Below are 131,671 nucleotides of genomic sequence, written 5' to 3'. Positions count from 1 at the left end.
TTTTTGTGGTCCTCCCTTGCTTTGAGCTTGAGAGTTTAGACAACAAGAAGACTATCATGAAGTCTTTATGAGTTTAAACAGATATCTTTCTTAACTATCAATCCATCTATCTAATCTTATTGGTGATTTGACATTCAAGGTTACTTATGGAAAATCCTTCATTGAACCTTCTGTCTTTATGTGTTAGTCTTGGTCATGTTCATGAGCCACATGACTTGATGGATTTGATGACCTTTGATGGCTTCATGTGTATCAATCTATAATTGATGATAGGACCATTATAGGGTATAGTGACCCACATTTATATGGTTTGTTTAACTCCACACCATCGTCATTCTGTTGTTTGTGTCAAATATCTCTTCAGAGTTTCTATAGACATAAATGGGCAAAAACAGTTTGCTGGAACATGTGCCAAAGGAAACAAGAGGAATGCCATATATAAGAATTGAATACCCTTTATCTCCAGCATCAACATCAACTCATGTCGTCCACACATCAGAACTCATATTGCACCACTGTGGATAGGAATCGGAACAGCGAATTAGGCCCATGACATGAGTTTGAAAGGCAGCGTCGCATTCACGCCACCTAATGGGAAAAAGAAGGATGGGGAACGATGAGATCGACATTCACACTTCCCTTCCCTTCCCTTCCCTTCGCTTCGACCGGAGGAAAGTGTCCGGCCAACGCGGCAGCTGGAGAATGACTGATACCTTATTGCTTAGTCAAGCCAGGCCAAACACCAATCCTAGAGAATTAGGGTTTCTAAAGATGGTGACCCTTTTATTAGTCAGTGAAAACAAGGCATTCAGGAATAATATCCCAAAGTAGTTCGTTTCTCAATTGAATTCAATGTGACAATATGACAATGTGACACCCATAGATGGTCCCCTCCCCTCCTTTCTCTTTCCCTCTCTATCTCTCTATCTCTCTATCTCTCTATCTCTCCTTGTGTGACTTTAATGGTTAAGAGTGTTGCATGAATGAAGGGTTGTTGTTGTTGTTGTTGGTTGTGGTGGTGTTGTGGGTGTTAGGGCTTGCAGGATCGATGTCATTATGTGGGTGAAGAAGAGCATGTTGTGAGGGGTCCATTTAGGTGTAACCCCATTAGATAGATAGTTCCATTTAATTAATTAAAGGAAAGCCGGTCCAATGTGGGCAAATGGGCTCATGAGAGCCTAACTGTGTAAGTGTGTAACTGTGTTAAGAGGAGAGTGGACAGCGACTTGACTTGGAATGGCAAAGAAGGGTAGAATTATGAGGTTGTGCACAGTTAAGGCTGGGAATAATTACAAAACAGGTCAAGCATGCACGAACAAAGCAGTCTGCATTGCCAGAGACTATCTATCCCTTATAAATCATTAAATTACTATTTCAGAAAAAGCCCATTAAAGTAACAGAAAGCTTATCATCAATCTCTCTCTCTCTCTCTCTCTCTCTCTCTGTCACTGCTTCAAATGGAAAGAACTAAAAACTTTAAAAGCTTAAGAAGTGTAAAAATGAAAAGTGAGCTACGGTTAGAACTGAGTGAGTCCTTGGAGAGAAGAGAGTGAAAGAAGGGAACTTTCATTTGGGCAGAGACTATACCATATATCATTAAATTACTGTTTCAGTTAAAAGTTAAAAGTTAAAACCACTGTCAATCTACAGATAAGCAGAAAAAACCCATTGAAGTAACAGAAAAAGCTCATCAACAAATTACAAAGACCTCTCTGTCTCTCTCTGTTTATCTGACTCATTCGACAACACTGAACCACTGCTGCAAAAAGGAAAGATCTAAGAGCTTTAAGCTTACGGACTGTAATAATGAAAAGTAGAGTCAGAACTGACTATTTCATAAATTAAAAGAGGGTTAGAACTGAGTGAGAGTCCTTGGAGAGAGTGAAAGAAGGAAACTTCCCATTTGGAGAGCTAGAAATGGAATCCCTCTACAAATTAAAAGAGGTATTTTGAAAAATACTAAAACTTGAAGGTATATTTGTGAGAAAAAATATTTGGAAATGGAATAATTTACTTTCCCTTTGGCCCCTTTGAGTTCATAAATACCCTCCTAGGTTTTAGCATTTTCTAAAATACCCCTTAATATCCCATTTCCTTGGCTGTAAGTCTTGTAACAGAAACATTCCTGTTACAAGTGTAGTAGCAAAATTTCATCTGTATTTGTGAACCCATAGGAGAAGGGGATTATTCCATTTCGACACTTGCAATTACAGATAGCAGGAAAATTCCTATTACACGGTTTGCAGGAAAATTCTGTCCATGTCTTACATACTCTCTATAGTTACAATATTGTTTTATTATTTGTTATAACCACAATATTTAAATTCATTCACCGATAGCCTTTATTGCGATAGGATGGGTGTCAGAGAATAGTTAAGGATATTTCGGACCTCCAAAAAATAGGGGAGTAATAATAACCCTAGATTCTTAGATGTTTTTTTCACTATATGTGAAGAAAAACTTTCTCCGTTTTTACTCTCTTACTTTTCTTCCCTTTCAAAAGATGAGATGAAGCAGTTGATCACTTTCAGACCAATAACTGCCAATTAGGTATTGTAAAATGAAAGCACACATAGTTACAAACAAAGCAATAAATGGTTCTTATGTGAGAGTGGTCCATTGTCCTTGCTATTGTACATATGGCCTAATGAATTAGCTTCTCACTAATTGTTTTCCATCGTATATACCATGGATTCATGGCTAGCTAAATTCAGATATTGACATACCTGATTTGGTTATTTATAATTTAAATTTAGTGAATTGTCCTTATTGTCACGAACATCACATCTGAAAAACATGGGTGTGTATATATGATTGAGGATCCTCTAATACCCATCTCACTAGTCCTCTGAGCCCAGACACAAGACCATGCGAAATGACCATCATACCCTCAAGAATTTCTGTCCTTCCATGGGTGTGCGGCGTTCTTTCTCCCTTACATATTAAAGGTTGTGGCATCTTCAAAATTTTCAACCTTATTTTTCACCTTGTTATATTCATGCTTGTGTTGGGCTGGAGTTTCATTATTGAGATGGCTGTGAGGTCATCTATTAGGCCTGCATGTGTCTATCGAAATCAATTATATATGTGGCAATAAATCATCACCTTGTAAAATTGACAAAAGGGTCGTACCTAGCTAGTACACAAGGCTCCTACATTTTACAGGGTCTGTGAGAGGTAGATGATAGGCAGCCTTACCACCTTAACGGAGAGGCTGATTCCCAGCACTCAAACTCGTACCACTATGCTGGCGGTAACAAGACCTTGCCATCGCACCAAGCAATGACCTTGTGAAATTGATAACTTATTAATATTTTTTACATACTTCAAACAAATAAACATAACATAAATTGGTATATTTTAGTATAATTAAATTAGGTATAAATAAACAATTGAAAGGGATTTACATATTATTTGTATGTGAATTTTTATGTATCTTCAAAAAAAACACAGGTTAATAATATGAAGATTTATTAGTAACCAAATTAAGGCACTACAAGAGACATAGAAATGGTTGTTCATATGGTAGTTGTTTGGTGTTTGGGTGTATATATATAGGGAAAAAGATCTCTGTCCGGGAGTGTGGCCTACGCCAGTACTCCCATGAGTCTTTCTCTCTCCTACCCATGTGAAAAGACACCTCTGCCCCCTTGTTTTAAGGAGAAGAGATAGACACATGAAAATGGTGGCGTAGGTCACACTCCTGGACCAAAAACTGCTTCCCATATATATAATTGCTTGTTTGATAAGAAACAGACTAATTAAAGCAAACTGTCAATATACAGAAGGGGTAATACAAAGGTTGTAAAACAAGAAGGATAAGAGGCAAAAAAGGGGCTTGTACGTCATTATGGCAAAACAAACAAAAAGGTAAAGGCTAAAAGAAGAAAGCATCTACGTTACCTTGTAACCTCAGAGTGGGTTGAGATGGGTTATTTCTGTCTTCTCCATTCGTGTAATCTGGTTAACTTCTTCAGGACCACTTTGCAGAAGCCCTGCAACAGTTATAAACAGCCAACAGCTATAAAGATTAAAGAACCAGCACCAACTACTTCTAGTACTACCAGACGACAGAGAAACAGAGAGAGAAAGAGAGAAAGAGACCCACCAAGGAAGTTCGTCATTTCTCTCTCACTCTTACAAACTTACAACTGTGGTGTTGACTGATGGATACACGTACATGAAGAGAGAGAGCTCTGTGTTTTGAGTCTTCCTCATCATGCCCACACCATCACATTGAAATTTCAGATAATTCACCATTGACAATGAGAAAATGTAGCTCAAAGTCATTTTAATTTTTTGTGGATGTCCTCCTTCCACCAAGGGGCACTTCAAGAAGAATGAACAAATAAAGTTTTGCCTAGTGAAGAAAATAAACCCCAACTATCTAGTTTACTTAAAAAAAAATTTAGCATTGGGTAGTGTTGGGCTTTGTAGAAAAACGATAACATAAATCAATGCAGGAAACGAATGGAAATCACAAACAACAATTAGATAGTCGCACACAAAGATTTATGTGGTTTGGTAAGATTGCCGATATCCACGGTGAGATGAGATCTACTACACCATCAATGAAGAATATAATTACTCACACTTCTCTTCTCTCAGATTGATTACAGAGAAAAGACCGTCGCTACAAATTTATAGCAAAATATCATACAAGAAATTTATCGAAATACCTAAATGACCCTAAAAAGAATTTTCCTGGACACCCCCCCGCCCAATCAACTTGTAGTGATCATTAGTTTGTCAAGGCTCCAATAACAAAAGTTAATGCACAAGGTGAGTGGAATCACCTCACTTATGCAACAACAACTCAGCCTTATCCCAACTAAATAGGGTCGGTTGCATGGATCCTTTCAAAACAAAGTAGGGAAAACTGAGGTCCTCACAAAGGGAAAGAAAAGTAAGAAGAATGCAGAAATGAGATAAGAAAAGTGAAAAATGAAAAATAAAAGTAAGAGGAAAGAGGAGCTCAAGAAATCAAGAAAATCTCAACTACATGGTGTCGACAACAACGTGGATCATTGCCCTCCAATAGGTTCTATATGAGGTCATACTTGGTACAAGACCCAGACTATACATATCATTCTTCACAACCTCACCTATGGTCATTTTAGGCATGCGTCTCTAACTCTTTTGGCTCCTTCAATCGAAATTAGATTACTCTTCCTTGACCTCCATTACACATGGCCAAACCACCTCAGACAACATTATTAGAGGTGGTGAAGACATTGTACGCACCCTTATAATTTGGTCCTCACCGTCACTGTTTATCATTTCCTCTCTTTTTTAGAGGATATAATTAGCAAAGAAATATTGCAAGTCGGAGTTCTTTCATAAAAACGAGTCAATCTTTATATACGAGAGAGAGAGAGAGGGGTGGATGTACTTCGAGAAAAGCTCCTCATCTCATCACCAGCAGCATTGGCGTCCTGCCTGGGAAGACATTACTCTCACTGAGATGGGGTCTGCAGGAATTTTTCCATGGATCAGAGACCATTCCAACCCTCCCTTTGTAGGTCCCATCACATCTCCCCATCCCTCACCACCTCAAAAAGAACCCACCGTCCTTCTCCCTTGTGCTTAATTTCCTTCTCTCCCTCTTCTTTTCCCACTTCCTCTCTCCCAAGGTACCTCAACCCTTCATACCTAGATAGATCGCTAACCTACAACAACTTAAAAAAAGAAAATTAAATTCCTCTCCATGGAGAAGACAGAAAGAGAGACTCATGACTTCATGAACGTCGATTCCTTCTCTCAGCTTCCCTTCATACGCCCTTCTCCTCCTAAAGAAAAAGGTATTCGCCTCTTCGGCATCGAATTCGGCGGCGACATAACCATCACCGATGAGTCCGAATCCGTCGAGACTAACACAACCGAAGACGCCAAAGACAACGACAACAACAACAACAGCAACAGTGAGAGTGGTCGAAAATTCGAATGCCACTACTGCTTTCGCAACTTTCCAACTTCACAAGCTCTCGGTGGTCACCAAAACGCCCACAAACGTGAGCGTCAACACGCCAAACGTGCCCACCTTCAATCGACCATGGCTCTTCATTCCATCCCTAACGGTCACATGTACGGTCTAGTCAATTACCGGTCACCGACACTAACTTACCCTTCTTGGAACAATAGCAACATCATCAGCTCAAACATGATTGGTACTAGTAACCATACTAGTAGATTCTACAGAAGCCATGGCTCACTTCAACATCCTCTTCCAATTAATGGAAACCCTTTACCCATGTGGAGAATTCCTGCCGTTCAAAGCACGCCGAGTTATAACAGAGACCGGCTTTTGTTGCCGTTGTTCGCCGGAGAAGAGGAGTCGAATTCTGTGACCATGATGAACAGGGCTAGCTCACAGGACCTGCAACGACAAGTTTATGAAACTAAGAAGCCGAACGTTCATGACCATGTGAGTTTGGATCTACATCTGTAATTCCTTTTTTTTTACTTCAATTTTAATCCCAAAAAACAGAAAAAAAAAAAAGAGAGATCTGCAGTTTTTGCACTATATGGGGGGAAATCCTATGCATTCCCCCCATCAATTTGTGGTCAATCAAAGTACCCTTATTACTACAGTATAAAGGGTACTTGTTCTTCTAGGACTTATGATCTACTGTTCTATTCACTTAATATAATTTTTCTCTATTTGCAATGCAAGTTCTCTAAATTCTATGTAAATCAGTCAACAGAAATTTGAGAATTCTCCAGAAACCCATGTAAGTGCAACACTGCAACTCTCTCTCTCTCTCTCTCTCTCAAATATGGAAATTCTAAATTTATCTTTAAGGGTAAAATAAATTTTATTAATGTGCATTGCTCTGCATTGTTAATGAACTGAATTCAAGATTCTGGAAGAGGGGATGATGGCGATGGGAATTAAAATCTTCTATAGTACCGGCGGGGGTGTCGGTGCACATCCGACGGCACAGTAGAGGCCATGTGTGCCATGTGTGACACCTGACCTCTGCTGTGTCGTCGGATGTGCACCGCCGCCCGCTAGTTCTGCAGAAGATCCTGGTCCATAGAGATGGTGGGTTTGATTCAACACAACACGAAGACAAAAAAAAAAAAAAGAGAAAGATTAGATGATGTGGGTGTAGTAGCATCTATTGCCATGAATGTAAAAACCTTGCAGTGTCTGATATGTTCTGTTGAATGCAGGAAAAAAAAAAAAAAAAACCGAATTTTGCAGAGAAAGCTTAGAATTACCATGAATCACAACTTTAAATTCATATTCTTTTTTTCCTTTCAATGAAAACAAACAGATTCCTTCACAAAACTCATGGGACCCATTAAATTTTTAAATCAAACCCAACATTTACTGTAAACAAAAAATAATTTTGAGGTTATTAGACTATTCAACAATAGAAAAGTGATCATATATGGGTCATAATAGACTTGTCATCCGAAATTAGTAAATAGTAGTGGATTCAGGGTGGGAGAATTCTGGTCTCATTACTCATGGGCTTTTCCTGGTAAGGACTAGGAAGGGTATTGGACACCTTTTTCTGTCTTTTCTCCAAACTCACATCTTTCACTGCACCACCGAGACTGTACCAAAGTTATCTAAGCTTGAAAACAAGCTAGCAAAAATTAACTTTGATAGAGATGTGTCGTTGGCAATAAAGACTAGAAGGAACATACGAACATGGGAGTTGAAGACTTTCATCTTTTTGCCTGCTTTAAAGTCAGTAACCTCGACTCACTCCTATTAATTCTGCGGTCCAATGAGGTGATAGAGGTGTAAAACAGTATCCTAAATGTTAAGGAAAATTTTTTTTCACTTTTTCATAGGATAGTACTTCTCGGAAAAAAAAAATTCCCTGTAATGCCGTAATCATCAAGTTCGGCACCGTTGGATGTCGCATCTTTCATTACGTGTCAAATTCTCAAGGTCGCACTGTAATGCACCGCTAAATGCCCACCGTGCAAAGGATTTTAATCCTTATTTCCCTTACACGGGTTATTTTTATCGTTTTCATGTGTTCTAGATATTGTTCTTCGAATTGGCATTGATGTGGTGTGTAGATTCTTCCCACCCTAACATTGTGGGAAACCCTCTTCTTAAGGAAAAATGTTTTATGTCCAAGAACGTGACCAATGCCATTAATGCTCCATGTCTCCATCCTTATTCTCCACACTATGAAATGATATCTCTATCCCCTTATTAGAATAGGAGAGCCTCTATTAGGGGAGGAGAGAGATAGATCGAGGGAGCATTGGCTTAGGCCACATTTCCCGATAGAAAACATCATCTCCTTTTTAAATTATGGGATAATGTTCTCAATGGGGACGGGAAGCACACCCCTTGCCAGCAACCCTCCCCCCCAATGTGTCTTTCTCCTCCTCAAGTGAAAGGACTTATATGGGCATGAGAGAGAGAGAGCCTACGGGACTATTGACAGAGACTGCGGTCCCCCATAGAAAACACTCCTCTTAAATTATAAAATAAAAAATAGAAAACTAGAAATATAAATACACAAATTATTATAAATTATAAACCAAGAAAAAATTTTACACAGTCATTAACTCATTATCATTATTTTAAGGATTAAGTTTTCCTCCACCACCAGGTGAATAGATTCCCACCATCCTAAGATTGGCAAACACTCCTCCTAGGTTTTAGTATTTTTCCAAAAATACCTTCTAATATCTCGTTCGTGCATCTGAACCCGCCTTGATGAATAGATTCTCATTCACTTTGGTTAAAGGAACCAAAAAAAAAAAAACTCAATCCAAATGTTAAAACATATGTAATAAACAAACAAACAAATCATAAAATTTAAAATATCTGACCACAAACGCAAATAACATTCATAGTTCGATACATAATTAATTTAATAAAAATAAAGTCAACAAATTTAATACGGGTAATTATTAATGTAACAAGGGTCTGTTATTTATCCAAACATAACAAGACAACAACTACCCTCTTAAAAGTATTATTGGGGACACAATTGAAAATAAATCCATGAGGACAAATGAGCGAAATCACATTCACTACTAAAAGTAAATAAAAAAAATTCAAAAAAATAAAACTTTAAATAAATTTCTTAACTAAGGGTTAATTAGTAATTCAACACACAATTCCTTTGCCCCTTCTTCCTCTTCCCAGGTCTTACACACAGTTGAATATCGATCCCAGCAACCCCTTCATCTTCTCTCTCTCCGATAGCTTGCAGCGACCCCAATCAAGGAGGAAACAGCTCCCAAGTTAAATCATATTTTAGCACACGTTTCCTTCGCCCCCTTCTTCCTCTTATTCCAGCCTCACCTGCATTGAGGAAAAGCCACCATCCATATCTTCCTCTTAGATTTTCTATCCAGGAGTTAAGACTTCAAGGGGGGAGAGAGAGAGAGTGTGTGTGTGTGTGTGTGTGTGTGTGTGTTGTACCTTTTGCATCCGCCGTCTTAATGGTCGCCGACAGCCAAGAGATCCACCCCAAGTGTGTTAGGTGCCTTACATATCTGTGCTTTGGCTTCTTCTCCAGCTATGGTCTTCATCTCATCCGATATCTGTTAAAACATATATAGCATCTTAATTGTATGTCAAAATTCCCGATAGAATATGAAGTAATAACCATCCTTTCTGTTTCTGTTTCTGTTTCTTCCAATGAATTAACCAATTTAACATACTCTGATCTTACCCTTTTTTTTTGTTTCAGTACTGAATTCATCAGTAGTTCAACTTACGTTATGTTTCTCACAGATATTTCTGACTCGTTCAACAACATCACGAGCCATCTGAATCTGTTTATTCTCATGACCATCATCACTCAACGATTGGCTTGTAACTAAAGACTCTGCAACTCAAATAACAAAACTGAGAATTGGGTAAAAGAAAAAGAAAACCTCTCGATCGAGAAACAAATAACGAATTAAGGATATATAACAAGTGTAGGAATTGAAGTAGTACCTTTTCCTATAATTGTTGCAGTCCAGGGAGCTTTGGGGACTATAAATAAAATAAACAGATGATCAGACAATTCTGAATCAAGCGATACTGCAGGAAAGGAATACATTTAGAGCTCTGCGATTAGGGCATCACAGAGGAGGATTAAGTTTCAGATTAGAGAAGAAATAGAGAAACGACATCGGAAGGGGCTTACCTGCTGCTCTGGGTTTGGGCACCAAGCAAGAGAGAGACGACGATGGTTGCAGCGGCGATTTGGATGGTAGACGATTATCTGTCCGTTGAGAGAGATGGAGTATGCTGTGGAAAGACATAAATGTCATTTTAAATGTCAATTTAAAATATAATTATGAGATTCTAATAATAGAAAATATAATGTCTAAATTGCCCCACCAAATTGATCCTTTAATGTCTCATTACTTATTACATACTGGTCTTTTCACAACTTTGTTATTTTTCCAAATGCAACCTGCCGTTGTTACATGAATAACAACCCATTTAATACACACAAAAATAGAAAAATAAAGTCAACAAATAACATCCACAATTCCATAAGGAATCTGATACAATTAAAATAGCCCAACAGAGTCAACAATTATCCCCAACATTCCAGTTACTAAACTCCAAGGTCTACGAGCCTCTTGACTTGGAAGCAAAAACATCCAGAGTTCTAGATCGATGCTCCCCAGCCCAAACGGCCTATTGGCTATAATCGATGAATCAGTATAGATTTTAAATTATATGATGGCCGAGTAAATCTACCCATCTTTCCGATTTGGATTGTTTGATCTTTATGGTATCATCTTTTCATTTTGTTTTTCTGCCAAAACAAACACGTTTTTACAAGAATGTGGTATCATTTATAGATCTTATTTCTACTTTAAAAAAGGAGAAAATTTTCATACACGGTCGTATAAACTGTGTATGTGAGAGGGTGGGAGTTTCAAGACATTAATTAATGGATGAGAATTTATGACTTTTCATACTCTTTGTGAAAGACCCTCTCACATACATGGCTTACACAACTGTGTATGAAAGCTTTTCCCTTTAAAAAAATCAAAATAATAAAAAATTCATAATAAAGTTGAGATCTTATTATGGATTTTGGTCAAAAATCGTATTTAGTCATTTTTGTGGAACTTTAATGAGCATGTGCTTAGGACATGCACGATTTTTCTGGAAGGCAGAATGTTCCTCACAATGCTAAAGTGTAGAAGTATATGCATGCCACACCAATGATGGTGCAGAGAATATAGTATTATCCATATAAAAGCCATCAGAGAAAGAGAGAGAGAGAGAGAGAGAGAGAGAGAGAGAGTTTGAATGAACTTATGAACCCCATGTCTCATTTGTGAGAGGACGTCAAGGGATGTTTTTCTTTTTTCTTTTTTTAAATTAAAAGTAGGACCGAATTTATCTCCACCCATGGTGAATGAGAAAATACTAAAACCCTATTGGGGTTTATGAACCCTAGGATGGTGAGTGAACCGTCCTCTATGAGTGGAGGAAAACTTTGTCCTTAAGAGAATTTAAAAAAAAATATGGTGCTTTCGTGTGAAACCTCCCCTTAACATCAGTTGGGATTCTCTCATTCAGTTTGGAAACATTAAATATAAAGTCCACATCTAGGTTTGTATGGCATGGTTTATAATGATTTAACATGCGACTTTCATGTTATGGATCATCCTTCTCTCTTTTAGGGTTTTTATTTTCTAGTTGAATTTTCAGGACATTAAAATTTTTCAAAAAAAATAGTGATAAAGAGAGAAAAGTGGAAAGCAGGAAGTATAATAATGGAGCCTATTGTTTTTCCAATTTGTATACACATAAATAGGCGACTTTCAAAATTCAATTATCACTAAATAAAGTGGGAAAACCTAAAAAAATACTCTTTGGGGATCCAACTCATAAGCTTAATTTACTAGACAAGATGGCCCAATGGTATATGAAGATACATCCAATGTCTTAGATACTTTTATTAAAACAAAAAATGTCTTAGATATTGATGCAGGATTATACTCCGTACTTCTCAACATCTAAACATATTTACTTTGTTTTTGGCGAAGAGAAATAGAAGAAGAATTCATTAAATTTAATGGTAATGGTTTCCCACAACACCAGAATAGCAAATTGCACCAATGAGAAGATAGGAGACAGATTTGTTCATCCAAGGGCCCACATTTTATCTAAAGAGAGAGAATGTTGATGTGGACTTTACGATTCATTCTGTGAGAGGGCATAAGAAGGAATACCTACGCCGACGTCATGAGGTTTTTCCTAAATTTAAAATAAAGAAATTCAATGGTCCAAAACATAGGGAATTAAAGAATTTCTCTCCTCTTGAGGCATCAACATTGTGCTGAGGCCTAAGCTGACGAAGTTTTGTTCAATGTCCTTGGAGGTCTCCAGAGTCCAGACCATTCTTTTAGTCCACGATATTGGATCGGCTATCAATCATCTTCAAAACCGATATGGATCAACACAGATCGACCTATATCAACCGTTATCAGACAAGTTTACCCCTAAATTTCCTAAAAAGTTAGGTTTTTTTGATTGCTTTACAGATACAATATCGACAATAAGATCAACGACTAGTGATGCCAATATGGATGATCCGATATCGATACCTCAAACCATGGTTCGGATCCAAGATGGTATGCTATTAACAGCGATGGGGCCCTGAGAGATAATTTTTTTTCCTATCTAGTTCCCTGCTCGGTATGATTGTCCAATTCCTCTCATAGGGGGGTCAAAAATGACGAGTTAACCTCACTCGGGCAGTGTGTTTGGGCAGAGAGGGTTAGGTCGTCATTTTCAGCCCCTTATGAGAGAAACCGGACAATTGTACCAGACAGAAACCAGAAAGGATAATGATCCCCCTAGAGATGGTATAGATGATGGATCTTTATCACCTCCAGTTTACTGACCGGCCCAGTTCCCCAGTTCCTCTAACAAAGGGGGGCTGAAATGACCTTTGTACCCATGCCCAAACACCCTGCCCGGGTGGGATCCACCATCCCCCTATTAGAGGAACTGGGGAACTGGGCCGGTCAGCAAACTGGAGGTGATAATTTTCCATAGATGATTACGGTTGCATAGCTAGAAACTATTAAGGCTGTCCAATCTTGGGCGTAGAGCTTCAATCCTGGCCTCAAGTGCTGCTACATGAATTAATGGCAAAAAGGAGAGGCCCAATAGAGGGAACCAAAAGAGGATCATGGCAAACAGTATGAGAGATTTGAAATTTTAATGGGCAATTAAGGAGAATCTTCAAGGTTGCATTTTTTGCTGACTTCTAATACACTCTTTTAGCTACTGTGCATAAGTTTTTTTTTTTTTTTTTTTTTTTTGTGGCAGAGTGTTTGCCTATTTATAAGGGTGTCAATATCTAATCGAAACCGGAAATCGAAAACCGAATTTGAAACCGAGCCAAGCCGAACCGAATTAATTCGGTTTGGTTTCGGTTCAAATATTGGATATATTAATTTGGTTTGGTTCGGTTCGGTTTCATGTCCAAAATCGTCAGTTTGAACCGAAACCGAATCGAATATCCATTTAATCCCCAAACCCTATTTCTTTTAACTGGGTAAAAGATAGTTAATAAGATAATTAAGTAATTACAGATTTAAAGTAAGTAATCAAAACCGTATTTGTTTTTTGGTAATTATTTATCACTATAACTCTAATTCTCTAACCGATTGGTTTTTCATATTCTCTTTCCTATTTTGTTGCTTTTATTTTAGTCTTACTCTTTTACTTCAAGTTAATCTAACAATTCTTTCAAATTCAAACGTTCCATTTTCTCCTAAGTCCGAATGATCCAAATATCTAATCGGCAAAGCATTTTGAAATTTACTAAAAACAAAGTAGTATTGTCAATTTGAAGGTTTGATGGTGTTGTCATTCCATAAAAAAAAAGAAACCATATACATGAACCGAATTATATTGCAGTAAAAACCAAATGAGACCCGAATGAAAACCGCTTTATGAAATCGAAATAGAACCGAGATCGAACCGAGGGGGGTTCGGATTCAGTTGCAAGTACAAAACCGAGTCAGGTATCGGTTCGGTTTCGGGTCACACCTACAATGCATGGAACCGAACCAAAACCGGACCGAATACCCGAAACTGAACTGATTGACACCCTTACATATTTATACCTCTTTGTTTTTGGATGAGTGATCTATGTAATAACTATTAAAAAAAAAATTGCCCCTTCTTAAGTACTATGTTAAGTTTTAGGGTTGATATTCTCTCTGTCGCAGTGCAGCCTGCGCTCATACACATGGGCCTATCATTCAGGGGGGTTGGGTGGTCATTTCACCCACCCCCATGTGTTTGGGCGCAGCCTGCGCCCCTGCCACAGAGAACCTTTGGCCTAAATTTTATATGGGAATGTTCTTTCATGGGATCATCTGAATGACACATTTATTAGTGTATTTAGAATATATATCATTCTTTTGATTACTCCTTATCTTATTCTCAAAAGTAATTTAAGATACTTATAAAAAAGAGTTTTCAAAAGAATTTGAGAGTATAGTCTCATACGTATTTCAAATACACATGCAAAATTATACTCACTTAAAGAAGAAGATATGTATTATATCGTATAGGACAAAAAAAAAAAGATTTCAAATTATTTGACAACTTGTTTGACTATTTTTCCGATTGCTCAAACAATCGGTCTACCGTAACAAACAATATGCGTAAGCGTAATTGTCACTGGGCTACTACGTTCTTCTCTTTATCGCATAGTTCAAAACTAGGTTTTCTTACTTGACTCATCTTTTAGAAAAAAACTTGGTGACTCGGTCTTATAAAACCTCGTCAAGGCGAGTAGTCACATTTTTTTTCTTATTTTTAATGCAATAAACATGCATAAATTAGTAAAAAAATTCAAATAAATACAAAAATATATATATATGTATATATATGTGGGAAAAGTTAAAAAACTACAAAAAAAAAAAAAAAAAAAAAACCAAACAGTCACATATTAATGCATTTTGAGTTTATACTATTGAACAAGAGATGGGCGTCGAGAAATTGTGGGTCTCTTACTATTTTAAAATACGGATTTAATATGTTATTCCATTCAATTTCTAAGTGAACCGGCTTTATAGATCTTTAAAAAATGACTAAACTTCCCGATTTTATCATGACTCGAGTAAAAATACTTGTTTTATTTGACTCAGACGTTATTGATCTCTACATGACTCTGATCAGATTTTCTAAAATTTTGATTCCACTTGGGTGACTCTGCTCCAATCAAAACTGATTTTCCAATTATGATTAATCGGGAAAATCAAAGGAAATCACCTTCAAAATAATCAAATCTAGTCAACGATCTATGTAGATATCCATCATGCGCCTATTATTAAATTCCATGGACTGTGTACTGTAGTACAATGATCCTAGCTGTTGCCTGGTCTACTAGAAGCACATAGGTTTTTTTATGAAAAAATTACAATGTCATGTCCTGTCCTGAGGTTTGTATTAAATATAGAATAATTCTTTATATTTTTAAACTATACAATCACACCCCTGAGGTTTGATTAGCTGTTACAGACAACCCCGGTCTATTATATCATTCCCGTACTGTGTTAGTAATTCATGATTTAAAATGATTAATATACCCCTAATTCTCAATTTTAACTTTCTACTAATTTTACTCTTAAAACAAACTGAATGGGACCCATCATCCCTCCTCCTCCTCCTCCTCCTCCTCTTTTCTGCAACCCGGCCCCACCATCTGCTGCAACTCAATCCCACCCGCCCTACCCCCCTGCAACCTAACAACACCACACCACACCCTCCCTGATGATCAATTCAACTAACTACTACTATTGCTTCTTAATTTCCTTTGTCGCCTCAAACTTCTACATTTCTCTCCTGCTTAAAACCAACGGTGACACTCTAGATCTCACATATCCACAATCCGATCAAAGAGCTCACCACCCTCACAAAGCTCCATGACAAGGTGCACGGCGTCGTTATCTTCGTAAGTAGCTCTAAGCCTAACGATGTTTGGGTGGTCGGGAAGGCTACACATGATCGCAACCTCTCTTCGAACATCCTCGATATCGATGGCCGTTCTGAGCTTCCTCTGGGAAATAGACTTGCAGGCTAGGGCTTCTTTAGTTTCTCTATCGGTACATAAATAAGTGATACCAAACTCGCCTCGACCCAGTTCGCGACCCAGTATGTACTTGTCGCTGATTCGTGTTTTGTGACAGCGTGTTTTGGGTCTTTGTTCTCTGCATCCCTTCTTCCTTCGCTTATTCTTCTTTGATGTGTTCTGGTTTTCTGCGTTCACTACTCCCAAGCAAGCATAACAGTTCCCCATATTAAGAGCTCAAATGAATGAAAAAGATCCCTTTGTCCGGTTTTTAAGGACTGGGTTTTATTCTGTTCATCCTCTTCTTCTTGGAAGTGAGGTTTTTGTCGGCCGTGACGTGACACGGCAACTCTCCAGCGGCGAGCAGTGAACAACGAGGGGTTGAGTAAGTGAAACAGACGACATTTTTAAAAAGTCTCTAATTAAAGATGGGGCAGGTTTTAGTATTCTACTATCTACTCTCATTAGAGGATGGAATCAATGATTTCTTTAGCTTTGCTTTGCTTATTAGGTTTGATTTGATAACCTAATAAGTGGAAGGGATCTGATACATCCAATATTCATCGGGCCAATCAGTGGTCGCCACGTGTCACAGGGCGACCCGCTCCAGAACCAAGGGAAACGAACCAGGGTCCCAATACCCGGGCGCGGCCAGCACCAAGGCGTGGCCTCCACTCGGGCGCAGCCTCACCTAGGCGTGGCCACACCCAGGCGCGGCCACACCCAGGCACGGCCTCACCCAGGCGCGGCCACCACTCAGGCGCGGCCTCACCTAGGCGCGGCCACATCCAGGCGCTGCCTCTCACCCAGGCGCGGCCACACCCAGGCGCGGCCTCACCCAGGGGTGGCCTCACCCAGGCGCGGCCTGCACCCAGGCGCGGCCACCACTCAGGGGCGACCTCACCTAGGCGTGGCTACACCGAGGCGCGGCCTCTCACCCAGGCGCGGCCACACCCAGGCGCGGCCTCACCCAGGAGCGGCCTCTCACCCAGGCGCGGCCACACCCAGGCGCGGCCTCACCCAGGCGCGGCCACCACTCAGGCGTGACCTCACCTAGGCGCGGCTACACATCCGGGCGCGGCCTCACCCAGGCACAGCATCGTGGGCACAAACGTGAGGTGGGGGCCACTCACCTATGACCCGATCGTATCGCTACAAGACTCATGTCACCACCAGGACTCTAGGCCACCGCTTAGAAGTCACGTCATCCAGACGGATTCAAGCACCAAGGACTTTATCACCATACGCGGGTATCTATCCACCAAGGATCTTGATACCACTAGGACACTCCCCCCCGCAGGGAGATGATCAATCAAGATAGAGCCCCATCACCCAGGGCCTCTATCCACTCAACGGCACAATCGCCATCAAACTGGGACTCTCCACACCGCCATTCGCTACTACAAAAGGCAAGGTACACAACCCCATAGGGGACATCTAAACTCATACTTAATAATCACTATTCATCTATTTGCGCCAGGAGATCTAACTTTGGCATCGGAGAGCCCTAGGCCGGGACCACACCGGTTCTCTCTGTTGACCCCTTTGGTCCACTTGCAGGTGACGGCACTCGCAGGACCGCTCGACGATTTCTTGACGCAACAGATTGGCGCCGTCTGTGGGAACGACGCTAGCCATTACAGCTACTAGCTCGCTTCCATACTCATTCAATGGCACGAAGGAAGACTACCACCACCAACAACGGAGTAAGGAATGGATCCCCACCCCCAGAGTGCTCTCGCCGCAGAGCCAACGACCAGGACCATGTCCCTCTGAAGGAAGAGATCCCCCTTAATGACCAGTTCGTGATCGCCGAGCCCAACAATGACGAGGCCGACGATGTGGTGGTGGAGGTGACACCTGACCCCAATGCTCCAGCCACTGTGGGTCAGATCAACGACCTGCAACGACAGATCCTCGATGAACAACGACTCTTTCGAGAATACTTGACGCAGAGTGCGACGTCTCACCGTCGAAGGACTTCACCATCAGCAAGGGTGGAGTTCGTACCTCGACAAGAGCCAAACCCTAGGAGATCATCTCCCAGGGGCGTGAGATCAGAGAGACTAGCGCGACGAGCGACCCCCACTCCGCAGCGGGGGGAGCCTTCCCAGCATCCCAGGAGAACAAGGGACCTCTCGCCACGGTCAGAACGTGGGAGGACGCCAACACCCAGGGCGAGGGTGTCTAGCCCGCAGAGATCGGTCCGGAGGTCTGTGTTCGACAGACGACTGGAAGTAAGTCACATACCACGACGAAGTCGGACCTACAGAGAAGAAAGCCCCTCACCTTCACGACAGGATTCATCACGGCGTGACCATTCCCCATCCCACCAACACTCAAGGCGGGAGGGGACATCCAGGAGAGAGCGTGAACGGGGTCGCAGCGAACATCTGGCCAGGCGTGGGGGGCAGACACGGGACGAGGAGCTCGATCAAAGACTCCGCGACCTGGATGAGAAGCTGGAAGGGTTGAAGAAGCAGACCAAAGGCGAGACGCATTCCATACCTGGGCAACACCCCTTCTCGGCAGAGATCATGTCAGCCACACTACCTTCCAGGTTTCGACTACCCACCTTTGAACTCTACAGTGGTACCACTGACCCCAATGACCACATCAACTACTTTAATGGCATGATGACGCTGTATGGGGGGTCGGACGTGGTCTCCTGTCGGGCATTCCCGGCATCCCTCAAGGGAGTAGCCACATCATGGTTCTCCAGGCTACGACCGAGATCTATAGGCTCGTTCACAGAGCTATGCAAACAGTTCGTCACCCGCTTCCAAAGCAGCGTCAAGCAGAAGAAGACCACCGTCAATCTACTGAACGTGGGAATCTCTCAGGGAATACGTTACCAGGTTCACCAAAGAGTCCCTGGAGGTTCGAGACTTAGATGACTAGACACAACATGCAGCCCTAGCAGGAGGTATTAGGGACCTGGACCTGATCAAGGACCTGGCACGTCATGAGACCAGGACTATGAAAGAGCTCTTGGAGCGGTGCAACGAATTTGTAAATATGGCTGAGGTACTACAAGCTAGAACGAAAATAATCGAGGCCAAGCCACAAGACAACAATAGGTCAGCACCTGATGACCGCAAAGAGGGTAAGAGGTCGAGGACAGAGTGCCGACAAGAGAAGGGCAACCGCCCATCTAGGAGGACAGACCGTCGCCCAGAGAGAAGTGAGAGGGCAAGCACCCCCGAGTTCACACCACTGAACACCACCAGGTCCCAGATACTCATGCAGATCCAGGACCGTGACTTACTCCATTGGCCACGACCCATGCTAGCAGGACCAGAGAAGCGGAACCCTAACAAATACTGCCTCTTCCACAAAGAGAATGGGCACGACACAGAGGAGTGCTATCAATTGAAGAGAGAGATAGAGCAACTGGTAAGAGAAGGAAGCCTGAACAAGTATGTGAAGGGGAGACGTGACAACCGCTCAGGCCAAGGAGATAGAGGTCGCGACGGAGACAGAGTGGAATCGAGACGAGAAGAGAGAAGAACAGATCGAGAGAGAGACTGCCCAGAAGAGCGGAGAAATGCAACAGAACCTAGTGGCACCAAGGGACCTCCTATCCTCACCATACTTGGAGGACCGGGACAAGAGTCCACCAGAAAAGCTAAAGCTCATGCCAGGTTCGTGGGAGTGGCAGAGAAGCCCAGCAAGATAGCCAAGACCGAGGCGGTGATCTCCTTCTCGGATGAAGACCTGGAAGGACTAAACTTCCCGCATGAAGATGTCCTGGTAGTACAGGTGGAGGTAGCCAATCGACCTGTACATAGGGTACTGATAGACACGGGGGCGTCTGTTGACGTACTCTCCTTGGACGCCTATCGACAGTTCGGGTTTGGGGATGACCAGCTCAAACCAGAGCCCACTTATCTCCATGGATTCTCAGGTGCCACCGCCTCCATCAGAGGTACCATAGAGCTACCCGTCACCTTCGGGGTACACCCTCAACAAGTAACCATCATGGTGAATTTCATGGTAGTCAAGTTCGTGGTGTCCTTCAACGGCCTCTTAGGGCGACCATCACTGACAGCCCTTAAAGGAGTCATATCACCACTTCACCTGAAGATGAAGTTCCCCACCGAGAATGTGGTAGGCGAAGTCCGAGGAGATCAGAAGAAAGCAAGGGAGTGCTATGCTACCTTCATGAAAAAGAATACTGGCAACACCCGTGGAATGGCACTCTGCCTAGAGAGCATGGTCAGTGACCAGAGAGATGAACTGACAGAGAGAAGGGGAAGGCCAGTGGAAGACCTCATCACCTGGCCCCTCAGCCAAGAAGACCCCTCCAAGGTCGTTCAAGTTGGCTCGCTGCTAAACAAGGAACAGAAAGAAGGGCTTGGACACCTCCTCCAAGCGAACATGGATGTCTTCGCATGGTCGACCTCCGACATGCCGGGAATACCACGTTCCATAGCCGAACACCGACTACATGTCGACCCAACCAGGAAGCCTGTTCAACAAAAGCGGCGTAACTTCGCCCTCGACCGACAAGCAGCAATCAAGGAGGAGGTCGAGAAGTTAAGCCGATCAGGGTTCATCAGAAAGGAGAAGTTCCCAACCTAGCTTGCCAACGTGGTCATGGTACCAAAGCCAAATGGGAAGTGGAGGATGTGTGTCGACTATACCGACCTGAACAAGGCATGCCCAAAAGATGAGTACCCACTGCCCAGGATCGACGCCACCGCCGGCCATGAGATGCTGAGTTTCATGGACGCCTACTCCGGATACAACCAGATCCTCATGTGTGAGGATGATGAGTCTTACACCGCATTCCGGACGGACAAAGAAAACTACTGCTACCACGTCATGCCGTTCGGGTTAAAGAATGCAGGGGCCACCTATCAGAGGATGGTCAACAAGATGTTCGAGGAGCAGATCGGACGCAACATGGAGGTATATGTGGATGACATGCTCGTAAAAAGCATCCACGCCAGCCAACACCTGACCGACCTAGAGGAGGCATTTGCAGTACTGAGGAGGAACCAGATGAAGCTAAATCCTGCAAAGTGCGCCTTCGGCGTAACGTCAGGAAAATTCCTGGGGTTCATGGTCTCAGTCCGTGGAATAGAAGCCAACCCATCCAAGATCAAGGCCATCCAAGAAATGGCACCTCCTCAAACGGTCAGGGAAGTGCAGAGGTTGAATGGAAGGGTCGCCGCCCTTTCCAGGTTCGTGTCACGATCAGGTGATAAGTGCTTACCATTCTTCAAAACATTGAAGAACCTCCGAAGCCCTAAAGATTTCACATGGACGGAAGAGTGCCAGAAGGCGTTCGAAGAATTGAAGGAGTACCTAGAGAGCCCACCACTGCTTGGGCGACCAGAACCTAACGAAGAGTTGCAGCTCTACCTGGCCGCCACCCCTGTCGCGGTCAGCGCAGTACTGCTGAAGGAAGAAGACAAAGTCCAGAGGCCCATCTATTACGTCAGCCATGTCCTGATCGATGCAGAGACTAGGTACACTAGGATCGAGAAGGTAGCCTATGCATTGGTAATGGCAGCCAGGAAGCTACGACCATACTTCCAAGCCCATACCATCATAGTCCTCACAGACTTACCCCTGAAGAAGATACTGCACAAGCCGGACGTCTCCGGGAGATTGATAGCATGGGCGGTGGAGCTAAGTGAGCATGACATCAGGTTCCAACCAAGGACAGCCATCAAAGGCCAGGCTCTTGCAGATTTCATTGCAGAGTGTACCCTATCTGAGATCGAGTCAGAAATAGGGGAGCCGGAAGAGAAGAATCACGGATCGTGGGACATGTTCGTGGATGGGTCGAGCAATGCGGTAGGAAGCGGCACGGGTCTCATATTGACCAGCCCCGAGGGATTTCGTATCCAATATGCTCTCCGATTCACCTTCCAAGCATCCAATAATGAGGCAGAGTACGAGGCACTGCTAGCTAGACTTTGGGTGGCCAAAGCCATCCAAGTCACACACCTATCCACCCGGAGCGACTCCCAGCTCGTGGTGAATCAGGTGAATGGAGAGTACGAGGCCAAAGATGAAAGGATGGCATCATACCTAGCACGTGCTCAAGCATTGATCGAGGGTTTAATGAAGTTTGAGATGGTTCGAGTTCCCAGGGAGGAGAACGTCGCCGCTGACGCCCTATCCAGGCTAGCTAATGAGGAACTCCGAAATTTGGCCAGCGCAGTCTATGTTGAGATCCTGCATGAGCCAACGTATAAGGAAAAGCAGGTTAACGAGATCATGGAGGGACCTAGCTGGATGGACCCTCTACTCAACTACTTCCAGAACGATGTCTTACCAGAAGACAAGGCCGAAGCAAGGAAGATCAGGATGAGAGCTGCAAAGTACACCGTCCTAGACGGGGTACTGTACAAGCGGGGGGCAACAAAGACCACTACTCCGGTGCCTAGGACCCAAGGGGACAGAGTACGCCCTAGCCGAAGTCCATGAGGGGATATGTGGAAGCCACATGGGGGGACGAGCCCTAACCTACAAAATCCTCCGCCAGGGACTATACTGGCCACGAATGCAAGAGGAGGCCATCCAATATGCCAAGAAGTGCGAGCAATGTCAGTTGTTCGCCCCAATACCCCATCTACCCCCCACCAAGCTGACATCAATCCTCAACCCCATACCTTTTGCCATGTGGGGACTAGACATCTTAGGCAACTTCACCGCAAAGACCGGAAACAAAAGTACCGGTCGTCGCAATCGACTACTTCACCAAGTGGGTTGAAGCTAAACCCTTGGCCAAGATAACAGAGACAGAGATGGAGAAGTTCGTCCGCGACGACGTCATCTACAGGTTCGGGGTACCACGGATCCTCGTCTCAGACAATGGAAAATAATTCAACAACCCTAAATTCCAAGCATTCTGTCACAGCTACAACATCGACTATCGGCCTGTGTCGGTAGCATACCCACAGGCCAATGGTCAGGTGGAGGTCACCAACAGAACACTACTGGAAGGAGTCAAGAAAAGGCTAGAAGGAGCCAAAGGCAAGTGGGTAGAAGAGCTACCAAGCGTCCTGTGGGCATACCAAATTACAGTACGGACGCCCACACGAGAGAGCCCATTCCGCCTAGCATATGGCACTGAAGCATTGGCGCTGGTAGAGGTCTGCGCCATGTCCCATAGGGTTCTACACTTCAATGAACCTATGTCGACGGACTACGGGCGAACCTAGACTTTATAGATGAGGTCCGTGAGAGAGTACTATTAAGGAACGTCGCCTACCAGCAACGTACTGCCAGGTACTATAATGCCAGGGTCAAGGAAAGGCTATTCCACCAAGGAGATCTAGTCCTACGGAGGGCAAGTGCATCACAGCCACTGAAGGCAGAGAAGTTGTCAGCCAACTGGGAAGGACACTACATAGTCTCCAAGCAGATACGTCCAGGGACTTCCCGCTTGAAGAATCCAGGGGGCAAGAAGGTAGACCGTACCTGGAACTCACTATACTTGAAGAAGTACTATCAGCAGAAGTAACAACAGCGGAGTTTGGCACCACCAACAGTAGCAGTAGATGGCATTATAGTTTCAAGGATGAATTGAAAAAAAAAATTTGGGAATACTCGGCTTCTTCTACTACTCAACTGAGGCTTCATGCCTAAGGCGACATGCCAACACTGAGGCTTCATGCCTAAGGCGACATGCCAACACTGAGGCTTCATGCCTAAGGCGACATGCCAACACTGAGGCTTTATGCCTAAGGCAACATGCCAACATCGAGGCTTCATGCCTAAGGCGAGATGCCAACACTGAGGCTTCATGCCTAAGGCGACATGCCAACACTGAGGTTTCATGCCTAAGGCGACATGCCAACACTGAGGCTTCATGCCTAAGGCGATATGCCAACACTGAGGCTTCATGCCTAAGGCTACATGCCAACATTGAGGTTTCATGCCTAAGGCGACATACCAACACTGAGGCTTCATGCCTAAGGCGATATGCCAACATTGAGGCTTCAGGCCTAAGGCAACATGCCAACACTGAGGCTTCATGCCTAAGGCGATATGCCAACATTGAGGCTTCATGCCTAAGGCGATATGCCAACACTGAGGCTTCAGGCCTAAGGCGACATGCCAACACTGAGGCTGTATGCCTAAGGCGACCTGCCAACACTGAGGCTGTGTGCCTAAGGCGTCATGCCAACACTGAGGCTCTACGCCTAAGGCGTTAACCAACCAAGGTCCGAGGATCACCAAGGCACGACACCACTACCAAAATCCCATGACTATCAAGGGTCAGAGAGTATCAATGCGCAAACAATCACCAGGAGACAATGCAGTCAAAGAGAAGCAAAAGCGATCACAAAGAAAGAGTCAAGTACATACAAAAGCAAGCATCACAATCCAAAAGTTATCATCCAAAAAGTCAACATCCAGAAAGAACATCTATAAAATCAGGGGGCATCTAGTGGAGGAGTAGCCTCTGATCCAGAATGAGACATCATATCAGCCTCAGCCGGACGAGCAACACTCTCCTCTGGTAAGACCGCACCCTCCTCTGTCACCACAACATCATCCTCAGGAGAGACACGAGCCACTATAGCAGTCTCAGGTAGCAGCGTAGTGACCTCAGGGAACCTTAAGAAGTCATAATCACGAGTCTTCTCCAGAATGCGAACCGCCAAGTCCGAAGAAGTCAAGACACTAGGAATGAAAGTCAACTTACTCCTAAGGTCACCAACAGAAATAGAAGCTCTGGAGGCCCTACGACCCCTACTAGGGGTGGAATCTCCAGAAACCTCCTCCTCCCCTTCACTAGCAACAGGGGAAGGTAAAGAAGAAAAAGTATCTGCGGGGGAAGAAGACTCCTCAAGGGATCCAACCACGACCGCAGTTGGATCAGAGTCATTAGGTGATGACATGGATAAATAATGAAGCAGACTAGCTACTTGCTCAGAGCAACGATCTCCCAGACAAGAAGCTAGTAAGAAAAATGAAATGAAGACCACCTGCAAAGTATAAACAGTTGATCCATCACAGACAAGAAGAAGGAGAGTGGACAAGCATGAGGGTCCATCACACCCACGCCGTGGCCACCATAGGCGCGGCCTCACACCCACAGGCACAGCCATCCCAGGCGCAGCCTCACACCCGCAGACGGCGGCCAACTAGGTGCGGCCTCACGCAGGCCCGGCGACCCAGCGGCCTCACTCCCGCAGGGGCGGCCACCCCAGGTGCGGCCTCAAGCCCCACAAGGGAGGCGACCTAGGCGCGGCCTCACGCCCCATAGGCGCGGCCTCGCTCCCGCAGGCGCAGCCACCCTAGGCGCGGCCTCACCTAGGCGCAACCCTGCATTAAAAAAAAAAAAAAAAAGAAAAAGAAAAAGAAAGAGAAGCGGTCGAACTTATCTCAAGGGGAAGGCAATCGCACGGGGAGGCAGGCACACGACGACGCGGCCACACCACTGGCACGATCAAGTGACAGAGACCACCAGAGGCAAGGCACTCAAGCCAAGCACCACTGAAGCCCTCCCAGCAAACAAGACACCAAGTGAGCACAAAGCAAACACAAGGACCCAAAATCAAGCAAAAATGGATGCTAGGCTAGGTGACCCAAAGACAAACACATGGTGGGCACCAAAAAGAGGACAAAAAACAAGAAAGAGGAATGAGAAGTGAAAGAAGAGAAAGTGAAGGAGAATGACATATGTCTACAAAAAACAAAAGATGAAAAAGTGCAGGAGGAAAGGTTTGAACCCCCAACCTCTCCTACCTCATTACTAGAGTTACAGGCAAGCCCTGCAAGGAAAGTCTGTTTGCAGCGGACCCCTCACTATGTAAAGGCATCTACTCTCTTGGACATCCTATCCCAAGAGAGTGGGGGGCAAATGATACATCCAATATTCATCGGGCCAATCAGTGGCCGCCATGTGTCACAGGGCGACCCGCTCCAGAACCAAGGGAAACGAACCAGGGTCCCAATACCCGGGCGCGGCCAGCACTAAGGCGTGGCCTCCACTCGGGCGCAGCCTCACCTAGGCGTGGCCACACCCAGGAGGCCTCTCACCCAGGCGCGGCCACACCCAGGCGCGGCCTGCACCCAGGTGCGGCCACACCCAGGCGCGGCCTGCACCCAGGCGCGGCCACACCCAGGCGCGGCCTGCACCCAGGCGCGGCCACCACTCAGGCGCGGCCTCACCTAGGCGCGGCCACATCCAGGCGCGGCCTCTCACCCAGGCGCGGCCACACCCAGGCGCGGCCTCACCCAGGGGTGGCCTCACCCAGGCGCGGCCTGCACCCAGGCCCGGCCACCACTCAGGTGCGACCTCACCTGGCATGGCTACACCGAGGCGCGGCCTCTCACCTAGGCGCGGCCTCACCCAGGCACGGCCACCACCCAGGCACGGCCACATCCAGGAGCGGCCTCTCACCCAGGCGCGGCCTCACCCAGGCGCGACCACATCCAGGAGCGGCCTCTCACCCAGGCACGGCCACACCCAGGCGCGGCCTCACCCAGGCGCGGCCACCACTCAGGCGCGACCTCACCTAGGCGCGGCTACACATCCGGGCGCGGCCTCACCCAGGCACAGCATCGTGGGCACAAACGTGAGGTGGGGGCCACTCACCTATGACCCGATCGTATCGCTACAAGACTCATGTCACCACCAGGACTCTAGGCCACCGCTTAGAAGTCACGTCATCCAGACGGATTCAAGCACCAAGGACGTTATCACCATACGCGGGTATCTATCCACCAAGGATCTTGATACCACTAGGACACTCCCCCCCGCAGGGAGATGATCAATCAAGATAGAGCCCCGTCACCTAGGGCCTCTATCCACTCAACGGCACAATCGCCATCAAACTGGGACTCTCCACACCGCCATACGCTACTACAAAAGACAAGGTACACAACCCCATAGGGGACATCTAAACTCATACTGAATAATCACTATTCATCTATTTGCGCCAGGAGATCTAACTTTGGTATCGGAGAGCCCTAGGCCGGGACCACACCGGTTCTCTCTGTTGACCCCTTTGGTCCACTTGCAGGTGACGGCACTCGCAGGACCGCTCGACGATTTCTTGACGCAACAGGATCGAAGGAGAAAGAGAATCTGGTGGAGTGGAACGAAGGTTGCAGCGGTGGTGGCGTGGTGGTTGAAGAAGAACAAGAAAGAAGAAGAAGAAGAAGAAGAAGAAGAAGAAATAGTGATGGGTCTCATTTTTTTTATGTTAGAAAAGTTAAAAATTAGAATAGGGTTATTTTAATTGAAGGGTAAAATTGGTATTTAAAATATATTATTTAACACTGTTCACCCACCGTCCACTTAAGGGGTCTGATTGTATATTTTAGAAATATAGGAGTTCGTTCTGTATTTTATATAAACATTAGGGGGTGGCACTGTAATTTTCCCTTTTTTTTTCTTTCCCTTTCTTTTAATTGGTGAGAGCCCGAAGCCTGAACCGGTGAGTGCATAGAGCTCTGAAATTAGACGGCTCCGCTCATACGATCGACTAAAGATTCATTTCGAAGGTATTCTCCCTCCAAATTTATCTAACTCAACTCTAAAACCAATCCTTTTCGATTAATACTTGTTTTAATTCATCTTATAACCGAAAGTCACAAATTTATTGCTTCTGTTTTTTATTATCTCCGTCAATTTTTTTTGGTAAGTATTAACTCCGTCAATGAGAACAGGATTGATTAAATTTTGTTAACTCGTAAAGATAGAGACGTAGATCATCTGTGTGTACACTCCATGAATCAATATAATCATGCAGGATTCTAAGAAGCTGAGTAATTCCTTAGTTTTCTTTCGGACATTTTATCAGCAAATTCACAAGAGAACCCTATCTTTTGTTTTTTCTTGGTTTCTATCTTTATTCTGTTACGTATTCCGACAAACCATTAGTTAGATTAGATAGTGAACTTTCTGATTGAGATAATGTCTAGGATCTTCTGATGCTTCGGAACATTGCACTTAGTTTCCTTTCAAGTTCGGATTTCAGACTCTTGTCAATTTTCGTGGTTTCTTTACCTTGATTGTTTTGATGATGAATAAAGAAAAAGATACAAATTTGGTTATGGAATTCTTGCCTTGTTGCTATCATGAAAAGTTAGGAACATACGATCTTTTTGTGATTACAGAATTTAAAAAAAAAAGAAAGAGTAAGTAATGGAAGGACTTGAGATTATGTCATCTTTTATTCTACCTAATGTACCTATGTCTTATACAACTCAACTCAATTCAGCTTTATCCCAACTAAATGGGATCCGCTACATGGATCCTTTTACTCCAATCAGCTCTATTGAAAGCCATATTTGTTACTAGTCCTAAACTTTGCATGTCTTTCCTCAGCACTTCTCCTGGAGCCATTTTAGGCTTACCCCTGGCTCTTTTAGCGCCTTCAATCTAAATTAAATCATACTTCCAATTAATGAGTGGGTATAAATAAACCGTGGACTCAAATTAGTTGAACTAAAACATTTAATACTTGAGGTAGGTACGCTTGGGAACTTGGTTGCTGTGACACTTCGGTTAGTGCTATTTTATAGCGACCAAATACCTTGACTCCTCATTCCGTCTTCGATGTGGGATTAAAGTTGAATTATGCACTGCAGCAAGAACTTTCGTTGAGGAGTCTTTCATGATATCCACTATTGAGTGGGTCCCAACTCCTAACTATATTGGATCATGGGTTAAAGTATCCATATTAGTAGTTTAATTCCCATATACTGAACTAATTCATATTGTCTTCATTTTTAATTTATAAGTTATTGGGTGTATAATTTAGGTGTTGTCTAAGAAGTCATGTGGAGAGTGGGAAAAATTAAGGGAAAATATATAATTAAATGTGTGAACATTGCCATTTTTTTAGTCCCGTATTTGAAAAATCTAAACGTTTAAAACGTGTATCGTTCATTTTCGTTTTTTTGCCGTTCTTGACGTATTTGACTGTATTTTTGACCGTTCCGTTCACATTTTGATCCATTTAAAACACGTCCGTTCTGAACACTTTCTTTGCCATTCCCGTTTTAACTAATAGAGCTTCAGACACCATATTTTCCGTATAAATGCGCCATGGCTTATGATGATGTCAATTCCAGCAATATTGTGACGAATATTTATGTTAATGCTTGCATTAGTCTTAAGTAGTTTATTTATTTATTGTGGTTTGGGGAGAGGTGAGTGGGTCTTGGGATTACGTAGTTCTCAGCTAGTCCTATTTGTATAACTTGTTGTATGACTCAAAACATTCATATAGATCTTCAGTCTTTTTTGTTTTGGATTCTACAAAGGAATTTTGTGTCTTGATTCAAGCTTTTCCTTTTACTTACTATTAGTCTGTTGCTTGATTTCAAATTGAATGCCACATTATTTTTCTTGTATCCTTCTTCTCTCTCTTTTGTGGATACATTAGAAAGATCAATCTTCTCCAAGCATGGACATGAAATTGTTAAAATAGGCATTTGATGCAGGGGAGTTCATAACAAACAGGACTTATAGGCCTCTCTTATGTTTCTGGCATCATGGACTCTTCTCATCCTGTTCATGGGCCTGGGCTAGTTAATTTAGTTGTTTTAGTTTCTTTTCTTTTCTATTTGTACTAGTAGTTAAGAGACACTAGAACTCTCCCACAGTGGTGAGTCCTTTTTGTCTTTGTATTTTCATTTTTCATTTTTTAGTAGTGATCATTCAACTCTAGTTATAAGTTGTAAGAGCCTAAGAGCTCCCCCATGTTTTATGATGAAAGAAAGAATTGAGTTGCTTCAATGGAGCTGCTGCGAGACTCAGTTAAGGGTGGGAAACTCTTGGGATTAGTGGGATTCTGATCTAGGCGTGCTGGTGGGAAGCCAAAAGTCATATCCTTCCTCTCTATTTTCTGTTTTCCTTCTCTTAAGTAAGTGTTCTATCTCTTATCATTACTGGTGTTTCTTGAGGATGAACTAATTAGGTATTGGAGGGGTTCAACATCAGTTTATATGCTGTTACATTCTGTTCTTACTGGAGATTAAACACAGCCAAGGATCATCACCAAATAGTGCTGGCGGCAGCTCTGTTTTGACCCCCCTTTTGGCTGATATTGATTTATGTTATTGTGGGAATCTGACCAGCAGATTCTCTCCACACTTTGGGGTATTAAAGAGGCTATCCCTAGTGACACTCGACCAGGGTTTGGCCAGATATGGCCTGCTGATCTGTGGGTGCAATATTTCTCCCAAAATCTGGGTTTGGTCTTAGAAAATATACTGTTATGATTATTACTTTCAATCTGGCCGTTAGAACATCACAGTACTTAAGGGTTTACTTGTTCTAACAACTTATGAACATTGGTCAAAATCTGACCTTCATGGATAAGGTTGAATTTGGCCCTACTGTTGACCTAAATTCTGTTTAGGGTTTGCTTGAGTTCTTGTTAAAATGGGAATATAATCTGAACTTAGAGTTCATCCTATCTACCCCCCACCACCATTTGTTCATTTGTAATATCATGAATAAGATCTTGATAACATTGTATCTAAGCTATTGGAAATTTACATTTTCAGTAACCCAACATTGTATCTAAACTATTAGCAACTTACATTTTTCAGTGACCTGGAAATGAAAGAGAGAAACAGTACTTCCACGCTCAAGCGCATTTTGGTAAATTGTGCATCTCAGGTAATATTCTATTGTTTCGGGCCAAAATCCATGTTTCAATGCTCCATTACATTGAATGTATTTAAAACATGTTGTTCTTCATACCATCTCTTGGGCTCGAGTACTTGAAATGATTTTATGACGTGCGCTTTGTGCCCCCTCAATATATGCAGAATCTTGAGTTTTGTTTGAGAATAATGCATAATATTTCTAGAGTGTAGGGTGGAATACCTAGGCCTCCTCCCCCTTATCCCTGCTAGGCTCTCCAGTCATCATTGCACCCCCATGCTTGATAATATCCGCAAGCGCTTTCAACTTTGGAAAGGCAGACTTCTTTCCTATGCGGGTAGGCTCGAATGCATTAGATCGGTTCTCCAATCTTACATTTATTGGTGTGGCATCTTTGGCCTTCCTAAAGCCACCATCAAAGCTATGGAAACCCTTTTTTGTGCTTTCCTCTGGAAAGGGAAGGAAACCTCCAAATTCCTCCACCCTGTCAGCTGGAAATCCATCTGCCTTCCCAAATCTGAAGGAGGCCTTGGGATTCGCCGTATCTGTGACTCTAATATTGCTGGAATTCTGAAGCTTATTTGGAAAATCTCCTCTAAGCATGACTCCATTTGGGTTCATTGGGTTTATTCCCATCTCCTAAAAAATGACTCCATTTGGACCGTCTCCATCCCTTTGGATTCCTCCTGGGTCTAGCGCAAGATCCTCCTCCACTGCCCCTTGGCGCTTAGAGCCACTTCCTCTACTATTGTTGATGGCTCCTCCATCTCCCTCTGGCTCGACCCCTAGCACCCCAATGGAATTCTTTATAACTTCTTTGGGGCTAGAGCAATCTACTCCTCCTGCATTCCCAAGTCAGCCCCCCTTTCCTCCATCATCTCTCATAGATCTTGGTCCCCCCCCTCTTCCCCTCCCCCTCTCCCTGATCTAGAACTCACTTCCCCCCTTACTCTTCCCCCCCCCCCCCCCCCAAGCTCATGCGAACAAGGTTATTTGGCTCCCCTCCACAAACGGCCTTTTTAGCTTTAAATCTGCCTGGAACCTAGTTAGTACCCAAGCCCCTACTGTCCTATGGCACAAGGTAGTCTGGTTCAAAGGTCATATCCCTCGCCATAGCTTCCTAGCCTGGAGAACCCTTAACCTTTGCCTTCCAACCCAAGCCTTCCTCCTTCACCGAAGAATCCCTGTCCCCCTTTCTTGTATCTTCTGTTGGAACGGTTCCGAAGACATTGACCATCTTTTCTTTGCTTGCCCCTTTACCTCTATCATTTGGAAAAAAACCCTTCGTTTATCTGGCCTCGTAGCAAGAGACCCCTCCCTTTCGCTCGAGAGTGGCTTTGGCTGGCCATGACTTTCTCTGGTTGCTCTATCTACGACACTATTGACAAGCTTGTGTTTGGCGCCGCTCTTTACCACATTTGAATGGAGAGGAACCTTAGGAGATGGGCATCCAACTCTCGTTCCTTTGACCTCATTTGGAAAGCCATCTTTTTGGATGTCTCCTCTAAGCTTAGTTTTTTGCCTCATAAGACTTTTTTGGATTCCCCAAGGAACAAGCATATTGTTGTTTCCTGGGGTTTAGATAGTGCTCTTTTACAGCCCCTTACCCCCCGTAGTTGGGTCTGGGGTCTGTTTCTCCCCCCTCTCTCTCTCCTTTGTATATTCCGCCCCCCTCTTTCTTTCCCTTTCGCCCCCCTCAGGCTTTGGTAATAGATGTTTTATTCACCAAAAAAAATAAATATTTCTAGGGCTTGAACCACCTTTGTAGCCATGTTTATTTCTCTTTCAGAGAGTGGATTCACTTATGGGGGAAAGACAATGAACTTGACAGTTGTACTAGTAATGGTGTATCTTTAAATCTTAATACTATACTGATGGATAGACCTGATGGGAGAATTTTGCATACCAGGTCTCCTGAAGTTATGGGTGCAGCTCAATATAAGATACGTTTGAGTTCCAATGAAGTGATGTACAGAAATGAAGATACTCTCGAAAATGCCTTATTGCAAAGTTAACTTGAAAAAGATAAACGTTGATTACATGTAATCACCTGTCCCGTGATACGTATTATGATCTTTATTATGTTGTCTTCAGAGAGTCATAAAGACCCAAAAGTGGTCAGACGTTCAAGGAGAAGGCATCAAGATGTCTTTCCCAAGTTGTTCAGTACCTTTTTTTGGTATTAGTTGTGCAGTACACATGAGTTGAATGGTCATGCATGCATTACATCAGAGGGCTTCGATTCATGCAATGTTCTTTTGAGCAGACAGAGTCTTAGAATTCTGTTTCCCTGCTTCCACCCCTCCCCTTTTTCTTTAATTTTTATTATAATTGGCTTAAAACTCTCTCTCTCACAACAAAACAGGAGAAAATCTGTGTGTGCATTACTGTGTATTTTCACACTTGCTGGCGCATGTTCCTATGCATTTCTGTTCTGTTTTTTTCCCAGTTTTTCTAAATTTTCTACGTCATTTTTTCTCTTTTTATTAGTCTCCTATTCGATTAAGTGAGGCACTATTTCCTTCCCTTCCTTTGCCCCTTTCCCCCCTTAAAGGTGGCCTATCCTCTGTTTAAAACCTACTCCCGCAAGAGATGCAAACCATAGTTATCAAGGCGGGAAGGCGATCATGGCGTTTTAGAGGGACAAAAATCAAGGCGACACCGCCATGGCGCCCAAGGCGTCCAAGGCGACGCCTTGATAACTATGATGCAAACAGGCCTTAAACGACCTTTTTAATAGGCTTTTCCAATCAGTCCTTAGTAGCCTGTGTAGGTGAATGGCAGCTGGGACCACCAGCCAAAATACATCCAACAATTTTATGAATATAAAGTTTATTGTCTTCTTCAATGGAGCTGCTGTGAGATTCAGCGAAGGGCGGGAAACCCTTGGGAACAGTGAGATTCTGATCCGGGTGTATGGTGGTAAGCCAATGGTTACTTTATTCTCTCTCTGTTTGCTCTTTTCATTCTCTAAGTAAGCGTTCTATCTGTTGGGATTTGGGGAATGATGGCTTGTCAATTGACAGAGGCCTAGGCTCTTTATTTATTATAGAATGGAATAGGCTACTAATGGCGTCCAACCCAAAAGCCCGAGCTTATGGGTGGAGAGGCCCTTCCAAGGTCATAAGCCAAACTGCCGCACACTATCCGACCGATGTGGGACTAAACTCCCCTCCCATTCCTAGCCATGGAGTGCATTTATTGCATCAACTCCCCCTGCTGTGGGCCACATGGCTAGTGCATGGACAACCCGCTCTAATACAACTTAACGGCGTCCAACCCAAAAGCCCGAACTTATGGGTAGAGAGGCCTTTCCAAGTTCATAAGCCAAATTGCCAAACACTACCCGACTGATGTGGGACTAAACTCCCCTCCCATTTCTTGCCATGGAGCGCATTCACTGCATCAGGTATACGTACAATATTGCCCCTAGGTACAAATCTACCCTTTTCCCCATATTACAATACTCCCCTCTCAAGTTGGTGCATAGATATCAAACATGCCCAACTTGCATACAATTGGATGAAAAACCTTACTACTAAGACCCTTAGTAAAAACATCTCCTAATTGATCACCGGACTTAACAAACGGAACACAAATAACACCCTTTTCTAATTTTTCTTTGATGAAATGACGATCAATCTCTACATGCTTCGTCTGATCATGCTGAACAGGATTATGAGCTATACTAATGGATGATTTACTAGAACAATATACCATCATAGTGAGTTGAACTGCACCACTAAGATCCTGGAGAAGACTTTGAAGCCATAGCAACTCACAAATACCATGGGTCATTGTGCGAAACTTTGCTTTAGCACTAGATCGAGTAACCACGGCTTGCTTCTTGCTACGCCAGGTAACAAGGTTACTACCGACAAATATACAATAACTAGATGTGGACCGCTGGTCATAAGGAGAACCAGCCCAAACAGCATCAGTAAAAGCTTCTACATACATGTGACCATGAGAAGAAAATAACACACCTTTCCCTAGAGCTGACTTCAAATAACGAAGGATCCGAAACACAACTTCTAAATGTGTAGAGTAGGGATCATGCATATATTGGCTGACCAAGCTTACATCATAAGCAATGTCTAGGCGAGTATGGGAAAGATAGATCAAACATCCAACCAATCCCTGATATCGGTCTTTATCAACCGGCTCACCATCCTTACTCTTGAGATGAGCATTATCCTCAAGGGGTGTATCTGTAGGTTGCAGTCTAACATCCCGGTCTTCTCTAAAAGATCAAGGGTATACTTCTTTTGAGACAAGATACCGCGAGAGGAGCGAGCAACCTCGATACCAAGGAAATACCGAAGTTTTCGCAGATCTTTAATCTCAAATTCTTTTCCTAAATAGGCCTTTAAATGAGATGTTTCAGTAGGGTTACTCTCAATGATGACAATATCATCAACATAGACTATAAGAATAGTAATGTGATCACCTGATTTTTGGATGAATAGAGTATGATCAGCATTGCTCTGCCTGTATCCAGCTGAAATCATAGCCTTGTGGAATTGACCAAACCAAGCCCTGGGAGACTGCTTCAGTTCATACAGTGCCCGCTTCAATTTGCAAACCTTTCCTTATGTTTCCTTGAAAGAAAAACCAGGAGGAATCTCCATATAGACGTCATCCTCAAGCTCACCATGGAGGAACGCATTCTTCACATCTAATTGTTGCATTTCCCATCCACAGTTGACTGCACGTGAGAGGATAACTCTGATAGCATTCATCTTCGCAACCAGAGCAAAAGTCTCCTGATAATCTATCCCATAAGTCTGGGTACAGCCTATGGCAATTAGCCTGGCTTTGTATCTGTCCACTGTTCCATCCACTTTCTGTTTAACTGAAAATACCCACTTGTATCCCACGGGTTTCTTTGTTGGAGGTTGAGAAACCAGCTCCCAAGTGCCCTCATCTCTTCAGATATGGTTGAAAAACAATGACGAGAAGGAGGTTGGTAACACTTATAACCTTTTTGTGTAGCAGAATAGCCAATGAAATTACACCTGGGACCCCGGGGGTTAAGTTTCCCTTGGAGATGATGATTACGGGCAAAACAACAACAGCCAAAGGTTTTTGGAGGAATAATAAAGGAGGAGGAGCCTAAAAGTACATCAAGGGGATAGAGAAAGTCTAAAGCGCAAGTAGGCATCCTATTAATAAGATAGGCAGCAGTGAGAACAGCCTCACTCCAAAAATGGGCAGGTACATTCATGGCAAACATAAGGGACCTAGCCACTTCTAACATGTGCCGATTTTTGTGTTCGACAATACAATTCTGAAAAGGGTATCAACACAGCTGGTTTGATGAAGGATATCCTGATCAGCATGGTACGATTGTCCATAAATTCCTTGCCATTATTAGTGCGAAGGATTTTAATTCTTGTAGCAAATTGGGTCTGAACCATGCAGTGAAAGTGTGAAACAACTGAAAACTGCAAAAAACTTCATTTTTATGATGTAATAAATAGACCCAAGTAGTGCGAGTGCCCAGTCAATAAAAGTGACAAACCAAGGATAACCAAAGATAGAAACACAATAGGCAGAGCCCTACACATCTGAATGTAATAAATGAAAAGAAGTAGAACTTCTATTATCAGAAATAGGATAAACATGGCGAGTTTGCTTGGCAAGAACACAAGCATCACAAAAGAAACTATTTTGATTACAATGTTGAACTAAACTAGGAAAAACTTTAACTAAAGTACTAAAGTGGAGGATAGCCAAGATGCCTATGCCAAAGATGCAACTCAGGCAGAGTAGTGGAGGAATCAGATTGATGAGCCTGTGTGCTGATGGTGGAAGTAGATTGAGTTCCATTGTCAAACAAGTATAAGCCACCATGCACTCTACCACTGTCAATTGTTGTCCCCATCTCCAAGTCCTGGAAGATGCAGTGAGAAGAAAAAAAGGTTACCTTACAATTCAAATCACGAGTAAGACTACTAATAGAAAGAAGATTAGTAGAGAAATTGGGAACATGTAATATAGAGGATAAGGATAACAGAGAAGAGCACTGGATGGATCTCTTTCCAGAGACAGTGGAGAGGGTACCATCAACAACCCTAACTCTATCTTTACTTGAACCCAGAGAGTAGGAAGAAAATTGATTGGAAGATCCAGTCATATGGTTAGTGGCCCCTAAGTCAATTATCCAAGAGAAGGATACAACTGAGGCACAGTGACCACTGAAGGAAATACCTAAGTGAGCAACATTGGAGTCGGATGTGACTGGCACAGTAGAGGCAAAGGCAACCGATGGTGAAGGTGAAGGTGAGGAAGAGGGCTCTAACTTGGTCATCAGATGCCAGGGAAGCTGCGACTCATCCTGTGATAAAGAGTCACCCATGGGGGCAGCATTAGATGTCTCTGTATGGTTTGCATGGGACTGGTTGGATCGACCCCTACCACGACCACGAGAAGAATTAGTGTGACGACCATGAAGTTTCCAACAATGTTCCCTGGTATGGCTCTCTTTACCACAATAATCATACTTCACAACTTCCTTGTCAGTGGAAGAACGATCATTAGAATGTGTCAAACCACCTCGAGATTGTGATCCAGAGCCAGAAAGTAGAGCTTATCGCTTCCTGGGTTATGGGTTGAAGCATGGCAGTATGGAGGCTGTCTTCTAACTGAACCATAGCATAAGATTGATCCAGAGAAAGGAAAAGGATCATGATTGAGGATATGAGCACGTATCTGATGGTATTCCACATTAAGACTTTCCAAGAATCATAAACACCAAGTTTGTCTCCGTGAAACTAGTAGCATTTGCAGAACAAGTAGCTTGAAATTCTTCATAGAAATCCAACTCCAGCCATATACCACGTAACTCAAGAGTAGTATTGGAATAAAGACATCTCCTTCTATTTTGTTGACTTGAACCGAGAATGGGAGAATGGCTTGAATTATCTATAAGATCAGTCAAGCTCTCTATTTATAGTAGTAAAAGAGATAACAAGGGAAAACACTATTCACGACACTGTTCATGTGTACAGTGTCACATCCCTAATTACATTTCTACCCTTGCTCATAAATACATAAATAAAGAATAAATAAAACACCCAAAAGACCAGAATATCCCCACGGTATTCTGGATTACATATTCCAACACTCCCCCTCAAGCTGAATTATACAAATAAGAGAAGAAAGAAAAATCAGCTTGAACTAAAAAGAAAAAAATAATTCCATAATAATGCTAACACTCCCCCTCAAGTTGGGTGCATACAAGGTACTAATGCTCAACTTGAACAAAATGGGAAGAAACTAAGTTGCAGCAGAATCTAGCTTGATAGAGATGAATGCAACTCCCAAATAAACCTTCAAGAACATTAAATATAGATCTTCAAAAAACTGGGCAGACTTGATCAGCAAAAAAAGGCAGCTTTCACCAATCTTCTATAGCTATCCAGTGATGAATCTCTGACTGATAATCTTGAAGACAAGCAACTAGGGCAGCAAGCAACGGAAACAAATGAATCAGGTAGCGGAAAAGATCAACCCAACTGTAGAACCTCATATAGGCAGGCAATAACCAAACATCTTCAATACTCTTCATCTCCCCCTTACGGCAAATTCAACCCAATCAAGAAGGATTCCCAATAGCAATGGTGGAAACACTGATCTTCTATGTTTTGCATCAAGTATTCCTGTAAGTTCTGCTTCTACAATGTCTGTAGGTGTACTGTACATAATCTCTCCCTCACGTGTAGTAGTACACGTGGACATAATAGAGATGTAAGAGATAAGGCAAAAATATAATATTCCAGAATTTTCCAAAAGGTGCTAAGGGAATGTAAAAGGAAGAAATGGCAATTTAAAGAATACCATTATCGTCCAAAGTCGTTATGGGTATATGCCAAAGGTATGTTAGGGGAGATGGTGAAGTGAAAAGAAAAGTTGTGGGATAATGAATTATGGAGAAAAATAATGCAACATAGAAATTGTCCACCATCTTCAAACGACCAAACAGACTCCTTGGATGGAAACTCTTGCAAGGGACAAACACCAAACTCCAATATTCACATCTGATAAGTATACAGATCTGATTTGAAGTAAGGAAAAACTCCAATCTTCAAGGCTTGATCAATTTTCAAACAAGGAAGAACAAGTGTGCAAAACTCCAATTTATAAACTCCCTCATGCTAAATAGAACTGACGAAGATATCTGGACAGAATTGATGTAATAAACTTCAACAAAAAACTTGGATCAGATCTGAATTAGTAAACACTGCTAGGAACAAGCTCCAAAGTAAGCTGGATATAAAGCAGTAGAAGAGCTTCACACAACTGAATAGGTTCGTAGTTGCAACCAATAACCATGAAACAATGCTGTTGTAATCCCAAATAAGCTGATCTCTAAGGTAGTAAATTCGAGTCTTCAACAATGAAAGAAATTCGAACTCCAATAGTAGGATATTCAGACTCAATAATAGGGCAACAGTAGTCCTCATAAAGGCAGCAATAACATGTCAACCAGTCATGCTTACAAAAGCCAATCAATAGAGCAAGGTATGTAGTAAAGCTTGATAGAACCAGCAAGTATAAATTAATTAACCCAACAGATCCATAGGTAGTTGAAGCAGCAAGCCACATAGGAACAAGTAAAAGAATAGGTTGATAAATGATGAAATCGAGCCATAAGTGTGAACCTGAATTTTTTTTCAAAATAAATCCATGAATGATGTTGAAACTTGGGTCGAGTACTCCTCTGATGGTTGCAAATCTCTCCTAAAAAAATCAGCAAGAGAGGACTGCCTTAACCCTTAGATCGATTATAGTCTGGGTTTTGTAAAAAACCTGAAAGTTGAGATTGATTGTAGGGAAAGGGGGCTTCATAAAAGAGATGATGACTTGTCAAAGATTGTTGATGGTGTGTAATAGATGCTGTCCAGAGCTGCTTGAATGGATCTCCAATACGAATAACCAACATCTTTTTGTGATTGAGACTTGATCTTCAAGAGGGAGAAACACCAAAAAAATGCAAAAAAATAGGGCAGCAGCTATCACACGAAATAGAACTTCTTCAAGCCATGAGTAGTTGATGTATGTTGCGTCTCTTGATGGTAGAAACACCTCCAAAAAATTCCAGTAGCAGCAAATAACCCTAACTCAAAAAATTGATTTGTGTCATGATTTTGTAAAACCCTGAAAATAAGGACCGATTGGGGTTAGGGGTCTTCAAACACTTGGAAAGAGGCCAATATTGAGGTCGAGTGGTCCTTGTAGATGAAGTAATCAGCCCTCCAAAAATCAGCAAAAGCTGAAACCTGTAACCCTAATTTCAATTTTCAATTGGAGTTAGGGTTATAGTAGGTAACCAAATTAGCAGGTTAAGAAAGTTTTGCTGTAGAAACAAATCCAGCCATCAGAAAGGGTCCAAACTTAGGTCGAATATGGCTTGTAATAGTAGGGAATCACCCCCAAAAAATTAACTGCATCTGAAAAGGGAAACCCTAAAATCGATTGGAGTCAGGGTTTTGAAAAGCCCTGACAAGTTGAGATCGATTAGGGTAGAGGCTGGAAAGGTTAATGAAAGATGGAGAAATAGAAAAAAAGGAAAGGAGGTCAATGGAATAGGGTAGGAAGGTGCTGGAAAAGAGAGCAAAGGGAGCTCCAATGGTGGAAGGTCAGCCCTCAATAGTGATAGGAAGTTGATCTCCAAAAAATTCTGGAAAGCTCCAATTCGCAAAGATGGTTCCAGCAGAATTTTAATGGAAAAAAGAGATTGAATGGAGGAGGGCATCAACTAAATCATTGGTTAAGGTTTTTTACCTCATTAGTGCTGCCCCCTTACAAGGATGAGAAGAAGAAAACCAGAAGGAGGAGAAGCTGAGAAAGAGAGAAGAAGGAAGAAGTCGATTGGAGGGAAGGAGTAGGGTTTTTTCCTCTTTTTCTAACCTAGATCAGACTAGCTCTGATACCATGTTGACTTGAACCGAGAATGGGAGAATGGCTTGAATTATCTATAAGATCAGTCAAGCTCTCTATTTATAGTAGTAAAAGAGATAACAAGGGAAAAACACTATTCCCGACACTGTTCACATGAACAGTGTCACATCCCTAATTACATTTCTACCCTTTCTCATAAATACATAAATAAAGAATAAATAAAACACCCGAAAGACCAGAATACCCCCACGGTATTCTGGATTACATATTCCAACAGGTTTCATGTATTTTCTTCCTCAGTTCATAAACTTAGGTGTCATTCCCAACTTGAGAGTATGTGTCCTTGGTAGCCTTCCAAATCTTTGAAGCGGTATCCAATAACAGGTAATCCCATGCAATATTAGGTTGCATGGAATTGATAAAGAAGGACATTACTAGAGAATTATCCAAACTCCACTTCTTCAAAGAGGGACCAGCAGTAGTAGGCTTCTCAGATTCACCTATTAAATACCTGGAAAACCACGGGAATCGATAGACATGAAGCAGGATTGAGACCATAACAATTAATTGCTCCCATCCAACTTGATAGAGCTAACAGGGAAAGAAGGAAAGTCACTATGATCCATTCCATCAGTTCCAGTAGATGTGGTTGTGATGTCAAACATGACTGCCAAAAGAGTCCTCCTCACAAAAGAGACTAAGAGAGGGGTTCCTGTGTGAACAAAAGAATTGAACATTCCAAATTAAATGCAAATATCTCCAATGCTCCTGGCTTTGCTTGGAGTTTTTTCTGTACTTTTTTTTATAAATAAGAATTTTTATTATAAGGAGAGAATAAATACAGAAATAAAATACAACAAACAACAGCACCAACCGACACCAGTTGGAGAGCCTAAATGAACAACATAATAGGAAAAGGACCTAAATACCAAGAGTCCCTTGAAACCCCCCTCCCTCCCCAAAAAAAAAGAAAAAGAAGCCAAATTATCTACAAATGAATTGGATGAATGCATCTTTTAAGCAAAATAGAAGTCATTGTTAGCACATAATGCTCTAGTTTTTTCCCCCTATATAAATAGGTGAATTATTATTGTCACAAAGGTCTGTTATTTTTTCAAATGTTACAAAACATTTATTATGTCACGTGGATAGAGGATATGTCCATTCCAATGGTTGGATAGAGAGGACATGGTCTCTATTAGCCACGTGTCAAATTTCAGAGACTAATTCAATCAAATACCCCTTTTGTATTGGCACACATCCCGTGTATGTCCATGCATTCTATCAGTACACTAGACATTATGATTGTTCACTCTCCCAACTCTGAGTGGGATTAGACAGTTTAGATCAATAAAAACATAAAAATGGATGGCTCAGATTTGTTTTGTGATTTTTGGAACCATCACCTTCCATTGTTACACGGATAAGTACCCATTAAAATATTGTAAAATGTTTTTATTATTACTTGGGTTTTTTTGTTTGGCTTCAGAAAGTGGAGTTTCTATAGGAGATCTATAGGAAGAAATTTTTTCTTGGAGATTCAAAAAGGATAACTGTTGCAAGAAATTTGTCTTTAAACATCATGTTTCTTGATGCTGATAAAGGAGAATAAAAAACAATGATAACAACTACTATACAAAGAAACATTTCCATATTTTGGATATTTACTTCTCATTAACTGCAGTTACTAAGCTCTGTTGGGAAAGTAAGATCTGATCGATACCTGTATATCATATTGCTTTAATTATGACACTGATTCTGCAGGCAAAAGAATATGGGAGTTGCGTTGCTGGAAAAGTTCCAGAGGTTGAACGTGATACGTGTTTAAAGGAATTTCTTGCTCTAAAAGCATGCATGCAGAATACGGTACCACTTTTGCTATTGATATGGAACATATTATACTACCTCTCTGTAAAAGTATATTATTAACTAATTTATTTATTCTACGTTTTATTGATGTTAAAATATTTTGTTGCTTTGCAGCTGAGAGGGAAGTTTTAGGCTCTGAATCCAACTGAACTCCTCTTTCCATAGTCTGTAGAAGCAGTGATATGGGATCCACAACCTCTATTTGTAAAGCCAGGAGAGAAGAAAATCAGGAGAATGCAGAGTCTTATATTCTCATTTTATGCATTCTTCATTGCCATCAGAGTACTGTGGATGAAATTTCCTTCTGCTGTTTAACTGTTTTTAATGTCTGAAGTACAGGTTTACGTTTAAGGAGCTCGTACCTTTTACACTTAAGGCATTCATTGAACTTCACAAGATTTACTTGTAAAAGTTAACGAGAAGACAAACTGAAGCATGGAGAAAGCAATGAAATGTTATTAAATTGATAAACGTTGTTTTAGTGTTTATATGGTATATTAAAGCTCCCATAACCTTTCATATAATTCACTGTTGTTGCACTGGTATGATATTGTTGTACTTCCCTTAAATCCTGTATCCACCATTGGAGGCCAACTACAATAATATTTACCAGACTTCCAGGTTTTATAGTTAAGGCTGAAATACAAGAAAATTATAACATGTTGGGAAAAGCATCAAGTGCTCAGCCAACTGTTGGTTTGAGTGGATGTGGTGCGCTGTCACATGTTTACATTCAGCATCCACCTCTAAGATGCAGCATTCCTGGATCAAGAGGTCTATTCTATGATGATGGGAATAAGTTACTACTCTCCGTCACATCTGATCAGGTAAAGTAACCTAAATTCAGAATGAAAAGTTTAATAGATGAGTACATAAATATGCTTGTATATTTGGTGCATCATGATGATTGAACTGAACTTTGTAATAGATGAAAGAAAAGTGTCACTGCCTCTCCCCTTCTGGCTGCTTCAAGGAGTGAAATCATGCTCTAAATTGCCCTAGAATATGAATTTGCTATCATGAAATCAAGAGAAGAATGCTTTCTGTTTAGGTGCAGAAAAGTTAGGGTTTAAGGTGAAACTAGGGTTTTTAGAGGGAATGGTGCAATTGGAATTGGCTAAGGTTAAGAAGTAGGGTCTTGATGTCTTGCAATATTCGATGAAGGTTTTATGGCAAAGGATTTTATTATAAAGGAAATAAAAACATAATAGGATGCCAAATGGCCTTAGTGCTTGACCACAATCCTCCCTGCCCACTCTGAAACATGGATGGAGCTCCTCAATTTTCCAAGGTAACTTAGACAGGTTCCCATAGGCCAAGCCAAGACACTGGGGAAGAGGTGGGTGTTCACTCCCTGTGTTTTTCAAATACTGTACATGGCCTTATCTGAACCCTAATCATCAGGAACGGGTGTGACACCAGTTATACCTGCCCCCTTGCTACCCTAGTCCTTCGACATGGCAAAAGGTTAAGAGATGTGTAGGATAATTATGCCCAAGTTTGCTTATATATTTTGATGGACCTTTTTCCCAAAAGAATACTCACATAAAATAAATAGATGATATATTTGCCAATCTGAAGGTAATGCGTGGATATATGGTATAAGGGTGAGGGGGAGACATTTTGTACAGACAGTTTTTCAATTACAGAAGTAAATTTTTTTTCTCAAAAACAAGAACGTATATCATGGATCTATGGATTTGGTAGGTGATATATATTTAGCACATACACGATTTCAATTGGTTTAACGAGGGGGGAAAATGCAATGTTCATCTTACCAGTCCTACATTTTGTCTCTGTGGACCAAGGAGAAAGGGGGCTCAGCGGGAAGAGGATTGTACCGTGAGAGAAGCAAGGAGGTCAACCTGTTTCAAATATACAACATGGATTCTGGCAATGCAATGTAGTTGGACCTTTAAGAGGTCTAGGTAACTAGGAAGGGACAGGACCTACGTTGGATATATATCAAAAAAGCATGATATGGCGATGGATTTTTTATGATTCCACTGGATTTCATGTTGGGTCAGTAACCTACATGCATCAGCTCACCAAATGCCAATATTTGAACCTTGGGTCCAACTAAAATTTTAAACTTACAGAGAATGGAAGCAGCAAAAGAGGGATGAATATCAAGTATTATGGTATTTCAAGTCTATATTTTTACTTATACACTGTCTTACGGAGTCCCTTTTTATGTTCTTTTTGTGCAGGTTTTTGCATGGAAAACTGTTCCTAATCCTCTTTTTGATGCTCCTACATCTGATCCAATAGGTGAAGGGCCGGTACTTTCTATTCGATATTCGCTAGATGCGAAGGTCATTGGAATTCAACGATCTACTCTTGTGATTGAGTTCAGGAATAGAGGTACCGAGGAAGCTTTTGTCCATAGGTGTAAATCAGAATCTGAGAGCATACTGGGATTTTTTTGGACAGATTGCCCAACCTGTGATGTTATATTTGTGAAGACTAGGTATGTACTACAAAAGATACCAATCAGGTGCTAATTATTTGCAGGCAATGCAACTTGAATTTATTATACAGGAAAGCACAATTTGAATTTGGTTGAAGCTGTTTGGTCCAAAATTATATGATGGTCAGGAGTTTCTGTTTATTTTTTTGCACATCTGCTGGGGAATGGAGGTGTTAGGAATCTGTTGCTTTTGATGCATCACTTTGCACTGCATCTTGTTTTTAGTATCTTTTGTGTGTGTGCACGCATGTGTGCGTATGTGTATTTGGTAAGCATCACCTCATATATTTTACAAAGGCTTCATCATGTGGCTACGTGCATTATATAATTGTTAACTTGGTCAATTTCCCAGCGGTGCTGCAAGGTGGATACTGTGCTTGTTTGTGTCCATGAATTATGATTGATGTTAATTATACATTGATTTGTTATATCATAGACAAACTATGTTGTGCCTCGTCTTATTTTGTAAGGCGGGGTTTTCCTTAAGCACATGTCTTGCATTGAGTTTACTTCGGAATAGATACAAACTTTGCGGAAAACTTTCAGATGGAGTTCCTTCCCTTTTAACTTGACTATTGTATTTCCTTTTTCAGCTGATCTAGTCTGGATGTTCTTTAGCCTCATTAAATTATGCTTTTTTTTAAAAAAAAAAATTCATTTTATTGATATGAAGTCCAATTACAGTGGGGTGGATATGTATGCATATGAACCTGAATTGAAGGCACTTCGCTTGGTTGAGACAAAAAGATTGAATGTAAGCTGGTATGTTTACACACATGAAAGTCGGTTGGTTCTTCTTGCCTCTGGAATGCAGTGCAAGTCTTTCACAGGATTTCAGGTATATCTGCTGATGTCAGCTATATAAAGGGTTTTAAAGTTTGGGATGTACCATTGTTTAAGTTTTGTTGTCATTTATGTTTCTTAGCATTCAGCAGAAACTGAATTAATTTATGGTAGTTAATGTAAAACCTGTTAATTGAATTGCACCTAAAATATCAGTCCAGATGATAGGTCTGCTAATATGCTTTTAAAGTTTCAGGCCGTGCAATCTTTAGCATCTGAGGAAAATTCTGTAGAGTTATCTTTCCTTTTCTTTAAAGAGTTGGCTTTAACTTGTGAGCTATCTTAGCTCCATAAAGCTTACAGAGCCAAGATTAAATTGGGACCAGATTGGCCGGATCGGACAGCATAATTTTTATCAGGATTGGCTCACCGATCCAGCAGATCTTCCTCAAAGGTAGGCCAATATCAGCCAGATGGGCTGAGCTGTATCCCGAATGGATGCCGCCAATCTATTCTCTGATACCATAGTTTAAATCCTTGGTGTTGTACTATGGGTTCAAGGGTATTTATGTCCTAGGGTATCTCTGTCCTTGTACCTATTTTGTAATGTTCTCTAATTCATTATAAATAAAGTGGGGCTGTGACCATAATGTCATAAGCCATATTTCTCAAATCTCCACATGCTATCAGAGCAGGGATCCAGATCGGGATCCGAACCCTAATGGTTTCCTTCATAAAGCCTAGGTCCTCTCTACCCTCCTTCTCTCTTTCTGTTTCTCGTTTCTTGGGCCGCAAGTACCACCAGGCACCGCCACCTTCTACTTCCACCACCACTTCTGCTACCCACCTCCACCACCTCCGCCTTCGTCACCTTCTTGATTCACCCTTGGTGGTGAGTTTTTTTCCCACCAAGGGATTTTTTGACCAATCCATCGTCTGAATCTTCTTTTCGTTTATGGGTGTTTGATGTTTCTTTCGGGATTCCTTTGGTATCGATGTGTTCTTGAATCTGCCTTGACCAGCACCTATGGCAGACTGAGATCTCCATCGCATCTACTGGACAAGGAGTTAATCAACTTGACTTCCTTCCGTTCCCTGCCAACTCCATTAAATTGAATGGGAGCAATTATTTGATGTGGTCGCGGTCTTGCTATCTTGCCATTGGTTCTCGTGGTCATTATTCCAAACTACGTAGCATGTGGCTACAATTGTATTTTAATGGGCCTTTTACCGCTACATGTGATGTTGATGCTACTGCTTTTAAAAAATGGGAAGAGTCTCCGTGTCTTCGATTTTCTTGCCGGCCTTAGCATTGAGTTTGATCAGATTCAGGCTCATGTCCTAAATCGTGATCCCTTTCCTACACATAAGTAGGCTTATGCAATGGTGCAATCAGAGACAGCCGTCACAATGCTATGGTTCACCCAGTTACCCAGAAACGATCAGCCCTTTACTCTAGCCCACAAAGTTCATTTCGTGGGGGGCTTTCTCTTGGTACTGGTGATCATTCTACTCCTGATCGAGTTCCACTGAAGTGTGATTATTGTGGGAAGTAAAGACATACAAAAGACAGATGTTGGAAATTACATGGGAGTCCCAATAATCCTCAGGGACGTGGGTAGAGTCGTTCTTCTTCAGCTAAAGTAAATCAGACTTCATCTGAGGATACAACTTCTGACCAATCTCCTTCTTAGGAGGAACTTCAGCACCTATGTCGTTTGATGACCCGGCTGGACTCATCTTCTTCACCAACTCCATCTGTAGCTTTGGCCATTTCCCTGCTAGGGTTCTCTGACTTGCCTTTTTTGTCTTCATCTTCCCATCCAACTATTCCTTTTTGTGGCCATAGTACATCAGTCGTATCCACTTCCTGGATAATTGACTTGGGTGCCACTGACCATATGATTGGTTCTCCTTTTCAATTCTGTCAATATTCTCAGTTGTCAGGTAATAGTAAAGTTCATGTGGCTGATGGTTCCCTTTCTCTTGTTTCTGGGAAGGGCATCATTAAGTGTACTCCTTCCATATCTCTTTCATCTGTATTGGATGTTCCCAACTTCTCTACTAATTTACTCTCTATTAGTAGTCTTACTAACGTAGTACTAGATAGACAAAGGTCTACTTGGAGCCAGGCAAATTAGGATCTTCTAAAACAGCTGGCTGTATGGGCAGACTTGGGGAATTAGGTCAGATTTAGGGTTAGGATTATGGTAATGGGTAGGTGTGATAGATGATAAAGCTAGGCAGGTCCAGGGGAAGCTAATGATATAGGTTTTATTAGGTTTAAGTGAAAATTGAAATTACAGAAAAAATTAGGGTTAGGGTTTCGGGTTTTGGGAATTAGAAAAGAGATGAATTTAGGGTTTGGAGGGGGAATTCTGGACAGGTCTTCTGGCCGAGTGGTAAGGGCAGTATGGGAAAGTTCGAGTGTAATATGGTTGAATTCTGTAGGCTGGTTAGGTCTGGGCAGGTTTTAGGGTTTTGGGTTTCAATGATGGTGAGGGGAAATTAGGGTTTTTATGGATAGATGGGGCTGGGAGCTAAGTCGAGTGTAGGGTGTGGTGTAAGGGAGCTGTGATCCAGTTTTGGGTGGATTCTAATGAAGGAATTGTGCTGGACAGACTTTAGATGATCTAGGGTTTAATGGGGATCGATGGGTTTTAATGGAAGCTTAGGTTGGAAGGTTAGAAGAAGAAGGGGAATGCTAAAACAGTAAAATAACTTACTGGATTGTAGGTTCTTCAATGGCAGCTTGAAGATGAGCTTGAGCAGGACCTCCCGATCTTAACAGATGCAAGGAGTCGATCAGAGTCCACCAATCCCTTCCACCTTGATATGACTCACAAGGCCTCAGTCAACAGAGCAGAGCAGCAGCTATGGCAGCAAGCAAAAGCTTTTTCATTAATCAAATTCGTGTTCAATGTTTGCCCACCTTACAACCTTATATAAAAGACTCAAAAATAGACTCCTACACTAAAAAGGAAAGGTCTAACCCAATCCTTAACCTATTAGGTAACTTAAACTGACTAGGAAACTGAAATACTAAAAGAAATAGACTCAAAACATGGCTGGACTTATAGAGTCCTAACCCAGCCCAACTTAAATAACAATTAAATAGTCACATGACCACCACATGATCACCAAGTGATCACATGACCACTAACCAAGGAAATCTACTAACTAATCCTATATGTAACCCTACTACCCATAGTTTAGGCCCATAAAAGTGGCCTATTACTTTTGAAACCCATGGGATCAAAAGCCCAACATGTATATAACCCAACCCTAGACTTATTCCTAATAAAAGAAGCCCAATTTGGTGATAAATCTGCATCACTTACACTGGATTTAAACTGAAAAGTAATATTCTTTCCTACTCATTGTCTTTTCCAGGATTTGGTGACAAGTCGTACGATTGGCAGTGGTAAAGTGGTTGGTGGTCTCTACTTGCTTCACAGTTCTCCATCACCTTTCTCTCAGGCCCCTTCTTCTGACTCTTCAGCGTCTGCTTTGGCCTATCTACATAGGTAGCATCGTTGTTTGGGCTACCCTCCTCTAGACGTTTCATCTACTTTATTTCCTAGTTTGGTAAAGAATAATAATCCGAACAATTGTACTTGTGATGCTTATATTTTCATAAAGCAGACTAGAGTTGTTTACCTGGTTTTAGATAATAGAAATTTAATTCCCTTTGGTCTAATTCATTCTGATATTAGGGGCCCTGCCTGTTGTGTTTCTACATCTGGTTATTGTTGGTTTGTCACATTCATTACTTGTTTTAGCCGTACTATTTGGGTTTATCTTATGCGGCAGAAGAGCGCACAAAATGATCCAGATGCAATTTGATGCCAAGGTGAAAAATCTTCGGACTGACAATGGGAAGGAATACATCGACGGTTCTCTTCAAGCCTATTTGTCTATTCATGGGATTATACATCAAACCTCCTGTGTGGACACTCCTGCCCAGAATGGTGTGGCCGAAAAGAAGAATCGTCACCTCTTCAAAGTTGCTTGATCTTTGATGTTTGAAATGAATGTTCCACCTCGTTTCTGGGGTGATGCAGTTCTCTTGGCAGCATATCTTATCGATAGGCTACCCTCCCGGGTGTTGGCCTTTTTCTGCCCTATTGAAGTGTTATTAGGTTCCTCTTCCTTTGTGGTGCCTCCCAAAGTTTTTGGTTGTGTGGCCTTTGCCCACAATCATCATGTCAGTGGCAAGTTCTATCCAAAGGGTTTGCGTTGCATTTTTTTGGGATATTCTACTACCCAAAAGGGGTATAAGTGTTACCATCCTCCTTCCCAGTAATTGTTTGTCACTATGGATGTAATCTTTTGGGAGATAGAGGCTTATTTCCCCTCTCATACACCTCTTCAGGGGAAGCCTACAAGTGAAGAGATGCCTTTGATTGCTCCATTGGATGTTGATGTGCCTACAATAGAAGATCAGTCTATTGAGCTTGAGGATGGTATAATAGGACAAGAATAGGAGCAGCCTCTAATTCAGGGGGAGCATGGTGAGCCTACTTTGAAGATATTTACTAGAGGAACGTGGCATAAAAGAAAGCAAGTTGACAATACCACCACCACTGCTCCTAACCAATCGGCATTACCAATCTCAAGTCCTAGTATCCCTGTTCCTTCTGGTGAGTCTCCTTTTGATCCTAGTCTTGACTTACCAATTGCTATTCGTAAGCCACGTAGAAATTGTACCCAACATCCCATTTCTAATGTTGTTTCATATAACTCCCTTTCTCCATCTTTCTATGCATTTGTTTCTTCCTTTTCCTCTGTTTCCATCCTTAACACCTAGTAGGAAGCACTAGCTAATTCAAGGTGGAAAGAAGCAATGAATGAAGAAATGAATGCCTTGGGAAAAAATGACACTTGGGACTTGGTGACTCTTCCTCCAGGAAAGAAACCCGTAGGCTGCCAGTGGTTTTCGTAGTTAAGCAGAACGCTAATGGAACGGTGGAAAGATACAAGGCAAGGCTGGTTGCTAGAGGTTTTACTCAGACTCATGGATCGGCTATCAAGAAACATTTGCCCCAGTAGCTAAAACATTGTCATGGTAATTATCTCCTGGGTTGTTAACGAAGAATGGGATCTCCAACAATTTGATGTGAAGAAGGCCTTTCTCCACGGGGTGCTCGAAGAAGAGGTGTATATGGATATCCCTCTTGGCTTTGCTGTCCTAGAAACTCAAGGCAAAGTGTGTCATTTGAAGAGGGTTTTATATGGTTTAAAACAATCCCCAAGAGCTTGGTTTGGTCGTTTCCATAGAGCCATGGTGTCGATTGACTATACACAAAATAATTCTGATCACACGTTGTTTATCAAGAAGACGGGCCATCATATCACAGTTTTGATTATCTATGTAGATGACATAGTAATTACTGGGAGTGATGCTGGTGAAATAATCAAACTGAAGACCTACTTGGGGACAGAGTTTGACATTAAGGACCTGGGAAAACTGCGATATTTTCTTGGAATCGAAGTTTCCCATTCAGCTCAAGGTATCTTCCTATCTCAATGAAAGTATACACCTGACCTTTTGCCGGACATAGAGATGCTGGGATGTAAGCCTGTCGACACTCCATTAGAACCTAACACTCATCTAAAGAGTAATGATGGAAAGCCGGTAGATAAGGGTAGCTACCAAAGGTTGGTGAGATGCCTGATAAATCTTTCCCACACACTACAGATTTAGCCTTCGCTGTGAGTATTGTTAACCAATATCATCTAGAGGCAGCATATAGAATCTTGAGGTATTTGAAGTCTTTTCTAGGAAAAGGTGTTCTTTTCTCTCCTCAAAATCACTTGTGAGTTGAGGCTTTCACTGATGCAGATTGGGCGGGATGTCCGGATGATAGGAGATCCACCTCAAGTTATTGCACCTTTGTTGGAAGCAACTTGGTTACTTGGCGGAGCAAGAAGCAGGCTATAGTTGCTCGATCTAGTGCAGAAGTAGAGTTTCAGGCTATGGCCCATGGTGTATGTGAACTCCTTTGGCTTCGGGGACTCCTACGAGATTTATGGGTTCACGTTGAGCTGCCGATGCACCTTTATTGTGACAGAAAATCAGCAATAAGCATCGCACATAATCCAGTTCAACACGATCGCACCAAGCATGTTGAGATTGATCGTCACATCATCAAGGAGAAGCTGATAATCTAGTGAGCAATTAGCTGATAATCTCACTAAGGGAATTCGTAGTTAAAGTTTTAGTTCTATAGTTAGCAAGTTGGGCATGTTTGATATTTATGCACCAACTTGAGGGGGAGTGTTGTAATAGGGGTTCAAGGGTATTTATGTCCTAGGGGTCTTTCTGTCCTTGTACCTATTCTGGAATGTTCTCTAATTCATTATAAATAAAGTGGAGCTGTGACCATAATGTCATAAGCCATATTTCTCAAATCTCCACATTTGGATAGAACCATTACAGACCTTTAATTTGACAAGCATCACATCCTGTGCAAGAAAGTAACTTGTGATGATACACATACTCTAGTTTATTTACCAACTCTGTTTTCTTGCAAGAGTTGCAAAATCACAGGTTGGCACTGTTACAATACTTTCCTCAGTGAGAAAAATAACTCTTTGCTTCTTTGAATCTGGGCATATCTGTATGCTGCCTCTGTGTTGGTTAATGACTTAAATAAATAGTTACTTCATATTTCTATGATTCTATCAACTGGATCTCTTTGAGTAACTTCGAGTCTTTTCCAATGCTGATATTCAATTATTCTTCAACATCTGTTGATATTTATGACTTTTCTATTTCTCCAACAAAGTTTTGGGGCATTTCTTCTCATCTAAGCCTTAGATAATGCACAATAACATGCCCAATCATGTTCTTTTTTCAGTTTTCATCTGGAGGAGTTGTTCGCTTGCCAAGGTTTGAGATGGTGATGGCAAATGCTGAGGCGAACAAGAAACCTGTCCTAGCTGCAGAAGATGTTCATATTGTTACAATGTAGTCTTTTCTGTTGTTTTTTCTTGCTAAGAACAATTCAATTCACCTCTTTAATACGTCTTCTATAGCATGGCATTTCAGATGTATTTCTTTTACTAAATATGTGTCAATATTTACAGGTATGGTAGGATATATTGTTTGCAAGTTGATAGGATTGCAATGCTACTGCACTTGTATAGGTTTTACCGGGATGCTGTTGTACAGCAGGTAAATTATGTTATGTGCTCTTCTGTGTTTTTTTTTTTTTTAAATTTATCTGCAACAGATAGATGTTCCTCTATTTGCCCGATCTCTTCCGAATCTTCCCTTCAGTTTTAGGTTGTTGATGGAATGGTTACTTATATTACTTAGATATGTGAAGACAAAAATGTTTCCATTTTTCATACTCCTATCTTGTTTAATTGATTTGCTGAAAATTCTCTTTCTTATGATATGTTTTAAACTTCCCCCCTCACTTTGGGGGGGGGGGGGGGGGGTAGCTTTTCTTATGAAAGGACCATTTTGCTTTATTATATCTATAAATGTTCAATTTTTCCCCTTTATTTTGGGTTGAGTGGGCTCTTCATCTACCAAGAGGTTTCTACGCAAGTCAAGCCTAGCCCAATCTTATAGGTTCCTTTGTTATTATTCATAAAAAAGAAAAATCTTTGATACTAACAAAATTCTTAGGCGCACAACCAGGATTGTCCTCCTTCTAAGGAGGAAATCCTCTCTGCTGTCTAGTCTCACAAGGCCAATAAGGCTCTTTGTCCGGATGGCTTTAGTATGGGTTTTGTTGATATATGAGCCAGAATACCGTGGGGGTATTCTGGACATTTTTTCCTTGTTATTTCATTGTTTTATGTGTGTGGTTTAGTCCCACATCGCCAATGTACAGATTTGATTATTTTCTATTCATTATAAATATATGGCTTGGGGTTTGCCTTAGACATCCAAGCATTGAGTTCTAATTCTGATCCTCTTAACATGGTATCAGAGCTGGTTGTGAATTAGAACTTTTTACCATTCTCGATTCCCCTCCTCTCTCTAATTCTCGATCTCCCTTCTCTTCTCTTCTCTTCTTCCCTTTGTTTTGCTTTCCTTTTTGTCCATAGGGCAGCACTGATGAGGTGATCTGTTGATCCAGTTGCTGCCTCCTTTTTCTTACCTCATCCCATGATATTCGGACCTGATCGATAGGTTTTTTGCCTCTGTGCTGCAACATTTGAAGACTTCAGCCTTCCTTGGACAGATTCCATCTCTACTATAAGGGATTTGTTCACCTTTTTGAAGCTCAGAAACTGCAGCAGATTGGTATTCCAGCATCTACATCAAGTTGAAGACCCCTCAAGTTCGATTGTTTTTTCACAATCTCAGGGTTTTTCAAAACCCTGACAATAATCGATCTTGGGGTTCCACCTGTCAGTTGATTCTGATTTTTTGAGGAGTGATTCTCCCCTATTCAAGGTATCTTCGACAGCAACTTCAGCCTCTTCTACTCACTGTTTGGGCATCTTCTCCTCTTATCGATTTCAGCACTTTTAGGGTTTTGAACAAAACCCTGAAAAAAATCGATCTCAAGGTTCTACTTATCTATTGTTGCTGATTTTTGGAGGCATTCATTCCTTCATTACTAGAAGGTTCTCATCCTTTTTTCAGCCCTTAACTTGAAGGTTTTGTTGGGTTTCTCTTCACTACAGCCCCATTCTGCGATTTGGGGTTCTCTCTTGTCTTCATGGGTGACTCTGTGGATTCGACTGCTACTTCTGTTGGTGATGGAAACAGCAAACCAGATTATCTTAATTTTTCCCCAAATCCAATCAAGTTGGATGGCACAAATTATCTGCTTTGGTCTAGGTCTACCTCCTTTGCCATTGCAGGCTGTGGCCTTACTGGTCATATTAGGGGAACCATTGCTATGCCTACTGAGGTTGGGGCTGCTCAGGACAAATGGCTTGCCCACAATGGAGTTCTTATGTCCTACCTGATCGGTTCTATGACTATAGAGCTACAGAACAATTTTCTTCTCCTTGACACAGCCGCGGAAATTTGGGCTGCTTGCAAGGAGACTTATGGATAGCTTGGCAATGATGCCCAGGTATATGAAATCAGGAAGAAGGTCCTTCACACTACTCAGGGAGAGTTGACAGTCTCCAAATATTATGCTACCTTGCGTAGCCTTTGGCAGCAATTGGACCATTTTTCTGACTTTCACCCGAGTACAGCTGCTGATATTGCCTCCTATAAGAAGCATGTGGACAAGATTAGGGTCTACGATTTTCTAGTTGGCTTAAATGTGGAGTATGATCAGATTCGTGTTCAAGTGTTGGGCCATAAGCCTTTTCCCACACTTGAACAATCTTATGCCTTGGTGTCCTTTGAGGAGAACCGTCGGGCTGCTATGTTGCATTCTCTTGTTACTGACAGATTAGCTCTCAAAGCTGCTGCCCCTGCTATTCCTGCGCCTAATAGCACTTCTTCTCTTGGTGATTCTACCATAGGGACTGTCGTTTGTGAGCACTGTCACAAACCCTATCACACCAAGTACAAGTGCTGGAAACTTCATGGGAAATCGGCTGACTTTGAAGCTAAAAAGGGCTGCCAAGACAAAGACAAAGCAAAAGACCAAGGCCCATCAGTCTGAAAGTATTACTGCAGCCCCTGCTACTGACACTGGTCTATCCCAGGATGATCTACAGGCACTCCTACGTATGCTCAGGTCTTCTGCTGCTGTTGCCTCTACTACATCAGCTCCTGCCAGTTCTTCTGCTCCTTCAGGTTCACATTTTGCCCGGTCAGGTATTGCATTTGGGGGTCATTGTGCTTCTGTAGCTTCCCATCCTTGAATCATTGATTCTGGAGCTACAGATCATATGACCAGTTCTTCTAGCTTGTTTCACAGATATTCCCCCACTTCTAGGAAAGACAAGGTCAAGGTGGCTGATGGTTCCCTTTCTGCCATTTCTGGAAAGGGAATCATCAACTGCACTTCTTCTCTTCCCTTGTCTTCTGTTTTACACATTCCTAACTTTACTACTAACCTTCTTTCTATTAGTAGTATTACTCATCTTAACTTTACTACTAACCTTCTTTCTATTAGTAGTATTACTCGTGATCTTAACTGCAAAGTCACTTTTTTTCCATCTCATTGTGTGTTTCGGGATCTGGAATCTGGGAAGACGATTGGATTGGGTAAATTGCACGGTGGGTTGTACCTGCTTGATGATGGTCGCTTCTCTCCACCACCATTGCCTCCTCCGCTACACCAGAACTCCATGGTCTCTTCTGAACTCTACCAGTGGCACTCTAGGTTAGGTCGCCCCCCTTTAGGAATTTTAGCTCATTTATTTCCTAGCTTGGTCACCCCTCGTACTCAGAATGACTTTTTTTGTGAGGCTTGTGTTCTGGCCAAACAGACACGTTCAAATTATCCAATTTCTAATAAAAGGAGTTCTTCTTGTTTTAATTTGGTACATTTTGATGTTTGGGGCCCTAGTCGTAAACCGTCTATTTCTGGCCATCGTTTGTTTGTCTCTTTCATAGATTGTCATTCTAGGAATACATGGGTGTATCTTTTACACACAAAAAATCAAGTTTTTTCATGTTTTCAGCATTTTCATAAGATGATTCAAACTCAGTTCCAGGCTACTCTCAAAGTATTGAGAAGTGATAATGGAACGGAGTATACAGAATCCAAATTTCAAAAATATCTTGCTGACCATGGCATCCTTCATCAAACTAGTTGTGTTGATACCCTTGCCCAAAATGGTGTGGCGGAACGAAAGAATCGCCACTTGTTAGAGATGGCCAGGGCTTTAATGTTTGCGAGGAATGTCCCTTCTCAATATTGGGGGGATGCGGTACTCACTGCAGCCTATCTCATCAATCTCCTGCCTTCTTGAGTTCTTAACTCTGGTAGTCCCTCTGATATTTTGTTGGGAAATTCCTCTTTTATTGTGCCCCCCAAGGTGTTTGGTTGTGTGTGTTATGCTAGGGATACTAGATCTCCTGGCAAACTTGAACCTAGGGGCCTTCGCTGTATTTTTTTGGGTTATTCTCCGACCCATAAAGGTTACAAGTGTTACCATCCCCCTTCCCGTCGTACCATGGTTAGTATGGATGTTATTTTCCATGAGTCCCTTTCTTACAATTCTTCGCCACCTCTTCAGGGGGAGAGTTCTAGTGAAGATGTGCCTTTTGAGATTCCTCTACCAGAGGTTCCTCAGGCTGCTGTCCAGCCTACTATGGATACTTTACCACCACCTACGGCTGCTGTCCAGCCTACTTTACCACCACCCACGGCTGCTGCCCAACCTACTTTGGATACCCCGCTTCCTCTAGTTGTTCCTCCCTCACCTAATGGGAATCCTGTACAGGGGGAGACCATAGAAAATAGTGTTGTTAATGCTCCTATACAGGGCGAGCTGACTCCAGTCCAGAGAACTATTGGTGAATTTCAGAAGAGAATTGATAACTCCAACATCATCACCTATACGAGGGGCAAATCCAACAGAGGGCAGCTGCAACCCACTGTAGCACCAGTACCATCCAATTGCCTGCTACAGACCCGGATCCTTCATCTCCTGGTAATCTCTCTCCTTCCGACCTACCTATTGCTCATCGCAAAGGTACTAGGACTTGCACCTTACATCCCATATCTCGCTTTGTTTCGTATAGTTCTCTTTCTCCTTCTTTCCGTGCTTTTGTAGCCTCTCTTTCTTCTGTCTCTATTCCTAAAACTTGGCAGGAAGCATATATAGATGGAAAGTGGAAGGCTGCAATGTTGGAAGAAATGAGAGCACTACCCAAAAAAAACACATGGGATCTTGTGACTCTTCCTCCAGGGAAAAAACCAGTGGGATGTAAATGGGTCTTCGTGGTCAAACAGAAGGCTGATGGTTTAGTGGATCGGTATAAGGCACGTTTGGTTGCAAAGGGGTTCACTCAGACTTATGGAGTTGACTATCAGGAGACCTTTGCACCAGTGGCAAAGCTCAACACTGTCAGGGTGTTGTTATCTTATGCTGCAAATCTTGGGTGGGATCTTCAACAGCTAGATGTGAAAAATGCCTTCATCCATGGGGAGCTTGAGGAGGAGGTATATATGGATATTCCACCAAGCTTCTCTGATGACAGGACTAGGGGCAGAGTTTGCAGGTTGAAACGTGCTCTCTATTGGTTGAAGCAGTCGCCTAGGGCTTGGTTCGGCAGGTTTCATAAGGCTATGATTACAGCAGGTTATAAGCAGAGCAATGCTGATCACACCTTGTTCATCAGACGAGTTGGTGACAAGGTTACTCTTTTCATAGTCTATGTGGATGATATCATGGTGACTGGTAATGATGATACTGCTCTCTGGGATTTAAAGCTTCACCTTGGCCAGGAGTTTGAGGCCAAAGATCTAGGTTCTCTAAAATGTTTTCTAGGGATAGAAGTTGCTCGCTCTTCAAAGGGCATCTTTCTTTCTCAAAGAAAATATATCCTTGATCTATTGACTGAGACAGAGCTGCTAGGTTGTCATCCTTCAGATACTCCTATGGATGCTACTGCAAAACTTAGGGAGAAAGAGGGTGAACCTGTTGACAAAGGTGGTTATCAACGGTTAGTGGACAAATTAATCTACCTTTCCCACACTAGACCTGACATAGCAGTTGCTGTAAGTATGGTGAGCCAGTTCATGCATGATTCCTATTCCTCTTATATGGATGCAGTCTGTCGTATTTTGAGGTATTTGAAGTCTGCTCCAAGAAAGGGAATTCTCTTATCTCCCAATGGTCATCTCAAGATTGAAGCTTATACTGATGCCGACTGGGCTGGTTCTTCTGATAGAAAGTCCATCTCTAGCTATTGCTCCTTTGTGGGTGGGAACCTTGTTACATGGCGCAGCAAAAAGCAGAATGTTGTGGCAAGGTCCAGTGCTGAAGCCGAGTTTCGTGCAATGGCCCAAGGCATTTGTGAACTTCTTTGGCTTAGAGGATTATTGCAGGATATTGGTGTTGCTGTCCATCTTCCAATGATGCTTTATTGTGACAATAAAACGGCTATTAGCATTGCTCATAACCCTGTTCAGCATGATCGCGCTAAACATGTGGACATTGATAGACATTTCATCAAGGAAAAGCTTGAAGCTGGCCTCATTTGTGTTCCCTTTGTCAAGACTACCGATCAACTGGCTAATGTATTCACTAAGGGGCTGAATTGCAAGCTGTTTCATCCTATACTAGTCAAGTTGGGCATGCATGATATATATGCTCCAACTTGAGGGGGAGTGTTGATATATGGGCCAGAATACCGTGGGGGTATTCTGGACATTTTTTCCTTGTTATTTCATTGTTTTATGTGTGTGGTTTAGTCTCACATCGCCAATTAACAGATTTGATTATTTTCTATTCATTATAAATATATGGCTTGGGGTCTGCCTTAGACATCCAAGCATTGAGTTCTAATTCTGATCCTCTTAATAGGTTTCTTCTCCCCCGCCTGGAACATCATCAAACCGGATCTCATGAAAGCTCTGCAAAGTTTCTTCTTTTAACCCTAAGCAGATCAAAGAGGTCAACCGCACTTTCCTCTGTTTGATCCCCAAGAAAGAAGGTGCTTCCTCCATGACGAACTTCAATCCTATCTCCCTATTCGACTTGCTCTATAAGTTCATTGCTTTAATCCAAATAGGCTCAAGCTGGTGTTTGACTCTCTGGTCAGTGATATAATCAATCTGCCTTCATCCCTGAAAGAAGCATCTTTGACAACATCCTCCTCTGCAACCAGCTTGCCATAGGCTTTGAGAGAAAGAACCAGCCCCCTATGGATCTTATGAAGATCAACATCCACAAAACCTTCTACTCTTTGAGATGGGACTTTATTGTGAATGTTATGGTCAAGATGTCCTTCCCTCCTTCATTTGTTAACTGGGTTTTCATTGCCTCTCCTCAGCCCAGTTCTCAGTGTTTATCAATGGTAGCCCGTCTATGTACTTTTCCCTCATCTGTATTCTATAGGTATTTGTTAGGGCTGCCCCCTCTTCCCCTACATCTTCATTTTAGCCCTTGAAGTCCTCTCCAGAAGCCTCCAATCTAAAATGTACCAACACCTCATCTTTCCTCTACCGAAATGCATGGTTCTCAAGATTTCCCATCTCTCCTTCGTAGACGATCCAAAGCCAACCTTTCTTCGGTTGAGGCTGTGATGACTTACTTGCACCACTTTGAAGTTTGAAGGCATGCCGGGCCTTCGTGTCAACTATCAGAAATCTCTATTCTTGGCTGGTATCTCTAAGGTAGACAAGCTTAGCCTGAAGGACATAATAGGGTTCTCCTTAGGCCATCTATCAGTCAAGTATCTGAGCCTTCTCTTGCTCCCCTCCAGGCTATCTGCTCACCACTGTACCCCAAATTTGGACCTTATACATAGGAAGCTCCACCTTTGGAAGGGTGAGCTCCTTTCCTATGCCAGTCAATTTGAGTTAATGAGATCTATGTTGCAGTCCTCTTACACCTATCGGGTGGGTATTTGCAGGCTTCCCCAAGCTACTATCAAGAAGCTTGAGTCTTTGATGTGTGCCTTCCCTTGGAAAGGGTCTGATGTTTCCTCCTTCCTACATACCTATCAATAGGGCCTCTATTTGCCTTGTCAAAAATGAAGGGACCTTGGCTTAAGAAGAATTAAAGACGTCAACATTTCAGGTATTCTCAAGCTGATCTGGAAGCTCTGCGAAGAAGAAAAGCATTTGGGTAGACTATGTTGAAACCGCTTCCTCTAAAAGGCCGACTTTGTAGGTAAGGGAGGAAACAATATATATATCATATAGGAGCTCTAACACGGCGGACTATCCAAAGGGGGACACAGATGGATAAAATAATTTCAACACCTGCCTGCTCCTAGAGGGACTCAATACCGTGACCCCTGCCTGCTCTGATACCATGTTGAAACCGCTTCCTCTAAAAGGTTGACCTTGTAGGAAAGGGAGGAAACAATATGTATATCATACAAGACCTCTAACATGGCGGACTATTCAAAGGGGGACATGGGTGGATAAAATAATTTCAACAGACTGGGTCTACTCAAGGCTCCTCCACAATGACTTCATTTGAAATTTTGAACTGCTTCCACCCCTTCAGATTCCTCTTGGGTTTGGAGGAAGATCCTGAAATTTGGACTCCTTGCCTCTAGGATCATTAAATCATTTGTCACTGATGGTGTTGCCACTCGCCTCTAGTTGGACCCTTGGCATCCTATGGGGATTCTCTCCCACTCTATGGGTGACAGATGTAGATATAATTTTGTCCTTGACAGGCTTGCTTTGGTTTCAGACATCCTCCATGATGATGGTTCGAACTCTCCATCTTCTTCCTCCTTTCCCTTGCTTGTTGTCTGGGATGCCCTGCCGTCCATCAGTAAAAGGCCCAAAGGGAGTGGCGATATTGTTTTACTTGGTCTGCCTCCTCCTTAGAACAGTTCAGCTCTATCTGATTGGGACCTCATCCGGGCTCGGGCCCTTGTGATTCCTTGGATTAAAATTGTCTGGTTCAAAGGGCACATCCTCCACCATAGCTTCACCATCTAGAGAGCTCTCACCCGTTCCCTTCCTACACAAGCTTTCTTTATTTAGAAACAGATCCTTGTCTCCTCCATTTGTTGCTTCTGCTGAAACTCCCCTGAAGACGTGGACCATCTTTTCTTTGCCTGCTCCTTCTCCTTCTCAGTTTGGAAAGGGCTGTTTGCCAAATGTTGGTCTCACCAGAGAAGAATTCTTCCCTTCTCTAGAGAATGAAATGGGATGGATATGTCCTTTGCTTGTAACTTCATTATGATGCAGTGGGTTAGCTTGCCTTTGACGCTGCCATCTACCATATTTGAATGGAGTGTAACCTCAAAAGATGGACTTTCAATTCCAAATCATATCAGCAGACTTGGGACACCATTGCCTTCGACATTAAAAGCAATCTTTCTGTGGTCACTTCTGGGTACATCGATTCCCCTAGAATATGCTAATTTTTCATTCTGGGGGCATCTCTTTTTCTTTGTATCCGCCTAGTGCTTCTCCTAGTTGAGGGTTGGGGTTTTGTATTGCTTTGCCTTTGCTCCCCTGTCTTTAAGGGGAGTCCTTGTATTTTTCTTCTTGCCTTAATATATTTCTTTATTCACCAAAAAAAAACAAGGCTAGATAATTACTAAATAAAAAGGGAGTACCCAGTGCACAAGGCTTCCACCACTGCGGGGTTTGGAGAGGGTCATAATGTATGCAGCCTTACCCCTGCTTTTACAGAGAGGCTGTTTCCAGAAGACAATTACTAAATTAGGTAATTAAACTTTTCAGCGTTTTTCAGAAAGATTCCTTAGCCCTTGCCAACAACAACAATAATAAACTCAGCCTTATCCCAACTTAATGGGGTCGGCTACATGGATCCAAACAGAACAAAGTAAGGAAAATAGAGTTTTAAAATAAAAAAGATGAAAGATAGTAAGATGAAGTAGGCACAACCCAGCACATCAAGAGAAACTCAGCTAAATGGGGTATGGAACATCAATTCTAGCTCTCCAATAGGCTCTCTCCGTGGTCATACTTGGTACAAGACCTAGGCCATGCATGTCCTTCCTCACCACTTCCCCTATGGTCATTTTAGGTCTGCCCCTAGCTCTTTTAGCTCCTTCAATCGGAATCATATCATTCCTCCGTACTGGGGCATCTCTAGGTCTCCGTTGAATATGGCAATACCACCTCAAACGACTCTCACGGAGCTTGTCATTGATTGGAGCAACTCCCAAATTCGCTCTTATACGTTTATTCCGAACTTTATCCTTCCTTGTTTTCCACACATCCATCGTAACATTTTCATCTCTGCTACACAAAGCTTATCAATATGACACTTCTTAACTGCTCAACATTCTGCCCCATACATCATGGCCGGTCTTACAACAGTCCTATACCTTGAAGCTTTAGAGGAATATGCCGGTCACACAGCACTCCGGACGCACCTCTCCAATTCATCCAATCCACTTTAATTCTTTGTGAAACATCATCCTCAATGTCACCTTCTTTATTTATGATTGACCCCAGGTATCTAAAATAGTCACTTTGCGGTATCTTTCTTTCCTCAATTCGCACCATATCAGTACCCATCATAGTGTGACTATAATTACACATCATATACTCCGTCTTCGTTCTACTAATCTTAAAGCCTCTTGTTTCCATAGTTGTCACGTCGTCACGGCTATCCAAGTCGGTGGAGGGGTGTCTAATTGATATATCGGCATGCCGCCCGCCATGGCAATCATGTCGACCATGTTTTATTTTTTATTTTCTCTATTTTTAATGTCATGTAGTATGCTATAATGTATACCCTATAACATAAAAAATCAACATAAAAGTGTACTAATCTAATATGGTTTAATTCATGAAAGTGTAATATCCATTAGTGTATATGAATTATGAAACCATGGATTAGCCTATTATATAATTGATAGCAATAGTCTTGCTGATAATAAAGTTGAAAAATCAAATAAATCCCTCCCCCCATCTCTGTCTCTCGATTCTCTCCCTCTGTCTCTGTGTGTGTGTGGCTGTGTGCAAGGGAAGAAGAAAGAAAATAGAGTGGCAGTGCTGTAATCAAATAGAATCTTCAATGGCTCAAGCTGCTACAAGAGGAGGAAAACAGCAGCAATTTGAAGGAGTTTTCTCCTTCGTTAGAACTCTGATGATTCTGCAACTTTGGGACCAGGTTCTCAACCCCAGGTCCTGTTGATTCCAAGAGGTAGTCACAAGAAATAGCTACTAACAACTTAAAGAAAAGTCCCAGAAATTGCAGGTGGCGGTAGAGAGGAAATCAGCTTTGTTTGCAAAGCTCCAACTCACAGCAAGAGAGGTATTACGGCTTAAGATTCTGGGGTTCAGGTCGCCCAGTGCATGTGGCTTAAGAAGGAATGAGCGAGCTTAGTTCACAAGTCACAACCGTTGGGAACTGTTGTGAACCAGAACAGGGGATGGATAAAAGGAGAAACCAGAAAAGAAGAAGAAGAATGAATGAAAGAAGAGAGGGAATTGTAATGAAGCCTGCAACTTTGCAAGGCAGGAAGAAAAAGAAAAAAACCTCTGTCTGAGTGTCGACTCTCTCTGTATCTCACGACTCTCTCCCTCTCTGTCTCTCTCTGCGCGTGTGCAGTGACCTTGCAGCATTGGCCTGTGTTAATAATAATAAAAAAGAAAAAAAAAAAGAAAAAAAAAAAAAGAGAAGAGGAGTCGCCGGAAGTGAAGAAGACAACGCTCTCTCTCTCTGTCTCTCGCTGGAGGACTGGGAGGAGAAGAATAAGAAGAACTGAAGAAAAAGAAGAACTACCAAATAAAAAAAAAATTTACTTACCCACTGGGAGAACTCGCCGGAGCTAGGACAACTTGCCTGAGCTGACGAAGGAGGCCGATAGTCGCTGGACTGCTGAAGGGGTTCGAAGTCTTGCGTCTCTTTCTTCTAATGACTCTCTCCTTCTCTGTTGAGTGAGAGTCTTTTCGATTTCTATTAGGGTATAGGAATTAGTCAACTGTTTTTTTTTTTTTGTTAATGTGGAAAAGTTACACCTCCAATACACATTAAGATAAAAGCATTATCTTTTAAAAGGTTAAAAAAAATAAAAAATTATTAAAAACTACAGTTTTTACACTTGAACAAGAATATCGGCCAATACGGCCATATATCATGGTATAGCGTCCATGTCAGCGCCATGGCGACGCCATGGAGGCCATATCGGTCGATATTCTTACATATACCATATCGACCAACGATATGTCCACTATTCCAGCGATATGACGCCATGGCGACACCATGACAACTATGCTTGTTTCCAAGGTTGACCTCCAAAGCTCTAACTTAAAGTTAATCCCTTCTTTTGTCTCATCCACCAAAACAATATCATCGGCAAAGAGCATACACCATGGGACCTCGTCTTGAATGCTTTTGGTTGGTCCATCCATTATAAGCACAAAAAGGTAAGGACTTAAAGTTGAACCTTGATGTAACCCAATCGTAATTGGGAATTCCTTGCCCTGACCTCCCACAGATCTCACACTAGTCACCATGTTCACATACATATCCTTAATGACATCCACATATTTACTTGACACCCCTCTCTTCACTAGGACGTGTTGGATTAGATCCCTAAGGACTCGGTCATAGGCTTTTTCCAGGTCGATAAAGACCATATGGAGATCCTTCTTGCTATCTCTATATCATTCTATGAACCTCCTTAATAAGTAGATAGCTTTAGTCGTGGGTCTACCTGGCATAAAGCCAAAGTTAGCCCTTGCCATAGTTTTTAATTCTAACTCTAAGTATTTTGTTTGAAAAGTGTAAGTAAATTTTAGTCCCTATGTTTAATAAGCTTTTTAATTACACAATTGTTGTTGGTAATGATTAGAAATGTTCCCTCTCTTTTTTTCTTTTTTTTTCACTTGTGACAAGATGGAGCCTTCAAGTTTTCTCCTAGGAAAGGGTTGGTCAATTATTGTACATCCCTCATAAGAAATCCCCTACCAAAATGTTTCAATGTTGAAGCCCCATGTGCATATGGAGCCTCAAGAGTGAAGACATGAAGCTTGGGAGTGCATCAGTGTTCTCTTTATGGTGTGTGCATGCAGTTTACTCATAATTTTTTTATGGGTTATGACTTCATTTTATAACTTGTACCATGTCAAGTCAGTTTTGGTTGGTTAAGGTATACACAGGTTATAAGTTGACTGTAGAAACTTCTTGGGTGGTGCTATTTTTTTAATTTTGTATTGGTATTGAATGGACAAAAATTTCTTAAGCTGTTAGCTATATTTCTCTGTTGATGATTAATAGTGTTGTTCTTTTCACGAGGAACTATGATTCATTCCTTGTTTGCTTTCTGATACGGTATCTGTTGTATCATTGTGTTTTTCTATTCGTTGCATACTGTTTGAACTACAAAAAAGACTAAGTATAAGTTGTAGAAATTCATCTGCTCACATAATTCCAGAGAAGCCTATTTGTAATTTCATTTTCAGAGAATGCATTCTTTCGTCATTGTCTCCTAGCAGGAGGATGTACTTTTATTCATTTGAGGACATTCTTTTCCCATTTCAGGGTTCTTTGCCAATTTATTCAAGCAAAATTGCAGTTAGTGTGGTTGATAATGTACTACTTGTCCATCAAGTGGATGCCAAAGTTGTTATTTTATATGACATATCTGCAGATTCCCGGGCACCAATATCTGCTCCACTTCCTCTCCTACTGAGGGGTTTACCCAGGGCTAATACTTCCTCCTCTCGATCAAGCAGCATGGATACAGTCCTTGTAGAGGTAAGTGAAGTGAGTGATCATGAAGGAATCATCTACAGAGATGAGTGGACTTTTCTCATTCCTGACCTTATATGTGATTCTTCTCATGGTGCTTTGTGGAGGATCCACTTGGACTTAGAGGTAAGGATTCTTCCTACGTCCTAGTTATTTTTTATAGTTACCAGTTGTGGTCTATGAATTTATGCAGAAGCATATCATTTTTTGCTTGTAGGCCATTGCTGCCAGTAACTCGGAAGTGCCCTCTGTTCTAGAATTTTTGCAGCTGCGAAGTCTGGAAGCCAGCAAGGTGATGTTTCTATTTTATGATTAGGAAGTGCATTTAGCACTAGCTTTATGTATACGGTGCACAAAATGCTTGTTGTAGCACCTAGTTTGATGCTATATGCTATTTGATTTACATTGCAGGCTAAGAAATTATGCTTGGCGATTACTCGCAGTATAATTCTAGAACGGAGACCCATACCCCTGGTTGCTAGAGCAATTGATGTGCTAGTTACCTCTTACTCTCATTCAATTAAAATGGGAAGTACTCTTCTGGGAAGAATTGTGGGTGGTGAGACTAGTTCCACTTCTGGCATACGGCATGTAGATAGCTCCAGGACTGGAGTCGATGGCTCTCTGACTAGAATTGCAAGACTTGGAAAAACCATGCATGAATCAGCAACTGCAAGTGGAGTGGTTGGGGAACCTCAACAATTCAGAACTGGAGATGTGGAAAATGAATCTCTGGATCTTGCCACAGGTGTGACAGTGAATAGATCATCAACTGCTTTGGTTTCAGACTCAGAGGAGAATGTTGGCTCTGAAGTAATGAAAAGCAGTTCTGGGGAGCCTCTTGAAAAATCCCAACCCAACAATCTTCATTTTTTGGGAACTAAAGATGGTACAGGGGCTGAAACTTCTGGTAAGGAGGTAGAGCATTCTACTTTACAGCCTCAAATGCTTGGCCCCAGTGGATTGAACTCTGAAGTTTCTGAGCAGCTGGTTTCACAAGTTGCTTCTCCAGCGATTTCACCTGGTGAGATGTATGGTTCCATCTTTGCTCCTGTAGAGGAAGGGATGGCAGTAGATCCTTCTTATTTGGTCGCTATTATTGTTGAGTACTTCCACAGGTATATCATTTAGTATTTCCTTGGTTGATGCCCGATTTTCATTTGATATACTTTAAAAGAGCTCTAGGGAAACCCTGATCTTTTTCTGTAATTGCAGTGCTGCTTTGGAGAACCTCAAAGTACATCAGAATCTGAATGTTTTAACCATACAACTGCTAGCCCGCAGTGAGCGCTATGCGGAACTTGGGTTTTTCATCATAAACAAGGTCCATTTGTTGACTTATCTGCCAAATCTTGCCTGTTGACGTGATTCATTTAAAATGATTCATTAGTAAGGATGGTGTTATTTCCATTTCAATTTGTAAGTGGGGTCTTTTTGATAAAGAAACTATGTTTTACATATACATCAGAATGAGTTCCTCAATTTTTAATATTTTGATAATTTGTTGCACATTCTGTGAGTATAATTGTTTCTTGTTATTACTATTTGTTATTGTCATTATTATTGTTATTGTTATACACGTAACAGTAGTTGTTGTTTGTGCTGCTTATTGTCCTGCCTTCAATTTTATTTTTCCTTCATGCAGATCCTTGAGCCCTCAAAAGAAGTTGCATTACAACTATTAGATTCAGGTCGCAATAATATCCAGACAAGGAAATTGGGTATGGATATGCTGAGACAGCTCTCATTGCATCATGACTATGTGTTGCTGCTAGTGCAAGATGGATATTATCTCGAAGCTCTATGTTATGCACGGAAAAACAAGGTAATTTCTTAATAGAAATAAGCCTTTCAGAAAGTAGAACACTGAATATATCATCAGAACTATGACAGAATTCTCCTGATAACTACGGCCCCCAGTCCTCCTGTATAATATACAGGAGGTTCCTTGGGAATTCATAGGCAAAATGATTTGCTTATTTAAAGTGCCATGACAAAATCTGCAGCCTTGTTTCTTTCCATGGATAAAGATATAATATATCATCAATTGCAGTGATCTATTTAGATGCCCATTACAAATTTATATTCCATATGCTTTCCTATGCCACAGGATCATCCTTTTGTGGCAATTTACAGTATTCACTAAGTCTGAAATAAACATGATGCCTTGATTCTTTGCATGTTGAACGCCCCTTTACAGCCTTTTTGCTTGGTTATGGAACCTGCCATGGTAGCTAGGAAACACCATCTCCATCCATCCAAACTATTTTTGTAAGTGGACCATGTGTCAGATTGTTGAGGCAAATAAGGTTGGCAATTTTGTGATGGGGAAAGGATTAGGTTTTCCAATGATCTCTGGTAGGGAGACCAGCACATCAGATCTGTTATCCTAGATTCCTAGACTCCTTTCACTGACCGATTATCCTAATAGAACTGTTAGTGTGCATTTCTAGATCAGGGTGGTTTGAGTTGGGACCTAGGTTTTAGGAGGGGCCTCAGGGATGGCGAAATAGAGATGGTACATGAGTTATTGATGTCCCTACAGGATGTCTTATCTAGAAAGCTTCAGGATGAGAGGATATGGACCCTTAATGTAGCTCAGTTCATAGTTGTCAAGGCGTCATTAGGCGTCCAGGCACCTTGGTCGCCTAGGTGGGCACCTTGTTGGTGTTGCCTTGCGTCTAGGCCTCCTCCAACGGCTTGCATCGCCTAGAGACCGTGACAACTATGACTCGGTTGTTCTCATCCAAATTTTTGCTATTAGGTCCTTTTTACGTAAGCTTTTCTCGAGGACCTGGAGCATCCCTATGCTCCTTTCCCTTACAAGGTTTTACGGAAATCCCACACCCTCTCGAAATGCAAAGCTATAGGATGGGAAACTGTTCATAATAAAGCTACGACTGTGGATATCGACCAGTTTAGAAGAAGGGAATGCTGCCTATAACCCTTCATTTGTCTTATGTGTAAGGAGAATGGAGAATCAGTTGATCACCTGTTTCTCCGGTGCCTCTTTGCCAAGGGTATTGTTTCACTTTTTGTCGGTATTTCATTTGGTCTCGCCTTTCCCCAACAATGTCGTGGGATTAATCTGGTTTTGGGACCTGGCTCCTTTTGGGGGTATCTGGATTTCTTTGGAGAGCCACTTTTACATGCTGGTTTGTGGTGTTTTGGGGAGGAACGTAATGCCCGCCTCTTTCAAGATGAGTTCTCTGCGGAGTCAGTGGTGATAGAAAGGGTGCAAGTGAGGGTTTCTCATTGGGCTATGGAAAATCCTCTATTCAGATACACACTTCTTTTCACAGATTGAAGGAATGTAATTGCATTTAACACTCAGGAAAGAGTTCAGGTGGAATTGTGGCCTCCACTAGAAGAATCTCTTAAGCTTAAGAGCTGTTTTGGTATGATTTCTATTTCAATTTCATGGGATCATAAATTGAAATTATGATGAGGGCGGGCCTTGGTACAACGGTATGGTTGCTCCATTGTGACCAAGTGGTCATGGATTCGAGTCTGGAAACAGCCTCTTTGCGAAAGCAGGGGTAAGGCTGCGTAGATTATGACCCTCTCCAGACCCCGCAGTGGTGGGAGCCTCGTGCACTGGGTACGCCCTTTTTTTGTATAAATTGAAATTATGGTCTTATGATTTTTTCTCCTTATGAGAAATTGAAATCAATCTCATCTAAAATAGTGAAATAGCTAAGGACCTGTTTCAATATTGAAATTGAAATCAATTTCAAGTCTATTATGAGATCCACTTTAATGCGTCATTTGACATGTTTAAAAAGAAATGACAGAAAAATCACTGTATTTCGTAACCATCACCACCACTGCTGCCGCCTTCAACACCACCCCCCTTCCCAGCCCCCCCTCCTCCGCCGCCACCACCACCACCCCCTAAGAAATGTAGAAAATCTATTCTCAGAAATTGAACTACCAAATTGATTTCTTATTCTTGAAAGATTTCAAACTGATGCAACCAAAACAATTTCAATTTCTTGACCAAAAATCTATTTGTTGACTATTTCATGAAATCCATTTGAAATTGAAATCGAAATCATACCAAATCAGCTGTAACTTCGATGGGTCTTCTCTTGGCAACCAAGGACCTTCAGGGGTGGGTGGCATGATTGTATTGGCTAATGGCAACATTGTGGGGAATATTCAGGCCCCATTGGTGGGAAATTTGGTCAGAATGGAGCTCTTTCTTTATAGATGGGGTTACAGTTTGCATTGGCAGAGCCGCGGAAGGTTTTCATAATATCATGGTTGAGGGTGATTTGGCTACTGTTATAACCATTTTATCTCAAAAGCTCGAGCAGTTAAGCTTAGTTGTCACAGCATCTAGGCAAACCAAGGCAGTTGAGGGGGTCAAAAAACTAAGGCGACACCAACAAGACCATCCCCTAGACAGCGCCTAAGCAACCAAGGCGCCCATCCAAAAAAATGTGTCTGGACACCTAGGCGATGCCTTGACAACTATGCTGTTAAGTAGGGGCCACAACCATGTATATCAATACACAACAACATTCCACGTGCAGGTCTCCACACACACACACACGATCAAGCCGGGGCCCTTGGTGTCTGTCCTTCAGCTGTTAAGTTTCTTGTTACTAGCAGGATTTATGGCTGCTGTTGTACTTTGTTGGGGCTTGTTTTTTTAGTAATAGTCATTCTGATGCCTATCCCAAAAAAAAAAAAAAAAAAGTTGTCAGTTTGGCAATCTACCGTCTGGCCCGGCAATCTGAATGATCTGATGTGAAAAGTCCATCATATGTTTATTTTTTGTTGTAAATATTAGATATGAGGTTCGATGATTATGAAATTAGTCTTGGCTCAGTGTATATGGGCTTGCAAATGTGCTGGTGACTAGGGGGTTCAAGTCTCCTCTCTAGCATAGTGTACTTTCAACTTACTTTTTTAAGTATACACCACAGTTTGATGGTTTGACCAGCTGACAGTCCAACTGTCCAGTCTGACTGTATGAGAACATATTGGTTTTACTGATCATTAGGCTAACACAGCCTGGATTCAATGGCTCAATGGCTTACAGTTGATTCGTTGCAGGCCTTCACTAACAAAATGTACATGCAGGTCCCGAGAAGCCAGAATTGCAACATGATCAGCTACTTCTATGCCCCACCTATCAAATCTGTTTTCGAACTGATCTGACATTCATCTCCATTTCTTCACGTTGATTGGGGAAATCTGACTTATGTCAATGAAACACAGCCAGACTTTATTTATAATAGGATGAAAGAGGGTACAAATACTGAAATATCCCTATGATAATTCTACCCTTATACTCATATTACAACACTCCCCCTGGGCCATAGCCCAAAATTCTGCTTCAGCACTGGATCGAACCACAAAAGCATGCTTCTTGCTTCTCCAAGTAACCAAGTTTCCCCCTAAGAACGTATCATACCTAGATGTAGACATGCAATCATCAGGAGAACCAGCCCAATATGCATCTGTGAAAGCTTCAACTCATAGGTGATCATGAGGAGTAAAGAATCCCTCATCCTGGAGCAGATTTCAGATAACAAAGAATACGAAACACAGCTTCCATATGAGAGGAGTATAGAACATGCATATATACTGGCTGACCAGACTAACGGCAGAAGCAATGTCTGACCGAGTGTGGAAGAGGTAAATTAACCTCCCAACCAGTCTCTGGTATCGCCCCTTATCCACAAGTTCATCATTCTTGCTCACAAGATGGGCATTAGCATCAAGAGGATTATCTGCAGGCTTGCACCCAAACATACTAGTCTTTGATCTGGATTGGTTTGGCCGATGCAATTGGGTGTTGGGATAGATCATGAAATTGTGCAGTACAGTTTTAACATCCTCTTTGGCTCATATCCCTTTTAATTGATTTTTAGCGTAATAGCGAATTTTTTTTTTAATGGGTAGGCCCCAAGGAGAGTTGAACTCATGACCTCTTTATTATGAGGTCTTGGTCCTTGCCAACTGAAACTACCCACCTTAGGTTAGTATTTAACTTTTTGTTGCTATTAAGGTAGGTTCTTCTTTTCTTTTGGCACCGGAGTGTAGAATGTGTTCGCTACCGTTTCACCTAAAAGCTCGAACTTGTAGGAAAGGGCAATGTAAATGTATACATCAACACTCCTCTGCATGTGTAGGCCTTTCGGTCCTTGCACGTGACACATACATGTGCCCACACATGACATCAAGGGAAAAGAAGTAGGGGAAAACTTCCTTTGACACTTCCCAGGAGTCGAACACTCAACCTCCTTGCTTTGATACCATGTTCGCTACCGTTTCACCTAAAAGCTCGAACTTGTAGGGAAGGACAGCGTAAATGCATACATCAACAAGATGGACTCTGGCTTTGAAAGTCAAGGATTTGATAAATTAAAATTTTTATATATGCTGCTAAGAGAAAAGGGGAATACAAATTGAGGAGGGTTGGGTTAGAGTATGGGATTTCTGATCCATTTACTATATGGTTGGGATGCTTTCAAAGAGGTAAAAATGTAAAGTCAATCCAACCCAACCCCTCCCCTGGCCACCTTAGTATGGGGGATGCCCCAAATAGTAGCTAAGAAGGTGTCCCCCCTACCCAGTATATAATTAAATCACTCAGCAAGTTTCCACTATGGTTCACCTCCCCTGCCCCAATGGCCTCTCTCAGAAAACGGGGTATCTCATCATCTACGACTACACCTGATGAAACAGATCTAATGATCTGCAAACTGGAGAAACACAACTCATTTGCATGCATGCTCCATTTTGTTTACTGTTTTGGTTCGTCCTCTATGGCCATCGTCATTGCTTTCTCCTTGTCTTCACACTCAAGTTTGTCATTCCACTAATACACTAACTTCAATATATATACATGGAACTGTGGTATCTGTGATGTTGAATAACTTATGATAGAAGCATTTTTGGATTTTCAGGTGAATACTGTCCGTCCTTCATTATTTCTCGAGGCAGCATTTGCTTCCAATGACTCTCAACATCTAGCAGCAGTCTTGAGGTTCTTCTCAGATGTCATTCCTGGCTTCAGAAACACATCAGATTACAATACATACTGCCGTATTCTGAGTGAGATGAACTCATCTACAGCTGCTTGAGTTGGTGTGTGTGAAGGTACTAGCAGATGGAATACCGAACTGTCAATCCAGAAGTTGGTGTGTAGTACCTTGGAAGGAAAATATTGTGGTTCGCTTTGGAAGGAGGGAGTTCCAAATGTAGGTACATGGCCCAGCAAATGTATTGTTAGCCCTTATCCTAAACTGCATCAACACGTAGGCTCTATTGGGTGTCTTGGAGTTCCAAAACTGTTTTTTTTTTCCCATTTTCTTGCAAGGGTAATTTTGTCAGTTCACCTCTTATTTTTAACACTGTTAGTCATGAATTGACAAAATGGGCTTATTTGTTACTGTTTGCAAACCTCAGGGGGGTACGCAGAATTTTTCAAAACTGGGGGGTAAAATTATCCTTTCATCAAACCTCAGGGGTGGTATGTGTAAATTACCCTTAATTTATTTACATGATATTAATGGGTGACTAGTTGTCTGTTGGACCTATGATTGTTCACAACTAGGTATTCTGTTCATATGATTGTAACACTGTGTTCTCAATAATGGAGTGTATATGTGTGAATATTAAACTAGATCACATGAGAACCTTGAACGGATTTTCGTGTTAAGAATAAGATTCTCATTAATAATTTATGGTTGGTCCCAAACCTGGAGGTCCTGATCATTGCAATTGATCATTATGAGTTTTGGTGCACTAATGGTTGATGCCTCCCAAACTATATATATATCAGTGTGATGGACTAATGATGTTAACCTGTAAATGAAAGAGATACTTGACAATGAATCTATTTCCCAGTGTTCTACAAAGGCGATTTATACGTGCAAGAGTTGTTTGAGGGCAGTATTGATAATCCATATGGTTGCTAGCCTACTCAGGTGTTGTATTCCTTTGGAGAGTTTGCATTTGTGAATTAACATGTAACCCTGAGTTCCTCTTATAATAGTTTGAATACCCTAATGTTGTATAAAGATTCATGATTTAAAATATTTTGGGCAAGAGATCGTTGCCTGGTTGTGTAGCCCCTACGTTGAGAGTGTGCGTAGGGCCATCAACATTAATGAGTTTTTTTTTTTAATTTCATGGGAGCGGGAGGGTAATTTCATGTGCTCCTACATCTAGGCACAGGGGCCACACAACTAGGGAACATTCTTTTTTCCAAAAATTTTATTAGGGCACCTTTTCAAACACGAAATACTTGTGGGGAAGCTATATCTATCATTTGCTTAATGGATGTCTAATTTCAATACGGAAGAAGGTTCTCTAAGCATGCAGTATAGGGGAGCAAACCAATGAAGTGTGACAAAAAAATATATCATTTAGAGAGGGCAGCGAGGTCCCTTCCTAGAAGGAAGAGAAAGACAGACACAAAAGTGTTAACTCATCCAACCGTTCAGAAAACCTTTTTCCTTTAGTTAAATCTTCTCTGAAAAAAGTAAAAAAGAGGAAAATGGTTTTTTGTGGGGAGCGTGATGCCTCCACCCAGACATACAGGGATACGAAATGACCGCTCCATCCCCATGAAAATGGAGAATGACACCCCTGTTGATGCTTCTGCACGTGCTCTTATTGACCCTCATACATACCAGAGACCATGCTCCCCCGCAGGAAACACTTCCCTAAACAAAAACAATTATTTTCTATCAAACTATGACCACTACTTTTGCTTGTTGGATAGAGGTGGTATCTCTTGGATTGGTCATTGGTCAAGTTTAGTAACCCATATCAATTTTATTTATGATTTTTTTTTTTTTTTTGGTAAATATTTTATTTATGACTTTTACCACACAAAAAAAAGTTAATTTTATTGATCACCTAATATATTTGTATATATATATGGACACCTCTTCTACAACAACAATAACATCCTAGCCTTCAAGGAAAAAAACAAAAGAAGATTTTTCACCTAATTTTCAAACGTTTGTTTAGCCATTAATCTCAAAGCCTCCACATTTTCTTTTTGGTGTCAGTAGGTTCCATTGATCAGGTCTCTACACCCGGAAGATTTTGGGATTGAATCATCTTACCTTTACCATCCACAAAAGGGCCCCTCCCTTCTTGTACCCTATGCTAGATTGCTCTATGTATAACATATCTAAAGAGAGCATAAGTTATCCAACATTACTGTTTAGAAAAAAAAACTCCCTTAAAAGCCACATTTCATTCTACCACGTGGAAAAATGATGTGGAAAATCTGACCGTTAGATTTTTAAGAAATGGTTTAATTTGAGTCTCAAATTCATTTATTTGCCCTTCTATCGAATGACATACCCCCATGTGTATTGTCCTTGCGTACTTATCGGTACTATAACCACTAATGGTCTTTAAAAAACTTTTGATGCTTTATTTTCCCACTTGATAAATTCTATTTGGGTTGAAACTTGATATGTGAATAAGAGACCTTGGGACCTATTTGTCCATAAAATTTCAACTCGATATGACTTGCCATTAGTAGACTTAGGTGTCCGTTAATGAGATTTCTATCTTATCATCAAAAAGGTGTAACTAAGTTATGAACTGAAAATTTGAAACCTTCTTTTAATTGCCCTTAATCTTATTCCCATTTTTTTTTAAATCAATGATAAAAAATTATTTTTAATTATTTTTATAATCTCAAAGACCAACCAAAGAACTGCCAACACATTTGCCAAAAAGAAAATAGTAAGGCATTGTTGCTTTCTCTTCTAAGTTTTTATTATTATCCTTGCAAAATAAAAATAAAAAATAACTAAATAAGTCCTATCTACATGACAAGCCAAAACTAATCATTTAATTCTATTCTAAGGAGGGTTTTATAAGGTTAGTAAGATGCATTAGTTTAACAAATAAATAAAAAAATAGATTGGCACTTAAAAAAACTAATCAATTCAGCTCAACAAAACCTTGGCCCTGCTCGCAACTACTAATAATTGGCTATACAAATCATGTTCCTCCATTTCACTTTATTAAATGGAATTTTTATCTTCTTCAGTGCACCTTTAAAGTGCATTGGATGGTGCACCTCACCTGTGCATTGGATTTTTATCCTCTTAAGTGCAATGGTCATCGTCCGATGCACTTTAAAGGTGCACTGGACTGTACACCGCACTTGAGAGGATGAAAATCCTATTAAATGCCATTGCAACTTCTCAAAAAAAAAAAAAAAATTTGTCATTGCAGCTCTGTTAACTCTTAACACACATCTCCTGACCTAATTGTCATTATTAAATTGATAAAGACCAAATTATTAGACAACATAAGAAACCATTTCCCTTCTATTAGAAGGAAGGCAAAATTTCAGGTCTGGTGGAGTGGTTTGCACCCTTTTAACAAATGCATGTCAAAATTAAAGATCACTACCCACCATCTGATCATGGGTCCCTCTCTGAAGAACCCAACCAATTTGATCCTTTTATAGTGACCATGTATTTTATTAAAAAATTTTAAACAATCAAGGGAGAAAAAAAAAAAAAAAAAACCCCTTAGTGGAGCTTCAAATTAAAACCAAAAATCATTTAAGGAAGAATCTCCTCATTATGCTAATTTTTAACCTATGCAATCTTTCAAATAGGAATTATTAGCTTCCCTAACCATGAGACATGCCTAGCACAAGACCCTAATCAACTTCCCAAAAGGGCAAAAGCTACACAAGGAAGCCAAGTTGATGGAATTTATAAAGTGTAGCTCATGTATAGATTCAATACCCATCATTGTCTACTAACCACTAAATAGTGACCATTCATCTGTTTCTCTTATCTAACTAACCTATAAAACTATTTTTTATAGTACTTTAATTTAATGTTTTATTGGTGTTTTTTAGGTTAAAGATACAAGAAGCTGAAACATGAGAATATACAAAATGGAGAAAATATTCAAATAAAAAATGTTAGCAACCCTACGTCTTATTTCCCTGACAACTAAATAGTAGGGTAAGGTCTGCTAACATTATACATACTATATTAAAAAGTAGGTGGACCATCAACCCCCGCCCCCTCTTTCTCTTCACAAAGGAAGGGGATTAAAGGACAGTATAATATGGTACTTCAATTAATATGTAATGCGACTATATAATTTTTTTATTGTTGTTTCATTTTTTTCTATTTCACGGGATTTGAATACTGTTACAGATACTTTGATAAGGAGAATCCTATCTAACGTATGTGTGACAGATTGACCCATTTCCACTCCTTGGTTTCAAGAGATATTTGGAGTTCAAAGACTCTCACATGATTATTAGTAAAGCTTTATGTTACCAAAAAAAAAAAAACTAATATTGTAATTTGAATTACATTTTATCTATATAATCTTCTAGTTATAGGTTATTTTTAGACTTATTAATTTTTTTTCACATTAGAATAGTCAGTTTTTGTTTAAGATGTAACACACATTCACACACCAAAAAAAAAAAAAAAACATCGGATTGAGACCACTTGATTTAGATATATATGCAAACCATGGTTCAAGTAATAAATGGAATTAGTCCCTATCAATTTTAAAGTCGGTCTGAACCCTACAAATCAAGTAGGAATTGATCGACCGAATTGCCACCATAATTGAGACCATTGGTTCAAGTACGTGGAATTAGTCTATGGAGACGGCAATTGATCAGGAATTGACCTGAACCCTAGAAATTGATAATCCGATTCCAATTTTCTCAAACCATGAGAAAATTAAATTGAACTGAGTCTGGAAGAGGAGAATTCCTTCAATCCAATGGTTCAGGTCTCTACTTTATTTCTATCTATTCTGTCACTATTGAAAACCAAGGCTGTGTTTGGTATGCATTTGTGGACTGCATTCTAGGTCAATTTCACAGTCTCGAATGACAAAAACAACTATTTTTATCATTTGAGAATGCAAAATTGACTTAGAATGCATGTCAAATGCTGCCCAAATTCGTTCATTGGGAGAGCATATAGGAAAACTTGGAGAATGAATCATCTGCATGTATCAACAGGTGAATATACATCTCATAGCTAATTATATTTTAATTTTGTTTTCGTAAAAACCCCTCCTCCCCTTGTAAATGGCAAAAATAGAACAAATGATTGCCCCTCGCATATACGTTCACTTGTTAGTACGTGCAGAGGAACCGAACTTGAAAACTTGTGTGTGGACATATAGCATGGGGGAAGGAAGACCACTTTCCCTGCGTGTGTGTATGTCCGATTCCAAGTTTTTTTTTTTAGAAAATTCCAAGTTCTTACAGCTATGAGACAGAATTTTTCTCCTCTCAGGTTCGTAGGTTCTTCTCATAAGAAGGGTGAAAATGACGACATCACCCCACCCAGATAGTGTGTTCAGGCAAGGAATGTGATCATCATTTCCGATCTCCTATGAGAGAAACCTACGAACCTGACCGGACAGTAACCTGAGAGGAGTTAAAAGTCCAAACACAACACTAATTAAAACTTTAAAAGCTACACTCTTTTGTTTGCAGCAAGACAGCTACCATCACTACTAACGAATATTAATTATAGTACCGTTACACTCTTATTCTCTTTTATCATTAAACGCCAAAACTGATTATGGCCAACAACCTCTCCACCCCACGTACACACAAACTTTAGTAAAAATTTTCTTTCAATTTTTTAATGAGAAAAAGTTTTGTGTACAGCCGTGTATCGTGCACAGTTCTATCTCCCTCTTATAATGGGACAACTTCTTAGATCTATTAGATAAGAACAGAAATTTACATCCATTACTTTTTATTTTAAAAAGATTTATTCAATCTCCAAAGTTTGCTAGTACTCATGTCATGCAAAGAATAAAATAAATAAAAACAAACTTTCTAAATTGTTCAAAAATCTGTTTTAAACCACGATGGAAAAAATAGGAGGAAATGGATGTGTGCAACTTTGTCGGAAAAAAATCCTCTTCAATGCTTAATCTTGTGGTGCCTTTGCAATTCGGGTTTGCGAGCTCAACATGTGGAAGATGCTTCATCCAACGGTGTGAGTTCGAGCAGATCCAATTGTTATTATTATTATTTTTTCTTTCTGCTCAAGCTTGCATCGTTGGATGAAGCATCTTCCATGTGTCGAGTTCACAGACCCGAACTGTAAAGACATTGCAAGATTAAACACTGGAGAGGATTTTTTTATACCTGGTTTTTTTTTTTTTTTTTTTTTGTTTCTCTTACTCTTTTTTAAATTTTACCAAATTTTCTTCCACCCACGGTGAACACCGGGATCCAACATCGATCTATCACAAATGCCGATCTAATCAATAACCTTAGCCACCTTATCCATAAAATTCGTATTGGATGGCCAGCAAAAGCAAAATCTTGTACCCATACTTAGGTTTAGTTCATCGTTAAAAAAAAAAAATAAATAAATAAACAAAGGTTTTTTCTTTACTTCCCTTTAGGTATAGCTCTCTTCAGAGTGACATTGTAGTCTGGTTGACAGTGATCCTGTGATCAGATACCTGTGAAGACACAACACATCACATGATCTTCCAGCCTTGATCAACAAACAGAGTAGGATCAACTTGAAGAAGATGAAAATGAAGATACGTCAATTGAGCTCGTCTCCAGGGAGCCCAGCACGCCCAAGGAGCATCCAGTTGTTGGGCTGTGCCGCACACATTCCTAGGCGTGCGCCGAGATATGTGCAGCACAGCCCCACCCTTGGACAGGAGCCGGATCCAAGATACTTCGGGGATATAAAAGAGAGAAAAAGAGTGTGTGTATGTGTGCACGGATTTTTCATCTTGCAATAATTGTACAGAGTATTTTTTTTGGTAAACTTTAATTCAATTGGATATTTTTTTCTATGACTTAACTTATATCAAGGGTCATCATGGGATGGTTCCTATCGGACGGGTTAGAGGTTGACTATGTGGAAATACACCACCCACACAATCAAGCAAGTTTCTTTTTCTTTCTCTCTTTTTTTTTTTTTTGAGAGGGTTCTTTGAGCAAACGGTACAGAGGAATGCATCAATGAGGTGCTGTAAAATAGTATCATTTATGAGAGAATAGTGAGGGATAAATACAACGGTGCTAGCATACCCTACTCCAATAGCACAAAAAACCTTTTCCCATTTTTTTGAAAGAAAATTTCATGGTTTTTTTTTTTATAATTCGTTTTTATTTCCACCATGCATTCACCAGTTGAAGACATAATCCTTTACGTACATAGTCGTGCATGAAACCTTTTGTAAAAATTTTTGCATGGTGGTCTTGCTACTAGGGATGTTTCACTTTGATTTTTCTTATTATTGATGCTAAATGTATGTTTTGTGGTTTTGAAAAAGAAACTGATGGACACTTGTTTTTATTTTGTTCTTTCTCAAAACAAGTTTGGGTAGAAGGGTGTTTAGGTGTACTGCCAGAGTATTTCCAAGCATCCTCTATCTATAATCTTCAGTTTATAGATGGGTGTGGGAGTTTTTCCATATTTTGTGGCATATTAAAATGCTGCTACAACGGTGTTCTACTATTTGTATTAATAGAAAATCTAAAATTCTTATTTCAATAGCTCATAATATTGCTACATCTGTTAGGCACTCTAAAACCAGGGTATCTGTAAGATACAATGTTCTTTCTTTCCTCTTTTAGTGTTTTATTTTTGGTTTGCTATAAAAACAAAAGATATCGACACTCTTCACCTAAACAAGGCATATCCAATGTATGAGCCTGCTGCCATTGCGGGGTCTGGAAAGGGTCATAATGTACATAGCCTAACCCCTATTTTCACAAAGAGACTGTATCTAGACACGAAGCTGTGAACATAAAACCTAAACCTCCCCTTCAAATGGATTAACCCTATATGTGAGTAAGGATCTTAAACAATGAAAAATGCCGTTAGAATGTTGTTGTTTAGTATTTGAAACTTGAACATGAAATCGTTCCGCTTTCAATGTTGTTGAACTTGTGATCTACCATTGTTGTCCATGTCGTCGTTGCCAGCTAATTGCAATGATGAGAGAGAGAGAGAGAGAGAGAGAAAGGCCATTGTGGAAAGTTGCTTTGTGGGAGAGAGGAGATAAAGGTGATAATTTGGAATTACATTTCATCCTCCTTCACTTAAAACAATCTATGGCATGGATTGAAGGACTAAAAAGTTAAGTTACAAATGCGGTACAATTTTTCCTTAAAATAAAGAGAGAAGTTTCTTGCATCAGCATAATGTTATATACCATGTCCAGGCTTGTTGATCATTTTGACCGATGATGGATAATTTTTTTTTTGGTAAACACTGATGATGGATGATGAACTCCTTAGATAAGCCATATGTCACATTTAATGATACTCTCTAAGAAAAATATTGAATACAAGACTATAAAAGCTCAATTTAAGGAATCCGATTCAGATTTGTATCGGGCACCATTTGATCCAGACATCCAGTTAATTTGATTTAATTTTTTAAAACTGTATTTAATATATTCCAAGGTCGATTTCACATTCTCGGATAATAAAAACAATTGAAATACATTCCAAGAATACATACCAAACACAACAAAAGATTTAGATCGATTCCGTTTGATTTCCAATCAAATCGAAAATCAATCTCACAGGATTAAAATTGAAACCAATGAAAGGCCAATCTTTTGCCAGTTCCACTTCAACTTATCCTTCAACCTTGCTATATAGAAAGGCAAAATTTTGAAGAAAATAGTCTAAGAAAAGACAATATATTAATCTGTCAACATAACTCATGTACAAGACTTCGTTTTCACTCACCAGCGAGGTTTATACTAGTAGGGGCTGATTGTGTTGGCAAAAAAATTTGGTAGGGAATGATTGTATTGATATAGATATGATGTGTCATGTCAGTGGCTTGTATGGCAAGGAAAATGGCTTACCTGCGACCGGTGGTAGGATGAAATTTCCATCCTCCCATAAAAATGAATGGTTGACCGGCATAAGAAGCTCAGGTCGTACAAAATGCATGAAGCAAACTTAATTGTTGCCATTTTCTGATTTTCCTGTTTGGTGGTTGCCATGTGTTTTATGGTTTTTAATTTTAAACACATGTAACACGAAATTTTCATCCCCTGGCATGTCATGCTAACAAAACTAAACTCATTAATTCTTCAATTCTTTCCCCCTAATGTCGGGATCCTCTATTGCCGAGCTGTCCCTATTCACGTGTGTGCCCTAGGCATAAGAAGATGATAAAAAGATCATTCTACCCCTCTTCAAGTGCCTTGTTCGAACAGAGGTAAGGCGGTCTGTACCGCCTTGCTGTGTCTAGGGTGCACAGCAGTGAGAGCAACTTGGAAGTAGAGGATCCGGATCCACCCTCCCCAAACCTTTGTTTCTGATCATCTGTTGCGATGATGGGTTAGTCAACTAAAAGCTTGATTGAGTCTTCTCTAGACCAAGAGATGTCAAAAGGCAGTTCGAACCAGTTGGACAGACCGGAATTCATCCATAAAACCGCATCAAATGGAAACCAAATCTCACTTTAATAGTTTGGCTTAGATTTGGACCAATATACAAAACAAATTGATAAAGAATCAAACCGAACGGGCCGTTTAATGTCCCTTTCGACAGACCGGAGAAGTAGCTATGACTGCTCAGGGCCAGAGTAAATGCTCTCTCGTATTTTTAATGCACTCAAGTCATGTGACTCGATCGACTTGGTGACTGTGTCCTGCAAGTCACCAACTCCTACGTCTCTCCCGCCAAATAAATAAATAAATAATAAATAATTCACCTTATACTGTTATAGTAATATAGAAATTTTCCCCATAATTAAAAAGGGAAAATGGGGGCGTTTCAGGCTTCAGTGGTTGGGAGTTGAAAGCTTTTTCTTCTCTCTCTTTCTCTCACCGTGACCCTGGATGGCATCCCTCGAACCTCGATGGATTGAAAATGCGGTTTGCTTTTCATGAAAGGGCATCGCTTCCAAGGCAAGCTAAGAAAATCTAAAACCCTAAAAAGCTCTGACTTCTCTCACTTCCACTGTCATGTTTTTGTTCTTTCCTTCTTCTTGTAAATCCGAAGAGAATATCGTTACTTGCATCGATTTCCCAACCAACAAATATAGAAGTATCTTGTCTTCTTGATCATGTCTTGCTGACTGTCTTATTCCAGGTATTACTTTGATTTTACTGCTTGGTTTGAGCTTTAGTGTCATCTCAACCAGTGAATTACTTGGCGAATTTTTCTTTGATTGGGGGAGTTTAAGAGTATCTGCTCTTGTCATTTCTGTATTACAGTTGAATTGAAGCTCTAATGGCGTCGAGACAAGGGTTTAAATCGAAGAAATCGATTTCGAAACTACACAAAGCTGTTAATTCTCCTTCGTCTTCTACTACTTCATCTTCTAAACAGCTTCCCGAGACCTCCTTTGAAGCTCAGAATTCACCTGCTTCTTCGTCTGCTCGGAGCAAGCCGCAGTATTTCTACTCTGAGACTGTACCACTGGATGAGGAGAGGTCCATTGAGAATGTTACTGTTACTGTCCGGTTTCGTCCTCTCAGGTTTTGTTCTCTGCTCTCTGTCAGCGATCTCTAAGCTTCCGTTCCCTAAAAAAGTTTCCGTGTTGTTCACTTAAGCTCTGGTTACGTTTGATGATGTAGTCCGAGGGAAATTCGTCAAGGAGAAGAGATTGCGTGGTATGCCGATGGGGAAACTATCGTGCGGAATGAACACAATCCCTCGATAGCGTATGCCTATGGTATGTAAAATTTTCCCAATTTTCTATTTCTGTTGGCATTACTTGAGAAGGATATAGCCAAATGGAATAATCTACTATAATGCAAAAGGTGCGTGGAAGACATCCATCGTTCACGAGTCATGAGTAGTGACTTGAAAGCTGTTAAATTTGTGTGGCGATGGTAATTTTCTTGAAGTTTACTTGTCGAATGGATTAATGGAGGTTAAGCATTGTTCATAGAAAATTGTCTGATCCTTTAAGGTGTGCTGTTCACATGTTTTTTATGCACAAGTCAAAATAACTCAGTATCTGTGCCAGAGGATCAATTTGACTTGAAAATTTGACTCAGGAGATCATCACAGTTGATTATTTTTACAATCAATTGAAGAGAAAAATTATAGAGCAATCCTCAATCATATCCGTCATCCAATTTTCCTACAAAGAGAGACCAGAGAAAAGTTTCTGAGCTTGACTTCTTGTACTCACAAATGTAACTGGAAACTCAATTCACAGGAAACTGAAAACCTATGAATCCTGCCATGACCCAAAATTAGAGACTGGAGTATTTAGTAGTCCTGCACTCCTTGTAAAGCTCTGGAGACTTGCAAGAGGCCAATGTCATGGACACTAAAACTAGTAAAATATGATTTTCATTTGACAGATGTAGCACAAGGATTCTCTGAAACTAATATTATGTGATCTAAATATCTTGAGCTTCTAAAAGAATAAATTTGTATAGATCGTTGTAAATGGTTCCTTCACTTGTCAGTCATAATTCGAAATCTCGGTCGAAACCACTGAGATTTCGTGAAATATTTTGGTCTCGACGAAGGTCAAAACGAAATTGGGTGCGACTCAGTAGGAATGCAGGGTCTCAACCGAAATTTCGGTATTTCGATCGAAATTTAAGTTTCAACTCGGTTTCAGTTCCAAAAAAGTACATAAAAAGCATTATTTCGATCACAATTTCAGTTTTGACTCGGTTTCGAGTGGTTTCGCTTATTAAAGGGGAAAAACTCCAAAAAAATCCTAGATTTCGTATTTTTGCCAAATCACCTACATTTCTTGGTGGAACGAAGTGTTGGGGACTTCTACAATGCATTTACAACAACGATTTACCGCATTTGAGTAAGATTTGTGTAAATTTAAACTTAGAGGTATATCCTTTAGAGCCTTTGCAGAACCCTATGTGGTACTGATAGAGTTGAAGGAACGGTTTCGTTTTGCAGTGTTTTTACCTTGGTTGTATGATTGTAGTTGATTATTTATAACACTTGTACCTGTAAAACTTTGATATTCTGTAATATTAAATGGTTTTTCTTTATTCCAAATTCATATTTTACTTGTTTTCATTGAATTTTGTGTGTTCTAATACTAAATGATGTGTAAAAAGGTTATATTTGAGAAAGTATACAGCAGAGTATGACATATACTACCAACCTAGTGTACGAAACCAAACTACAATTTTGGGTGTATTTTTTTTTACAATGTAAAGGTTCCAATATGTTTAGAAATGCTTAATTATGGTTTCCCTCAAGTTTTTTGGGCCAAAATATGGCTATTTAAGCACCGAAATGGCCAGCCGAAACATGCACAGTTTTGGTCGAAACCTGAAATATTTTGGTTTCGAAGGTCAAAACCAAAATCTTGAACCTTGTTGTCAGTTAATCCCCTTAAACTGTTGTCGGGACCATTTGGATTCGCAGACATGTTCAGCATGAGAGTGTAGTTTGTCTAAATAAGCTTCCTGATAGAAGTGGTTTGAGTGTGCCATTATTGCCAGATTCTTTCTATTATATCCAAGAATTGATCTTTTGTAATTGCCATCAAGGCTTTCATCCTTAATGATTGTGGGATAAAGTTATTTAACTTCTTTTTTTTAGGCAATCTGAACAATCTTGAGCTCCAGAACTGTTAGAATAGTCCTTTTGTTGTTTGTAAAATACCCATGCACAATTTGATGCCTTGATGTAGGGCATCAATTGACACATCAGTTTTTTAGGTTTGATTGTTAAATGGGGCCCTTATGGGACTGGATTTGGGTCCAACCAACAACCTCTGTTGAAAGAGAAGATCCAGTTAGGTGGGGGACAGGGGACTGATGTTAGGCTTTAGTTAATTTCTCTTATTTTGATTTCAAGGGGTACTTTCTTTTAATGTCATTTGTGGGCAATTATGGACTTGGTTTTGTTGAGCGTTTTTGGTCTATCTTTTGTTATGTTTGGTTGGTTGGTTTAGTCCAAGTAATGTTCTCTGATCTTATTGTTATAGACTTACTGTAAGTAGTTTAAGAGTCTCGACTTTTGAAATTCTTTTCTCAAGTTCTCAACTAGGATTGTCTAGTTTTTGGTGTTGTGAGGAAGTGTCATCAACAAACAAGGGAATTTAATTAGATAGAGAAATAACCAAGAAGGCAGAAGAAACAAAGCACAAACAAATGTGAGGCTTTTACATGATTCCCCCACCAAGTACCGCAACCACAATTAAACACAATTCATGTAAAATTTTCACTTGTGGTGGAGAAAATTGTGAGAGAGTTTGCCCAAAAGAGAAACCTGAAGAGAAAATTTAATAAGAAAAACCCAGTGCCATTACCAAAATAATTGAAAAACCTTCTTTAATCATTGGAGACAACTCTGTCCTTTTTCACCAATTCTCCACTGCCACAAAAACAAAACAAGGTCTACCACCAAGCTTTATGCCCTGCTCTCTCCACTTGTAATTATTCCTAAACCTATTGGGTGTACGAGTAAAAAACTAAACCAGAAGGAAGAAATCACAAAACATACTAGGATTGATGTGGTTCTGCCACCAATAGCTATGTGGACCTTATCCACACAAAAGCTTTACCAATAATGAAGAGCTACAAGAGAATAAGCCCAAGAGTGATGCATTAGGGTGGGGGATAAAGATTCCTAAAAGAGACAATCGAAGAATCTGAAGAAAAGAGGACCACTTTGTGTAGTATATGTAAAAATATCAAAGCAATAAGAAATGTATCAATGCATGATCATCATGAGTACGAGACTAAGGGAGATAGGGAGATCTTCATACCAATAAGAAACCTTAGTTTTTCATTTGCTTATCAAGTAGGGTTTCAGTCAGAACAAGCATACAACATAGGTTGCTGTGTACCACAAAAGAGAAGCCCGATTAGGACTCTCAAGATGAAGGAATGTGAGAAACACTGAATCTTAGTCATGGAACGAGGTCTTGCCGATATCTCCAAGATATCTTGGTTTTTTGAAGGTCCAAGACGAGATCAAGGACGAGTTAAGGAAACAGAATCGACTCGAGATCTCGATATTTTACATTAATTGTATGCTTTCTACTACTAAATTATGTGTAGAATAGGGCCTATTAATACGTCGTAGCCTACCAACCTAGGGTCCGAAGTCAAACTCCTATTTGGACTTTGATATTTTAAAATCTGATAGTGCCATTGTGTTTAAATGGCCCAAAATAGTTAGTATACCAAGTTTAATGACCTAACTAGGTCAAACCCACCGAAACCTAGCTTTGAGTTCAAAGAGAAAAAAATGCACCAACTCGCCGAGATCTCAGCCCAACTCGGTTTTCTGTCTGAACGAAACCAGGTTCGAAACCGAGACCTTGAACCATGATCTTAGTGCTCTGATATCATGCAACAATATCAAAGCAATAAGAACAGCAACAATGGAGAAAAGAAGAGATAAGAAGAAGAAGAGAAGTCAAGAGAAGATAGGGAACAGCCACGGCTGTGTGTGAACTGAATACTCCAACCATGGGGCCTTAATCACTTATTTATAATAATCAAGTGAGTCTTAAACTGACTTAAGAATAAAATACAGTAATGCCTAAACTGCCCCTCACTCCTACTAACACAAATAACTGAAAATAGAAACCAGAAATGCAATAGAAACCGAGACACTTAACAGTATATAACCCTGCTTTTTCTTATCAATTCCCTATCACTATCAAAGGAGACTCATCTTTTTCCTTTGGAGACATCTCCTCTGTCTCTAACCAATCCTCTCAATTTCAAAGTCTCTTGAAGCCATTATGAAGGTGGGAGAAAAGAAAAAAACGATTATTAATAGAAGTTAAAGTTGGAAACCCATGTAATTAACCTGTTTATTAATCAAAATTCAAGTTTGGTACTCTTCTAATTAATCTGCTCTGGTTAACCTGGGAAAAGTTGGATACATTTACGAGAAATCTTATTCACTTAGATACAGTGGATTAATCTGGGATGCCAAAAGAATTGGCAGCTGAGTTGTATGAAATAGAAAGCTCTCAAGTATGGTTCTAAGGAAGGAATTGACCCACCTATTCCAACTGGGGAGAACAGGCTATTCGATTGGAGACTCTAAAATTGTTGAAGTTTGGTGCGATCGGTATTCTGCTCCAAAAATAACGTGGAAAACTGAACAGAAGGAAAAAGAGAATGAAGGGCTTGTTTTCTGAAAAGAAATCACCAAAAAGTGGCTCAAATAATTCATGCTATACTCTTTTAACTATGTTATTCTACTCAGAATTTTTATGTAGAGCATGCTTTTGTTTTGTTGCTGGTCTAGTAAGTGGAATATTGATTTGTGGCCATTTTTTTCTATTCAGACATTTAATGAGTATCGTACTTCTGTTTTGTAGCTCTTGTGGCCATCTATTAATACACATGTACTTTGACTTATCTGGAAAAAGAAGAAAAGAAGTACTCTTAATTCTGCAGAAAGTCCATCTCCAATGCACCCCCTTCTTTGAATTTATGCAATTCCAATTATTTCCTATGTTGTTTGTTGAATGAAATCATTCATCACTGTCTCTTACCTTTTCGAAAGTTTTTTTTCAATATTGATTCCTCTGAATATGATCCAACCACCATAGACCTGGATCTACTACCCAACTTTGGGAGAAAAGTTTCTCCTGAGTCAAACTTTCACTTTACCAGCCTTCACATACCTCTTGAATCTATTTGAGCTGTTCAATTAAATTATTCCTGAAACCCTAAGTATCCATCATTGAAGCTCTGTGCTTTTGCTGGTTTTTGCACCTTGCATATGTGTACATTTTTAGTACTTATCGGCCAATACCTTATAAACAACTCCATTTCAAATTGACATAACATACTCCCTATACCATATTCAACTATGCTGGACAATACTCACCATTGAAATCTTTATTTATTTATAGATGCCTTCTACTTCCCTCCTTGCTAGCCTGCTAGATCAGCTATGGTACCCACCAACTGTGTTTTAATTTCCTAACTAGCTTGCCTTTGTTTAGTATCATTTGTAACTGGTATTATGTTTATTTTTCCCCTATTTAGCTGAGATTCTCCTGACTTGCTGGGCTGTGCCTCTTTCCTTTTTCACTTTTCTTGTATTTTCCTTTGTTCATTTATCATTTATCATTTTTCACTTCTCATCTCATTTTCCCATTCGTCTCTTTCACGTTGCAGTTTTTACCTACTTTGTTTGATTGGATCCATGTAGCTGACCCCATTAAATTGGGATAAGGCTGAGTTTGTTGTTGTTGCATTATGTTTACTTTTCATTCCTGGATTTGTCCCCTGTTAGGTTGGGGGGGGGGAGGGAGAATGAGTCCTTCTAGATGGAGGATCGTTGGATTTTTTAATAAATTAATATATATTATTTCTCGAATATGTCCTTCCAGATAATTTTTGTATGCATTGGAACTTTGGCTTAAGCATATATATGAGTTTTTGTTCTACATTATCTCAGCTTTTTCCTAGCTGGCGTCAAGCATGATTTGTGAAATTCGAATTAGTACACTTCTGTGGGTTGGACTAGTATTGTGTCTTAATGTCTCATTTCTGCATTTCATGCTGCTAGATCGAGTATTTGGCCCTACAACTACCACTCGGCATGTTTATGATGTAGCTGCCCAACATATTGTCAGTGGTGCTATGGATGGTATTAATGGTAAGTTACTAGGATCTTATGGTTTTTTATTTTCAATTAATCCTCTCTAAAGAAGATACTTGGTAAATTTACCTTGAAAGCCTTTGGATTATCTTGGAAAATTTTAATTGAGTCATGTACCCTGTCTTGACAATAATGGGAGGAACTGAAAGAGATACATGTCTTGTATTGCAATTCTTTTGTTTGGATATCTGCTACTGCTTCAACTTGCTCTTTTGTAACTTAGCCATTGTCTTTGCATAAATAACATTGAATAGGAGATAATTTTTTGATTTTTCATGCTATTCCCATGGTTTTGTGATTCAGTAGATGAACAACTGTAAAATTATCTGTCCTGTTAATGATGCACTGCAGCACAGTATCATTTATGCAGTCGTTAGCAACCTGTGGTTTAAAGAGAGTTCTGATTAGTGATTTATTCCATACCTTGATATGGTCGTTCAAAATGTTCAAATCACTCACATGAATTGGGTGATTTTTTTTTTTTGGGGGGGGGGGGGGGCCAGGGGGTGTTGAATTAACTTTACCATTTGGTAGGTTGGGTAACCAAGGGTTATTATTGATACTCTGTTCATTTTCTACTTGCCAGCACATCATCTTCAGGAACACTTCCCTACATTTAAATAAGCCTTTCCAGAAAAATGGAACAGATTTTTTGGACTAAGACTGTAAAAAGGAGGATGATGGTAAATATTAATTCTTTAAATTAGTAACCCAGAGACAATTAGGTCACTTGCATATCCAATTATCCACACAATGGCGCTATATCCACATAGTGAAAATTTCTTACGCCTAAACCTAACTCTTGTCTTTGTTTTTCACACTTCATTCCAGTTAATGGTGTGTAGCTTGATTCAACCAAATCCTGCCAGCAGGTATTCTGTCGGGGATCTAATTCATTTTAAATCTTTTTAGGCAGTAGGAATTAGGAAATTAGACACGAAGTAAAGAGTACAGCAGAAGTGACTGCTTTAGCAAGGACAGTCCTAGTAGCTTGAGAGAAGAACTAGGATTTCCATCCACTAAATTTCTTAGAGAACTTCAGAACCAGGTCTGTAAAGCTATTTTTCCGATACTTATCAATGATGATTGGACAACCTAGATAGTTGTCTTCTTTTAAATCTTTACTATCCCTGAACATGCTTGAAATAAATTTGCATGATGCCTATAGCAGCTGAAAGTTATCAAAATATATTTTTGACCTGATAGACAACAGTGCAAGTCTAGTACCCAAGGAAACCTTTAGCCTCTTTGGGTTTTCTCTTCCAAACAAGGAGCAATTGCCTGCAAAAAGAAGATGGTTCATTGAAGGACCAAGTCTTGAAATTTTCAATCCATTAATTAAAATTTTGTTTCAGCATGGATTATCATTCTAGACGAAGCTTCAGCACAAGAAACAAGATATGGGGAGGGGGGGTCTCCTTGAATAAACCCTCCAGAAGGCTTACAAAACTACGAAACCAAAGGGAGAACCATATAGCTAAGTATGGAATCTTAAGTAAAGCAGAAGCTTAATTACTTAACGCAATTAATTGAAATCAAACAATTGACGACCAAATAACAAGAATAATCCAGGTATCCTTACTGTTTGGACCTTAAAGAATATTTCCTCCAGTTATTTCAGTCTTAGTACATTGTCACTTTGAAGTTGATGGATCAAAACTCTTATTGCTTCTTAAAGATATTTTGTTGTAATATGTTGATATGGTTATTTTTCCCAATGTGGTACTTATTTCTACTTGTTTCTTTCTGTATAGGCACCATTTTTGCATATGGTGTGACTAGCAGTGGGAAGACCCATACAATGCATGTAAGATTAATTAATTATTTGTCCCCCTCTTTTCCTCTCTCTCTCATATATCATAGTTGTCAAGGTGCCTAGGCACTCCAAGGCGTTGGAGGGCCGCCTAAGCGCTTAGGTGACAAGGCGCCCTTCCTCTTTTTTTAATTTGTTTATGTATCCATATATCTAGTATAACAATAATTATTATGCTTACAGCATTACAGCAACAATAATACAGATTGAATCTATGCACTAATTTGCCACTATATCTAGCAACATCATTACAACATTACAACCACATTATTATGTTAGAAACAGCATTGTTTGGGGGGGGGGGGACTTAAGTAAATAATAGGTGAACAAGAGAAATGTACTAGTGATTCGATTTCTTTATTTTTTCTTGATTTCTTTATTTATTTTGGGTACTAAATGATCCCATGCTTCTCACCTATACACAAATTTGTACACAAGCCAATAAAATGTTAGAAACCTGATTGTTTAGAGGAAAAAAGTAAAAAAAAAAAAAAAAAAGACTGCCCAGGGACCTATGCATCCTAGCCCTTGGAAACTGGCCCGGACACCTAGGTGACGCCTTGACAACTATGTGGCATGTACTAGGTTCACTGGTAAATCCTGTGTCTTTTACGAGGTTAGAAAATGTACTAACCACATCTTGTTGGGAAAAAAAAAACCCAGTGCATGAGGCTCCCACTACTGCAGGGTCTGGGAGGGGCAAATGTATGCAGCCTTACCCCCTGCTTCGCAAGAGAGGCTGTTTCCAAGTTTTGAACCTGCAACCAAAAGGTTGCAGTAGTAAAACTATGAACTAATCACATCCTGTTGCCTATCAAATATATGTAATGTAGTCCTAGATTGGAAGGGGTCCAACTAGGAGCCAATAACTAGGATCTGCCATAAACAGAGTAGTTTGAATAGGTCAAAATACTTGAAAATTGTGAAATTAGGGTTAATGTTTGATGGTAGGGTTAGGTCAAGTCGATGTAGGGGAGTCTATCAGTGAAGGTTACGTTAAGTTTTAATGGGTAGCTAACCAGAATCGGCAGCAAATTTTTAGGGTTAGGTTTCTAGGTTTTTGGGAAGAGAATAATGGTGGAATCTAGGGTTTAAAGTGGTCAATTAGGGCTGGGGCTTGGATCAAGCTTCCCTTAGGGTGAGAGAGTGATTCGGTCAAAGTATGGCCAGATTCTGATGGTTGGTTAGGTCTATGGAGGTTTTAGGTCTGGGAAAACTCAAAAACAAAAAGGGGAAAGATTAGGGTTGGGGCTGTAGAGGATTAGAAGAAGAATTGTTGGGGATGGGGATGATTCAAACCCACTGTTGTTGCAGAATTCCTTGGTAGCAGCTTGAATACTTGAAGAACTTGAATAAAAATCAGATCTTGAAATTGAACTTGAAGGAGAGCTTCAAAAGAACCATCCGGGCTTCACACCGTAAGGTGTCGATTGGATCAAGCACCAATCCCACCAATGAACCACCCAGGCTTCCCACCGTAAGGTGTCAATCGGATCAAACACTGATCCCACCAGCCTTGATCAAACACAAGACAAAAATCTTTTATGGAGAAGAAGAGCAACAAAAGCTTTTCATTAATATCAAAATTCATGTTCAATACTTGCTCCCCTTTACAACCTTGTATAAAAGACTCAAAAATAGACTCCTACACTAAAATGGAAAGGCCTAACCCAATCCTTAATCTATTAGGTAACTTAAACTGACTAGGAAACTGAAATAGTCTCAAACAAAGTCCTAATCCAACCCCACTAAACACTTAAAAGAAAACTACTAAAATCACTTGAACCATTGGTTAAACCGGTTCAATTTATGAACAAAAACACCAAAATAAAACTAAGTATGAAACTAAAACAACTAATCCGTATGCAACCCTATTACCCATACTTTAGGTCCATAAAAATGATCTATTACATAGAAAACCCATGGGATCGAAGGCCCAAAATGTATATAACCCAACCCAATGCTTATTTCCCATAAAAAAGTCATTTAGGTGATTAATCTACATCAATATGTGTACAAATTCCCTCACACTGGACAAAGCTTGGACCAATTATTTGTTGCTGGCGGTTATACGACACCCCAATTTTCAAGGCTGACCTGCAAATTGGTCACCAATGGGTTTTTGCTTCCAATGATGATGTCATACTTCTGTGGTAATAGTAAGCTTCTATTAATTGAATTTTGGGTCTTTAGGGTAATTGCTTGTGCCGTATTCATAAGGTAGTTTGAGAGGCTTTCTAACTTCTATAACATCTATTACTTTCCTGTGCAACTCTGGGTTTTTTTTTCCCTCCTGGGTAAAACCTTACAGTGAAATTCACTGTGCTTGCATTTCGAATTATGATAATTTCTAACCATGCTCACATAAAATGAAGAAAAATGCATTTATTGAGACCCATCTCCGCTACACTTCCATGGGTTAGGCATATACAAATTGGATTGTTGTGAACTAGGCACATGGTAGCATGTGGTACGTGGAAGCCCATTGCTACCAGGAGGTCTTGGGTTCAAGCCTCCTGGTTCACACCTCCCCTCCCCACGTAGAATAGGCTAGAGTAGGACCGATAAAAAAAAAAGGATCGTCATTGGTTGGGAGTATTGCTGACAAGAGACGTAATCCTTACAACTGTTGGGAACTTCATGAAGGAAGACATATTATTAAGAGTTCCAAAAGGAACATGGTAAATGAAACAACTGTTGAGAACTTGATAAAGGAAGAAGCATGATCGAGAGAGCCGAAATGAACATGACAGAGAAAAGAGAAAAAGAAAGCAATGTTTGTGAGCCTCAAATGCAGGGCCCAAATAAATATCCGATATCCAAATTTGTGTTGCTTGGTAAGTCCCTAATTTAAGGAAACGGAGAAGGTATGTGATAGAATAAAAATAAATTAGTAGCTCTGATTAGAGAAGATAGATGAACTAAGAAGCGGTCTTCTGCGACAAATCTCAGAAATGGTTCTGTTCAACAAGGCAATGCAGTTGCAGAGATTGGATATCAGAATCCTAAGTGATAAGTACTGGTATTGCTAACAAACAGATTTGAGCTAAAAAAAGTCAGTCAGATCGATTCTGCTTTTTAAGGTTGAAAAGAACCTTTAACAGATTTGTTGTGAAAGGATATAATATCTTTCTAAAGGATCTTCAGTACAGAGTTTCAGATAGAAGGAATAAATTGCTACTGACCTCTGTATTCTTTATGGCATCTGTTCGTTATGTTGATTTATTCTGCAGATCCGCTCTATAGCAGTGGAGGGAGGAGAACGACGAAACAGGTAGAAGAAAAGGAAGAAATCACATCCGTAGGAAGAAAAGTAAATAAGAGATAATGTCAATTGATAAGAAGAAGAGTAGAGAGAAAACAGAAATGGTAGGGAGAGAGAGAGAGGAGGGATTCGTTGTTAAAGGGGGTATAGGAGAGAGATCATCTCTTAAGTAATTCGTCTTCCCCATTTGGATGATAGACTTGGGCATTATAACTGCGCTGATTTCAACCAAGTTTCAAAAACTTGTCGCGACTCGTTGTCTTGACCAGGTTAAGACGACCGAGATCTCGGCAAGTTAGTGTATTTATTTATTTTTGTTTTGGTATGATGTTTCGATGGGCAAATGGCCATAGTTGGCTTCAAAACTTTAAGGGAAGCTTGTTTTAGGCTTAATAAACATATTTAAATCTTCAAAGTGTAAAATAAATGCACCCAATTTGGTGTTTTGGATTTGCACCCTTGGTTAGCAATAATCATTAAACCCTTAATGTAATATTGCCTATTCTACACATTGTTTGAGTGCTATGAGACATAATTGGCAAGTAAAACAAGTAAATTATGCATTAATGGATGAAGACACATAATATTGAATAATTATTTAAGAAATAGTTAAAGACTTAAAGTTTCTACCACAAACCACAAGATACAATGAAGTGTTCACAATGCATATTAAATAGGCACCCAACCCAAGTACAACGAATAATACATAAGTCATAGACACCTTACTACCCTAGTCTTCCATGTCTCAACTCCCAAGTCCCAACAATACAATACTATGACTCTATGAGTACTGAGGAGGTTGAGATTCTTGAAATATTCGAGATTTCTACGAGATTCTCGAAATATTCAAAATTTCAGTTGAGTTAGTCGAAATTGTGGATGTTTTGTGTCTCGTATGTCATCTCTTCTCGAGGAGCTCGAGATATTTGAGATCTCGCTGAGATTTTGGCAAGTTTTTGAACTTGATTTCAACCAAAAGGTCCTCATCTTTTAATTTTTAATTGTTATAATAGTGGTACCATTAATTTGGACTATCTCTATGTGTTCTTACATTATTGAGCAATATGTTGAAGATTATGATGTTGGATAATGGTGCATAAAGACATAATGAAGTTGTTACTTTTGAAGTACTTTTAATATGTTACAACTGGTGACACAATAATGATAGGGTGATCAAAGGTCTCCTGGAATTATACCATTGGCGGTGAAGGATGCATTCAGTATCATACAGGAGGTATTAAAAATGGTTTACATCTTGGTGCTCTTGGTATTTTGTATGGGTATTCTAACTGTTGATTGGTTTACTTAGTGACTTTTATCTATTTCTAGACTCCCAACAGGGAATTTCTTCTTCGCGTGTCATATTTGGAGATCTATAATGAGGTGAGCTTCTTTCTATATTCTCATATAAATTGCCTGGTCATGCTGCTTCCATATTCTTGTATATATTATGATCTTTTATGTTTGTAATCGCATAAATGGTGACTCAATGGGTAGTAGTTTTCTGGTGTCATACTGTCATTGTTGCAGTTTAAATTTGGGAGACTTCTTGATAAGAGTGAAATTTAAAGTGGAGAATGGGTCTAAGAAGCAATTTTGGGAGGATAAGGGCCTGTCTGAATGTTTCTGTTCCACTGGAGTATTTCCGAGCCAAAAGTTTTTTTCCCCTCCATTCTTGGGGAGCATTTCTGCGGGATAGAAATGTGTTTGGTAACATGGGATGAGAAGTACTTCTCTTTTTCCTCCTCCTCCTCCTCTCTCTCCCCCCTCTTGCCATCACTGTATTTGGTACTACTATTGCTGGTGGTGATGGAGAGAAGGTTGACCCCTCAGATGGCCATAATGCTGTGAAGAAGATCCATATCCACCATGATGGAAGCTCGAATTGGGACGAGTTTGGCTGTAAATTTGGTAGAGACGAAGGAAGACCAGATTGATTTTGATGCTGATTCGGTCTTGGTGGTGGCGGACTTGGCAGTGGAGGTGGCAGGTTCTGACTCGGCGGACTGAACGAAGATTGTCAAGGGCACGACCCTCCGTCTTCGTTCTACTTATCTTAAACCTTGTGATTCCAAAGTTGACCTTCATGACTCTAGCTTGGCATTAATTCCTGCTTTTGTCTCATCTACCAAAGCAATGTCATCAGCAAAAGTGTGTGTGTATGTGTGTGTAGGTTAAGAACTTGGTTCAGTTTCAGTTGGTTACTGTTGCTTTTCAGTCGGACGCCAGTTGGTCTATGGTCAAAACCGAGATTGATCAATTATTGAAAGGCTGAAACCATGACTGGATCGTTTATTAAAAGTTTGGTCTGATTTCTGTTTTAACCACTCGAGCCTGCCTGGGCGGGCCGGGTTTTGAACGATCTGGTCTTGGTTTTAGCCCGTTCAATAATCGGTCAGGTACTTGGCTTGTGGGATGGTTTGAAGGTCCTCTATCACATGGACCCACATAGGGGTTCCAATATCTAGCACAAATCGGCAGGCCCAGCTGTCCCTAATTGGTTAAAACTCAAATCGGACCAATCATTTAATCAATGATCTGGTGATAATTCAGTCCTTTAATAATCGATAAATCTTGGTTTTGACCACAGACAGACCGGTGCCCGACTGAAACGTAAAACTGACTAAAACTGAAACTGAAATAACATTTTCCACCATAGCGCGCTGTAGTTTTTCAGTTGGCTGTTCTGCTAGTTATAGTGTGCTAGCGCACGGAGACTCTAGCATGATCTTATGAATCTAAAGATTTCAAAATTGAAGAACGAGCTCTCATTCCCCAAAGTGCCATGAGTTCTCAACCTATATCATACCCCTAATGACCTACATATACAACAACAATAACAACAACTCAGCCTTATCCCAACTAAATGGGGTCAGCTGCATGGATCCTTGCCCTCCAATCAGCTCTATTCGAGGTCATACTTGATACAAGGTTTAAGTTATGCATGTCTTTCCTCACCACTTTTCCTAAGGTCATTTTAGTTTTTTCAATCTGAATTAAATCACTCCTTTGTACTGGGGGCATCCAAAGGCCTCTATTGGACATGGCCATGCCACCTCAAACAACTTTCTCATGTATCAGAGTTACTCCCAAATCAGCTTTAATATGATCATTCCTTTATCCTTCCTAGTTTTGCCACTCATCCATCTCAACATCCTTATCTCCGTTACACTGAGTTTATCAATATGATGCTTCTTAACTGCCCAACATTCCGCACCATACATTGTAGCTGGTTGTATGACTGTCCTACAAAATTTTTCTTTTAAGTTTTAAAGGAATACGCCGATCACTTATCACACAACACTTCGAACGCACCTCTCCACTTCATCCATCCTATTTTATTTCTCTATAAAACATCATCCACTATATCACCTTCTTTATTTATGATTGAACCCATATACCTAAAATAATCATTTTGCGGAATCTCCCTCTCATCAATTTTCACCACCTTATTATCTGTCCTAGAGTAACCAAAGTTACACACCATATACTCCATCTTCGTTCTACTTTTCTTAAAACCTTTTAATTCCAAGGTTGATCTCCATGACTCCAACTTGGTGTTAATCTCTGCTTTTGTTTCATCCATCAAAACGATATCATCGGCAAAAAGAATACACCAAGGACCTTCATCTTGAATGTCTTTGGTTAAATCATCCATGAAATGCACAAACAAATAAGGGCTTAAAGCTGATCCTTGTTGTAACCCAATTGTAATTGGGGAATTAACTACCTTGACGCTCCACAATTCTTATACTTGTCACTGCACCATCATACACATCTTTAATTATGTCCATATATTTACTTGAAACACTTCTCTTCTCTAGTACTTGCCAGATTAACTCTCTAGGGACTCTGTCATAAGCTTTTTCTAGGAAAATAAAGACCATATGGGGATCCTTCTTGCAATCTCTAAATCAAATTTCCTAAGCTTTTTTGTAGCATAAAACCAAATTGGTTCTCCGATAATAGTAGTTTCTTGTCTTAGGTGGGTTTCAATAACCCTCTCCCATAATTTCATAGTATGACTCATTAATCATTAGCTTTATGCCTCTATAGTTATTGCAGCTCTTAATATCACCTTTATTTTGTAAATCGGAACCACGATGCTTCTCCTCCATTCATCTGCCATTTTCTTTGTGTTCATAATCTTATTGAACAGCTTGGTTAGCCAAGATAAACTACAGATTCCTATGCTCTTCCACACTTTTATTGGGACCTTATCTGGGCCTTGTGCCTTACCCCTAATAACATATATATAGTCTTTTGAAGATATATATCTATATATATATATATTAATTAGAGGAAGAACGTAGCTGGCACAATCAGGGAAATGGAGGCACCAGCAGATGCAGTTTTTGGAGAAAAAATAGCACCTGTGTTTATCTCTCTCCTCCTCACATGAAATGAACCACTTATAGCCTGTTTGGTATGAACGATTTGAAGACATATGAAAAGTAACATCTTTTTTTGAAATGAATATATCCTTTTTTTTTGTTGACGCAAATAAAAAGAAAATTATTTATGTGGAGATGAGAAGGATAGATATTGGAGGAATGGTTCTCATGGCTTGTTCTCAGTTAAACCTTATTATGATTTCCTTGATCAAGAGTGAGAAGGCTGTGCATATACAAGCAAGTAGAGCTTTGAAGCTCCGATTAAGTTGGGGTTATTTCCTTGTACTTGCTTTTAATGGATAAAGTGCTTATTGGAGCATTTCAAGGGTGGACAATTCTGGTTAGCCAGCAGTGATTGATTTACAGATCTAGCTTTGGTTCTTTTTGCTTGCTCTTATGATGGTCAATGCGTATGTTTGTAAGTTTGCGTTGAGGTGTCTTCTGAGATGTAATGCGGATCTTTTTGTTTGCATAAAATACTTTGTTGAAATTCTTTTTAAGTTGGCTTTTTTTTTTGGTGGGGGGTGGGAGAAATGAGAAATCAAAATTCTGTCCTCTGATTAGTTTTGGTAATTTGCTTTATATTTGAGGTGGATAATCTTTCTTCCTTTTCAATTTACCAATATTATCTTATTTAAAAACAAAAAGATTTACTGAAAAACTCACTGGCTGAAAAAAAAATCGCAAAAAGGGAATGTATGAGAATGGGGTTGAAGGGTCTGACACTCTCTCTCTCTCTCCACTCCCCTTCCGCTCTCTATACTGTATAACTCTCATATGATTTATCTTTATTTCCATAGTTCGATTTTCTTAAATCTGGAATTCATCCCGTACAATGTTCAGGACTTGCTTTGTGCCAGTCATCTCATTTGAATTATCAGAGTATTTTGTAGATAGATTGAGTAATGTCATGTTATAATCACTTACATGGCGATTTTAGTTGTTCTCTTAGAATGAAATTTTCTTGTTGTAAAATTTGCTTTTCAAGGTAATACTGTTTAAATTAACTGTCTTTTTTGTTTTCTTCCATGTCAGGTTGTTAATGACTTGCTGAATCCAGCAGGACAGAATTTAAGAATACGAGAAGACCTTCAGGTGCCGGTCTTTCATTTGATGTCTGCCTGTTCCTGCTTCATATGTACTGTTTTTCCTGTTTAAACTGTAGTCTATTCATTGTAGATCTCACTTCTTTTTTTTCCCTTCACTTTTTCTACTTCTTTAATAATGTGGCTGTTTGCTGTTTGGTTTTTGCATTCTTGTGGTAAGGATGCTTGTCACGGTCTTAGTATTCCACTAAGTGAACCGTGCCAGCACTTACCACTCTTCTAGCACTAAGTCAGCCTCTGTCACTACTTTGAGAGAGTGGGGAAGAGAACTTGAGAGAACACTTAGAATTTGAGTGAATGAGTGTTGTATTGCACTAGGAATGTTTGAGTACAAGGCTTGATTGCTTGCTTGCTTGCTTGGTGCCTTGGCTAAATGAAGCCACACCTATTTATAGACACCCAAGGTTGCAAAGAATGGCTATGATGTTTACAAGTGTCCCCCATCCAATGGCTAAGAACATTCTAGCCGAAGAGATTAGAACCTTCCCACTTCCTTAGTGGAGGACTCTAGAAACCTCCTACTATGTACAAGTGTTCTCTAGAGCATTCTTGCTTCTAGAGGTTTCTTAACAAGTATCTAAACTTCCTACAGTTTGGTAGAAAGTCCTAGACACTGAACCTTGCTTAGCCCCATGGCCTAAGTCCATGGGCTAGTGAGCTTGGCCTGTGGGCCTTAGTGGTGGGCTGTGACATTTTGATGAGATATGGGGTTACTGTTCTTTTCTTTTCCTTCTGGGACCTTTCCCTTTGATCCTTTCTATTTTTTTTTCCTTACTGTTTAATAAATTCTCTTTTAGTGCCAATAACAAAAGAAAGATTGTTCTTTTTCTCTCTATGATTGACTTGTGTTATATGGTATAGAGTTTTAACAAAAGAAAGATTGTTCAATTTCTCTCTATGATTGACATGTGTTGCATTATGTAGAGCTTCTGCTTTGTAGTCTGCAAATGAGAAGAAGAATGGGTCATTAAATAGCTTTTTTTCATGGTTTCCTGTGTGAATTTTTGGAATGTTGAAATGTGGGACTTGTTTAGTAATTAGCCAACAATGAATTATGTTTCGATAGCACTTTTGTTCTTCTCTTTTAAAGCCTTGGTAATTACCTCCAAAAAATTACATAAATTATGAACATGAATTACAGCTAGAGTTGGCTCGGATTTGGGTGTGTAGACATAGAGACAATACAAACCCCTGGAGAAAATCTCAATGAAAAGAATTGAGCCAAAAGTACATTCTGTTATAGTAAAGGGTCCTGCTGGCATCCCGACAAAGAAGACTCACATGAATGAGTGCTAACCTCGGCCTTAGGGGCAATACATTTCATGCAGGGAAAGCCTTGTCACCTTTGTCATACTAAGTGATGTAATTTTCAGTGTGTGCACATGCACATGTCCATTTAATTGCTTGGGTTTATGCACCCCAGTGACTCGGATAACATCATCTGAACCTGGAGACAACATGTTTATGAGCCACTAGTGAGAAGCTTATTGTTACGTGTCATTGAGTGAATTGTAGGTTTAGATGGAATTGGTTACAACATATGATTCACAACCACATACATGACACAATGTGTAATATATTTAAGAAGCATGTACAATCAGTAAAGGAGAAATTTTCATACAAATAAAAGATCCACTTCAAAGTAAGGTGGTGCTCGAATTTATCAGAGCATAAATATTCTCAACAGGTTAGGCTGGTTCAATTGAGGTAAAAATATGAGAGCTAGAAGTAAGTTGGTGATTTAATTGCCTAGATTTATAAAAGTTCTAACTTGTTGCATGACTTGGTTGTAGGGGACCTTTGTCGATGGGATAAAGGAAGAAGTTGTATTATCCCCTGCTCATGCTTTATCGCTTATAGCAACTGGAGAAGGTAGACTTTGTATTGGTTCCTTCTGTTACTTCTATCCTCTTTCTTGTGAACATGCATTTGTTTTGCATTGTAGAGAGACTTGTTAGATATGTTTCATGTATGAAACTTACTAAGAATTCTTCCTATAAATCTTCTGTCCTTATATCTCTCTCTCTCTTCCCGATCCCAATATGGTAACTTTATGAAGATCTAAAGCACAATTACGTAAAAGCCGTACAAAAATGCCTGAAGAAAAAATGTTGTGTATTAAAATAATCATCCATGAAAAAATATGTGGCAGGATGGAGGCTCTGATGCTATGTATATGAAGGTGCTTGCTCTGGATAAATTGCTTACATTGAAGTATTTGAATACAAGATTCTGGCTAGTCAGCAGTTGTATGTGTAAGGAAGAAAAAGAGACACTGACATGCTTATCACTTGTAAGCGTGAATGTCAATGAGCCCAATTACCTGATTTACGGAGCTCTGAGTAGTAGGACCTTCATCCAATATCTGATACCCAATCGATAATTGGGTAGGTTGCATCCGTGTTTGTGATACCTGTCTTGAATTCAATTTGGGTAAAACCCACTGGGTCAAGTCTAAGGTTTTAACCAGTTGTGATCAAATGTACAGCACTGTTTGAAGGAGTTACTATTGAAGTAGTAAAAATAAAATTATTAATTGAAATCTAATATATAATTACTTCCTCAATCATTAATTTTACGATCACACAAATTTGCATGCGTTAAAAGCCACAAATACTGATCAAGAACTATAGTACAATCGAGTGATCAATTTCATTTACAGTCTAGGCAATCTTTTATGTAGGTCCTCTGCTTTGGTAATTGAATCCTTGTGAACTAGAGACAATTTTATTGTAGCAGAATCAAAACAGGTTAGAAGTTAGAACAGTACTCAAGAGAAAAAAAAAAAGAACAATACTCAAGAGTGAGAGAAGGGAGGAAAGAGAAGAGAAAAAGAGTGAGATTAGGAAGGAGAGATAAGTGACTAGGAGAGAAACCCTAGCTCATGGTACTGCATGAATGTGTAACAGAGAGCAGGGCAGTACTTCATTATGTAGATAATTGACTCATTAGTCATTAGAGTCGTAATAGAATACACATTACTCCCATATAGGAGTATAGGACAACACACTTAACCCCACTCCTTACACTTCACCAAAGACACTAAACACCCCAAGTAATATTTAAGTGTCACTACATGTACTGAACATCACCATGCACAACTAAAGTCTTAACATTTCCCCTCAAGCTGGAGCGTAGACAACACCCATGCCCAACTTGGAATAACCCATAAGAAAAGCCGGACGAAAGAACGCCTTGGTAAATATATCACCAAGCTGATTCCCAGATTCAACAAAAGGTATAGCAATCAACTTCTTCATTACATCATCTCGCACAAAATGACAGACAGCCTCGATGTACTTAGTATGCTTATGAAACACAAGCTAACCATATAAATAGCTGCCTGGCTATCACAAAACATACTAATAGGCTTGACAATAGGAAACCCAAGATCCTAAAGAAGGGACTTTAACCCTTGTCAACTCAGCTGCAGTATAAGCCATGGCTCTATACTCAGCCTCGACACTAGTCATTGCTACTGTAGTTTGCTTTCTACTCCTCCAAGTAATAAGATTTCCACCAAGAAATGTAAAATTAGAAGTAGTAGATCTACTATCACCTTCTGCACTAGCCCAATCATCATCAGAATACCTAATGAGATCAACATTCCTATTTGGTCTATATATAAGACCCTTTCCTGGAGCATTTTTAAGATAATGCAAAACTCTTCAAGCTGCTTCCCTTTGAGCTTCCTCTCCATGAACTGGCTAATAACCTCTACTGCAAAAGAGATATCTAGTCTTGTCATAGTAAGATAAACGAGTTTACTAACTAGCCTCTATGGATCTGGCAGTGTTGAAATCTCAGCGTACAATGTTCCAAGTTGTCAAGTTTCTATCTGACTTAGATCCTGAGTTTCAGCCTATGAAAAGTCAGTTACTTACAAGAGAAACGATGCCTTCAATGAATGAAGCTTTCTGCCACATTCAGTGGGTTGTCTCTCCTTCCCTTGCCAAATCTGAATCCTCTCCTTCGACCAAGGATAGCTTTACCTTTGTTGTTGGCAGCAGTTGTGTCGACCTGAACCCAGACAGGGTGAAAGGCACTACCCTCGAAGGCGCTGATCAAATGATCACTTACATTTCATACATTTGCCACAACTCCCATACATATAACATACACAGCGGAAGTCTTTTGACGGAGTTAGTTTATACTACTGGATTAAAACAAACATAATACTGGTGGCTTACATCATAAAACTGTGTATTCAAAAGTTTTTTTTTTTTACATTTTTGTTCCTTCTTAACATCCTATACATCAGTATCTACACAAAAAGTATAAATAACAGTCCTCATTAGTTACTCAGCCAAAGTCTGGAGTTGTACATTCATACTTAGAGTAACAATATTTCTTAATAATTATAAACATCATTTCTGGAAGCAAAGCTAAGTATAGTCATCTTAGTGTCCTGCCACTGTGCGCAATAATCTGAGGTTCTACCAGGCATCCACAATCGTCTATTCTACTCCTTAATCCAGTCACTGAAGCACTGGGGAGGAACGATGTGAATGTGATTGATGATTCCCTTAGATACATCATCTACTCCCTTGTTCCAGTCACTGTAGCACTGGGAGGACTATGCACTTGTAAATCACCTGTATAAATATCTGTCATCTCTGGTTAATGGTCTACTCCTTGTTCCAGTCGCCGAAGCACTGGAGAGGAGGACTATAACCAGTCGTATCACATATTATGTATTTATTACATCTTCCCTCATCCAGTACCTATTCCCCTACTGGAAAGGGATGGCACAAAGGGTTCTACTTTCTTTGTTACTTTCATTTCTTCTCATGTAGACGTATCACATCACATTCATTTCAATCATACATGTCCATAATTTGCATTCATTTATTCATTTCTGATTTCATTCGTATACATGTTCATTTCCATACTATGGCATCTGAACCTGTCATATAACATATTGACTCAGCATGTCTTATAATATAAATGATTTCATTTGATAAACACATAACAGTATACATATCTTCACATAATACATTCATTCATATGCTACTGTACAATTATCAAGTGATAACAAACATGTTCCATTCACATACTCTTTATATCATACTTCATGCTTCATGCAATCATCAACCTATAGCATTGCAGTACATGTTTCTGAATACACATCATGTAATACATAACCACATTTTCCTCGCATGATTTGTACAAGTATACTAATCAGTCATAGTTATGCAACATTACTTATATGTTCCTGTCAGATAGCTCATAAATCATACTTCATGCATTCAGTAACCCGTGACAATACAATATATGATCCCTCACCTTGATTCTAATGTGTTCTGTTAATGTTCACGTATCTTCAACAATGACACTGCCAAAATAACAACCTAGCACCTTGTTCCTACTGCAAACCTTGAAACCACTCTGTAACTCTGTTTAATCCAGTGTTCAGCAGTCCAATTTGTTGAAGAACCTTCCAATTCAACAATGGAACCATTCAATTTTCCTATTCTCTTCTTTAACATCTAACTACCAAATCAATTAAGGAACAGATTTGCTTTTACCTCAATGATTCAGTTACCCTCTTCAGTTCTTCATTTCCACTTTCAGCGTCCAATTAAACATAGAACCCCTTCAACCCAACCATGTAATCAGTCACTAGCATACCCTTTTCTTTCTAAACTAATCATTACATCATAAATTGAAGCTTAAATTGTACTAACCTTAGAAATACAGCTTTAAATTGCAGAGATTCTAGGTTCTTTCGTTAATTCTTCATTTCCCTCTTAAATCTTTTCTTCAAATCCCAGCAGTTCAGCACGTCTGAGACCCAATTCCTTACTTGATCTTACCAGTTCAGCAGCTGCCAACACTCTAGTTTCCCTTCTTTTTTCTCCTTTCTAAGTCCAGAATTTACAGCAATTCCAGCAACACCTCTGAACTTCAGCTAACAGCAGATTACCAGCTCTTCCTTCCCTTTTCTTCTTCTTCTTTTCTTCAGAATCTGAATCGGTTGTTCTTGCTGAGTATGGATGCTAATCTGTTTTCTAATCTTCCATTATCCTATTTATGTCACCATAGTAAAATACTTGGTAACTCTACTAATTAAATTAACTTAACTAGCTAACCACTAATTAAGTTCTTTTACTAGGACTTAAGCTAACTTAATTTACTAGCTAATCATTAAGTCTTGTTCAGGTCAAAGTCTCTGCTAGCTCATAATCCACCTCGTACTTCCCATGCTAAGTGGCTGGCCAAGCCTTGCCACCACCACCTTTCCCATGTACATGGTGGCAGTTCACTACCATGCCACCACCTCCTTTCCTAAGCATGTGGCTGCCACCACCACCTTTCCCATGCTCATGGTGGCAAACAACACATTTGGCCCAATAGGAAAATGCCACCTCTAATATTCCACTACCTACTAATCAGTCCACTAACAATAGTTATTACTTAAGTAACCATGATTACCATTAATCATGCTACCACCATCTTCAATATTCACCACCACCTTCATTATTCACAATAACACATTAAATCAAATAAATATTATTTAAATAAATTAAATCCAATTAAATTATTATAAACGCATGCATATAATATAAAATATTCAATCACATAAATAATAATAAAATAATCCAACATATAGAAATTATAATAAGCATTGTCACATACAATAAATAGCGTTAAAATATTCCAAATATCATTTAAATATTATGAAGCAATTCAAAAGACAATAAAATATGAACAAATATTCCAAATCAACAAAAAAAAACTCAGCCTTATCCCAACTTAATGGTGTCGACTACATGGATCCAAACAAAACACACTACGGATGGGAAATGAGATAAGAAGTGACAAAAGGAAAATTTGCAAATGAAAGATGGAAATAAAAAGAAAATGAAGGCTGAAAGATAAAAGTAAGAGGAAAGAGGCACAAACCAGCAAGTCAGGAGAATCTCAGCTAAATGGGGTCTGCGACATGGATCCTTGCCCTCCAATAGGCTTTATCCGAGGTCGTACTTGGTACAAGACCTAGACTATGCATGGCAATGCGGGGCATTACAGCAGTGGTCATGGCCATGGTTCAGGTATCAGAGCCAGAAGGTCAGGTGTTCAATCCCAAGGGGTTTGTGTTATGTTGTGCCCCCTTGGTGCCATGTGATGGGTGTCACGTGCGGAGCCATGTGTTTGTATGTATCTGCATGCGCCGGGCATGGGGGTTGTTGTTATGTGTTGATATACATTGTTGTGGCCTTACTTGACAGCTTGACCGTTGGGATAAGCTGTTTTAACAAGTGGAATGTCTCTTGCTGCCTAAACTTGCTCTTGTTGGCATTCTATGAGGCAGATGTTGGTAAAAAAAAAACAATAATTGGCTGCTGAGCGGGTACCCAACTACCTGCCTTGTTGGATCTATGATGTAGAGTACATAGGTGAGTCTTTCCTCCACGGAACAGAATGTGCAAAAGCTTCCAGATTTAATGGAACAGGCTGAAGGTAGAAGGGGTTGCTGATTTGATTGCAGAACTCCAAAAGAGAGCATGTGCCGCCTGCTCTTTCAGATCCTTATTATTCTCTCCTAGCTGCTGTAGTTGGTGTGCCAGAATTTATGGGAAAGTTTAGAAAGAGTTCTAATGTGGACTGAACTGTTAGTCTGTAGGTTACAGTTTTACTTTCTTTTAGTTGTGGTCCATATTATAAGCCAGTTTTGTTTTAGGTTTTAACTTCACAAAGGAGCTGTATGAACCTATTAGCTTCTCTGCTTTATTCAAATCGATAATACAGTTACAGCAGCTTTTAGTATCAGTTTTGTTCCTTCTTTTTGATCATTTCCCTGGTAATGTACATAGTTAAATTTCCTAAATTTTCTCTAAATTAGTCTGGAACCACGTGCCCTGGCTAGTATGCCAGAACCTGAATCCCCTAGGATTCAGAACCAGAATCATAGTTGTCAAGGCATCGCCTAGGCATCCAAGCACCTTGACAACTATGTTCGCCTTGTTTCCAGGCCCCCTCCAATGCCTTTGCTCTCCTAGACACCATGACAATTATGACCAGAATAGAAGAGGGCCTGGATGCAGATTTACTGAAGCACAGTCAGCCCATAGATATTAGTACATGTAATGTAGCTAACGTGTTGCCATGTTACTATCTGTCACTCTTCAATGTGATGGACTACACCAAGGGACATTATAATGGATGATCATATAGAGAGAGTGGATGGTCTTATGGAAAATGGGAGGTCCTATAGTCCTTATACTTAATCTATACAACAGAATGTTACAAAAAGTTTTCTAGTCTGGTTGTGATTCTTAGTACAATGTTGCGCATGTTATATATTGATTTTAAATTGGCAAAATTTATACACTAAATTTCAGAAGTTTTTGTATACTATCAAGACTTCATTCTTGGATCAATCATTTATAGGTTTCATGCACTGATGCGCCTTGATATCCTGCATCTATTACTAAAGCACTTGCTTATTCTTAATAATAAAACTTCTGTTGTTGATGATAGAGCACAGGCACGTAGGATCTACAAACTTCAACTTACTCAGCAGTAGAAGCCATACAATATTTACTCTGGTAAGCTAAATTTATCCAAAATCTAACACATCAAATATCTTAAAGGTGTATTCTTATTTTGGAACATGTGTTAGTGTGGGTGTTTTGCTGTTTTCAAGTTACCTTGATGAACTTTTGTGTGTTTAGAAGATGTGAGATGGAGGTACTGTCTGTCGCTTGGTGCAAGTGTCTGTCTGTGGAGAGGGATCACTGTATCATAACTATCCAAACGTGGGTGAAGTGGTGTTGTCCATTGCTTTTGAAACCAGACTGGAGGCCAGATTGTTCTGGCCTGGTGTTGACCATTTGCAATAGTCTGAAGTCCGGACACAGGCCTGGATGATCCAAATGGCCCTAAATAGAATTGGGATATCGAAATACGATGATAGGTGCTATTTATAGAAAGTCTTGTTTTGACATAGAAACATTTCTACTCTCGTGGTGTGGGGTAGCAAGGAATAATCCCTATATAGTTGGCCTTGGCAGTATGATTGATAATTGACTTCGGGCAACCTCTCAATCAAGGATGGAAGTTAGAAAGCATCAAAGTGCATGGATTATATTTTTACTTTTGTTACATTACTCTTTCCAGAGTAAATAATTATGGTATTAGTTTCATTCAACCATCTCCTTGTTAGTTGAGTTAGTCATTCTACTACCTCAAGTTTTACCTTTATAATACATTTTCTAAATTTAGTATATAACGAGCATTTCGTTGTTGACATCTTCTGTCCATAGCTCTCTTAGCAAACATTACCATTTTTAGATTTCCATTTCTCTTTCCTTAATTCATAATCTCATTCTTTAATTTATTTTGTTAACAGACAGTAGAGAGTACCCCATGTGGTGAAAATAGCGAAGGGGAAGCAGTTAACTTGTCACAACTGGTAAATCTCTCTGAATCTTGACATAAGACCTACTCTAGTTGCTTGTTTGTTTGGTGCTCTTTCTTCCTGTTTTTTTTTACTGTTATTTGATAATCAATGGTTGTGTATGTTTCCTGTTGATATTGATATCCATTGTGCAGATGGGTCCAATTGATTTCTTATGTCTTTTCTTTATTTTACTTATACCTGCAGAACCTCATCGATCTGGCAGGTTCTGAGAGTGCTAGGGCTGAAACTACTGGTATACGGCGAAAAGAAGGATCATACATCAACAAAAGCCTTTTAACCCTTGGAACTGTGAGGCCTTGATCATTGTTTTCTTACTAGTAATATCCATATTTGGAATGTGATAGCCTGCCCAAATTATAGTGCTTATTCTTTTTTCCCAAACGTCTGAAATTCTTTGTAAGTTTTAATCTTCATGTCGATAACATATGATATACTGATTATGGATTTGGTTCATTACCTTTTCATGCTGTTCATACAACTTGAAGTTGGAACTACTACATTCTAGGTCAACACTAAGTAAATGCCATGCGAGAGTAAAGTCAGCCAGTCTTTTTATTTTTCTTGACTCTAGGATTAAAGAAGAGAATGAATCATCTAAAGAGTGTAGGGTGGATGCCAAGTTTTAATTATGAGGTGTGCTGCCTTGGAATCAAATTCTAGATTTGAACAACTTGTACTGGCCACTGGATGCAGGTTTAATGAAAATAGTAGAGCTGGAGTGGTTATGAGCTGTGACTCAACTCAACTCAGACTTATCCCAACTAAATGGGGTCAGCTACATGGATCCTTTCCCTCCAGTCAGCTCTAGTCAAAACCATACTTGTTACAAGGCCTAAGCTATGCATGTCTTTCCTCACCGCTTCTCCTAGAGTCATTTTAGTCCTATCCTAGGCTCTTTTAGCTCCTTAAATCTGAATCAAATCACTCCTCTGTACTGGAGCATCTAAAGGCACCTCCACTGCACATGTCTATGCCACCTCAAACGACTTTCTTGCAGCTCTAATTTGTCCATACCTTATTTTATCCTTTCTAGGTTTACCACACATCCTCATTTCAGCTACACTAAGTTTATTTATATGGTGTTTCTTTACTGCCTGACATTGAGCTCCATACATCATTACCAGTTATATGATTGTCCTATAAAACTTTACTTTTAGTTTTAAAGAATTCATCGATCACAGAACACTCCGAATGCTCCTCTCCACTTCATCCATCCTATTTTAATTCTCTGTGCAACATCATCCTCTATTTCTCCATGGGCCTTTGGTTCCATCTGTTTTCTTTGTAATGGACCACTTTAATGGGCGTAAAAGGTGGGTACAATGTACGCATACGGGATTAGGCTTAGTAGGAGCTTATTAGCTTTATTTTCGTTCCTAATAGACTTAGAATTATTGTTATTAGTTGCTTTTAATTTCAGCAAACAATGTAATAACTCCTCACACTAGGAGTTGATTTCTAGTTTCCTAATTGGATTAGGACTTTTGATTTTTGTTCTATTTAAGCATTATAAGGCTGCTAAGCCAGAGATGATTTGATTAATGATATTTTGAGATTGCCTTGCTGCAAGAGAGCTGTGTGATACAGTGGGTGCGATACCCTTCAACCTAAGATCGGTTTCCCTTTCTTCTTTTCTCTTCTGTTCTACTTCCAGGCACCACTTGAGTCTGATCTTGTTCAATCGCTTTGATTGTGGAGTTGTTTTATTATCCGATTTCAAGTGGGTGGGTTTCCCTTTCATCATCCTTCCTATCTCCATCATCAAGTACGGATCAGTGATTAGTTCCAGATTTGAAGCTCCTATGCATGCTCTGTTTTTGGTCTACTTTGAGCATATAGTTGATCTTTGATTGAACCCAAATCCTTGGGCTGTTTTCTGTGATACAGTGGGGAATTAAAAGCCTACCCTAGAGCCTAAATTGACTAGACTTTGGTGCTATTTTGATTTGTGGTTTGTGAGTTACCTAAAGTTCAATCTTTTCCCAGTTTTCTCTATTTGAGAATTTGGGTTTTCAAATTTATTTTTAATCCAATCTTTGTTTTGTATTGGAACTTTGGGGCTTTTGTTTAATTCACTAAACTTAAGGTTTGTAATTTCAGTTTGGTGGATTGAATTTAATTTTACTTTTACTGTTCCTGAGATCTCTGCCCGTGAGACCAATGTTTCCTAAATTACACCCATTCCACTCATCGGATCGTTCCCATCTTTTCAAGGGTTCTTATCCTTCCCATTAACTATTGTTTCCTAGAGTTTGGTGTGTTATTCTGAAAGGTTTGAGTTTTCAGTCAATTTTCGGGTTTTTGAGTAGGGTTTTGACTTGGGATCCTATCCGGGAGGGTTTTAGGGTTGTTCTACCTCCCCCCCCCCCTCCAACCAATACTTTATAGATTATTAATCAGCAGGTGGGTTTTGTTCTGTAACTTAAAATCATTTTGTTCAATAGATGAAGAAAACAAGAAATGCCTCATGAGAGAGAATCTGACAAATGCTTTAAAAAGAAATATTAAATTCTATGAAGGCAACAAGAATAAATGTAAAATCATTAGCCATCTCTGTGTTTGTAACCACCTAAAAGAAACTGCAGAAAACAACTATATGCTAAATTTTTTGAAAGAAACTCAAATGAAAGTCTTAATTACATTAAAAGAAAAGCAACAATGTGGTTTAGTTATGGTACTATGCCCCCCAAAACCAGTGACGGCACTTTTTGACAAAACCAGGGAAGCCAACACAAGAATATAGGAAATTGTTGGGTTTGGGCTAAGACAAATTTGACACAACAAAAATAGACATAATGAGCTGTGTAGGAAAGGGTTTTCATTACTAGTTGTACTAGGGATAACACTCTTAATTATGAACAATGAAAAAAGACTGGAAAAGTGGAAGGAATGCAATTAATAATACGATAACTAATGTAAGATTGTAAGTTAAAACAAAGCAACCCAAAACAAAAGAGAAACTAAAGAAAATTCATCTGTGGATGGTGTAGTTGGAGAAAGATAGTTTCCTCCGATAGGTTGAGTAGTCCTTTAATAGGAAAACTGATTGGCTGCCATTGAAGATTTAGTGGTGATTGACAGAATGCAAAGTAGAGTCCAAATATGCAGACTAATAAGGGTGTACATAAATATCATCAGATATTAGAAAAGAGTAGTAAACATAACCAAAACCAGATAATTGACCAATATTATATGCTGGAATCTGCATTTGATTAGAAAAATGTATCTGGAAATTTAATACAATATTAATATTATCCAAACTGCCATGGTTGATTAGTAAATAGGTGCCTGGCAGAGGAGAAGAGATATTGACCACAAAGACTCCAACTAGAGAAGAGGAAATCAGTCCTCCAGACTGGAATCCAGACAGCTGAGCAAGCAGGCCAGCTTGATTGGACAAAGTGCGTCAATTTCATTGCAAGATCAATGGTGGCATACAACACTTCTATTTATTGACTTCAGGTCTAACTGGAGATTTCTTTGCAGATTTTCTATTTCTAATGACCTAGTTTGTCTTTCAAGAAAAGGGGTTTGGAGATTCTTATTCCTACTCAATATAAGGCCACCTTAAAGGCCAGCCAAGAGCTTCCTCATGACTGGATGGGGCTGTTAAGCCTCTTTGGATTTTAATCCTACAACCTGAATCAATGTGATGTGACATGATTGAAAAACAAATCATGATATGGTTGAGGTTGTAACACTGCTGTTAAATGTTTGATTTTCAAGATTCTTGATTGTGAAAACTAGATATAAGTACAATATGCATTATACATGAACATATTTACATCATTTTTGGCTTCTCTCTCTCTCTAAATCCTTGCTTGGATTTATTCCCATCTTTTCAACATCTGAATGTTTTGTTTCTGTACCTCTTCCCTCTATGGTTTCGATTCTTACGGTTATGAACATGCAATATTGTGTCAGCTTCTTTTTGTTTACTTGATTTACTAAATCTTATGGTTCTACATATAAAATATTGAAGAACTTGCTAAGATCGTGCATGTAGAATTGCAGGTTATATCAAAATTAACAGATGGAAGGGCCACTCACATACCTTATAGAGACTCTAAACTGACCAGACTCCTTCAGTCCTCATTAAGTGGTCGTGGGCGTGTATCTGTAAGCCTTCCTGATACTGATAGTGCTTTGTTACAAGTCCTTATATAATTAGGGATGGCAATGGGGGACGGAAATCAAGTTTAGCTGATACTGGATCTGACCCATTCCCAACCCATTTAAAATATTTCTCAACCTGGATCTGCCCCACCTTGTGATCTGTGCTTGGATTACCAATCTTACAAGGCAGCTGGAGCAGACTCCCACGGGTTGAGTCAGGTAGTCCGGGCCCCCAATTCTTTTAAAAAACAGATCTAGCTAGTATCCCTAACCCAATCTTGATCATACACCTGACTGATAGTGGGCCCTCGTTTAACCCACCCCATTGCCATCCATGTATATAATTGAGTGAGTGAAAGGTATTTGATGCAGATTCGATCCATAAAGACTATCTATTTATTTTAATCATGGCTCTTAAGGAGAAAGTTTTCTCTGGTATTTATTTATCGATTTCACTATTTCAAATAACAGCTTATTTGCACTGTTACTCCCGCATCAAGTAATTCAGAGGAAACTCATAACACAATGAAGTTTGCCCATCGTGCAAAACATATTGAAATTCAAGCATCACAAAACAAGGTATAGACCTTCCAACTTTCTTTTGTTTGTGCAGTATCTGTACATGACAATTAACTGAGATAATCCTTTTCAACTGTAGATAATTGATGAGAAATCACTTATCAAGAAATATCAAAGTGAGATTCGGAATTTGAAGAAAGAGTTAGAACAATTGAAAAGGGGCATTGGTACTGTTCCGCGGCCAAAAGATGTAGCAGAAGATGATATTGTTCTCTTAAAACAAAAGGTATGCCAATTGTGAGGTGGCTATGTAAAAAGTTCATATATCAATGTGACTCAATGCATATGCATAGTCATAAATCTGACCAGTATGAAATCAAAGGTATAACAAGAAAAACATAGTTGAATGATTCATCCTGTCGACAACTTTCAGTCTAATTAATGTTACAAGTCAGAATGTAAATTGACCAAGTGCTTTTTTGCCATTTCTGCTCCTAGATCAATATTGTGGCATCCAGTCTATGGTAGCACTTTCCCTCACTAGATTTGGACATCTCAATTGAACCATTAAAAGATTAGGCATTTATGTAGATTGTAGAAGACATTGCACACTGAAAACTATGAATCAAAAGTTTTAATGTGGAAAAGAATGATAAATTCCTGAAATGGTGAATATTCTAGTCAATTAGGAATCTTTTGTGGAAGAGTTTTTTATTTTGGATAAGTACGAATACTAGGTTAGTGTGAAACAATAAATGCTCAATAGGAACTACAGAATGGTAAGATCCCAACTACAGAAATTCCCTTTAACCTCTTACTTAACCAACTCATCAACTAATGAATTGGCTGAACACATCCTTCATACAAAAGATAAATCTTGGTTGGTGCATAATGCTATAGCTTTCCGAATGAAGTATGTTTATCTCCAGGACCTCCTATCTCTACTTGAAGCCATCCAATCATCATTTTAAAATTTCCTTCTAAGATTAAATGTATCCATCCAAGGAGAAGGGCAGTCTCAGTACCCTGTACGCCTGCTTTCAACTCTACCGTGACTGAATTACAATAGCCAATAGAACCAGAAAAACCCATAAGTACTGACCCCTCATGGTCTCCATATGCCCCCTACTCCAGCTGATCCTGGATTGCCGATGGAGCTGCCATCAATATCAAGTTAATCACATTATGAGAGGGAGGATTCCACATATGATGGATATTGGGATGATGGGCTGCAAACAATGCCACTAACTTCCTGTTCAAAGTATGGAAAAGCTTATTTGTGAAGGGGTTCATGTTAGATTTGTGCAAATCTATTACTTTACTACCTTACACAATTTTGTTCATCTTTCATTCTTGGGCTTGTCCATTTTTTTTGTGTGATAATGTCATGTGTAAGTGTGTAACGTCATCAAATTACTTTGATGTGCTGTGATATCAAAAAGCTAGAAGATGGTCAAGTCAAGCTGCAATCAAGATTGGAGCAAGAAGAAGAAGCTAAATCTGCTCTGCTAAGTAGGATACAGCGGTTGACAAAATTAATTTTGGTTTCAACAGAAGCTACACAACCATCACAATTTCCTCAGCGTCCGGGTCCAAGGAGAAGACACTCTTTTGGGGAAGAAGAGGTGCCTTTACTTTTCACAAATTAATTTTTTCCATGATAATCCTATTCTTCATATACTCGCCTATATGGCTGATTGTAGATTGTGTATCAAGTTTTCTCTTGATTTTAGCTTAAGTTTGGTGGTAATCTATATTCCAGCGTATGTTGTTCCCAATCTTTTTGCCTGTTTCTAGTTTATTGACTGCAATTGTGTGTTTTCAATTGCACAGCTTGCTTATCTCCCTTACAGAAGGCGGGACTTGATCTTGGACGATGAAAACATTGACATGTATGCTTCTTTGGAAGGCAATGATGAATCCACTGATGATACTTCCAAGGAAGGGAAAAAGAGCCGGAAGCATGGACTCCTAAATTGGTTCAAGCTGCGGGTATGCAACAACTAGGTTGATGGAATTTATGCTATGCTTTACAGTTTAAATGGCATGATTCTGACCAATATAGGAAAATATTGATATTCTGAAACTGTCTGAAACTAGGTTTCACTCAAGTTTTGTTTTCCGGAAATGTCAGACATCTGCACACATGTAGTTAAAGGGGCCAGGCAAGAATAGACAATGGGGACTGAAAGACTTAGCTGATACAAAATATGCAGTACTATCTCTTTTAAATTTCAGAAATCATCTTAATTTGGAAAGTTCCAACAGCAGCTATGTAACCAACCATAAAAAAACATTGAGAGCTTCTAATGATCAATATAAGATTTTATCTTTGTTGGTCTCATTTCTAATACCTACAATTAGGAAGGCTGCTGAATTCAAAGGACATTTTTTTGGAAGGCCCACAATATGTTTGCATGGATTGCTACTTGTAAATAGAAGAAAGAAAGAGAAGAGAAAGAAGAAGAAGAAGTGGGAGAAGCTGGTCTCTCAATATGTGGGAAAGGCCAGCAATCATCATTAATATAAAAGGAGCTTTACAATGGTAAAACAGGGAATAAAAAAAGAAAGACAATAAACCTAGCGCCATATGGCTGACGCTAGTCTCGAGACACGGACATTTCCCTTTTTACACTCCAAAGCCAAAGATACTTCTAACACTACTGAATTTATTTGCACGAAAATCCAGAGTGGGGATTGAAGGATAATTCGAAGGATTTGGACCATCCGGTTTGAGGCTTCCTTCTAAAGGTGATGGACTAAGATGAGATCAATTGAGGCTTATATTTCTTCAACTTGATTTGATATCTTGGTAAATGGCACCTCGGTGAATTGTTCCGCAGTTCAAGAATTGTAAGGTATTACACATTCACAAACAACCCACCCCCCCCCCCCCCCCCAAAAAAAAAAATGTTGAAGATCCTTAAGGTATGGAGGCCAACTTTCTTCTTGTTCACTTTGCATTGCTCACTAAGCTTCTCAATGCAGTTGGAAGAATTGAGCTTTATAAAAGGCTTGTATTCTATGGTTGTTCGGGTCTATGTTGGGACACCATATAAATTTGAAGAAGAATTTTGCTTATAGGGGTTGTCTGGATATTGATGGGTTGTACCATAGAAGTGCCTCTCTATATGAGTGTTCTCTTGGAGAGTTGTCCATGACTTATTGGGACTTCCATCTGGAAGCTCTGTTGATGTCAAACATTGGATTCAGTAGTATAAAGAATGCAGGAAGATTGGCGATGTAGAAGATGTGTCTATCACTGTGAGTACTCTAGCAAATCTGTCAGTTTTCAAATCTCATTCTAGGTTATCAGGATCAAGGGCAAAAGGTTGGCATAAATACCATGTGGTTCTATGGGAGGGTAAATGGAATAAGAAGAGGTTCTATTTCCTCAAATAGAAGTGGATGGGCAACCAAAAGACAGAAGGGGGATTGGAACATAAGAAATATGAATAATAAGTTTCTATGAGCTGGTTATTGCACCCCTGTTTTCAACTAAGAGCAAGAAGCATTGTTAAGGAAGATTATTGAAGTGAAGTTTGAGGTTGATAATAGCTGTCAGGATCTAAGACAGTCTCCACCATATGTGGTACTTTTGCTTGGAAAGTCATCATGAAGTACATTCATGGGAAGGTACTTTTTTGATGGAGATGAGGAACATTCAGAATGTAGGAGGAGGATTGGTGTGGAGTGTGGACTAAGTGTGAACTATGTGCTAGACGGCCAAGGAATTAAATTTTGACTTATATGTATCCAAATTTGTAATTGAAATCTGTGATAGATTTTGTAAGAATCATAGGGATCATATGGTTACTCAGAATTTAGGTCTCAAGTTTTTGTGACTGCTACTTTAAGCATAAATAAACTATCGAATATGGTTTTTATGATTTCAAAATCTAGTTTGGCAGTAAGATTAAAAAATTAGTATAAATAAAGCATATATTTTAATATTGTAAGGAAAAATACATGTTTATATTCTGTGTTCTAATCTAACATGTGGCAATAATTTTCTCTTAAAAAAATGTTATAGTTTTTTTATTTTTTATAAAATATTAGAAATACTAAGAATTATAAAGTACAGTAGTTATTGAAATTATGAGACTAAGTAGAGATTAGATTCTTTCCCTCAATGTATGATGTATCATATAGATGGGAAACATTTTGTTTCCAAGAAAGAATTCCCCCCTTCAACACAAGTGAGCCCACAGATCTTCTAAAACTTGTGAAAGTGCTTGAATTTTTGCAGTATTATTGCATTTTCTCACTAGTATTATTCAATTCTATCTGAAAATTTTAAAAATAAAATAATAGATTTGGTTTACCTTATGTTGAGTTAAAAACCCCTTGAAAATCGCTCAATCTCTGCAAGTTCCTTTAATCATTCTCTTCAATCATGTACATTGGTTGAATAGTTAGAATCTAATGGGAAATGAGGTTTCTTACAATTTTTTCCCCTTTTTGTAGAAAAAAAATGACAAAAGAAGGCTTTTGCCTAAATCCTGTTGAAGTTTGGGAGATGGGGTCTAAATCCTATTCTTGTATCAAAATCTGTAGGAATTGTGTAAAAGAACATTATATGTATCACTCTTGTCATTTGAACCAAAATGAGTGAAAGACTGCATCTTGTTCTTTGAGGTGTTAGAAGCAAAATTGTTCGAGGTGTTACTTTCATTGGGAGAATAAAAGGAAGAGAGATGGAGATTCTTCATTTATTAGGATAGATGCCAATTAGATTTTAAGACATGACTCAATATTTTAATAACAAAAGATATTTTTCCTGTTGAGAAGACCCCTTCCTGCCTTTCATGATGAATGAGAAATCCAGTTTGCCAGGGTCAAAATTTCTGTTTTTACACTTGATTGATGGATCAACCTCCTAAAAGAGAGTATTCAAGGTAGCTAATGTGTCTGTTGTGGGAAAACTTGGGGGTCACATCATGAATAACCTTTTTGCCCATTTCCGGTGGCTTTAGATGTGGGTCAGTATGCTTCTCACTCCCCCTCTGAAAATATAAACCCTCTGTGTGTACAATCGTCCTGCAAAAGCGGACCATGCTCTCTCCACAGTGTCACCTTCCTCTAAGGTGGTTGCCACTGATTTCTCATCCTGGTAGTAAACTTCTTTATTTTAGTTTGATCCTCCCGTTTGAAACTTGTTTGATTTTTTGCTATGAGTACAGTGGCATAGAAATTCGAAATGAGTGTAATATTTACGGTTTATTGAAGAATACGGACCTCGTAATTAATTAATTATTTTTGTTTAACAAATGACACATTGTCAAATAATAGATAAAACAGAGCAATAAAAGGTACAGGGACAATGTGTATGTTGTAGAACTAAGTCAACTAACGACTCCACGAACACAAGTTAGGCTTCATATTGAATTTATTTTTTCATTCTTGGTTTTTTTGTTTCGTTAAAGTGACTCTTTCTCTCGCATTTTGTGTAGTAGTTTATTTGGTAAAGTCACCCCATGCTTGTCCATTTATGTTTTTGACATTATGGTGGATGGTTTTGGTCTGTCATCAGGACTAGTTTTTTTTTTTTTTTTAATTGACTAAGTTCTCAGAGTCTCATGTTAATCAAATACTAAATTTAAATGAAGACATGTGACCCATTAATGCATTTGATTCTTATCCATATGCTCGTATCGTTTCTCTATGCTGGTTTTTTTTTATTGGTACTCATGCATTATTCATTTATTCTTTATCACTTCATATGCTCTTATATATATTTGATATGAAGTCCCTATGATGCAATGGAATGATGAAAGTGGGTGGTGTTGCTTTCCCCACTGACAAAGTTTGATTTTCCTTTTGATCTCCTTAGTTAATTGATTCCTATATAATTTGAGTTTTTTCTGTTCAGAAACGCGATAATAGTTTGGTGATCATGACTAGTACCGATGGTGATAAATCCAGTGGTACAAAATCAATTACTACACCTTCAACTCCTCAAGCAGAAAGTAGTTGTCCAACGGAGCCCCGAATTTCCAATTCTTTACCCACAGAAACTTCTCCCACTGATGTTTTGTTGGAAGCTGATCATGATAGAGAAGATCCTGACAATTCTTTCTCCATGCAAGAGGCATTTTTGGTATGTGTTTGTAATCTATCAAGTGTCAACTCAAATATGGGCTATGTTCTTGGAAGTATATGCTCACTTGATAGAAAATAAAGTTGTGCATGAACAGATGTAGGATTGTAACTTATTTTAATTAGCTTCTCTGATTCTGTGGCAAATGCAGTCGAGTTGCTCAAAGAATTTTGGGGGGGATCCTGACAATTCTGCTGCAATTTTTGTATTCATTTAGTTTATTTGTCTTTAAATGTTTATGTCAAAGGTCATCTTGCGTCCAAAAAATAAAGTCAGATGGCTTCTACCTTTTATCCTTTCTGGTTCTTGTTGAGCTTTAATATTTTGCTGTTTTCAATTAGATTCTAGAAGCATAGAAGCTAGTGAAATAGCTTGGGGCAGTAAAAGAATTTCTGATGATTAAATGAACAGACCTTCACATGAAGTCTCTTTACTAATTCACACTGTTGGGAATGCATTTAGTTCAGATCATTTATGTAATTTCCAGTGAACAGAAGACACAGCCCTAATTGAAGTGCAATGGTGGAAGGAATTGGTTTAACCAACCCTAAATGGTCAGGACAAGGTTCAGTGTTTTGTGCTACTGCTAGCTTTAATTGATTTCTGTTTTTAACCCCTTCGTTTATTTTGAGACAAAATCTATTGAAACCATCATAATCAAGATCACTGAGCCTTACAAGTTAAATGAAATGTTTCTTTGATCCTCCAAAATGAATTATGTATTAGCATAACTCTTACAAGTTTATGTGATGCGCCGATGCGGTTATTGTCTTCTCTTGCAATCATATTTAAAACATGCTTAGATAGGTTTCACCATGAGTTTGACTCCTCATTTTTTTAGGCTCATTTTTAAATTTACATGTCTTTTCTGATGGCAGCCTAATTCTAAAATTATCGACCAAATAGAACTTCTAAGAGAGCAACAAAAAATCTTGGCTGGGGAGGTGGCTCTGCATTCCAGTGCTTTAAAACGCTTGTCAGAAGAGGCTGCAAATAACCCTAAGAAGGAACAGATTCATGTAATAGCTCCATTCCTTAACCTACTCACAATAAAACTAGTATTTATATGCTTATGATTCAAATACTGATGGATTTTTTATTTAAGGTTGAAATGAGAAGATTAAATGATGAAATCAAGGCAAAAAACCAGCAGATAGCTTCCCTAGAGAAGCAAATTGATGTTTCTGTTCTAGCTTCTCAGAGCAAGATAGATGCAGTGGAGCTGTCACAGGTAAAGACCAGCCATCTTTTGGATATGATAGGCTGCTCTTCTCTGAGAAGAAGGCTTTTCTTATTATCATTTTTATTTTTATTTTTTGGGGTTCTAATCTCATGTTACAGGCTTTGGCTGAAACAATGGAGCAATTGAATCAGAAGTCCCTTGAACTAGAGGTAATTCCAATCCTATGTCTATTACTTTTTCCTCGCATCCTGGTCATACAGCCATCCTCTCAGCCTGCACATCAAGTTTGTTATTTCTGCATGCACAGTTTGGTTTGATGCAGAGGAGTATCAACCTTATACCAAGAAAACGAACAAACATTTCTAAGATGCACCATTACTTGCATACATACAAAGGAGCATAACGGATTACCTGAACTCTTCGGTGTAGTTCCTTTCCAATTTGGGTTTTTTCAGTCCAAATAAGCCTGGAAGTGTTGCCTCTTATATTCCAATCAAACCAGATCAGAATTTTGGTCTTTCAGCCCAGTTTCTGGTGTTGGCAGCAAGTCATATGAGGACTGTTTTTCTGCCATCTCCAAAATGAGATTTTTTTTTTTTTTTAAACTTTGTTTCAGTTGTTTCCCTTGTTATTTTAGGATTATTTGGTCAGGAATTACATATGCTATTAGAGTCCTATTAATACCTTTGAGTTCAGTTTGGTTTTCTCAGGTTTTTCAAGTCTACAAATAAGACTCAGAATGGGGCATTGTAGCAACACATTAATTTTACAGCAATGAAGCTTTCTTTTGTTCTTTTTCAGCCTGAGTTTTTTCTCTCTTTCTCAGTTTTCGAGTTACAAAACCTTGCCATTCAGTTACTTCTACTTTGTGGGGTAATCCCTTATTTTGTTGCTATCATGTTTTAGTCCATGTATTGGCACAGTTTCAAGTTCTAATGTGGGGGGAAAAGGAGAAAGGCATAGTAAGAATTAGGGTAAAGGTTATCTGGTCGGCCCACTAGAGATGCTTATCTTGTTGGCCAAAAATATCTGTAATGTGGCATACAGATGGGGCCCAATTTTGTAGACTGGTAGATCCCAATGTCCCCACTCACATATCAAGTTTCAGAGCAATTGGAGCTGGCCAACTGGCAAAATAAAGCTTTGAAAATTCAGGACTACCAAGAAGGTGCACACAAGACATGGTCTATGGAGAGTGTCCATGTCAATATTTGGGTGGGGGGGGGTAATATTATTGATTTTGGCTTTGAAATTTAACCCATGGCTAATCCACACCATGCCATCTTATGCGACGGTCAGAATTGCCACATGATTGTAGCACGTAGCATCACTAAATGGACCATCAAGAGAGCCTTCTCTTGACAGGACTATGTTTTGGCAATTTTCCACAATTGTTATTCTCCGAGTGAAGTATAGCATAACGTTGTTTAGTTATCATCCTTCATTCATGTGCAATGAATCCTGTTGTTTCATTTGGTTCAGGTGAAAGCTGCCGATAACAGGATAATTCAAGAGCAGCTTAACCAAAAGGTTTCCTCTCTCTCTCTCTCATGTGTGCATGTGTGTGGGCATGGGAATAACAAGTTTTTCCCTCATATGTCCTGTTTCTCCAGATATGTGATTATGAAGAATTGCAAGAAACAGTTGCTGTCTTAAAACAACAGCTGTCTGAAGCACTTCAGTTGAGGAATTCCAATCCTGCAGTGCCACTTTCTCAACAGCATACAAAAGGGGGAAGCATCCACGGGAAATTTTGTACAAGCAAAGAAAATTTGAAGTTGAGAGATGCTAATGAAGAGCTGCTTCTGCAAGAACAGGTTTTTAGTAACATGACTCTTCTATTAATTATTCTTAGTAATTTAGGTTTTGTATGATTGTTTTGGGATAAAGTTCATGATGAGCTGGACTTTTGGCTGGAGCTAAACATACAAGAAAATGAATGCTTTCTTCTGATGTAATGTGCTCCTCTCTTAGTAGTACTTACTTTTTGTTACTTTTACGTCCATATGATGGTTTATTCAACTCTTAAAAAATATTTGAAAGCAAGTGGTTATCACTTGGTCCTGGTGTTGTAAAACCTAGGAGGCTAGGAGTGACTTTGGCAACTGGTGGTTCAGGAGGGCCTAGGCATTTGTAGGCAAAATCTGACCAGTCACTCAACTAGATATCTAAGCAGCCTCTGGGTGATAACCCCATCAATAATCTATATTTTTGTGTTCTGTGTGCTTCTTCTTTTTTTGGCTTTTATATTAATCATATATATGCTACAGTTGATCGATTTTTTTTATTTGTAATGTAAGAGAGGATCCAATGATATTTATACACTTTTGGCACAAGTTTTTTTATGTTACTCAAATGTGCTGTATGTAAAGTGCTACTTTATATCAAATTTGTTATTTAAAGATAGTTAAATGAATTGAAATAACCAGGGTAGGGTTTATGGGTTTGGGGAGAAGTAATAAAGCTGCAACTCACAGCACTGACAATATGTGCAATATAGTTGTGTGAGAAAAGGATATATCAGCCAGACAAGAAGCCCTTTCATCTTGTTGCACTAATAAGATTGATCCCATCTTCATTTCTTATGATTCACATGGAACCTTTCTTGTTTGAGTACTTGACTATCATGATGAAATTACATCTTGATTCATCTTATGATTCACATGGAACCTCGTAGAAATATGTTACATGATGATAATTCTGAAACCTGAATCCTGTCATAAATGACTTGATACCGTGTTAAGATTTCCATTATTACATTTGTCATTCTAATCAGATCTGGCTATTAATGCCCAAATCTTTTTTTTTTTATTAGGCTACCAAGATTGAAGTATTGGAACAGAAAGTAACTGAACTGACCGAAGCAAAAGATCAACTAGAAGTTCGAAACCAGAAACTGGCAGAAGAGAGCTCGTATGCCAAAGGGTTGGCTTCGGCTGCTGCTGTAGAACTCAAAGCATTATCAGAAGAAGTTGCCAAACTCCTGAACCATAATGAGAGATTAGCTGCTGAGTTGGCTGTGCTACAGAATTCGCCTAGCCAGCGTAGAGCCAGTGGTTCTGGGAGGAATATCAAGAGGGATGGTCTTTCTAGGCGCTATGATCAAGGGGGATTCCCTGCAGACGTCAAGAGAGAACTTGCCGTGAGTCGAGAGAGGGAGTTGTCCTATGAAGCTGCTTTGATGGAAAAGGATCAAAGAGAAGCAGAGCTTCAAAAGAAGGTGGAGGAATCTAAACAAAGAGAAGCTTATCTTGAGAATGAGCTTGCCAATATGTGGGTTCTGGTGGCCAAGCTCAAAAAATCCCACGGGGTAGACAAAGATGATCGCGTATTCCAGCTAGTGGACACAACTGAGTTTTTGAATGATTCTACCACGACAAAGGAATTTCAATAGTATTGCTACAATACTTGGTGCATAATGTAAGTGAGGGAAAATAAAAAAGGGAGGGGGAAAAAAAAAAGAAGCAAAAATTCAAGTTTGTTGTCTGCAATTTCCATTAAAAAAAAGTTTGTTTTCTGCAAGTTGAGGATGTTCCATTCATTTGGTTCTCCCATTGTTTTGTGCCTGTTGGCGACTCTCCTATGAAGATTAACTAACCCAACCCTCCCCCCCTCCCACCCTCTCTCCCCACTCCGGGCAGCAAGAGATTGAGATTGAATTCGGTGGAAACCCTGCGGTTTGGGGTAAACCTGGTGAGATGCTTTCAGAGATTTGAACTGGTTCTTAAAATGGTAGTTTGAATAGACTCTAGGCTTAGTAAACGGCAGTGTGGAGGTGTGTTTCAGTAAAACTATATACCCATGCAAGAATCTTGAATGTATTTCCCTTTAAGATTCAACTGATGAGAACACACAGGCAAGATATAAGGTGACAGTAATGCTAGACATAAACACACATAGAAAGAGAATTTGTTTTTAGAATAGAGGAAAACTGGGGGAATAAAACATGGAAACTTTAAATTACTGACCATCGAGTTTGCAAACTAAATGGGATTGGTTACATGAAATCCTATTTTGCCTTTCTTCAACTAGATCTATTGAGAGCCATACCTCTTGCCGATCCTAATCCTTCTGCTTTCTCAAGTGTAAATTACATTTAAGATCATTTTCTCCACATTTGATAGTTATATTCCAAAAGAAACCCCACTTGGTTTTGTGGGTTACAGGAGTTAAGGACCGAAATGGGTGTTGAACTACAGAGGGCATTTTGGAACTCTAACAAACACGGGGAGTAATAATGATCTTAGATGGGTGGGTGTTTCCTTCATCATGGGTGAAGGATACCTTTCTCCTACAGCAAACATTAATTTATGGTACAGAAAAAGTCTATTACAGGAATTGCACAATTTTGTGTTAAATCATTTGAGGATAAGTAGGCATTACGGCATACATACTCATGATCAAAATTACTTATAAGACCACTACCTAAAGTTATGGAGATTGACTTCTATTTAAAGGTGGGGTTTAGTTTTATTAATATAAAACTAGTAAAATCCCACACCCCATTAAAAAGGTTTTTTTTTTTTTTAAATGAGTCAAAGACTAATATTTGAGCCATATCATATACGAACATGGTTTTAAAATTAGATCGGATTGGCTCCATAATGGGGTTGATCCGGATCAATCCAGGCTGATTTCGATTTAATTCAAATCAGAACCGGTCGAAATTGATCCAGATCCCAATTCCTGGTTTTTAAACCCTGTTTACGAACCAGACTTAAGATACAAATGATATCAAATCAAAGATGGTAAAAACCATGTGGAAGGAAAATTTAAGAGTTAACAAGAAAATAAAAGAAGCAGCTGGCGAGGGCGGCCAAGGAGGATTACTTTTCAAACAGACATTAAGAATAACATTAATTAACGTAGAGGCTTGAGGGGTCAGTGGTTGTGTTGAGCAAATAATGTTAAACAGATACAGGTGGATCCCAAAGTTTGGTTCCTTTCATTTTCATTAACGAAAAAATGAAGCTGGACTCCAACCTTAGAAAAAAAGAAAAAAGAGAGAGGACCAGCCACTCACTTGGATAGGTACAAAGAAGAGTATGTAGTAATAAGCATAACCTAAAAGGGTAAAAGAACTCAAATCAACTTATTTGAGGGAGAAAAAAAGAAGAGAACGGATCATCTTCACGTACCAACAGGCTGTTGAACGTACATGTGAGAGCCAACCACTTGTCCTATTTTTATTATTTACAAAGGGAGGAGGGGTTATTATGAAAACAAAATTAAAACATGATTGGCTCTCACATGTACGTTCATCTATTGAAATGTGTCATTCAGACGCAGAGGATCCGAACTCTCAAAAAAAACAGCCATATAGGTATTTTGATGATGTCATCATTATCTCTTATTTTTTTAGGTAAATAGGTCATGATTATCTTACTAGTGTAGTTTTGTAAACTTTGTGATGAACTTTGATTATAAAGGCGGTTTTTAGGAATTGGTATTGGATGGGTCATATCGTCTACAGCTTGGGGGTGCACCACACCTCGTTTGAACGTGGAGGAAGAATGTGTTATATCTGAGTATGGTGCACATGTGATGGAAACAAAGATTTCTTAATTTTAAAATCCTCATTTTTTATCTCGATCCTCGCCTTTGAATTACATCAAATCCACGTGTCATCATCTGTTGTCATGCTGGCCAAGGTGCAGCGCACCCCAGAGCTGAAGAGGCGCTAAAGAGGAGCCGATCCCTTCCACACCGGCACACCCTCTTCTTCCTCTTTCCCAAGTTGTTGTTGTACATGTTGGCCCTTCCTTTCATTAATCCAACAAGTAAACCACAAACCAATTGACACTTGAACAACCATTTTGGAGAATGTTGATGAAAGTGGAGCCATCTCCATCTTTTCACCGTTTGCTTTTTTTATTCTGTCTTATATGTCTAGGGATGTGTGCGACTCAACTCAATTGCTGTAGCACCTTGGGCCTGTTGGACTCCCTGGAGAAAAGCTAAATTGTCAAGACACCCCCATTTTATCTTTATTGATTGACTGATTTATAGAGAGAGAGAGAGAGATGTCTTATCTTTTCCCATGGTGATAGATTAAGACATCCAAGATAATTTGATTAAGCTCCAAAACCTGACCGGTACCAGATCAGTATCGGCTTACACTGTTCCAAAATTCCCAAAAGCGATACATACTTTATTAAGGATCCAAGGCCAACTTCTCATGGCAGTTGTCAACTTGCCATCAGCTCCTCCTGGGAACATAGTGGCTCCACTCTTTCTGTTTCTTTTACAAAAGGAAAATGTACAATCTAGGAGGGCTTTATTGGATCCCCTCATCCGCATCTGGCCTACTACCTTTCTTAAAATAGTTTTCAAAAAAGTTGGAGTGTGAGGGTTATTTTTGTAAAATCAATGGCCCCCGCCCTCCCTCTCTTTATCTCCCATCCTCTGTTTTTTGGTACTTGAGCTCCGATTCCATATGGAAAATTATCTCCTCAGGTTCTTTGTCCATTACAGTTTCCTAGTACCTCTAATAAGATGAGGTGGATAATAATCAGATCATAGGGAAGGGGAGAGAGAGAAGATACGAAAGAAAAGGAGAGGAGGAAAAAAAAAAAAAAAACATCAAATTATACCTCAATTTATTTCATTATCAATCTGTTCAATGAATTGGATTACAAAAATATTTTATAAAAATGAAATTGAAAGTTTCTTAATTGTAATCTAATGTTGAAATTGAAACGAAATGTAACTCTACATGTACCTTCACTGATATACAGTATCTTTCTCTTGCAATTTCTTATTTTTGGTCTCATACTTCTTTATGTAGATGCTCAGCATCATCCCGATAGTCCAACTCCACTAAACGATATCAAAATCAGGGGTGGAGAGGTCATTTCACATGTGGGGCCTAAGTGGAACACACTTGTGAAATGACCACCCCACCCCTGATTTTGTTGTCGTCTATCAAGGCTGGACGGTCCAGCTCTTGCCACGACTGGACAGAATCCTTTTCCAAGTTTCAGAGGTTTTCTAATAGAAAATTTTGCTTGCGAGAGATATCCCAATTTCGTGTATCCAATATTGTACATTGCAAGCCCTATCGCCTACTTCCACACAACATTTGTGCCTACTCCGATTCTGAAGACTACTCAATGTCAATCGTGCACCATCAACAACAAGAAGGTGACTCCCATCAGGCCTATCCATATCTGGTTAGGGACCACACTACCTTTCAGCATTCTTTCTCCCCCAAATTTATTACGGAATCAAACTCTAAAACTAAAAATGGAACATAATTCTAATCTAAATTTAAATGATTATAAGATAAATCCAAATAAGTAAGTAAATAAACAACTAATGTTTTATTAGACCTGAATCCCAATTCAATCCTACTAGACTCAAATCCCAATTCGATCCCAATTCTCAAATGAAAATCTCAAACAGGTTTAACCTGGTCCAAAGAATTGTTGATGGCAATCCAATGGGTCTCTCTGGAAATCGGGGTAAGGCTGTGTACATTTGACTCTCCCTAGACCTGCTAAACGCGGGAGCCTTGTGCACTGAATACGTCATTTTTTAATGGATCTCATCATCCAATGATGATCCATGTAAGATTAAATGATTTAGATCCATCATTTCAATGGTTCATACCTACAGGAATCTTCTCTCTGCAACTAGTGTACAAGAAATAACATAAGCCCATGCATTCTCATATGCTTTAATTTTTATTTATTAATTTTTTGCTACTCTCATATGCTTTGATTAGCTTTTACATAAACAGTATTTGCAGCTAAAAAGTCTGAAAATAAGAGAGGGAATGACATGGACCACCATCCCTACCTTCTTTTTAAATACTCTCTTTCCTTCTCTCACTTGAAAAAAACTGGTCCATGGTCGGTGGAACGTGGCAGTACCTTACTGGCCACCCACTTGAAACCATTGAATCTCAACCATGTAAAACTTGTAAAGCCCTTCACCGTCCTTGGAAGAATCCTGACGGATCTTGAAAAGGTGGAATTCCTATTATCGAAGTAAAGCTACACAACCCTTCTTATAATTTTTTATTATTTTTAAAATTTTCCCAAGAGAGCTATCTAAAGATTATAACCCACTATATAAAGAACCACTCTTCCCTTAAATTTCTTATTCTGGTCTCAGCAGAAAGCCATTAGAAATCATAAAAGCTTCTTCATTTATAAACTTCTCTCAAGCTTTACATTACACAGAAGAGATTTATGGCTGGTGGTGGTTACTATTCTTCACCATACTCTCAGTGGCCCCCTGTGCCCTTACACTTGTGTTTCTTCTTTGTTATACTTTTACTGTTTATGGGTTTCTCATGGTACATCAACTATGAGTCCATGTTTGAGGATTTGATGGATCAGTTCAAACTGATACTAATGTTGTGTCCTCTTCTGTTGCTGCTTGTTGTTCACTGGCTTTCTAGTGAAGACAGAAGAAGGGTTCCTTTTGTCATCTCTTTGCCAGAGAAAGAATCACTTCACAGAGCTGGTGGAACTCCATGGGGTGTTGGAGCTCTCTTGATCTTCCTCTTGTTCATGATCTCCTTTCAATCTTCCTTCCATGAAAGGTGGTTTCCTCTTATGAGCAGATGATGTTGGTGATGATAAGCTGCTGATGATGGTGGGAATCTGTAATTATTGTGAGAGCAAGAGTGGGTTTTTTTTTTTGTTTTTTTGTTTTTTTTAAAAATTTGATCTACTTGTCTTCTAGACTTTGGGGTAAGGCTTCTAGATTTTTGTTGTGAGATGTTGATGTTGTTAAGTAGAGTATAATTAAATTAATGAGTCATTATGTGTATTAATTTGCTCTTAATTTCCTCCCCTAATTTAAGTAATGGGTTAATATTTGTTTGATGGATGATGGGTAGGGTTTAGAGATCTAACAGGTTAAATACCTCCTCTTTGCCCCCTCCACTATTGAGGATGATTTTTAGCTCAAGTTTCAACATATTAAGTATAATGAAAACCCAATTTGAAATATGATTGTTGATTAGAATTATGGGATTAGTGAGGGACTACAAAGTTGTTTGGATTAATAGGTAAGGGTATAAGTAATAGAAGCCAGAGAAGCTTAAGTACAATTGCTAGAGAAGGGCTTTTAAAGAGTGTATGTGAAGCTTATTCTCTCTCTGGTTAATTAGTTGTTTTTGATTGAGGGTTTTTATTTTTGGGGGTGGGGGTGGGGGTGGAAAGAGTGGGGTTGGCCTGGGTGGGATCTACCACCCTCCTATTAGAGGAACTGGGAACTGGGTCGGACAGGGAACTAGAGGAGATAATTTTTCGAGTTCAGCTAGATCTCCCAGAGTGGGTCTATCTTGTGAGAAAGTTGATAGTTTATCATTAGACAAAAGAACAATAATTAAGTCTTAATTTACATATAGAGTGGATGGAGATTTTCTTATAAAGAGAGAACTGGTGGATTTGGTACTTGGTAATGTCATTGTCTAATTCCATTACCAATTGTATCAAATTGGTATTCCAACCTGTAGTGCTTAAAGGAGAGTCAGTTCCTAGAGGAGATCATAACAAGCTACTCCTTGAAAGATTAGAGAGAGGTAATTAGATATGGGGGAAAAGTTTTGCAGATGCCAGTGTATTATTGCCCTCTCATATGGGATTTTTTATTTATTGTTATTAATTTTTCTATCTTGACTATGTGGGTCCCATGTGATGCAGTTCTCCTTTCTTCCTCAGGTGCCCAATGAGAAAGATGTGAAGAATTTGATAGCAACCTAATCTCCTCCTAGAAAGCTCAGGAATTATTGTGGGCAACATACAGGGATTGCCAAGTGAACTTTGGAAGATGTGTTGGATCACTTGGGAAATTTGAGCTAGAAAGATAAATCTATTGGTTGGGAAGAAATTTTAACATGCAAAGAAATTAAGTATTTACGTAATCTTGTTAGATTGTTTTACTATAATATGAAGGTTTCGTATAACTATGATGAAGAATTCATTGAAACTTATGTCAAGGATTGTAATATTAGGTTTAATTGCTATGAATTAGGAACTATGTTTTGGTATTTCAAATGGAGGCCCTAGGATTTACTTCAATGATGATAGAGGTCATGGATTCGAGTCAGGAAACAGTCTCTTTGGAAAATAGGGGTAAGACTACGTGCATTATTATGGGATCTTTATCACCTCCAGTTGGCTGCCCGGCCCAGTTCCCCAGTTTCTCTAACAAAGGGGGGCTGAAATGACCTCTCTACCCATGCCCATACACTCTGCTCGGGTGGGATCCACCATCCCCCT

General features: G+C 39.8%; 3 protein-coding genes and 1 long non-coding RNA gene across 8 annotated transcripts; 3 read left to right on the top strand and 1 right to left on the bottom strand.

The window, feature by feature from the left end:
* The first annotated feature begins 5,434 nt into the window (after nt 1-5,434).
* On the top strand, nt 5,435-6,518 carry LOC122641729 (zinc finger protein 8). The gene has a single exon (XM_043835018.1). The coding sequence runs from the start codon at nt 5,708-5,710 to the stop codon at nt 6,446-6,448; it is 741 nt and encodes a 246-aa protein (XP_043690953.1). The 5' UTR covers nt 5,435-5,707; the 3' UTR covers nt 6,449-6,518.
* A 20,929-nt stretch (nt 6,519-27,447) lies between these two features.
* LOC122642470 (regulator of MON1-CCZ1 complex-like) lies at nt 27,448-73,205 on the top strand. Of its 4 annotated transcripts, XM_043835968.1 has the most exons (16): nt 27,508-27,524; nt 30,540-30,654; nt 42,313-42,414; nt 42,532-42,881; nt 43,032-43,244; nt 44,628-44,887; nt 45,572-45,725; nt 52,534-52,643; nt 52,763-52,850; nt 65,717-66,052; nt 66,144-66,218; nt 66,338-67,044; nt 67,142-67,250; nt 67,572-67,751; nt 72,850-73,042; nt 73,161-73,176. In XM_043835968.1, the coding sequence occupies exons 4-15, from the start codon at nt 42,870-42,872 to the stop codon at nt 73,024-73,026; spliced, it is 2,421 nt and encodes an 806-aa protein (XP_043691903.1). In that variant the 5' UTR covers nt 27,508-27,524; nt 30,540-30,654; nt 42,313-42,414; nt 42,532-42,869; the 3' UTR covers nt 73,027-73,042; nt 73,161-73,176. The 4 variants fall into 4 exon arrangements, with proteins under 4 accessions (XP_043691904.1, XP_043691903.1, XP_043691902.1 ...); XM_043835967.1 differs by having other exon boundaries at nt 72,850-73,205; XM_043835969.1 differs by lacking the exon at nt 30,540-30,654 and having other exon boundaries at nt 27,448-27,524; nt 72,850-73,205.
* A 9,510-nt stretch (nt 73,206-82,715) lies between these two features.
* Nucleotides 82,716-125,015, top strand: LOC122642187 (kinesin-like protein KIN-7K, chloroplastic). Of its 2 annotated transcripts, none has more exons than XM_043835615.1 (24): nt 82,716-82,837; nt 83,147-83,410; nt 83,510-83,607; nt 89,418-89,507; nt 91,265-91,317; nt 95,757-95,822; nt 95,918-95,971; nt 100,018-100,077; nt 101,882-101,960; nt 108,573-108,640; nt 109,444-109,506; nt 109,699-109,803; nt 113,530-113,634; nt 114,103-114,210; nt 114,290-114,436; nt 115,593-115,775; nt 115,984-116,142; nt 120,023-120,250; nt 121,129-121,269; nt 121,356-121,481; nt 121,592-121,642; nt 122,916-122,963; nt 123,047-123,250; nt 124,249-125,015. In XM_043835615.1, the coding sequence occupies exons 2-24, from the start codon at nt 83,163-83,165 to the stop codon at nt 124,825-124,827; spliced, it is 3,063 nt and encodes a 1,020-aa protein (XP_043691550.1). In that variant the 5' UTR covers nt 82,716-82,837; nt 83,147-83,162; the 3' UTR covers nt 124,828-125,015. The 2 variants fall into 2 exon arrangements, with proteins under 2 accessions (XP_043691550.1, XP_043691551.1); XM_043835616.1 differs by lacking the exon at nt 82,716-82,837 and adding an exon at nt 82,906-83,021.
* LOC122642188 lies at nt 91,712-115,355 on the bottom strand. The gene is made up of 3 exons (XR_006330021.1): nt 115,333-115,355; nt 113,152-113,154; nt 91,712-91,780 (listed from the first exon to the last, which is right to left on the bottom strand). It is a non-coding gene; the product is annotated as an uncharacterized LOC122642188 (long non-coding RNA).
* Nucleotides 125,016-131,671: the final 6,656 nt, after the last annotated feature.

The sequence above is a fragment of the Telopea speciosissima genome, chromosome 10 (assembly GCF_018873765.1).
Source record: "Telopea speciosissima isolate NSW1024214 ecotype Mountain lineage chromosome 10, Tspe_v1, whole genome shotgun sequence".
Lineage (NCBI taxonomy): Eukaryota > Viridiplantae > Streptophyta > Magnoliopsida > Proteales > Proteaceae > Telopea > Telopea speciosissima.
Note: the sequence above shows the minus strand (reverse complement) of the source record. Positions and strands in the feature narration are given on the sequence as shown.

Coding starts and splice junctions, on each gene's coding strand:
- LOC122641729 (XM_043835018.1), top strand. CDS start 5,708: ATGGAGAAGACAGAAAGAGAGACTCATGACTTCATGAACGTCGATTCC.
- LOC122642470 (XM_043835969.1), top strand. Junction 43,245..44,627: donor TCTCCGTCACATCTGATCAG/GTAAAGTAACCT, acceptor CTTTTTGTGCAG/GTTTTTGCATGGAAAACTGT. Junction 67,752..72,849: donor GTTATGCACGGAAAAACAAG/GTAATTTCTTAA, acceptor TTGGATTTTCAG/GTGAATACTGTCCGTCCTTC.
- LOC122642187 (XM_043835615.1), top strand. CDS start 83,163: ATGGCGTCGAGACAAGGGTTTAAATCGAAGAAATCGATTTCGAAACTA. Junction 89,508..91,264: donor TGCTATGGATGGTATTAATG/GTAAGTTACTAG, acceptor CTTTCTGTATAG/GCACCATTTTTGCATATGGT. Junction 95,823..95,917: donor CATTCAGTATCATACAGGAG/GTATTAAAAATG, acceptor ATCTATTTCTAG/ACTCCCAACAGGGAATTTCT.